Source organism: Solanum lycopersicum, chromosome 11 (genome assembly GCF_036512215.1).
Source record: "Solanum lycopersicum chromosome 11, SLM_r2.1".
Taxonomy (NCBI): Eukaryota; Viridiplantae; Streptophyta; class Magnoliopsida; order Solanales; family Solanaceae; genus Solanum; species Solanum lycopersicum.
The window spans coordinates 57,192,742-57,336,920 of NC_090810.1; the positions used below are offsets into that span (position 1 = coordinate 57,192,742).

The 144,179-nt window shown below is 30.7% G+C and overlaps 6 protein-coding genes and 1 non-coding gene across 14 annotated transcripts; 5 read left to right on the top strand and 2 right to left on the bottom strand.

Moving 5' to 3' along the window:
- The first annotated feature begins 14,294 nt into the window (after nt 1-14,294).
- On the top strand, nt 14,295-29,478 carry LOC101257139 (inner membrane protein PPF-1, chloroplastic). Of its 5 annotated transcripts, none has more exons than XM_069291426.1 (12): nt 14,336-14,831; nt 15,756-15,866; nt 16,114-16,188; nt 16,597-16,657; nt 18,271-18,344; nt 18,434-18,538; nt 18,749-18,856; nt 18,955-19,058; nt 19,550-19,699; nt 19,769-19,895; nt 20,655-20,766; nt 29,248-29,478. In XM_069291426.1, the coding sequence occupies exons 1-11, from the start codon at nt 14,508-14,510 to the stop codon at nt 20,760-20,762; spliced, it is 1,347 nt and encodes a 448-aa protein (XP_069147527.1). In that variant the 5' UTR covers nt 14,336-14,507; the 3' UTR covers nt 20,763-20,766; nt 29,248-29,478. The 5 variants fall into 5 exon arrangements, 4 of the variants coding, with proteins under 4 accessions (XP_004250966.1, XP_069147527.1, XP_010313294.1 ...); XM_010314992.4 differs by lacking the exon at nt 29,248-29,478 and adding an exon at nt 22,925-23,428; XM_010314991.4 differs by lacking the exon at nt 29,248-29,478 and adding an exon at nt 21,384-21,885.
- LOC104644762 (uncharacterized) lies at nt 21,450-23,191 on the bottom strand. Its single transcript, XM_069291427.1, has 4 exons — nt 23,055-23,191; nt 22,784-22,851; nt 22,546-22,706; nt 21,450-21,682 (listed from the first exon to the last, which is right to left on the bottom strand). The coding sequence occupies exons 1-3, from the start codon at nt 23,167-23,169 to the stop codon at nt 22,593-22,595; spliced, it is 297 nt and encodes a 98-aa protein (XP_069147528.1). The 5' UTR covers nt 23,170-23,191; the 3' UTR covers nt 21,450-21,682; nt 22,546-22,592.
- A 147-nt stretch (nt 29,479-29,625) lies between the features above and the next one.
- LOC543971 (osmotin-like protein) lies at nt 29,626-30,544 on the top strand. The gene has a single exon (NM_001247785.2). It carries the CDS (start codon nt 29,648-29,650, stop codon nt 30,404-30,406), a length of 759 nt encoding a protein of 252 aa, NP_001234714.1. The 5' UTR covers nt 29,626-29,647; the 3' UTR covers nt 30,407-30,544.
- A 22,072-nt stretch (nt 30,545-52,616) lies between these two features.
- On the top strand, nt 52,617-56,122 carry LOC101257925 (uncharacterized). The gene is made up of 4 exons (XM_004250919.5): nt 52,617-53,260; nt 53,516-53,683; nt 53,892-54,678; nt 55,173-56,122. Exons 1-4 carry the CDS (start codon nt 52,721-52,723, stop codon nt 56,099-56,101), a joined length of 2,424 nt encoding a protein of 807 aa, XP_004250967.2. The 5' UTR covers nt 52,617-52,720; the 3' UTR covers nt 56,102-56,122.
- Nucleotides 56,123-63,135: 7,013 nt separating this feature from the next.
- On the bottom strand, nt 63,136-63,207 carry TRNAH-GUG (transfer RNA histidin (anticodon GUG)). The gene has a single exon. It is a non-coding gene; the product is annotated as a tRNA-His (tRNA).
- A 6,312-nt stretch (nt 63,208-69,519) lies between these two features.
- On the top strand, nt 69,520-77,782 carry LOC101258224 (UDP-glucuronic acid decarboxylase 5). Of its 4 annotated transcripts, none has more exons than XM_069291429.1 (14): nt 69,520-69,551; nt 69,798-69,837; nt 70,046-70,149; nt 70,876-70,962; nt 71,192-71,279; nt 71,661-71,752; nt 72,079-72,143; nt 72,219-72,307; nt 72,705-72,782; nt 72,867-72,960; nt 73,228-73,294; nt 73,383-73,446; nt 73,666-73,706; nt 73,826-77,782. In XM_069291429.1, exons 3-14 carry the CDS (start codon nt 70,060-70,062, stop codon nt 74,009-74,011), a joined length of 1,041 nt encoding a protein of 346 aa, XP_069147530.1. In that variant the 5' UTR covers nt 69,520-69,551; nt 69,798-69,837; nt 70,046-70,059; the 3' UTR covers nt 74,012-77,782. The 4 variants fall into 4 exon arrangements, with proteins under 4 accessions (XP_069147530.1, XP_069147531.1, XP_069147529.1 ...); XM_069291430.1 differs by lacking the exon at nt 69,520-69,551 and adding an exon at nt 69,583-69,610; XM_069291428.1 differs by lacking the exon at nt 69,520-69,551 and adding an exon at nt 69,648-69,697.
- Nucleotides 77,263-77,782, top strand: LOC101264401 (histone H4). The gene has a single exon (XM_010314997.4). It carries the CDS (start codon nt 77,336-77,338, stop codon nt 77,645-77,647), a length of 312 nt encoding a protein of 103 aa, XP_010313299.1. The 5' UTR covers nt 77,263-77,335; the 3' UTR covers nt 77,648-77,782.
- Nucleotides 77,783-144,179: the final 66,397 nt, after the last annotated feature.

The window sequence follows — 144,179 nt, forward strand, 5'->3', positions numbered from 1 at the left end:
TTGAAGAGATACATTGATGATGCATCCGGTGAAGCTCTTGGCCAACCGTTCACTCTGTTCACGGTTAGTCTATCAAGCCTCTTTGATCGATGCTCAAAAGAAGACAAGAAGATCTATCAACAATGGTACAACAAAAAAAAAATGATTTTTAAATGATGAGGTTGTTAATTTGGTAAAGATGGAGATGGATGTCTTACTAGTTGGGATGCCATCAAATTCTTTGTCATGTTCAATTTGCCTCGATAAGAGCTCAAGCATGTTCTATTCTGTCTTTTCATCTTTGTCAATGCTTGAACTATCAAAAAAAAAAAGTTTGATCGGTCTTGCTTCAAAAAATGATAGTTTATTTAATGTATCATTTTTTAATTCAAATTTTGTAGGTTGTTGCATCGTCTTTTTAGTTTATGAATCTTGAAGAAGATACATTGTTAGCCTTGAGCGAAAAATATGTATTATGAAGATTTCAACTAGACGAAATACCTCGTGTCCACACAATTTTTGTTTTGAAGAGCAAGATGTTACACATATGTATCCACACAGTTCTGATTACTATATCGTAGTAAATATGTATCAGATACAACTATACTTTAGATCCTAATTACTAAGATTCACGACAGTTTGTAACATTACTTTCTATATCATATTTTGATTGCGAGCTACATGTATCATTAAAGGCAAGATACAATATCTAACCGTTTTAAAAGTCGAGATACACGAATTGTTGTGGACGAGAATAAAACAGTCGTAGAACTTTTACTCTTTTTTCCTAAGAGAAAGTGAATCATTGAATTTGTATAAGACATTCATGTTCATGTTGAATAAATTTTCAATTATATGAATTTTGCACTGTGATATTTCAATAAAGTAGTTTGAATTGTTAACAATGTGAAGTATATATACAATATATGTGAGTTTTATTATTTTTAATTTTAAAAAAATAGTTCAATTTTGTGTGTGAGTGATTTATTTGATACATAATTATCTTATGTAAATCTATAAGCGTTGATAAGACTCATACCTATGTTATCTAATAATAACTTATGTGAATTTGATACATAATTATGTAATTTATATGCATTGATAAAACTCATATCTAATATATCATATACATAAAGTGAAAAGATTGATTATGTGTATGTGAATTTTCCTTTTGTATCATGTTCGCCGGTGGGAAACACTATATACATGTAATCTATCAAATAAACACTATTTTTTTTTATATACAATTGATTAAACTTAGTTATGAATCTGATACTTATATTTCTGAACTTCAAATGAATAATGTGAAAGTAAACAACTCTAATATATTACTTTATAATCTATTTCAAATGGTCATACGACATAAATGTTTCGTTTACAATCAAAATTGAGAAAGTTCAATTCTAAAAAAAACAAAGGAAATAGAGAATTGCATTAGGTTAAGAGTTAAAACATTTCGTGTTTAAGAAATATATAAAATGTTGATATCTTTGAAAAAGTTCATCGGTCTTTATATATATTCGCAAGTGGTGTCTATTTTTCATAATGTTGTTATCTTCTTTTTGTAATATTTACACCATAAGCTTTGCATCTGATAAAATAATAACCATTGATCAATCAATTCGGAAAGATCGATTTAAAGTCATTCAAATCTCTATTGCTTCAGCTTAAGTATAATGTGTTTGTATTTTGACTTTATCAATGAATTTTGTGATACATTTTATTATTATCTTCGATAAATAGAAATACTTAAAAAATTGATTTCTAACTTCACAACAATAAAAACAATCAAGAAAATAACTTTATTTCTATATACAATAACATTATTGAAAGTATTTATTAAAAAAATAATTTTTGCCTCCACAACAATAGAAACAATCATGAAAGAAACTTTCTTACTATATATAATAACAACTATCTTAATATTATATTCTAAATTACATATTTTTTTTTTGATACTACACTTAATATCTATTAAAAAAAAAAATTGGAGCGAGTCCCATGGCGAGTTTTGGGGCGGGCCTTACCAAAAGTACTATTGGGCGTAAATGAAAGATGTAAGGCGTAAGTCCTAAAGTTTGAGGTGTAAGTCCCGAGAATAAAAACGTAGTCTTGGGCGTAGAAACGTACACGGAGCGTTTTTAATTTATTTTTCAGAACTTTTTTTGCTTTAAATCATATTTTTTTCTTCATTATTGATTATTAATTTATCTCAAATTAAAATCATAAATCATTGAAAGGTTTAATTTTGCTTATTTTATTAATAATAAAACTATAAAATTGAACATACACAAGACTACGTCTCGTAGATCCATGGACTTATGCCCCGTGTCTCAGGGCTTACGCTTCACCCTATACTGTATAAAACGCCTCGCCTCGCTCCCCCGCCTTTTAAAAGCTGCTTAATATCATGTCGCAAAGAAATCTCTAAAGATTACCTCCACAAAATAACCAATATACTTTTTTTCAGGTTGTTTTTTTTTCTAATTTATTTGTTTTTTAGTTTTTTTCTTCCTCTATATTTCTAAACAAAGTCTTTTGACGTTTTCTTTTGTTCTTCTTCTTTATTTTTTAACTACTCGTTGTCTTTAGTTTGAATCTATATCTATCTATCTATCTATCTATCTATCTATCTATATATATGTGTGTGTGTGTATGTGTGTGTGTGTGGATCTTCAAACCGCCTATGTGGCATGTCTCAATGTTGAGAAAAATATATATTATATATATTTTTAAAAATAGGATTTTTTAGATTAGTTCTTTTTACACAATAATATTATGTGTGTGTGTATATATATATATATATATATATATATATATATATATATATATATATATATATATATATATATATATATATATTGCTATTAATAAGTAACTTAATGAGCATTACTCCTCCTAACCTTTTAATAATATATAACATCTAATTTTAATTTAATAATATAACTCCTAACCTTTCATATTCATAACCTTCAAAATATTTAATATAAAAATTATAACTCCTATATATTACACCTATAAAAACCCACTTTGAGACATTGCATGATGGTCATTTTATTTTTATTTTCCTTATTCTTCATTTTTTATTCCTTTGATTTGTTAATTTTTTTTGTCTTCTTTGATCTGATTTTTGCAGGAGAGGGATGTATTATAATGAAAAATATTATATATTTTGCATATTTTGATTTTGTGAGATAAAATGATTTGACATATCTAATTATCATTATCACTTTTGTTCTATTGTAATTACATATAGATTTGATATTATTAGGTTGGATTGTTGATGATACAAATCATGATTCTTTTATAGAAAAAAATTTTGTTTTTTTGCTTCTCTTTGTAGTTTTTTGATATTTTTTTCTTATTCTTGTAGTTTCTACCGACATTGATTGTCTTTATTCACTTTGTAAATTTGAAGAATCGAATTATGTTATGTTGAGAACATGATCCTTATTTCCTCTTCAAATCATATATAACTTAAATATTTAAATATTTTTGCTTGATTAGTTAACTATAATTTTATGTCTTTTTGTTGTTATTATTGTAAGGATTATAATTATGTTATGTTGAGAACGTGATCCTTCTTTCCCCTTCAAATCATATATAATTAAATATATTAAATATTTTTGCTTGATTAGTTAATTATTTTATGTATGTTTATTGGTATTATTGTAAGGATGTTATAGTTCTCCGGTAAAACCTCTGATGCAATAAGAGTTGATTGGTTCCTTATCAAATTAATTAGTTAATTGAAAAAAACGTCAATATATCTTATTTCTAATTTCGTCTAACAATATCTTCCTCCTCACTAGCTATAAAAATGTTATACAAATATATAATAAATATAAGTAATAAAAAAAGTAATACATCACATCTCAATATAAAGTAAATAAAATACTAAATATTAAATACAAATATTATATAACTAAGAATCAAATAAATCGATTCCTCTTATAATTTCATATCTCACAATACATAACAATGATATGGTAAAAATAATAATTTTAACGTTGCATTATTTTTTATATTATTTATATATAGAAATTATTTATAGGCCAAATGTTTCACAATTTTGAAAATTTAATCAACAAAAAATTAAATATTTTTTAATTTTATTTTAAAACATTCGTACGATTACTTTTTTTTTTTTGATAATTTCAAAAAAAAATTCTAATTCCTTTTGATTAACTTTTTAATTCTATGTCCCTTTTTAAATTTATTTTTAATTAATTTTTCTCTTAATAAATATCTCTCCTATAATATAAAATAAGAGAAAAAGTATATATTGTTCAAAATAATAGTAATTACTAAAAATAATGTTTATTATTAGAAGCATATTTGGAGACTTTTAATAATTTGAAATTTCTAAAATGAGGTAAAAAGAAAATATGTCGTATAATAAAAAAAATCATAAAAATGGTGGAGGATTTTACTTAAACATATTTTTGTTTATTAAAAAAATATGTCACATTTTTTTTTACCTTTTTCCTCTTATTTTTATATATTTATTTTTAATTAAATTTTTATTATAAACTCACACCTCTTCATCTTTCAAAAACCTCTATACTTACTTAATTAATACTTATTAGTAATACCTATAAATTCCAGCTTTATATCTTCATAACCCCAAATTACTTAATATTTAAATTTGTGATATCTTAAAAGCACATCAAGAAAATATTTCTAACCAAATATATTTATGTTTAGCTTAATTGTCCTCTACTTTAATCTTGTAATGCAAAATCTATCGACAAAGACTTCTTTATATATTATTTTTACTTCTAATAAGAATGATACAAAATAAGATATATAAAAGAGAATAATTGATTTGTTTTTTTGCCTGAAATTATAAGAGCAAGATCGTTATTAAAAGTTAGACAAAAACAATTCTTGAAAATATTAAAATGTATTTGTAGATACGCTTAGCGGTGGGAGATAATCAAAATTATTATGAAGTTATTTTTAAATTTTAAATTAAATATGAATCATGAAAACTATAATAAAAATTAATTAAGAGAATTCATTTAAACATTTTGCTTAAATTAATAAAAAGCTTAAGACAAGCTAACTTGATTATGTTAAGATTTGATGCTAATTGTTACTGTTTTAAAAAAAATATAAATTAGTAAAAATACTAAAGACGAGCAAACTTCAGTCTTTTAATTACGATGCTAATTGCTTGTGTTTTCTTAATAGAATTAAATAAGCAAAGACTAAAAAAAAAGAGAGACTAAAAAATAGAGTTGAAATAATTTTTTTAAAAAAACTTAGAATTATAGAAGAAAATTTCTCAAGGAAAAAATTAATACAGATAATCATTTTAAATATTGTCACGACCCATAGCGGGTCGCGAGTGGCACCCACACTTACCCTCCTATGTGAGCGAACCAACCAATCTAAACCCCAACGTTTCAAACAGAATAAAATGCGGAAGACTTAAAACTCATTAACGAAATTAATAATTAACTTCTAAAACTCAAAACTTATCATTATCGCCAAAATTTGGAAGTCATCATCACAAGAACATCTATCCTCAAATTACTAAATCTAAGAGTATCTAAGAAGCTAAAATAACTAAACAGCTAGTCCATGCCAGAACTTCAAGGCATCAAGACGTGAAGAAGATGATCCAGTCCAAGCTAGAAACAATAGCTCACCCTGGAATCTGACGTGATGAAGACTGGCTAGAGTTGCTGTTGAGTTGAAGACGACGGTACGTTTGCTGCACTCCACAAATAACAAAGAGAAAAACATACAAGTAGGGGTCAGTACAAAACACGAGTACTGAGTAGATATCATCGGCCAACTCAAAATAGAAAGTAATATATATCAGATAATATCATAAAATCAAATACAATACTCAACAGGTAGCAGCAAACAGTACAAAAATCATTGATAATAACGCCAAGTACACCCATGAGGACTCAAGCCTCCATACCATACTCATTTGGGAAATAAGTTCATTATTTTGAGTATATTAACATAATTCAAGATTCATTCTCTTTACTATCCGGGTGTCGGAACGTGACATTCCGATCCTCCTCATACTATCCTGGTGTCGGAACGTGACACCCGATCCATTAATACTATCCTGGTGCCAGAACGTGACACCCGATCCATTAATACTATCCTGGTGCCAGAACGTGACACCCGATCCATTAATACTATCCTGGTGCCGGAACGTGACACCCGATCCATTAATACTATCCTGGTGCCGGAACGTGACACCCGATCCATTAATACTATCCTAATGCTGGAACGTGACACCCGATCCATTAATACTATCCTGGTGCCGGAACGTGACACCCGATCCCCTAACCTCATTCTTTTAGTTCATCAAGCCTTCTTTTATACCAAGGCATCATCATTAACAAAGAGGTTTTTAAAGGTTCAAGATTCAACAGCCTCATCATGCTTATTTTATCACAATTATATAATCACATCATGCAAGCACACAATTAAGCATATAGAAGGGTTTACAATACTACCCAATACATATCATTCGCTATTAAGAGTTTACTACAGAATAGCATAAACCATAACCTACCTCCACCGAAGAATTGCGATCAAGCAATCTACTTTTCCAAAGCTGCGTTCTTCCTCTCTCTCATTCGATCGTTTCTCCCTCTCTCTCTGTTCTTTTTCTTTTTCTTATTCAAACCCTCTTTCTTTTACCCTAATTAGCATATAATTAAGTATAAAAGATGATAAAATACCCCACTACTTGTTTCAAGGTTCTCTCTTTTAACCCCCAAGTAATTAAATTATTAACATTAAACCACTAACTTTATAATTATAAACAGGAATAGTCCAAAACGCCCCTTAAAAATTTAACAAAAATTCGATCCAGTCAGGGTCACGCAGCTTGTGACGGTCCGTCCTGCACGTCCGTCACAAAGTTCAGAGAGTTAATTCTGCGGAAGGATTTGTGACGATCCGTCGAGCCCTCAACGGTCCGTCTTGCCATTTCGTCGTGAAGTTCAGAGAGTCGATCTCAATACCCAAATTTCTAAATTCTAAGTGTTTTGGAACGAGACACCCTCGACGGTCCGTCGTGCCCATGACGGTCCGTCGTGGGATCCGTCGACCCAGACAGTGATTTTCAGAAATTAACTCTGCTGCTCCAAACGACTAAACAGGTCGTTACAAATATACTTATTACTAACCATTCATCCTCCATTATAATGATTCTAAAAATTTACTTAACTTTTTCTCCTACACTTTAATTATAAGAAAATATAATTTATTGTTAATAATCATAAATATTCATATTATTTGTGAAAAGTTTTTTTATGTTTACTTTATTTAGAAAAAATTCAAGAGTCTAATTGTAAGTTTTTAGTAGATATATAAGTTTTTTTTTAATCTTAACATAAAACCTTTTATCATTCATCTATAATTGTTCATTTATTACTTATTTTATTATGCATTTTAACAACAATATATTATTTTTATGTTAATTCTATATCACTAAAAATTATTTTACCGAACTAAAATCATGTATCACCCATTTTCTTCCAAAGAATCAATATATATAGAGAACTTTATATTTTAATATATAAATATTGAAGTACTTTTTTAAGTCTTCAAATTATAGGTAGCTTATCTATTACAAATAATTTTTCATATTTCTAAGTCTATTTTTGAATTTATTACTATTTTAATTCTTTTGATATTTTTAAAAAAATTTGAAAGACTAAAAATCTCACTTTAAATTTTTAACAAAACATCAAAGTTAACCATATTTAATTTTGAGGACTCATTCAAATGGATAATGAAGTCATAAATTCTTAATTATATATTATAACTAACATAAAAGAATAGGTACTATTCAACCAAAAAAATATATGTATTTGACAGTACATGTTTTTATTTTTTGATAAAATTAATTCATGAGTTGAGTTGAAATTACAAAGCTAAATGATAAAATTTATTAACTAATCTATTTGGATTAGTAAAAATTAGTCTAAGACTTGTGAAAGATGAAAAGAGAGTTGATTCATCATTATCGAAGAAAGGATAACAACTTTTGAAGAATATGAACATTAAAAAGGAAATAGTAAGAGACTACAATATTTGGAGGAAAAAGAGTAATTTTATAAAACTATAATTGATCTTCTTGAACCACAATAAATATTTAAAAATTATTTTGATTGATGAACAAGGAGGATAATGACATTTGGATGTTCTGAGCTTTCAAAATTTACAAGTTTATTTGGGTTTAAATTCTTTACTTTTGCGAGAAAGATACAAACAAAACAAAAAACATACTAGGAATAAAAGATAGATTTTAAAAAAGTGTATAAAACTATAAAAGCGTAGGCTACACATATCCAATAAAATTATAGGTTGAGATTATTGAATGTGAACTTTTAGCTTAAGCGATTTAAAATTGCAATCGATACAAAAACTTAAATAGTATTTAAACTTGATTAAGATTTCAAATATGATATATTTAAATTAAACACAACAAAGAAACTTCACAAAAATTTTATCAATACTATTTTAATTCTTTTTATGACAAATTAAACGAGTTATTTATGATCGCGCGAAGCGCGGCTAAGTTCACTAGTATTAATATACATTAGGATTTGAATGACAAACGTTCACCTTGTCAAATTTTCTCTGTTAAATAGTTTATCATATTTGATAGGGATAATGCCCAAGTACCCCCTCAACCTATGCCTGAAATCTCAGAAACACACTTATACTATATTAAGGTCCTATTATCCCCTGAACTTATTTTATAAGTAATTTTATACCCCTTTTCGGCCTACGTCAACCATCGTTGGCCCACAAGATAGTGTCACGTAGGCTGAAAAGGGGTAGAAAATTATTATTAAAATAAGTTCAGAGAGTTAACAGGACCTTAGTATAATATAAGTGTGTCTTTGAGATTTCGGGCATAGGTTGAGGAGGTACTTGTGCATTATCCCTATTTGATATTAAAAAAATATAAAAATGAAAATTTTATATTTTTAATCTTTCGATGATACATTATCAAATTATTGATTTTTTGATAGTCAAACATTGTTCATTCTTTTAGTCACTAAATTTTATATTTTCTTCAAATTAATTAAAAACTACTGATACGTCATTTTAAAGACTATTTTAATAATCAAAATATAAATTTAGTAGTCATATTATGTAACATAATATTAAAAATATGTTTACACAATATTCCTCTAAAGTATTTTTAGGAACAAAATATTAACTATTCAAACACATTTTATTGTAACTAGTCCAAAATTTTCTTTCTAAAATATGTTAGAACAAACTTAGCATTTATGATGTTTGTAAGAAGTTTAGTAATAGAAACTTTTCATTTAAACAAATTTATAATAATATCCTTATGACCCATAGCAAAAATTATGACGTGTATGTATTTTTTTAGATTTTCATTTTGACCACTAATTATACAATTATTATTTTACCCTTAAGTGATGTTACATACACCAGTACTGTATAAACTGTAAATGGATGATTCCTAACACTTGTCTAGTGTGCAATCTTCTACATGAGAGATAAACGGTTGAAATGAAAACTTGTTTCTTATAATACATTGGCAAAATCTCAACTACATTCTTTTAGGTAGAAACAAAATGCGAATAACATAAAGCAATGCAGAAATCTTAAAATGAATCATGAGTCATCAAGCCGTTTAGTGGCGTGCAGGGAGTAGTCATCCTTTTGCTGACAATATGACATAACTTATTGAAATCTCTTCGTTTTCATCATTTTTCAGGTACCTGAACCTTTTCCAAGGTTTTTGAAGTGTTATGTCGTGGTGTTCTTCTATAGCACTTGCCTCATTATCATGACCATATTAATCATCTGCTCCTTCCATCTTCAAGGAATTTTATATTTAGAACCGATTGATCTATTACGCTTTCAGCGTATCATTGACTCCGTCCTTCAAGGACTTCACATTGGAACATTTGCAGCTGAATTATATCATAGGGTCAATATATTCATCTGGCAATTTTGCAACATTATGCAAATGAATTATGCCTTAAACTTTACGTTCACATATTTATTTAACAAGGATCTAGTTAATTCATAATTAAACTCACACATAATTTTCAGTTGTCAATCATCTCTCCCCCTAATGTTAGAATATCTAACATTCATCCCAACCTTATTGGGGAATTTATCTTTGTGTATGGTGGAACAATTAAAATCATAATCGCACTTTCAACATTTAGATGAAAATTATTTGGTTCCTGACCCTGAACCAATTTTAATCGGCAAACCTTGTCGGCTTGATGCACACATGTGTTGCTACATGTCAAAAAAATTATCTCATACCAAATTTTATTGGGGAGTTTTGTTCTCATAACCATGATTTAGCTATAATTGGAGGCATACAATTTCTGCTAAATCAACCAGCATTATCAATATAATTTCATAGTTTGAAACTTTGCTCTTAATTTAACAATTCGAGCAAACAACCTTACAAGCACCAATTTGTAAGTTGACAACAAAGCACATGTGATCATCACATAGATACGTCTATCATAGTTGCAAATGATCCACATGACAGATGAATGAGCCCATATTTATCTTTTTATATGTTTCAAAAATTTTAGAGGATTACAATCACAACCATAACTAGTACAATGATCATTTTATCAAAGATCAAGAGAACAAGCAACACAAAGAATTCTTGAAGAATCTTTTATTTCTTCATCACATAAGTCACCTGAATTCTTAATTACATTTGTATCACATTTAATCTGAATGGTCCACTAATCATGCCAACTGATCTTTATTTCAATACACTTATAGTTTACTTTTGCATGTGAATTCATCAGCATGCCCACGTTTGTGTGCAACAAACAAGAGGAAGAAATGGATAATCGTTTACATAAATATTTATAGCCCACTTCAATTGTAGTAATTTGAAGATAATAATCTTTTCATAATTTATAGTCTCAATATTTCTTTTCAATTCATGTGAAACTTAAAAGTTTCTTTTGAGACTTACTACAGCTCCAATATTATTCCTCTGGTAATAACACAACTTGTTAGAGCTTGCAATTAATTTTGTGTACTATCACATATCATGACACCATCCATATGGTGAACATCTCCTTCAAGGAGAAATTATATTATTATTGTAATGGTCAAAATTATTACAAGCAAGACATGTTTCTTAATTTACTTTTGTTGTACCATAGATACATAACCAATGACAAATTTGTATTGCCACTCAGTATATCTGATCATGACCACAACCTTTATAGGCAAGAATTACTTCTTTCTTCATTTCGATAGTTCATAACAAACATATCATAATATTCATGACATATAAATGCACACAATCATTAATAGTTCATGTCAAATAAAATTTATTTATTTCTCTCAAACCTCCCGTAGAGGTGAGTTTGACATATATCCAACCATACATGAATATATTCTTATTCATATTTTTTCATATTCACTTTCAAGAATAGGCAAACATTCACATACTTATTACAAGTCACAATCTCTTCATGAGTTGACTATAATATTAATACATGTCATACCTTTATGTTTGACATATTTACATGATCTACCTCAAAATCACCTTGAAATATAAAGTGCACTATCACTTTATATTCTTTTATTTTGATGGAGGATTTATAAAATTTATCAAAATAAGGTCGCATGACAACCGCGTGACCTTTCATACCGTTTTGATGATAAAAATTGCCTTCACATTTTGAAGGGCTATTTGTAGAACCCATAGTGTTCTTTTTTTATAATTAACACAACGATGACTATTATAATTCTGTCATTTCACGCCCTTTTTCATTGCGTTAATCATTTGTCATCTTTCAGACTAATTATTTGTTGCTACCACATTCATACGATAGAATGGAGCAAGTCAACATCGGATTTCAAAGTTATCATATGTTGCTGCCACATTCTTTTCAAGAAATGGAGCAAATTCAATAGATTGAATTTCAATGCTTAATAATTAAAGTCTTAGTCATCATTATATCATCACTATGGTGCATTGACTCAAACTCAATGTCTTATCCATATAAGGCGTGTTAGGCCAAATTCTATGGGACTTGAACCCAATCCTTATCATCTGGTGCATCAAAATTCAAATTGATGTCTTATCTCTTGGTGCGATAGAACTTGAATCCATCGTCTTATCCTCAAATATTTTTCATTATGTGCATCCGCGCTTTAACCAGATGTCTTACCCTTTTGGTGCGATGGGACTTGAATCCATCGTCTTACCCTTCAATCAATGTCATATAAATCAATACCAATAGAACTCAACCATGAGCCTTTAAATGAAATCAAGAACTATTGAAGCAAATTTAGTTAAAATAAGATTGAGAGTTTCTCACCTCTAGCAATTATAAATATTAATAAGTTCCTCATAATTAAAACTAAGAAAATCAACATGAAAATTTACTTCTTTATCCTTCAATTCTTTTCTAGAACGAAGAACTGTTAGTATAAGCATAAACCAATGTATATAATTGTTAAATTAAAACAAATCAATATATTCTACCCTTTCATATAACACATATTTACTAAAATAAATTATTAGTATAAGAGGAACTCTTGAAAATATAAATGTGTAATAAGAAAAAATAAATAGATACCGTTCCTGCTCACAAGTGTTTCAACTACAACACTTTTCCGAAGTGCTGCAACTTTTAGAGCATATTCGTGCAGATAACATGCTATAAAATTAAAACTTAGAATAATATGTATAAAGAAAGAAGATAAGAGAAGTAGATATAGGATAAGACTTTCTTCTTATTCAAGTGTATATAATAATGATAAATGATATCTCTATTTATAGGTAGAGAAATCAACCAAAAGGTCACCATGTTTAATGTCACATTAGTTGATACATTTCTATCCCAAAAAGGTTCATATCACCTTGGGAATACATATCCATGATAAGGATAAGTTTATGATAAGCTTAATGGACAATCCATTTAATTCAATATATCTATAACAAGGGAAAGGAGTCAAATATGCCCTTAAACTATTCGAAAAGGTCTAGATTTATCCTCGATTTAAAGTTTGGTTCACTCATGCCCTCGCCGTCCAACTTTTGGTCCAAATATTCCCTTATGGGCGTTAGTTGTCATTTTCGACCCATAAATCAACTCCTTTAAAATTCACTATCCAACCCATTTTTAACAATTTTATTTAATTTTTATTTTTTTGGTAAATCCCGAAAAAATAATTGATTAATAAAAAATACGAAAAATATGTAAAAATATAAAACTAACGCAAAAAATTCACAAATAAATATAGTAACCTTAAATCTAACATTTTAATATTTTTTTAAATTTTTTTATTTTTTCGGTAAATCTCAAAAATGAGAAATTGACTAATAAAAAATATAAAAAGTATGAAAAAAATATAAATTAACGTCAAAAGTTCACAAATAAATATAGTATTCATTCTATAACTTTTCTAAAAAATTTCGGCAAATCCCGAAAATGAATAATTTATTAATAAAAAGCGAAAAATATGAAAACAAAATAAAAAATTTACGTCAAAATTCACAAATAAATTTAGTAACCTTAAATTCAATAATTTCAACAATTTTTTTGTTTTATATTTTTTCATATTTTCCTATTCTTTATTTGTGAATTTTTTGCGTAGTTTTTCTTCTTCTTATTTTTTGTTAATAACTCATTTTTGGGATTTGCCGAAAAATTTTAAAAATAAAAAAATATTGAAATTATTTAATTTAAGGTTACTGTATTTATTTTTTAATTTTTGGCGTTAATTTTATATTTTTTTCATATTTTTTATTAATCAATTGCTCATTTCAGGATTTATCAAAAAAAATAAAAAAAATTTAAAAAAGTGTTTAAGTTGATTTAAGGTTACTATAATTATTTGTGAATTTTTGGCGTTAATTATATATTTTTTTCATATTCTTCCTATTTTTTAATTAATCAATTACTCATTTTTAGAATTTATCGAAAAAAATAAAAATTAAACAAAATTGTTAAAATTGGTCGGATAATTTATTTAAAAGGTGGTTGATTTATGGGTTGAATTAGGTGTTTATGAGTCCGAATACCTTTTCATTTTATATAAATATCATGTGGTAAGGTCAAAATGACATGTCAATTACATGTGACATTTAAAAGAAATGAAAAATAAGTTGGATATGTCCAACATAACAACTAACGCCCATAAAACATATTTGGACCAAAAGTTGGATGGCAAAGGCATGAGTGAACCAAACTTTAAACGGAGGATATATCTAAATATTTTTAAATAGTTTAGGGGCATATTCCTTTTCCCTTATAATAATAAATACATTTTTTTTTAAAAAAAAAAAGAAAAATTAGTAGTTGTGGAGTAACCACAACGAAATACCAAACAAAATAACGGAATTTTAATAAGAAAAAAATGGATAGGGATATTTTTTCTCTTCTAATAGCTCTCCTGCCACTCATCCAATCCACAAATTTCCCTCTCTTCCATGAGAAGCTGAATTGAACTCTTCCCATTTTTCTCCGTTCATCCCCGCCGGAGCAATTTTTCCCATGGCGAAAACCTTAATTTCATCTCCATCATCGTTCATCGGAACTCCTTTGCCGTCGCTTTCTCGCCATGTATTTCACCGGCGAAGACTTATCTCTACTAGAGTGAAATTCAGCTTCCATGACCTTCCTCCGATTCACTCGCTTCACTCTAATTTTGATTTTGAAGCTGTTGTAAGCCGAGCGGAGGGACTTCTCTACACGTTAGCTGATGCTGCCGTCGCGGCTGATCCTGGTGTTGCTCCCGATGTTACTGCTGCCGGTACTGCTCAGAAAAGTGGTGGTTGGTTTGCTTTCATTTCTGACGCCATGGAAGTTGTGTTGAAGGTTAAATTTTGTAACACATACTTTTGAACTAATTATGATCATTGTTACGGTCTTTTGGATTTTATATAAGTTGGGCATATTCATAATAATGATTTCACTTGCTTCCTTGTGTCGTTATTTCATGTTTATATAACCTTTTAAGTTTCATATTAGGAATGAGAAGTTAGGAGAGGTGAAATACTTGAGGGAAGACGTAGATGTCCTAGTGAGAAGGTGTGAGCGGTTGGCAATAGCAGGCATTAGGAGAGATAGAGGCAGGCCGAAGAAGTATAGGGACCTAGTATTGTTTGACATCATGTTTCCTACTAAGATTTTGTCTAGCTACTAAACTTTTATGAACACTTTATCCGGATAGTTGTTGTTTGTGTTTACAGTTATTACTCTTGCCTTATACAGGTGTTCTATTTTTCTCCTCATTTGCGCCTTTATTCATTAAAGTCTACACTTTATTTATGCGTTGCAGTTAAAGTTCTAACAAACTTGAGGGTATGTTTCTTTTAAATGTATTTTTGCTTTTCACCTTTGGTAACACTTGAAGTAAACTAAACTTTTTTTTTGAATTTTTTTTCTACCTATTGAAAGACTTATCTATTAACTTTTGTCATCTTTCATATTAGTATAAGTCGACAACCAGATTTCCCCCTTATCATACCATCCACTATCCTCCTCCCCTTCTGTCTTTCCTCCCAATAAAGAAAAAGGAAATTAGTGGATGCTGAAGAAACCTTATCAAGATTATCATAGGACGACAGGTTGGTTATCTTCAATAGATCACATGGAGAAGTACAAGTACTGAAGCTTATTTTGTTTCAGTTCTAGATGCATTATTTTTTGGTTTTAGTTTTAAAAGACCTTCTTTTTGCAATACTGATACTATTATGCCTCATGTACTCTATATTCACTCATTCACTTCGGTCTTTTCAGGTGATGAAGGATGGACTGCAAGCTGTGCATGTGCCTTATTCCTATGGATTCGCAATCATATTGCTTACTCTCCTGGTTAAAGCTGCCACTTTCCCTTTGACAAAGCAACAGGTGAGTCTGTGATAAAGCTGCTGCTAGGCCTGGATGTTTTAGAGTTGGTCTGGTATTTCAGGTCTTGGCACTTAGTTAAGTCTATCTGGTATTATTAATAGTGCAATGGGATGAGAACTTAAATTAATATAACTGATTGTTTTGTCAAACTCAAGTCAACAGGAGTCCCTGTTCCTTTCTTCCTCATTAATTGTTAAATCACTGCAATGGAGTTATTGCTGATGTATGACATTATGTCATTTGAAAGGTTGAATCAACTTTAGCAATGCAAAATCTCCAACCAAAGATCAAAGCTATTCAACAAAGATATGCTGGAAATCAGGTGCACTCAAATTCATGTTGATTGATACTTTCTATTTCATCTTAACTTCTTTTCAGAACTATATGACTTTCCAAATTTGACCTATGTATGTGTATTCTTTGGTACTTAGTGCTGTAAAAAAGAGTGAAGTATGAGCAGATTGATACTGTAACTGTTACAACTTGCTTGTTAGATTTCAGCTTAATATGGGTACTTCAGAGTTTTTTTACTTTGTGTGGCCATAGTATTACTTCTCTTATCAAAAGAGAAAAGGACATTGCTTATGGTGATAAAAAAACTTGTTCAATAAAAGGAAAGGTGTTTCTAATGTTGTGAAGCTATACTAACAGAATTTTGATTGTTGTTGTGTCCTTTTCCGTGAGGTGTTTAGAAAACAAACTTACATTTTTTATCTTATCTTTCATTCAGGAGAGAATCCAACTTGAGACTTCACGTTTATATAAGCAGGCAGGGGTCAATCCTCTTGCAGGTAAGTTTTCATTGTTGCAGTCAGCGGTCTCTTCTCTAGTTATGCTTCCATTTGCTATTTCTGTTTGATCTACTTACTTGGTTTAAAGCATTGGGCATATATGTTATAAGAAACTTGCCATGGCTTTCTTTCCTAGCTAGTAGTGAAGCACAAATTATATCTCCTGGAGTTGTAAGAGCCATTTATCAGTTAAAGAATTAGTTATATGTTGATCCATAGTTTGTCCTTCTGTGGTCTAGGTTTTGCATTTTTAGTCTTATTTGAGTACATCTTAGAACTGGTTGCCTGGTGATATTCTTCCTTCCATAATTTGTTTGATCTGGATTTCAGTTTTATTCCTTGTCAATCTCTGGTTGTCTGTGGCATATGAAGTTGTCATTAAGTTAGTTCCTCATTCATAACTTTCATTTTATCAACTCCCTTTTGCCTTGTTTTTTGGTGTGTAAGTCTGATAATTTATTCCGTCGAAGCAGCACAATATATACAGTGTACAAAAGCTCGGTTGTCGTTTATGAATGTATGGAACTGAGGAACTCCAGTAATGCGTCTTCATCTAAACATTTACTCCCTCCGTCTCAATTTATATGGCACCCTTTCCTTTTAAGTTTTTCCCAAAAGAATGTCACCTTTCTATAATTAGAAACAACTTAACTGGAAAACTTCCTTTGCACTCTTAATGAAAACGATTTATAGCCACATAAATGTCTTAAGGTTTGTCTTAGACCACAAATTTCAAAAGTCTTCCTTTCTTAAACTCTGTGCCAAGTCAAATACTACCACATAAGTGCAACTTTTGACTTAGTTTACACAATGGTTGGAAAACCATAGATGATCATGAACACCAAACTAGTTTCTCAATGCCAGAGAACACTGCTCTATGAACTTAAATTTGCTTTTTAATGTATTTGTTCTCCTGTTTTAATTCAAATGATAAACAATAGCTTTAAGTTAGTCAACCTCTTCTTTCGTATGTATCCTAGCGATAGTCCTTTGAGGCTATGCGTTGTAAAAGAAAAAAGGGTTTGGCTTGTAAGAAGTAAGGGCTCCCAACTACTTAGAAACATGCAGTATGTTTTCAGGTGCAGTATCCTATGAGCTGTCTGGCGAATAGCTGCATTGAGGTGGTTATAAACGGCATTAAAAAAATCAACTTTATGCCCAAGGATTTAAGTATTATGCGAACACTACTATTCTAAAACACATGATGGTTTGAAATATACACTCAATTACTATGCCTTTTTAGTTGTGACAGAGAGTTAGTAGAGCTAAGGTATGCTGTTAAATATGCATTGACTTGAAGCTTAACTGCATTATTAATGGACAGGTTGTACCTCCACGAGGTTAATGAGCCCACTGCAATAGAAAAACTACAAATTGTTTGACATGTGCTAATTGTAGCATATCAACTAACTGCAATTTTCAATGCCAGTTATTAAGAGACCATGCCATAAATAACTATTTAGACACCATGCCATAAAATAATGAGTGCTGTGAGCTTCTGTAAGGTTTGGATTTGTCCCATCTCAAGTTTGGCTTCCATGTAATGAATGTAGTAAGTCCTTGCATTTCCATTGTGGTTTATCTTTTTCTTTTTTGTGGCTACACTATTGCAGGATGTTTCCCAACTTTGGCTACTATACCTGTTTGGATTGGTCTTTATCAAGCTCTCTCCAATGTGGCAAATGAGGTACTGTAGAAGTTAGTATTATTGTGTGTTCTTACTTATTAATTCAAACAACTAATGAGTTTATTTACCTTTTTTTCATTCTGATAAAGGGATTGCTGACTGAAGGTTTTTTTTGGATCCCTTCTTTGGGAGGCCCGACAACTATAGCTGCTCGACAGAGTGGATCTGGAGTTTCTTGGCTATTCCCATTTGTGGTCAGTGTCATATCCTAATTACACCTTTATACCATGTCTGAAACTTTATTTTGAGTAATTTTCCTAATCACAAAGAGGATGGAACGATTCCCGCTTTCATCTCACCAAATTGGTTTTCCTATAAATTCTTGGGACCATAAGATAATTCTGCTTGTAATACTAAGTACAGTTTAGTATGATTGCGGACATGAAATCTGTTGACATTTTCAGGATGGGCATCCGCCTTTGGGTTGGCATGACACGGTGGCTTACCTCATTTTGCCTGTCCTGCTTATTGTTTCACAATATGTTTCAATGGAGATAATGAAACCTCCCCAAGTATGATTCTGAATTAAAATTCCAGCTTATTTCCTTCTGATCTCAATTTGTGGGTGCTTCTGTCGTGTTATATTGAAATCCTTGATATCTTTTCTTAGACAGATGATCCGTCTCAAAAGAACACACTTCTGGTTTTCAAGTTCCTTCCGCTCATGATTGGCTATTTCTCTTTGTCTGTTCCATCAGGGTTAACAATTTACTGGTGAGCGCTTACTTAAAGTAATAATGTAATAGTGCCTCTGATACAGAATTAGAGTATTGGTCTTAAACAAATATGTTCCGATGAATATACTGATGTGAATTACTGAATTATCATTTTTATTAATGAAAACTATATTACTCTGCAGTTCAGTAAACTGGAATTTGCTATTCACTTGTTTCTAGTGACATTATCACTGAATAAGATGAGGGGATAAAGAAGTTTTGTTGCTGCCTTTATACACAGAGATATCCTTATACTGTCTTAGCGCTTTCAAACTTTCTGTTCGAGAGACATGTCAAAATAATTGCTCCATATCTCTTCTATTTGTTTTTCTTTTAAGCTCTCTCTCTCATCATTGAGGCAACAAATGACAAATTATCATGCTTCTGCATTTTATCTCTTTAACTCAAAAGTAGATTTTTGTTCTGGATATTATAATCAATGAAGCAAGTTGACTTTCTTAACATGTGCCTTTTATGTTGAATTTCAAGGTTCACAAATAATGTGCTGACCACAGCACAGCAGGTATGGTTGCGCAAGTTAGGTGGTGCAAAGCCTGCTGTGAGTGGAGATGCCGGTGGTATCATCAGTGCTGGACGTGCGAAGAGAACTACCTCTCAACCTGAACAATCTGGAGAGAGGTGTGTATAATATTTCAAAATTGATCAATTTACAATGTCTACCTAGCTAACAAAAGTTTATGGAAATAGATTCAGGCAGCTAAAGGAAGATGAAAAGAAGAAAAAGTCAACCAAGGCACTCCCTACAGATAAGGTTGAACTTTCTGCTTCTATATCTGATTCCGAGGACGAACAAGATGATGACACCAAGCCCAAGGTAAATGTCAAATGTTGTTTTGCATATGATCTCTGCTGACAAGTTCACCCGAGACATGTTTGCATGATTAAATTTAGTTGTTAGTCATTTGAATATCGGATGGCATGTCAAGGATAATAAAAGATGTGGATGGCTTCCAGCCTAACAAGGCATAGTGATTTATTGCATTACACAAGTTCTCTGTCTGAAAGTACTATTCTTCCTTTTTTAACTTAAAATGCAAGTCAGACTTCCATGTAATAAAGATGTGGATTTGTTCACCTAGGGTTGGTCATAGTACCTAGATGCACAACTATGCTATTGTTTGACCCATTAGGCCAGCCTTAGAAGAGAACATTTGTGTGACAGTGAAAAGAAACACTACCCTTCAAAGAGGAACAAAAAAAATCTGTCTCTAGTGTTCTGAATAATTTGAAAATTAATTTTGTAAATACTGAAAATTGAAAATTCAATTTTGAATCAATAATCTTGAGCAAAAACACATAGTGATTGGTTATGCGATCAAGCTGAAAGTTTGAAGGGCTTCACTCAGTGACTAGAGATAAATGCATACATAATTCTAAGCTCATGGATACCTAAGTAGCTCTGGAACATTTCAGAATGTTAATTGATTCAGTTTGATGAGGAGGGAAAGAATAATTTCTTAGTACCTCCAAGATGAGTTGTTTTATTTGGTGCTGCATGGCAGACTTTTAAATTTTCAATTGGAAGACACTGTTCTGAATATGAGCTTATACACTTGATAAATATTGGTTGCAGGATGAAGAAGTACTGGAAGAGGCTTATGCTTCTAGCAGTAGTAAAGAAGTTCCAAATTACTCAGGGCCAAGGAAGAGTAAGAGATCAAAAAGGAAGCGTGCTGTATAAAGTGGTAAATCAATCCTTTAGCTTGTATATTCAAATCTGTATTTTAGTTAGTGTATAGTGGCCATTTTCATGCCGGTCATCTATTTAATGGCTATCTGCCAAATGACGAGAACCTGATAAGTATGCAAAAGTGAATTCACGAGCTTTCAAGTTTAAGCACCAGCTTAGCAAGCAAAAGCTAAATTTATCATATTGCTTTCATGTCTAACTTGTGGGCCAAAGCTTTCCTCTATTTTACTCATTAGTTGCCTACTTTCCTCTGCATCAATGATGCCTACCGTTGAAGTGGTTTTCTTTCCTTACAAGATTAGTTTGCTTTTTTTAGTATCCTGGGTTAGAGTTCGTCTTGACAAATGAATTTCAGTCTGGTCCCCTGGGATTTTGTCTAAGGATAAGAATGCAGCAAATGATGTATGGGCTAGGTGCGCATCACGGCTTCGAATCTGGCTGCCGACTAAAGTTTAGTATTTTAAGTGGAGAAGAGTAGGGAAAGCATCAGCTATGCAAAACTCTTTCATTTTGTTAATACCTTGAAAATGTCAAGTAGAATTAATACTTTCAAAGTTTTTAGAGAACTAAAATTTTGATAGTTATAAAATATTTTGAAAGTATTGTTTGCAGTGAGCGCATTAGAAGTGGAGCAACAAGGACTTTAGACTAGACAACATTACTCTTCTGACAATTCAGTTGGTGAAGGATAATAAAGTTCCAATCTCAAAGATATCCCAGTGTTTGTACAAGCAAAATAACCTAAATCTTAGATCTTCTAGCTATTACATATATGTCTAACCTCCAACTCTCAGCAAATATCATGATTTCATATGGCTAGCTCGTTCTTCTGGTCATGGTCTTGATGGCAGGCGACAATTTCTAGTTGGCTTTGGCTCAGTAGTGGTATATGGATCCTTCTTGTATATTCCCTGCTTCACAACAGTTTGATAAGAGACTGCATGCTTAAACTAAAGCAGAAGAGAGACTACGCACTTTAGTTGGCAATTTAACTTTGTATATATGACACATGTATCTTAGGCTCTGTCTAGTGCCCCTTTTTTTATGCCGGTAATACATTTGAGGACTATTCGCTAAATGAAGAAAGCCTGCTGAGTTGGCATATTGCTTAAAATGTACTCAGGCTCTTTTAAGTTTTATGGCAAGCTTAGCTAGGAAAGCTAAGTTTTTCCATATTTTTTAATGTGTAGCATGTGGTCTTTGTTGTTCCAATTATTATGCGAATATTAACCACGACTTGAGTGGGAAATAGTGTGTTCTGATGAGAGGATGTATCAAAGTTTGCAGTAAGGTGGTGGCAGCATCGAATTTTAAGCATCTGGCCCAAGGTTTTCTCTATTTTGTTTCATTAGTCATTACAATAATCCCAGTCCCTATCTCTCAATTCCTGATGCTCTAGCATGTAATCATTCTCTTGTGACCTACAAGATTAAGCTTGGTTTCCTAGGAGCTCAGACGTAAGTTGGCCTTCAGTAAATGAGTTTTGGTTTCACTTTCAGCGTTACTCAAAATTGTCTTGATCTTGTTGAGATTTGAGAATGGTCTGTGGAATTTTTACTTATTAAGAACTAGATATTGATAGTCCTAAATTGACAACATTGCTTGCAGTAAATCATATTAGGCGTGAAGTATAAGGACTATAGATTAGATAAAGACCAGTTTTGTAGACTGCTTAGTAAATGAAGGAAATGTAATTCCAATCTGAAAGGATATTCCACTGTTTTTACAAATAGCCTAAATATAAAATTGTCTAACTACTACATATATGTCTAACCTCCAATTCGGTAATTGTGGTCTCATATGACTAGCTCGTTCTTCTGTTCATGGCCTGATGGTGGACGATGATTTCCAGTTGGGTTTGGCCCTTGATGGTGGACGATGATTTCCATTTGGATTCGGTCCAGATGGTGGTTTATGAATCTTTTCGTACTTCCCCTGCTCCACAATAGTTTGATTAGAAACTCCATGGATAAACTAGTTCATAATAGAGATTCCATACTTGTAAGACTTACCAAATTAGCAAGAATGTGTCCTCTTGTTGATCTCAATGTGTAGAATACCGAGCTTTTATTGGACTTAACTGCGATAGAGAAGCTAGAGTTTAAACCCATTGATATCCTTGCCTACTAAAATCACATATTTGTTTTGTATAGGAAATCCCAGAGTTCAGGAAAATAGAAAAAACACGACTTGTTTCAGCTACCACATCAGGAAAAAGATGAAAAATAGTGCATCACATTGATTTATTAGTGTTTCATTAGCAGTGAAGAGTTGTACACTTGCCTGCGTTTATAGGTTGAGCCATGGGAATGAAGTTATACCCATGTCGACATTCTGCACATATTGTCGATATGAGAAGAATGTAGAGTAGGAGTTCTGTTCTCTTCATCTTTAGCATTGGAATGTTGAAGATGGATGGATGCAGCAGAAGGTGAAGTTATTAGTGGGAAAATGATTTCCAATATAGGGGTAGATTATAGGTAGCATATAATTGGTAATCATTACTAATCTTGAAAACATGGATTGTTAGATAAAGTTACTGGGGTATCCTATGCCCATTTTTATGTAACAAGTGATAAGTTGGGGAATTGTTGGCTCTCTTTTCATTGTGAATTGACTTCTAGCTCAGTCATCATTGTGTCCATGATGAATTACAAGCCATCGCATTATTCCCCTCTTGAGTGCTTTAACCATGTTTTTGCCTTTGTCTGCCTCCACCCACATCAAATGCTCCATTTAGCTTCTTCTTCTTTTGCGCGTGGTATGAGTGTCAATGGATAATTTTAGAAAATATGTACATAAAATATCAAGTTTTGTTGAGGAATAATTTCAGGTGCACCATAATTTTCAAAGTAAATCCGCTTATGTATAGTTCCCCTCCATCCCATCAACTCAGCGCGAGGGTTGCTTATAAATGCACTTGAGACTAATAGGTTGTTTGGTAAGAGGTATAAGAGTAGCACTAAATAAGTTGGATTAGTAATGTTTAGATTAGTTATGCTGACAATATTTTTTATCCTTGGTTTGGTTTGTTGTATTCGATAAATAGGGTGTATTATGAATTACCAAATAAATAGGGTGTATTATAAATTAAATGGATAACAACAAGCAAGGCTACTTGCAGAAATTATGGTAATCTATATGGCCAATTTTTGGCAATAAGAACAAGTAATTTTGACTTTTCCACTATTATAATGTAATTTAAATAATTTCTTTCAAAATTAAAAGTAAAAAATTTAATAGAAATAAGTTTGCAAGAAATTCTTTCACTGTGGAAGTCAATAGCAATAATTGGCAAATGGAACCTGGTTGTTTTTCGTGTAAATTTAAATATAACTAGTCCCAACATAAATATCAAACACCAAATAAAAAAACTTTAATCTTACCGTTGAATGAAATGAAACCTCATAATCTTTAGATGATATTTTCTTGAAATTTATCAACTTGAGAGTTTATGGTTCACAAATTATCTTATTTCAGATAAGTATAGTTTGGATGGATAAATATATATATTGATTTATTTTTTCGTATAATTAGTAAAAATAAATTGATTCTTGCATAAATCGCTTCTAAACTATATGATATGAACAAAATGATCTTTTACTCTCCACGATTTTCATCATCTTTAAATTTCAATTTTACCTAACATAGTTGCAATTCTGACCGCTAGTACAAACTTTTATATTTTTAAAACCTACCAGCTTAGCTAATACAAACTTCTTATTTTTAAAACAAATATTTGATAGATCATCTCGAGCTGTTGAAAGAAAAAATTGTATAGTGTCAAAATCTAATACCATTGTTAAATATTATGTGATTGTAATTGATAAGCAGTGTTAGATCAAGAATTTTATAGGGTTTAATATTGAATTTATTAACATTTTAAAAAGTATGAGTTAAAAACATATTAATTATTATAATTTAAATAAGATTATAAATATAAATTTATACATGATATTTTAAATATTAAATGAAAATAAATTTGATATTATAATGTACATTCGCCTCTATTGGTAGGGAGGTTTTTAAAAGAGAGAGAAGGAAAAATAAAATAAAATGTATGATAAATAAAGAATTTTGTGTAGTTATTTAATAATAATATGTTCACTGTTATACCGTCAATATGATATGATATTTACTACCTAACACTTCTATAAAATGACTCTTAAAAACTTTAAGATAACTTTAAATTGTACAATATTTTAGTTTCAATTTAAACTAAATATCTTTAGCGCAATAAATAAATATTATGATGTATAAAGGAGAATCTTTTAATTTCTATATTTAGCTGTGAAATGGAAAAAAGTTTGGTTTAGATAAGTTTTTGCGGGAAGGCCTATTAAAAGGGTAAAATAGTTCGTGAATTAGGTAGGAGTCCTTCATGTCTTAAAAATTAAGTAGAAGTGATAAATAATACATATTAGGTTAAAAGATATTTTTATAATAGTGCCAAATTTTTAACTTTTACACTTTAGTTCAACAATTGTCGTAGTTGTTAAGATAACTTCTTTAGTTGTCCAACAATTGTCGTAGCTATCGAGACAACTTCTTTAGTCGTTCGACAACTTCAACAATTATACAAGCAACTTTAGAAATTGTCCAGACAACTACAAAATATGGTATTAGTTTAATTCTTTATTAATATTAAAAATTAAAAAAGAAGAAGTCAATTTGTCCTTTTTTTTTAATTAAAAAACTTATAAATTATTTTTAGCTCATTTTTTCAATTTTAGCATTAGAAAACTATAAAGTATGACAGCTAGTTAGATCTGTCTTTTTATGCACTAGTAGCATAAAAATTATTTTACTTAATTAAATTACTTAAAAACTAATCACATAAAATTGTTTATAGTAAATCCTAGTGGTAATTTTGAAAATCATAAATTACGAAAAATTAAAATTTGCTCCGAAGTTTCATAGGTAATTAATAATGAGCAACTTTTACATATAATAAACACAAGAATTTATATTTGTATGCTATAGCAAAGTTTGCATAACTGCGCTCCCTAGCAAACATAAATATGTATAATTCTCTTACATATAAAAAGAAACGAATTGTATAATTCGCTATACATATACAAAAGAAAGTAGTTGTATACAAATCAATTGTATAATTTGTGTATGCATAAAACGAGAAAGAGAGAAAGATAAAATAAAATCTGGTACGAGAATATTTGTATTGTATAGTTATAAGTATATAGGACGAAATTATATGTATTTGCAAGTGTATATATACAATTTTCTCTCGCTTTTTACAAATAGAAACACAATTTATACATTTCATTTATGTTTGTATAAGCAATCAAGGCGAGCGAGATCTGGGAGAGGGGAGAAAGGTGAACAACTTATATGTATATAGACTATTTTTTCTCGCTTCATACAAACATATACGCATTTTATACACTTGTGTTTGTATAAAGTAAGAGGGAGTGAGCGAGAGAGGGAGAGTGGCGAGCGAAAGTTTGAGGGAGAAAGGTGACTGACAAACAATTTATCGCAGGGAACAATTAAATCAAAATATAGTTATAACATTTAATTTAATTTATTAATTTACCATTATATATAATTTTCTCATTAATATATCCTACCTTAATAATTCAAATAACTTGCAAATACCTCAAGTTGATTAACTTGTAAATGGCTTCATAAAGAGCTCTACAACAATTTTATATTCTCCTTCCAAATAAAGCAAAATCAATTTCAAACATGTTTATTTTTATGAAAATTCAAAATTTTCTTCAATTTTCTGAATAAAAACTTCTTAACCCCTTTTTTTTTGTTAAATCCTTTTTTGATAAAAAAAAAAATCAAAGTTCAATCATACACCTTTTACACGAGTAAGGGCCCGTTTGGATGGACTTAATAAAAGCAGTTTTAAAAAAATATTTTTGAAAGTGTTGAAATTTATTTTTAAAATAAGCAGTTATGCGTTTGGATAAAAGTGCTGAAGTTAAAAAAAAAAGTTGTTGATGTGTTTGGCAAATAAATGCTGATAAACAACTTTTTAAATCAAAATGTCTGAAATACCCTTAAAAGCTGTTAACATAATAAAAGTCAATTAATTTATATTTTACAGCCATAAATAATTATATTTTGCTATCATTCACATATTTCTTTCTCATCACAAATTATTTATAAGAGGAACATAAACTTATTATAGATTTTAAAGATATATAATTTGAATAGATCAAAGAACGATTTAAGATTTTATTTTAGTTTCATCCATAGGTAATAATAATATTCTATCATTCACATATTTCTTTATTATCACAAGTTATTTATAAGAGGAATATAAATTTTTATTTAAGTTATATGTGCAACTTATTTTACATTTTAATAATATATAATTTGAATAGATCACTTGAAAGATTTAAAATTTATTTTATTTTCATTCATTAGTAATAGTAATTGTCTATCATCCACACGTGAAAAGGAAAAAATAGAAGAAAGAGATGTTAGAGTTATGTGGGTAATTTGGATATTGTATAAAAATATTAAGGGTAAAAAGGTAAAAATGTGGTCAACTTAAAACAATTTATAAGTTGGGGAAAAAAAGCACCCCTACCCCAACTTTTAACTTTTGGCTTAAAATAAGTTTTTTTTAACTTAAAATAAGTAATTTTGAGAATTGCCAAACAGCTAAATAAGTCAAAAACCAGCTTTTATGTCAGTTTAACCAGCTTTTAAGCTGAGCCAAACAAGCTCTAAGTAGGCACATATCAATAATACTATGGATATTTCAACTTTACTTTATGTGATGAGACATATAAAGGATTCTTTTATTGGGATATGCGGAAACTAGGATAATATTCTTTTCATCTTTTTTTGACACTTTATAGTATAATTCAATTATATATATATATATATATATATATAAATTTTAAAAAATAATAATTATTGCAATTTTGCAACTACACAAAAAATACATATAGTGTACGAAAATGGTCTTTTCTTGTGCACTTTAAGGAAGTGTAAAAATTAGGAAAGAATTTATTTTTATAAAAAAAAAATATTTTCTCTTTTTCTTTGTTACATTTTCCAATTAGGACTAATCTATAACCTTGTCATATCCATCTCCATCATCTTCAAAAATTCAAATTTGCCAAAGCACATTTACACACTAGTACAAATTTTAATTTTTAAAAATAACTTGTTTTATATTAACAACTTAACAAGAGAAAAAAAATGGAAAAAATAAAATAAAATGTAAAAAAATTGTACAAATATAGTAGGAGAATCTTTTTATTTCTAAGTGAAAAATGAAGATTTTTTTTTTTGGATAAGTTTTAGCCTCATAACTATAAAGCATGACTTAAATTAGGACTTTTTTTTTATGCACTAGAAATGTAAAATAGTTTTTCCACAATCAAGTTGCTTTGAAATTAATTACTAACTTTTTTAATTGTAAGTCTAAGTTGGTAATTTAGAAGAAAAAAAATCAATTATAATTTTTTATTATTTCTTAAGTTTCATGCTTACGCAAAATGAAAATAGGAGAGGAAAACTATCATTTTTTTCTATTTTTTTTAATAATATTAAAGTCACTCAATTTTAAAATGTAGAACATAGAAAACATTTTTTTTATTTTTTCACTTAAAAGTCTCTCGATTTCAATCAAATTAATTAAAAAATAAATTTCTAAATAATTATTTTATGATGAGTAGGCAATTTAACCTGCACATACAGCCAAAATGAGTTAGAATTAAAGTAAAAATTGTCGTAGTCTCTCACCCCTTTTTCTTCTACACAAAGTGGAGATCAATATCAACTTTAAGAATTTAGATTGTTTCATATTTAATCAAATATTTAAATATAAAATATAAATTTTTAAAATATATAATTTAAATTTAATTAAACTCTAATATTAATTTCGAATATCAATATTTAAAAGTAAAAAGATATTCCGAACTTTGATCTCTTAACTTTTTTCATAAAAAATTGTATATTTTCTGAGTCAGAAAAGTTGCATTTTTCAATGACAAACACAACGTGCCTCTGAACCAGTGCTGGAAAAAAACTTTTCTTTTACCCTTTGATATTGTCTTTCTATTTTGAACAAAAACAAACCAAGGACAATTCCGTCATTCTCTCGTGGATAATTTTGATAACTTTTTTATAAAAATTAATATAATATTTAACTTATAATTTAAATATAAGTAACAAAGAAATTTATGTATTATTAGAAAGAGTTTTCTTTTTTCTCTTTTATGTTTGGTGGATGAATTTTTTCTTTTGAAAAACTTTTAAGCTAGAAATTAATTTCGTTATAATATAGAAAAATGATTTGCATAGTAACGCATAGAAAAATAAATTATATAGTAACATTCATATTAACGGTCTTTTCCGACCCTCGTCCATCCTTATAACCTTAATCAAGAAACATATGAAATTTCTGATCTTTCGTAAAATTAGATATTTTATTTATTAACAGTTATATTACGAAAATATTAATCAGTATATTTGATTAAAAATGCAGGAGTAAATAGAGGCAGAGCTAGGTCGTGGTTTATGGTTCAGACGACTTAGAGAAGCATTAGTAAACAGAGACAGAGCTGGGTCGATGTTCTTGGTTCAGGCGAATCTAATAGCTTTTTCGTAGACTCTATATTTATATTCAAAAGTTGATAAAAGATTTATATATTATATTAATATGTAAACCGCTAACGAAATTAATTAATGATAATTAACAAAATTTAAAATCCCTAAATTCTGATTTCACCTCTAAACGTGTAAAATCATACATTTCAAAAATTCTGAATTCGTTTATGTCCGAAATCACTATCTCATTTCCTTGGTACCAAACACACCTTTTTAATCTCTATATAAACCCCCCTTTAACCATCTCCCATTTCCCACAGCAAAGATCAAAATTAGCCATGGCTTCTTCTTCTGCAAAAATTCTACTTCCCCTCTCTCTCCTCTTCACCCTTTTATCTCTCTCCCAATCCACTAACCCTAATTTCATTTTAACCCTAGTTAACAACTGTCCTTACACCATCTGGCCCGCAATTCAACCCAATGCCGGTCACCCTGTTCTCGAACGAGGTGGATTTACCCTTCACTCACTTACCCACCGCTCTTTCCCCGCTCCCAACGCTCACTGGTCCGGCCGAATCTGGGCTCGTACCGGCTGCAATTACCAGCACGGAAAATTTTACTGCGCCACCGGAGACTGCGGCGGACGAATCGAGTGCGATGGACTCGGTGGTGCCGCCCCAGCTACATTAGCCCAGTTTGTTCTACATCACGGACATGCCGATTTTTCTACTTACGGTGTTAGTCTAGTGGATGGTTTCAACATTCCTCTTACTGTAACTCCACACGAAGGTAAAGGTGTTTGTCCAGTTGTTGGATGCCGGGCGAATTTGTTAGAGTCCTGCCCAGCAGTTTTGCAGTTTAGGTCACATGGTGGTCATGGACCTGTGGTTGGTTGTAAAAGTGCTTGTGAAGCATTTAAATCGGATGAGTTTTGTTGTAGGAATCATTATAATAGTCCACAGACCTGTAAACCATCGAGTTATTCCCAGTTCTTTAAGCATGCTTGTCCTGCTACATTCACATATGCACATGACAGTCCTTCACTTATGCATGAATGTTCGTCTCCGCGTGAACTAAAGGTCATTTTCTGCCATTAAAATGGTGGAGAAATCTGGAATAGCTAGTATTGTTGGGGTTGTAATGGATTTTGAAAATTTTATGTAATGTTATTTGTGTTGTTAATTTTAAGTTTTGTGTTTTGGATTTTGAGGAATTAGTGTGGTTTTATATAATGATAAAAATTGCGTTACTTTCTTATTTTTACCGTATACATTTTCTTCTCAGTAAAAAAAACTTAAATATGTTATTGAATTTTTAAAAAAAAATTTGATTCATTTATGTTATTACTTTGGAAGAAAAGATTTTATTATTTTTTAATCACGTTTTCCAAAATTATTTTTGATTTAATTAAAATATTGATGATGTAGCTAACATATAATTATTTATTGTTAAAAAATAACGGCACGAATAAATTTTTTTTAAATAATAATAACATAAATAAGCTAAATTTCTAATTAAGGACGCATTTTTTAAAAGTTCAATGTCATATTAAAGCCTTTTTCGTTTAGTACACTATCGTATTAAACTCTTATGTTAAAATCACGTGATGTTATGATTTGGATTTTCTCGAGATTTACTTGTGATGTTATGATTTGGATTTTCTCGAGATTTACTTGTGAGATAAAACGGATATGTCATTGGTGTTGAATGTCTTCTTATTAGATTTGCCTTGATACTTATTTACAGGGCTTATTACATTTCATTAGTGAAAAATATTAAAAATAAGTTGAGATTTAAAGTAATGTTATAAATATAATGGGAAAAAAGGTTTTTTTCTTTTTTCTTTTGGTATATTAAAATGAAAAGAGTAGAAGTAGATTTATTTCCTTTTTTAATATAGTAAATTAGTACTTTGAAAAATTTAGTGTTTTCTTAAATTTTGACCATTCAAATTGTTAGTTACCGTGGTTAAATTTCTTGAAACACGTTAATTGAAAGAAAAAAAAAAGTAATTATTAAGATTTTACTATTCCCATTTGTTCGATTTTTTTTTTTAGTTTGTTTATAAAAATATGTCTTTTTCTTATTTATAGATCAACTTTCCACACATGCGTTCTTTTTTTAAAAAAATATGTAGTCTAAAATTAGATTCAAAAGTTTTTATTTTCTTTAAAAAAACTTTATTATGTGAAACTAGAATGAACAAAATTAAAATAGAGAAAATAAAATATTCACTGATTGGATTATGCCTTTATTCCATGCTGACTCTACCAAAACCTTTTAAAAGAAAATTATACCATCAGTATTTACAAAACTAATTTTCAATTTTATTTGTCATATTTTTTTAATTAGATTATATTAAATTAATATTTTAAATAATTTTTTAAAAATATTTAAAAATTATATGAAAAATATAATAAATTACAATTTTTCGCATATCAATATGATAAAAAGATACATTTTAAAATATTAATCAAAATTTTTATATTTTTATTCTAAAAATAAAAATTATCACAAAATAATAGTGAACGAACCGAAGTAATATTATTTCTTAAAATATAACATGTTCCGCAAACACCATGAAATAATTTATATTGAAAGGGTAACTTATTACTATAAGGAAGTAGTACTCAATTTGAAAAGATAAATAATTAAATATAATAAAACATAACAAAGTATTCAAAATTTAAACATTGGATGCCACATTCTAAAAGGGAGCCAACATTTTCTGTACATTTTCTATCAAAAACTTTGGACTTATTCCATTATTTTATTTATTAACTTTGCGTGGAGTGTTTTGTGTGTTCCTGACATATTCACACACACACTCACCTTTGGATTTTCTAATAAGACCAATATCTCGTTCCCCAACCATAGTTTTTTCGATAATTACGATTCGATTAAATTTGATTTTTTTATATTAAATTGAAACATTTAGAGGCTTAGAATTTGATAAAATTATGTACTGAGCAAATAATGTAAGCTTTTAACTTTATTTTATATTTGATTTTACTATTAATATAAATTAAATACATGAACAAAGTTTGATGTAATTAGTTTAAGAATATAATATTTTATTAGATTTATATATATTAGCTTTTTCGCTTGATTTTCTCCAATTTTGCTAGACTCTCTCCCTATATATCTATATCTCAACATATGTATCTAGGTTTTCTTCATGCCTCGCTCATCTTCTTCTTATATCTAATAGCAAAATATATACGAATACATTTATGTAACTTGAAGTTTAGTAATATGAAATTATTATTTAGTTAAATTATATGAGAAAATAACACTATAGTAGATATGATAAGACCATTCATATAATTGAATAGTTTTTCTTTAGGGTACCCCTTTTTCTTATGAATTAAGTATTGTTTTTCTCTCTTTTTTCGTTGTGATATGCTTTTCTCCCTTTTTATTTACTTTTTGGCAAAATTTTATCTCATTGGTTTTCACGTGTCCTCTTCTTTTGTCTTGTCCATCTTTTTTTCTTTAATTTGAAAAAAAAAAAGTTTATTATAATCAGAAAAATTGGTAGGAATTTAGTCAGAAAATTTAATAACTTTTTAATTTTAAAATAATTTTCATTTTTTAATAAAAATAAAAAATAAAATAAAATTACGTAGACTAAATTTTCTAGTCAAGAATTTTTTTTCTGTTATATTTTATTGGCGGGAGGGGATCCTTATCCACCTACTCTTTTTGTTTAAAAAGAAAATTATTTGTACGTTTATCATTTTTTTTTCTGTTCTCATTTATGCTTTTTTGTTAACAAAAAAGCGGTAAGATTGTACTAAGATGATAATGAAATTAAAAACATTACTAATAACATGTTTCCTTATAATTTCACTAAATTTGGTTGATTATGAAATGCTTATTAAGTGGTTTAATTTTGTTAGATATTTTAGTATAATCTAAATATAATTTACATCATTCGTACATAAAATTGGAACTTTATAATTATAAAGATGAACAAGTTAGAGTAAATAATAACTATTTATTAGAAAATATTAATATTTTAAATAATAATTGAAGGAAGTGATCAAAATTAGAGAATATGATATGATATACATTCGAACAATGATAGTGCGTATTGAAAACTTTTGAATTAATTTATTTTAAATATTTTTAATTTTAAATATTTATTGCATTTAAATAAAAACGAATTAAGCCAAACATTAAAAATAACCCAAAACTTATTCAAAAATGTATGGACATTACTTTATTGATAATTCAATTATATAATAATATGAAGTTATCGAATAAAAGATATATGTATATATATATATATATATATATATATATAAAATCTTTTGGTATAATGTACTTCAAGAACTTATACTTCACGAATGTTAATAACAACGAAAAAATGTATTAACTTTCCATTAAATTTTAACGTGTGATAGTTGATCAGTTGAATATTATTTTTATTATTATAAAATAACTTGTCTTCTTTCAGATCTCTTTTCCATGAGCTAAATAAAATTATATGAAAATTAATTAAACAACTATTTTAATTCAGTGTTTCCATTATGTTTATCATATTTGTCCTTCTTTCCTAATTTATTTGTCCACTCTTAAATTGATATACATATTAAAAAAATAACTATTAATATAATTAATCTTTCATTTTATTTCTATTAACTATGAAGCATATTAAAAACTTACGATTTTCAAGAATTTTAATTTTTTAAAGTAATTAATTGAGGATATAATAAATAAAATTATCCTTTCTTACCAAATTGAATAAATAATTAGAAAAAAAAAGTGATTAGGGACAGGAGAGTATAATTAATACTTATATTTTTTTCAAGTTTTATTAAATAATTTAATTAAATACTCTCTTCGTCTCAATTTATATGTCACTTGTCATTTTTCGAGAGTCAAATAGTTTAAGTTTGACAGAAATTTTTTGCATGAAATATTCAACTTTTTTGAAATGAAATTATATACAATATTTATAAACTACATAAAAATTAGTACTATAAATCATATAATAAGGAAAAATTCTCTTAGCTAGCAAATTTGACATGAATTTGATCATAATGATAAAACAACGGGTAAAACTTATTCGTACTGGGTGTTCACACCAAGTCAATACATGCATTTCATGTGTTTAAATTTATAGTTCATTTTACTTTATTAAATTATGTAATAGTGCATTTTGCATTGATTGGTGTAAACACCGCCGCGAGTAAGTTTTTTTTTAAAAAATAATATATTTCTCGCTATATTATTTTATTTTTTTGGAACATTTTTACCTTTTTAACTTTAATACCTTTTAATTAAAAAATGAAAAAAAATGAGTTTATTTTAAAATAAAAATAATATTATATACTTTTTAAATCTCTGATCAAATTTTCTGACTGTTTAGCATTGATAATCTTTAAAAAATCTATAAAAATCTTACCATAAAAAATAAACGTACATTTAATCTCAAAATCTGAAATGTAACACGTAAATTAAGACAAAAAAATTAATATTTACACTATCAATAAATTCAAAATTTAAATTCTTTCTTAGCTAAATAGAAGAAGAAAGATTTGGTTCCAACCGATAAAAACGCAACTATATCAATCCAACGATCTTATTTGTCGGTTGGAACCAAATGAATCATTCATACTCTAAATTAACTTGTCTTTTAGTTTTCTCCTTTAAAATTAAATACTCTATATTTATTTATATTTTATATAGGGGTGAAAATTATTTTACAATTTTAAATTTTGCTTTGAAGTTGAACTTTTTTAGAACTTTCAATATCATATATTTTTTCTTCATATCTCAAGTGTTCACATGAAAAATGGTACAATCAAATTTGTTAGCTCCACAGATTGATACATGATGGAAAACAAATTAGGTAGGTAATTTTGTAGTGTTAAAATTAGGGGTGTACAAAATTGAATCGAAAATCGAATCAAATCATAATTCGAGTTAAATTAAAAAAAAAATCGACTGGTGGTTTAGTTTGACTTGATTTGGTGTTGGAAAAAAATTCTGACTATATTTGGGTTGGGTTGGTTTCAATTGAAAAAAAATAAACCCGATATTATATATATAATTTTAAAATTTTATTTTATACATAAAAATACCTATTTTGATATAATTTTTAAGTATCTCTTATACTTTTTCATGGTTTTTTTATCTTTTAGTATATTTATTTCATGTTTGGATGTTAGAATTCTTAATGATCTAATAAAGATTATAGTTTGACTTGATTTGGTGTTGGAAATAAATTCGACTATATTTGGGTTGGGTTGGTTTCAACTGGAAAAAAAAAAGTCCGACACCAAACCAACCCGACATTATATATAATTTTAAAATTTTATTTTATACGTAAAAATACCTATTTAGATATAATTTTTAAGTATCTCTTAATACTTTTTCATGATTTTTATTTAATATATTTATTTTATGTTTGGAAGTTAGAATTCTTAATGATCTAATAAAGATTATAGTTCATACATGTTGGTAATTATAATAAAGTTTAAATAAAAATTAAATTAATATTAATGCAAAAAGAAAATCAATTCAACAATAAGAATGACAATAATATTGAATATTTGTTTTTTAGTTTTACATAGATTTAGATAGTTAAAATACATGATCTAATTTTACTTTCTTTAAATATTTAGTCTTGTAACTAATACTTGCTAAACTTATTTTAGCATGATTTAGTACTTTAAGTTATGATCTATTTCATTATGACTTATTAATTTGCAATGTTTTTTACGCGATCTTATTATTATTTTTTATTGGATATTTTAGTGTCATTAATCATATCATATTGTTTGTTATTTTCTTGAGAAATAACTTAGATAGTTGCATTTTGGTAGATTTAAAGAAATATTTAATGTACAAGTAAATTGTATGTTTGTATGAATACTTTATCGAAAAAATCTGAAAATCCAAAAAAATTCAAAAACCTGAATTTTTATTGGTTTGGTTTGATTTATAAATTCAAAAACCCGACACAAATGACTTGATTTGATATTTGAAAAACCCGAACCAACCCGATCATATACACTCCTAATTCAAATCTCTTGTCTCCCACTCGAACAACTAACTCTTCAATGGTATACATTAGTACCTAATGAAGAGCATGGTGTGATACATATCAAATTATCATATAATATCAAAGTTTTTATGCTTAAGTCATTTACGATCCCTTAAAGTTGTCTGCATATTCACTTAGACATTTCAACTAAAACTATTACCTATTGAACACTTTTATCTATTCAAAACTTGTTCATAATAGACATTCTTTCATAATCAACAAAAAATGTATAGTGTGTATGATACACTCTCAATAACGTAGCAAAATGATTAATGAAAAGAGCACATATGGCGAGTGGGATCCGAAAATTATTGAAAATGATTTTTAAATTAAATTAAAATAAATTTTATTCATTAATATAAAAACATTGAATAAAATAATAAAATATCTATCCAACCACAGTTTCCCACCCTTTCTTCTTCATCTTTATCCATGCAACATTTTCTCCACGCTACATTTCTTTTTCTAAACTAAATTCAACATCATACTAAATTTATTTATCGATTCAATTTAAGAAAAATAATAAGTTCATACCTTATGTGGGAGAAAAATAGAGAGAGAGTCCAACAAAAGTGATGAAGAAGCAAAATTGATAATCATTTCAAAATCAATAACAAAAGAAAAATCAAGAAGACCCAAATTAATTTTATCGAATTCTCTAATATTAGTTTTTATAAATTAAATGGTTTTATATTTTTGCCATATAAACATTTTGTGTTTAATAGATACATGTTTTGAACAGTTTAGGTGATCAATAGGTACTAGTCTTGGTTGAGGTGTCTGAGTGAAATATGCGGACAACTTTAAGAGGTCGTAGATGACTTAAGCCAGGTTTTTAATATCGTGATTTTAATATTATGGTATTTGATGTGGTATATGGTATACATTTTAATTTTTGTTGGTATTCGTATGGTATTTAATATTTAGAAATAATATACCAATACTATACTGAAGTATATATAATTACATAAATAACAAATATGTATTATAAAAATTCTAACAAATATGTAACCTAATATTAGTATAAACTAAGGGGCCATTTGGTAGAGTGTAAAATAATGTCTAATAGAGTGTATTAGTAATGCTTGCATTAAGTAATGTTTGTATCATTATGCTTGCATTAGTTATGCGTAAATTATTTATTTTACTTTTGAGGGGTAACTGAGTCTTTATCCATTTTAATGCATGCATTAAATCCCTTTGTATTACTAATGCGTAGAAAACAATGGTATTAGCAATACACTCTTTAATACACAATAGAGTGTATAATGAAAAAGTTTACAAAACAATGGACAACTAAGCACAAAGCTAGTATATGCATTATTTTTGCTAATACACTTTATCAAACGAACCCTAAGTGTTTAGAAGTTAAAATTTAAACTACTCCATTTAATTGAAATATGCTCGAATTGTAATTGATTAACAAAAAGAATTGTTTGTACTTTATTTAGCATACATATTTCCACATGTGTAGCTAGGGGCGGCTCAACGCAATCAAAGACTCAAGCAAAATTTCAACTAGAAGCCTAAATCTAAAAAGTCTTCATATGCATTTTTTATAAAGAAAAAAAAAACTTGCATTTTTAAATGCAAAGTATACTTATTATTTTTTTTATAAATAATTTTATTTGATTTCTTTTTCAATTATTAACTATAGATAAGATTTTATCAATTCAGTATTGAAAAACATTTGCTTACTCGGACAATTATTATATGAATTGTTAACATAGAATTTGATTTATGAAGTTGATAATTTTGTATACCCCGCATTTCATTATGCTTGTTATAATGATTGAAAATCTAAGAAGAAATAGAAAAATAATATATAATTCACTTTGTTTAACACTTTTCGACCATTGATACATATTTTTGATAGAGTGTTTCTCTAACTTATCATAAATTTAAAGAAGAGGGTGTAAAAGGAGTTAAATAATAAAATAATGTGAATATTAACATAGAAATTGTGAGAAAATAAAACAATTCTTCTTTATTTCTTCTATTTAAATGAGACTAAAGAGAATAAAATAATAATTTTAAAAAAAATATTTTTCTCATAAATAATTATATTTTTTCAAAAAAAATTAACACATAATTTATTATTGATAAAAAATTGAGGCCCCTAAAATTGGGGGCCTAAGGCCAATGCCTTATTCTAATAGGCATAGAGTCGGCAACGTGTTGATACAATTGAGACTTTTTTTTTTAATTGCCAAAATGATAATATTCTATTATACGAGTATATATTAATTGAATTTAAATAAATTATAATTACCAATTTACCATAAGATTGAATACCAAAATCAAACTTTAATATACCAAATCATACCAAACTAAATTAATATACTAATAATATAATATTTTAAAAATCGAATAATATCAAAATTTTCAAACACCATGCCATTCTCACCTCTGCCCAAGTTATTCTTAACTGCCTCAGAGATATGAATATATACATTGATATACACGTGTATAGTGGAGATACACACATAAGAAGTCATATAATCTCAAATTTTCAATTTGAAATACAACTCAAATCCATCTCAAATTAATTCCAAACAACTACAAAACTGATATTTAAACTTTTATAGATGTTTTCTATAAAATTCAATATCACAAACATATCATAAATTGTAAATTGAATTATTTCTACAAATATTTAAATTTTGAAATTTTCTCTTGACGAAATCTTTATAATTATTGAATCCAAAATCCGCAAATTGAATCTCCGTTTGCGTTTATATTTTGAAGGGATACATGTTTTGAAGCATAAAAAACATTAAAAGAATAACGGAATTTCATCATTTTGTGGTTTATATAGTCAGATATAGCAAGAAATTTTGGGCTTTAATTACTAAACCTAATCATCGATCAAAATTAGAGAAATATTTAGCCTATATTAGGTGTTACAGCTACGGTTTGAGAAAATTATAAATTTGTGGCTACGTTTTTCTCAATCCTTGCTATTCGTCTGATATTTCTAATTCACTTGATTAATATTGAACTTTTACGTGCGAAATAGGGACAATGCACAAGAAACCCCTCAATCTATACCCGAAATCTTAGAGACACACTTACACTATACTAAGGTCTTATTACCTCTGAATTTATTTTATTAATAATTTTCTATCCATTTTCGACCCACGTGACACTATCTTGTGGGTCCAATGCTGGTTGACTTTTTTTTTCAAGCAAGTATCACGTAGGCCGAAAAGGGATTGAAAATTACTTATAAAATAAGTTTAGGACGGTAATAAGACCTTAGTATAGTATAAGTGTGTCTCTGGAATTTCGGGCATAGATTGAGGGGGTACTTGTGCATTTCCCTGCTAAATATTAAAAAGAGTTCTAAAAAATTCCTAAATGTATAAATACAAAATTTTATATACGTTTACCTAACTATTTGTATGATTTATAAGAGAATTATGATAAATTACCATGTATTTTGTATATTGACATGCGAAATATGAAAACAAAGTTCTAAAAGATTCCTAAATGTATAAACACAATATTTGTATATACTTACCCTATTTGTATATTCGCTAGCGAAATATACAAACCTAGTGTGCATAATAGACAGAACTATAACTATAAAAAACAGTTATCGATACTATAGCTATGAAACCTTATTATGTCTTTTTTTTGTTATTTCTAATATTTCCCAAATTGATATGCTATAGCTATTGTGGTTGTATATGGATATCAATATCTCTAATGGCAAACCAATATATCACTCGTATTAGGGCATAAATACAAAAAATCAGGTCGGGCCAAACTTATTCGATTCTTTTATTTTATTTTTTTTAAAGTTTGATATTCGATTCAATTCTCGATTTCGATTTTTAACTGAAGAAATAAAATTTTTATTACATTAAGTTCAAAATGTATAATTATTGTACATTGTACACATATTAGTAGCTCGGCCCAATCACGTTTGACCCACTTTTTTGGCAACCCAAGCCCATCCTTAATCCCTTTAGACATTTTTATTTTTTTAATTTTTTTTCCTAAATCATATTTCTTTCGTCCACTTTTAATTGTTGTGTTGCGTTTTTTAAAAATCAATGAACTAATTTCAAAGTGAAATTACATTACATTAATTTTATATTTTTTATAAGAAATTTAGGTATTAAAAAACTATATGAAAAATACTATGAATCGCAATCTTTTGCATATCAATATGATGAAAGAATACATCATAAAATGTTAATAAAAAATACTTATCCGTTGACTTTAAAAATGGAAACCGTGACAATTAAAAGTGGACGGAGGTAGTAACTTATAAGGGATTGTTTGGTAGCTAGTTAGTTATAATTATTTAGGTACTAGTAATGCATATAGTTAGGGCCCGTTTGGATAGGCTTAATAAAAGCTGCTTTAAAAAAGTACTTTTCAAAGTGCTGAAACTTATTTTTAAAATAAGCAGTTATGCATTTGGATAAAAGTGCTGAAGTTAAAAAAAAAAGTTGATATGTTTGGCAAATAAATGCTGATAAACAACTTTTTAAATCAAAATGTCTGAAATACCCTTAAAAGCTGTTAACATAATAAAAGTCAATTAATTTATATTTTACAGCCATAAATAATTATATTTTGCTATCATTCACATATTTCTTTCTCATCACAAATTATTTATAAGAGGAATATAAACTTATTATAGATTTTAAAGATATATAATTTGAATAGATTAAAGAACGATTTTAGATTTTATTTTAGTTTCATCCATAGGTAATAATAATTGTCTATCATTCACATATTTCTTTATCATCACAAATTATTTATAAGAGGAATATAAATTTTTATTTAAGTTATATGTGCAACTTATTTACATTTTAATAATATATAATTTGAATAGATCACTTGAAAGATTTAAGATTTATTTTATTTTCATTCATTAGTAATAGTAATTGTCTATCATCCACACGTGAAAAGGAAAAAATAGAAGAAAGAGATGTTAGGGTTATGTGGTTAATGTGGAGATTGTATAAAAATATCAAGGGCAAAAAGGTAAAAATGTGGTCAAATTAAAACAGCTTATAAGCTGGGAAAAAAAGCACCTCTACCCCCCCCATCTTTTAACTTTTAGCTTAAAATAAGTTTTTTAAAACTATTTTATTCTCTATATATATGCCCCGCATAAAACAAGACACTTCATAACTTATACATACAATAGTTATGTAGATTTCTAAATTGCAAACTAAATATCATATGAATCTTTTAATATGAATAAATATTTCCTAACTATTTGTCAAACGATGTATAACTTATACAGAAATCAATATATGAGTAGGTTGCCTCTTTATTACAAGTAGGTTCCTATAAGCAACTTGTGCAAACAAATTACAAGTAGGTTTATAAGGTGCTTATGCACTTCAATAATAAGAAGCTAACTCAATTTATTTTGAAGAAAAATAAAATACATGTTTCCTATTCTAGCTTCTTTGACTATATTTCTAATTATTGTATGCTTATTATTATTACTCCATAATAATTTAATATTTCTGGTCTACATTTATTTACTATTCCATAAGTTGATATTTTGGACAAGAAAAAAATATACAAGGATTAAGAAATTATTGTAATTCCCACTATCCACTACCTAAAAAATGGACATAATGATGACCAAAGGCACTAAATGTAATTTTGCTTGTATGTGGTAATGAGACAATGCTAGCAAACGTTTTTTTGTTTGAAGATGCGGCGAAAGGAATACACATTGTTTAGAGATGCTAATTGCCACAAAACTAGGTGGACAAGACTATTTCCATTTACCCATCTATTCCTATATGACATCACCAACATTTTTTCGTGGTGCGTGATGGAGTCAGAAATTTTATTAAGAGTATCCAAAAACGGTGTATTATTATGCTATTTGGGGTCCAAACTCAAAACACTTCTTGGTTCGAATGGACACTCATTACCACTGTTTCAAAGGCATAGCTTTTATTAAGAGTGTCCAACTTTAAATATATATCCTTTTAAATACATAATTGAACATATATATATATATATATACGACGTAATATTCCAACTAATGAGGTCTAGTTGAATACCGTGAGATGGTTATAGCTCTGCCTCTGGGCGCACGAGTATTATAATAAAAGATTATTACATATTTAGATTGTCTACTAAGGATTTTATTTGTCACTTGATTGAAATTGTGCTTCAAAAACGGACTACCTTCGACTCTTGCATCGTGATGACTTAGTCAATGACACTTATTATTATGTTTTTTTTCTAAGAATCACCTAATTAGTTTAGTATTTAAATTATATACCTTTTTTAGAATAGAAATATATTTTTGTAAGCATTTACATTAGCGATATCATTTTATTTATATTTTAAAATATATTTTGTTAATCATATAGATAGACACAAGTTATAATACTTATTCATATAATTTTTTTTAATATTTAAATTTAATTTTAGAATATTGAGTTGATCTAATTCAATGTAATTTTAAAAATTAATTACATTTATTTTTTAAAAGCAAAAGTATCACATTGATCGCGACGAATAGTAATTTCTTATTTTTCAAAGATATTCTTTTGAAAAGTTATTTTTTAAATAAAAAATTACTAGTACAATATTGAATGCCGTAACAAACATTCGTGTTTGAGTTCATTTTTTGAACTATAACTTCTTTTTCTTTTAAGAACTTTGAATTGATTGCTTTTGAATTTATCATTTTAGGATGACAATGGAAGGTGGAAAGATAAATGAAAGATCATGACTACATATTTTACTTATTTCTTCAAAAATAAAGTAAAGAGGGACTATTAAAATTTGAGATAAAAGTAACAAGTATTTTTCACTGTTAATTAAAAATTTGTATTTGAGCTTTTTAAATGAATAGTATTTAGGAGTAACTTAATTGCTATCATGAGATTTTTCTATGTGAATTTGAATTAGTTAAATTTTAAAGTATATATTCGTAGCGAAACCTTTGAAACTAGTTGAATTCCAAAGTTTAGTAAATTCATAATTTTCTCCTCCTTTTTTCGGGTGATTATGAAGGTCGAGGATCAAAGAGGATATTGATCGGGAGTTTTTTTCTATTCTTAAAATTATAAAAGGGTTATAATATGAAGCACCTATTTTGTTCTCATGCCATGTATTATTAGAACCGCGTTAGTATTATTTTTAATCTTTAATTTTTATTGTGGTTGTTATTTTTTAATTTACTTTGATTATTTGTATTGAGAACACAATTAATTACTCATAAAAGAATATTCTCTTTAGCCGTTTGAGTTTTTAGATGAAATAATCATATACTTCAAATTGGTTTTACAATAGAATTTTTTTTTTGATCGAATTTTACCGTGATATCCAATCTAATACTCTGATACGTATATCTCTCAAATCTATTTGAAAAACTTTTTGCTTAAGCCAAAATTTATCAAAAATACTTTTTTACACTATACAAATAAAAATATGATACACATGCTACTTTTTTTAGTTTCTACTTATAAAAATATACTCAATATGTTATTATTTAACATCTCCTTTCTTCTATGTAGTATTTGCATCCAATTTCTTCTTTCTTTCTTTTGGATTTACTTTGGGCGCACATCTTTTTGTTTCCACTTTTTAACACAAGTTGTTGTTTAATTAAAATCATCTTGATTGACTCAGTTTAATTTGAATTATTAGTCCAAGATTTGAAAATTTTCTGAATCATAATTTCTACTAATTTGTAGTCAAGGCGGCGCTTCCATTTGTATACATTTTGACAATGAAGACTTCTAGTGGACTTTCTAGTTTGCATTTTTAAGAGGTTTGAATGGATAATATATTTTTTTTTTAAAAAATATTTATAAAATATAAGGTATTATTTTAAAAGTTTTTTTTTTTTAAAATATCGAATAGATCGTGATTTTTTCAAAGAAAAACAATAGTACATATACACTTTTACTATGAAATTCTAAATTTTCTTTCTTTCTGAAATATTTTGACGTGTTTGCTAAGTTAGTTCTAAATGTAATTTAATTGTTTTTTTAATTCGTGTGTACTTGGAATTGAAGTAACGTTACCCTAGTATGTTTTATCCATTTTATCTTGAAAAAAAATGTAATTATATATTTTAGATAAATAGAATTAAATCGTTAAAAAATACATTATAAATTCAATAGACTAGAATATAATTTTTGTTTCATATCCATCCCTAATTTACTTTGTTTAGGGTTTTATTTTATTTTACAAATACATCAAAGATGACGTTAAAAACAAGAAAGTTTAATTACACTGATAGCATGTGCAAAAAGAAAAAATTGTCAAAAGAACACTTAAAAGATCATTAGTTTCATTCTTTTTTTACTTGGTTAATATATGTTAAAAGTTAAAACTTAAAACTAATGTTATTGTTGAATTAATTTGAAATATGCTAGAATGTTCCTCTGCTTGAGAAGGGGTGGGTGGGTGGGTTGCTTGGTGAAAAAGTAAGGTGACTCATGTCAAAAGAAAATTTAATATTATGATAACTTGGTGTATCATATATATTTTTTCCGTGATATTTGTTATTATATGTTATTTCTTATGTTTCGATAATTATATTATAAATTGAATAAATGATCTTTCAAAATTAATATAAAAAATAATAAAATTTGCATACGCTCTTTAGTTTTTTCGTTCCTATCAAACTCTTAAAAGTCAAATACAAATATATTTTGTGACCTTTCGGATTTTGAATACATAAACAGATGACATATATATATATATATATAAAAACTAGTCGAAAAATTTGATAGGTTAATTATAATTAATATTATTAATTCCTTCATCCTTAATCCTTAATCCCAAAAGCTAACTTTTCATATTTCATTATTATATGTTTCCTTTGTAATGGGTATGTGGACAAGAATACGTATATAATAAAATATAGTTTATTGTTCTTCTTTAGTTGCATCCACATCAATTGTTCACCAGAAAAGCTAACTTCATATGTCAATATGTTTCATAAAAAAAAAAAAGATTTTGTGTAAGTTTAAAGCGGAGTCAGACAATATTAAGGGGTTCATTTAAATATTTTCGACAGAAAAATATATAATGTATATATGATAGATATTATACCTTTATTTTCTTTGAATGTCTCATTACTGAATATTATAACTCTATCACTATATACATTTAAATAACCATTTTAGTTTACAACGAATTAATATCTTTTTTTCTCTCTAAGTATTTCGTGTGTGTTTAACATTTAAAAAAATGTATTTCTTTGTGCACTACTATATCATATGTAGCATCTATGTTACAATGAAGTATATGCTCTCCAAAAAAAAAAAGTGGTGTATGTAGTATTCTTTTGTTCTTTCTTTTTCGTATTCATGTCTTCTAGTGCATAAAATGGCATTCACTTTTCCAAAATTTTATGATTAATTATTACTATAAATTGTTCAAATTTTGTTTCCCTTAGTAAAGATTTGGAAGAAAATTTGTATATTATTACATTGTCATTCATTAGTTTTTGTTTATTGATTTTTTTAATATAAATAATATCTAATACATTAATATGCAATACCTCTATACTAGTTTTGAAATTTTTTTGAAAATGGATTATTTAAGTATAACAACAATATATTCAGTGAATTCTGTCTAGAAAAAATAGAGTGCGACAGTGCGTGTACACCGACTACATAAAAGACTGAGACTACAAGTGATACGGTACTCTATTCTGTCACCAAGTAAAATAGACAAATAAATAGTAATACGACTCTAAACTATCTACTAAATGTTTTTTCTTATTCACGACTTTTATCCCCTTCTATCTAAAATCATATCCTATATAAATTAAAATTATATCATGCTATATCTAATCACCTCTCCAAATTGAAACATTTTAGGTAATTGATAAAATTAAAAGATTCCTATATTTAGTTCCACTTCCACATGTTATGCTACACAGCATATTGTTGAGATTTAAGTTTCCTATTTGGAATAAAAGCTTGTTTGAATCTAGACAAAATTCTGCAAGTTTTATTAAATATTAAAATATATACAGATTTATTGGAACCCACCATGTAAAATGAATTGATTTTTTTTTTTTTAAAAAAACCTTTCTATTATACATTTTATTTTATTATTGATGTCAGCTTAATTTGTTAAGTAGAAAGTTGATAGATGGTGATATGTTTGTGTTTCTACGTGCACTAACGTAATGCTCCACCAACTAAATAAGGCTTTAATTTATCCCCCATAATCAAAGGAAGAAAAAAACACTAAATTAAGCTTACATATGCAAATGCACTATCCACATTTTCCTCCCCGTATCATAAAAATAATATTTAACACCAATAAATATATATTAGTAAAAAATGTTAAAACTTTATCAGTATTAATTAATTGTTATTGAATTTAATATCGATATGAACTTTAAAAATATTTGCAAAAAGTATTAGTTATCACTAAAATTACATATTTAACAATAATCTAAGCTATTGTAACTAACGAAATGCCATAAAAATCATTTTTGATAGTGCCCCTCTCCTTTTATTTGGTTAAATATTTTTAATTTATAAAAATAGTACTATTGGTTAAATGTTTTTAATTAATAAAAATAGTACTAATATAGTATTTTTAAACGATAAAAATAGTATTCAAAAAGCAATAAATTGTATAGTTGGAAATTATTACGTCGCCATATATATGAAAACAATGGATTTTAAAATATTATTTTTTTTTTAAAAAAAAAGAAGCCATTCCTAAGTTACCATAGGACATAAACAATTTTTTCATTAATAAAAAATGTCAAACAATGAATAAAAAGAAATTATGAAAGGCTTTGCAAAATTTAATTATAATCATAGTTTTATTCAACATGTAATGCACTTAAAAGGGGTAAGCTAATAGATTAACATTTATTATTATTATTATAAGGAGGAATAAACCTTACCTTGTGAGGAAATACACATTTATACTAGTGTGTGGAAAATAAATATTGTTTAAATGATTTGACAATATTAAAATTTAAGCATTTTATTGGTAATATTACGTTTTACTTTATGTGGACAGACAAAATAATTGGTCTAAATTGAGTAGAACGCATTGCCTCGACCACTTAATTCATCCTTCGGTCATAAACCAATCTCTTGGGGTTTAGGGTTGGTAAAATAGTTTTTAAAATATAAATATGGATATTATCTTTACTATTCATTAAAAAAAAAATTATTTTTCGAGTTACTTTTCGTTTAATCGATCGTGAGAAGTTCTACTTTATTATTCAGGTAGAGTGAAATAATTTTGTATCACCTTTTCTTTTGGTGAAGTCTTGAAAGCGGCTTGATTAGATATGATTAGAATTCAACTTTTTTTTAAACCGCTTACTCTTTTGTCTCACTTATATTACACTTCCTTTTCAATGTACACCTGACCAGCAAAGATTCTTGAAATCATTTTTACGATTATGAAGCAATCAATCCAGCGTAATCTTCTTTTTTATGTTATTTCATCATAGGTTATTGAAACTTGCTTCTTAGCGCAACATATGAAAACTGGGAAGAGAATTCAGAAATGGACAATACGAATATCTGTATGGTCAATATTCAATACTCGTTTGTCTGCTAGTTATTTTTTATAAGTTAACATTTTATAAATGTTAAGTTTGTTTGATTTTTAACTTATATTTTCATTTGCACATACCGTTTGATTAACTTATTTTTTTCATTTTGAATATAAATGGATTAAAATAATATTCTTTTTTGTTTAATCTATTTACGATCTCTATCTTTATTCATTCTAACTCGTTCAATTATCATTTCTAGTCGATATGGATGTTATCATGGATACAAGTGGAGAAAATTCTACTTCCTTTTCAGCATGTCGAGGATTTTGGTGCTAAAAATATTATATCCACATAAAAATACTAAATAAATAATAAGTAATAATTATAATAGGAGAAGGATGTTAATCTTTGGCTTTAACTAACTAATTGGTGAATATTATATCCACATAAAAATACTAAATAAATAATAAGTAATAATTATAATAGGAAAAGGATGTTAATCTTTGGCTTTAACTAACTAATTGGTGTGTGATATTTTTTTTAAAAATGATAAAGAGAGGCTTTTTTCCACATCCCAATTGACCCTTTCTCTCTTCAAAGATCAATGAGGTGATGTAATGCAACCAAAACCTAATTTATTCTTAGTGGAAATCCTATTTTTTTGCCACTATTTTTGTACACAATGTTTTTAATTTATTATTAAATTAAATATTTTGTTCAACTTCGATATCTAGCTTTTTGCTTCACCTAAATTGTTTTTTGTCTTCAACCCGTACGACAAGGTTGCGTTTCTTTTACTTAGCATTTTGGGTGATTACCTCATTAATTTGGGCATCGCAAAGGAGTTTATCTGAATATTCTTTATCAATAAAATTATCATATATATATTTTTTTGTGATTGTTTTCTTGAGCCAAAATGTATCAGAAAAAGGTTTTTTACTTCAACAATAAGGTAATGACTAAGATTTGCGTATATTTTTTAATCAACTTATGAATTATACAAGATATATTATTGTTATTGTTATATGCGATAGATATTGAATCACGGTGACTTATTTTGCCTATTTATTTCGTCTTTATACTCTGAACACCTAATTAAAATTTTTTGACTCTAATATAGTCATTAATTTGATATCAAGAGGTCATTGATTTTGTGGTTTCATTACTAAAAATAATTTATTTATTTTTAAGAAATATTTATTTTTGCGTAGTAAGAGGTATGAATATTTGTAGAACTAATTTCTTCTACTTAAACTTTAAATGTTGATTATGTTGAATTATTTCCTCCCAAAAAATTAGAGCATTATTGTAATGGCCAAACTATTTCATGTTTGGCATTTTGTTAAAAGGATAATCATTAAATTAAGCTGTAACTAAGTTCAGATAAAGACACTATTAAGGAATCTACGTGATATCTTATTATAAGATTGCACATCGAACTTGGTAAGATCTGTTAATATTTTTTTATTCATACTTAGATTATGTGGTTAGTAAAATAATTAATTACTGATTAATGTTAACAACCTTTATTAATTAGAGGACCCTCAGCATACATGTAGAATGATCTAGAAATTGAAGAGATTTAGGAAATAAGTAAAAGAAGAAATTGAGAAATATTATAGGAAAAGAAAATAATAGCATTAATAATAAAATAATTCAAATATAAAGATCGGTCAAGTATTATTTCCTCAAGTAATCATTAATGATCTCTTAGATTAATGTCATAATGAACAATAATATAATTTAGGATTGAAATTCATTTCAAATTTTATACTTTAACCAAAATTAAAAAGGTCAAACTAACTAGATAAACTTTTTTTGTATTTTTAATACGGAAAAGTGCCTAAAATATCCTTAAAGTATTGAAGATGGTACAAAGTTATCCTTCATCCACCTATTGGCTCCAAAATATCTTTCTCACCCACCTATTGGATCCAAAATACCTTGTCATCCAGTTTTTTGTTCAAAATTGACCACTTATTTAACGGTTTTATATTTAAACTAGTTAAATATTTTTTTAAATACGTGGCGCTCAACTATTTGTTATAATTTAACTTATTAATATAATTTATAAATCAATCCACTACCACCCATTACTAATTAAACCCCTCTAAATTAATATCCGTCACATTATTAATGCAACAACATATAAGCTACTATCGATTGAGTGTTTTTAAAAATTTGAGGCGAAAATATCTATAGAAGCAAATTATCATACATTCAAGTGTGTAAATAAAATTAACGATAAATTTAAAAGTTTGACTATGTTTATCTTAATTATTCTTATATCTCAATTATGTGATTGTTACTTCATAGGTAACTTTTTTTAAAAATAATATATTAAAGGTTTTAAAACAAATAATAAATATTTATAAAATTATATTTTAAAAAAATACATGAATTAATTCGGGATGTATTACTTCTTTACCTTTAATCATAAATTTCTCATACAATCTTGAAAGAAAGTGTCCTCCTAAATAAGCGGCTCAACCTATATTTAATTGGGGCTTCGATTCGGACTCGAATAATTTTGAATGTTATTTTCAGAAATCTTTAATTTCGTCGTGTTTTAGTAGTGTTTATGATGATTTTGATATTATAATTGAATTATTAATTGGGTGAGATTTAGTTAGTAATTAGTGGGTAGTGGGTTGATTTATAAATTATATTAATAAATTAAATTATAACCAATAGTTGAACGTCAAGTATTTTAAAAAATATTTAAAGAGTTTAATTTTAAAACAATTAAAAAAATGGTCAATTTTGAATATAAATGTGGATGACAAGGGTATTTTGGAGCCAATAGGTGGATGAAAAATGACATTTTGGAGCTAATAGGTGGATGAAGGGTAATTTTGTATCATTTTCAATACTTTAAGGATATTTTAGGTCCTTTTCCGTTTTTAATATTAGATATTTAGGTAAATTTTTTTCTATTCACCTCACTATATATATATATATATATATATATATATATATGAAAGATTACATAACTCTAAAAAAATGTGCAAATTTTATGTAAAAATGTCATTAAACTCAAAGTAAAGCTTTATAATTTGAGCAGTTTACTGTCAAAAGTTCTTTGGTAATTTACTCTTTTTTGCAAAAATTATATATAAAAAAATCATGTTCATAGTTATGGAAGATTAATTATTTTATAGTTGTTTCCATCAGAATTCACCCTAAAATTCAATTTTAATTTTTTAATGTTTCTATTTATATTTAGCATACAACATACATTTTATGCATATAAAGTTATTCGCTCCGATTTAATTTATCGAAAAAAATCATGCTTCTTTCTTAATTAGAAGTTTTTGTATTCGAGCTCTGATAGCCCTGCACAGCACGAATTTGAATTAATCAAACTCTAATAAATAACGAACACCGAATAAAAAAAAAAATTGGAAGGCAAAAGCTCTCATATATAATATCATGATTTTAATTTAGCATACCAATCAGCACTAGCTAGTGCTTGCAACTATTTTTAGTGGATATTCTTGTAATCCTTTAGGCACCATATAAGCTATAGTTAATTTCAATCACATGAAAGTACCACATGGATGTACGATAAAATAAAACGTTTAGGCATGGAAATAGGGCCATTTTGTTTTTATTCCCACCAAAAATGTGAACAAGCAGATATAAAAATAAAATTTATCATATATGAATAATATTAAAAATTTAAAGCAAAAAAAAGAGAATACAATTCAGTTCAACAAATAAAAATTGCTAGATATGTTAACCTTCGATGTTATGTTTATATAAGATGATAGGATTGTTATTGCATACAAATATTTACGATTGCATTGTATTAAAAAAAATGAGGAGTATTTTGAGCGTATCAATATGCACTAAATTTTATTAGAGAATTGCAAAATGGTAGAATTCAATTCTACAAGGAACCATGGTTACGAAAGTTATCATAAAAATGTCACATAAAATTAGTTTTATATAAAGAGTTTTTTACGTAAAATTTTTGTATTAGATATTTATTCTCAAATTTACTTTTTTCCGTAGCTTTTCACCGAATCAAATTCTCTAAATACATGTCAATTTAATAATCACGGAGATGGTTAAATTTTTATATTAGATATTTATTCTCAAATTTACTTTCTTACGTAGCTCTTCGCAGAACCAAATTCTCTAAATACATGTCAATTTAATAATCACGGAGATGGTTAGTATTGAAGCTTGATACTTCGATAAAAATTAACACTTTTGAAAGATTAAGATAAATATACCTTCTAAAATACAAAAACAAATTTATCAATCACAAGACTATTATATTTCAATGGAGAACACCATCATTCAAGTCGTTAGAATTGTTGAGGATATAATAGGTTGAAACTTGAAATACATACATATTAAATATTAAATATCGTCTTGCAAATATACAAAGAATATAAAATTGATACACTTTAAGCAAATTATAAATCAACGTCAAAAACAAAAAAATATATTATCTGAAATTCACATAGAACAAAAAAATTAAATAATTTGACACTCATATTATCATATATTTCGAATCCTCTCGCATAAAGCACAAGAATAAAGGATATATAATAACATTTATAAAATCTTCTCATACTCATCCATATATACAGATTTAATAAAACTCACCCTTTATTTTAATTTTTGTAATAAGAATTTTTTGGCTTGCGTAGGCATCCACACCTTAGTGCCCTAGCCCCACAAGGATCCCACTAATAATGTTCACGTGTTGTTCCACAAAATCATCTCTATAAAAACTCAATTTTTCCACTTATTCGTAGTACGTGACTAAAAAAATTAAATAGACAAGGTTATATATAAACGTAATTCATCTTCTCTCCAAATACAAAAAAAAAAAAAATTAAAATGGCAACAACTTCTAGCTTTGAATCCATTAGGGCTAGAGCTGTGTGGCGGACTTGCCTAGCCTCCGCCTTTCGAACCGCCTTGGCTTGTTCGATAGTTGGTGTAGCCACCCTTTTCGGCCCAGAAAGTTTCAAGATTCAAGTCGCATTTCCCGCTTTTTCCTACGTTACTGTTATTCTAATCGTGACTAATGCCACGTTAGGTGACACTTTACGTAGTTGTTGGCTAGCGCTATACGCAACGATTCAAGGTGTTTGTCCCGCTATATTAAGCCTATGGTTGATCGGGCCGGGCCGACTCACCGCCAGCGTAGCCGTGGCGTTGAGCGCATTTGTGATCGTTCTGCCCGAAAAAACTCACTTGATAGCAAAGCGTATAGCGCTAGGGCAACTTGTGATTGTGTATGTCATAGCTTATATTAACGGTGCGAAAACCGAACCGATCATGCATCCGGTTCGGGTCGCGGCTAGCACCGCGGTTGGAGTTGTGGCTTGTGTTTTAGCATTGTTGCTTCCCTATCCTAACCTTGCTTGTTGTGAGGTGAGAATTAATTAATTAATTAATTGATAAGTAGCACTAATATTTTTTTTACATGATTACTAATATTTGACTAATGTAAATGTCATAAAAAAAAAGTTAGTGTGAAATTCATTATTACACTCGTTTCATTTTCAAACATTAGATTCACGTCTTCAAAAATTTAATTATCTCTATCTTGGGTACATAATACCTTTCGTAGTCTTTATTTATGAAACTAATTATATTAAATATGTTATCGATTAACGTCGCGTATAGGTAAAAGAGAAAAGCAAGCTCTTCGTGGAAAATGCTACCGAGAGGATTAACTTGTTTGTGAAGGCTTTTTCAGCTGAAGACAACACTTCAGCACTTGCTTTAATTTCTAAAGCCAAATCCTTAGTTAACAATGGACCTAAACTTCTCCAAGCCATTAAATCCAAGCAGGTAACTGTCTCAATTTACGTGATACTATTTGGTTACAGATTTTTTTTTTTAAAGTTACGTTTTAAATATGTCTATCAACTCGTTTAGGATAAAATATCGTATATACTTTTTTGTGACGGACTAAGAAGTAAAGTATGTCACGTTAACTTATTATAGTGGAAAGTGATTATAACTTCTTTTTTTTTTTTTACTTGAATTTTTGTAACAGGAAAGCATGAAGTGGGAAAGATTTCCTTTCAAGTTTTTAAGACCATATGGAGAGAATCCAGGGGACAAATTTCAAGAAATACAAACACCTTTAAGAGGGATGGAAATTGCATTGGAAAATTCTTCTTCAATATTCCCAATTAGTATTCTCAACATAGAGCTAAAAGATGGTCTAGAAAAACTAGGAGATCACATCTCAAAGCAAATCAACAACATGTCTATAGATGAGTGGTCAGCAACTGTCCCTGAGTCAAATGCACATGATGCAGAAAAGTTCCTCCAAACACTTCAATTGATTCAACCAACAAAAAAAGACCTCCCCTCTTTATTTTTCCTTTTTTGCCTCAAATTGTTGTTACACAAACCAACTTTCCCTTTATCATCCAAAAAAGGAGTTGACATTGGTTCCAACAAACAAGTTGATGATGATCAAGAAGGATTTGTTAAAAAGACATGGAACAATTTGTCAATGACTATAAATAGTAGGAGATTTATGACATCTTTTAGATGTTCACTTTCATTAGGCCTTGCTATATTTTTTGGATCAATTTATAGCAAGGAAAATGGATTTTGGGCAGGGTTGCCTGTTGCAATAAGCCTGGCAGCAACAAGAGAAGCAACATTTAAAGTTGCTAATGTTAAAGCACAAGGGACAGTGTTGGGCACAGTTTATGGTGTCTTAGGATGTTTTCTCTTTGAAAAATTTGTGCAAATAAGGTTCTTGTCTTTGCTTCCTTGGTTCATTGTCAGCAGCTTCTTGAGCCGTAGCCGGATGTACGGCCAAGCAGGTGAAAATTCTTTTTTCTTTTACTCGTCTCAATTTATCTGAAAATGTTTTACTAGCCATAAAATATAAGAAAAACTTTTAAAATTGATTTGTTAGATGTTTTTTTTAAAAAAAAAAACATACTAAAAAGGAGAGAGTACTAAGTTAACATACATAAATAGTGACATTTCTAGTAAAAGAAAATAGTTCTCTATAAAGAGTTAGAAGTCCAACACTAACTATTATAAACCGAATTGGGTAGAGTACACATCATGTTATATATATATCGTTGGTATAAAAAAATTTTACTTAATATGTTGTAACTAGCAGATAATTTGTCATTTTCTCGAAATTATAAATATTGCTCTACATTTAAGAAGATTTATATGTAAAAATGATCTTATAGTGTAAAAAACTTATTTAACATCTTAAAAGTAAATAGTGTAACAATCCTATCAGTTAAATTTAAATCTTGATTCTGTCTCTGATGTTCTTTATTTTGCTTTGTGTGATTAGGTGGGATTTCAGCAGTTATTGGGGCAGTACTAATTCTAGGTAGAAATGGATTTGGTCCTCCAAGTGAATTTGCCATAGCAAGAATTACAGAAACATTCATTGGATTATCATGTTCCATCATGGTTGAAATATTGTTCCATCCAACAAGAGCTTCAACATTAGCTAAAATTCAGCTCTCCAACACCTTCAAGATCTTGCACGAATGCGTCGACTCAATAGCCTTCTCGTCCTCTAACAAAAACAACTCCGAGGAAATTCAAAAGAATTTGAAATTCCATGTAAATGAATTGGGAAAGTTCATCGCGGAAGCTGAGGCAGAGCCCAATTTTTGGTTTTTACCTTTTAATAGCGGTTGTTATGGTAAGGTCCTGGGGTCCTTGTCAAAGATGATGGAGTACTTACTTTTCGGGTCACAAGCACTAAGATTCCTCCAACAACATTCAACAAGTTCAATCGATTGGAATAACATAGATGCTGACTTAATGCTTTTTAAGGATTTAATAAGTACATCCACTAAATGTTTTGAGGAGGTTAGTTTGGTAAAATCACTCGCGATACTTGACAAGGAATTCGAGAAAAAGAAAAATTCAATTGATCTTGAATTGGGAAAATCATCATCATATAATATAAGGTCTTTATCATCAAATGATCAAGATGGAATTTTGACTTCTTATCTTCAACATTCAAATGAACTTGTGGATTTTATTATCAATGTTGGTGATGATAAAAATAATGATGAAAAACTCAAGGGCCAATTGGTTTTAAGTTTGAGTGCTTTGGGTTTTTGCATGGAAAGTCTAGTGAAGGAAACTAGAGAAATTGAAAAGGCAATTAAAGAACTTGTACAATGGGAGAATCCATCATGTCATGTAAATTTGTATGACATTTCTTGTAAAGTAAGGGCTTTAGCCAATACTCAAACAAATTGAAATTGGAAATATTGGTTGTTACATGACTTCTCTTATAAATTTAATTTTAAGAATAGATCGTTGTTTATTTTTTATCAATAATGAAACAGATAATCATCGATGTAAATAGAATTTTATATCTGAAATTAATTACTTGTATGAATATATACACATATAAATAATACACATTTTTATCGCGATAGTCGCATGTCATGTTAGTTATCAAGCATATAAACTTAATTTTTACTAACAATATCAAATATACTATATGGATATATACAAGATTTTGTGCAAGGTTTTCTCTTTTTAAAAATATCGTCTCTCTTTTATTTCACTAGACAGTGGTGTATTGGCTTTTTATTAACAATAAATATAAAAAATTCTCTCATTTTTTCCATTCAAGTTTATTATGTGTTTTTTTATTTTTGAGAGTAAATAATTTGACTAATTATTAAATTTGATTAATTAAATTAAATTAAATCAACTCAATGTCTTAGAACTAAAATTTGTATATTTTAAAAACTATATGAAAGTTACTATATAATCAAAATTTAGAAAAATGATAAGTAAAAATGAATAAATAAATATTTTAACATTGTAAACAAAGTACTCCTTCCATTCTGTTTCATATATTGTACTAATTTGTAGTTTGACTAACATCAAATTCAAAATACAAAGAAATTAAAGATTTTTAAAATTTGTAACACAAAAAAAATTTATGAATATCGTGTGACTAAAATCATCTCACCAATCCTAAATAAATATTTTAAAATTAATTATTATATTTATAAAAATATGTATCTATTTGAAACTAAATAAAATTTTTACTAAATATAGAAATGCGTCTACTCAAGTCGAGTGAGTTCATTTAGTAGGAATGACCTTTCCAAATCGAGAAGGCTAGCTTACCTAGATACCTTAATAGCACTTCTCCGCTTTTTCGGTCGGGTTGATGTCATCACATAATTAATTCTCATTTTATATATAATTTATGCGGTGAAGTTGAAATTTTAATTAAGTGGGTGCCAAAATATAAATAAGAATTGTATAAAAGTTAAGAAGTGTCAACATGTAATATATATACATTAAAAAAAGATTATATATGACTACACAGTGTAATTTTCTAACAAAGGGATATCGATTGACACCCTTCAACTATATATGTATATAATTGACCATTAATAAAATCCTAACAATTGTAATTGAATGTTAAGTTTTTTTTTTTTTTTTGTCTTAAATCAGATATATTAAGTTTGAGTATCTTTGTTTATAATTTTTTTTGTTAGAAAATATTTTACCTTCGATACAAATCTTTATCTGCATGCATGTCTTCAACTAGCTGCGACACCGATGACGATGATATATGTATCAAAGCTTAAATTAAAATTATTAAATTTTATTGAATTCGTATATAGTATATTCGTCCCCATATAACATGGAAATATATCTAACGTTTCTAAATTTTAAAGGCCACCATAGTCTCGGACCTCGAAATAATTCTTTTGGAACAAAATGTGGGGTATGAAGAGATTAATTAATTAATATGTACTTCTATATATATGCATGTCTAGTTATACCTCACTAAGTAATTATTGTTAGATTTAATGAAGTAATTCTAGTAAATTAGACTTTTTTTCGTCTCAAAATAGTTATTACATTTCGTTTTTTTTTTAGAGTTAATTTGATTAATTTTTGGAGAATTAAATTTACTGAATAGTTTAAACTTAAAATTTAAATATTTAAAAATCTTATGAGAAATACTACTTGCAAGTTTCAATTCTTCTCATATAAGTATGATAAAAAAAAAACTCCCTATCTCACAATATATGTGACACGATCTCTTTTTTCGTCAGTTAAAAAAAAAATGACACAATTTTATATTTAGTAACAATTTAATTTTAAAATATGAAATTTATAGTCGTACAAATATCTATGATTTGTTTTAGATCATAAATTTCAAAAATCTTTCTTTTCTAAACTTTGTGTGTCAACTCAAACAACGTCACATAAAGTCGGGACGGATCAAATATGTTAAAATGTTAATTGAAGCTCATGGAGCTTGACTCTCAAAAAATAAAACGTGAAATTAACAAGTATTCTGAAACAGAGAAAGTATTGCAGTACGGCAGACTCCTTCGGACGTGTTGTTATAATCATACAAACATCTATGACTTGTTACATATCACAAGTTTCAAAAATCTCTCTTTTTCTCAAATCAAACAACATTACATAAAATTAACGGTAAACAAAATATCAATCGAAATTCATAAAGCTTTTAACTCTCGAGAAATAAAATATACAATAATTAATAAGTATTTTGAAAGGGAGGAATTATTTAAGTATGGTTGAATCCCTCAAGTAAGAAATAGACATGAAAAAAGAATATTTTCTCAGCTCTTAATTGGAAAAAAGAATGCAAAACTTCTAAGTACATTCAAGTAGTAATACTTGAAGTATTCAAAAAGATCTTTCCAAATCTCAAATATTCCATTTAGCTCTCCCTTTTTCAATTTTTTTTTTCTTTTTAGTGGTGCAAAAACATAGCTTAAAATCTCATCATTATAAAAACATTAAATCTATGATTTGGTTTGTGAAAAGTAAAATAAATAAAGTGAAAAGTAAAGGGAATAACATAAAAAAGACAACATTATATGATAGACAAAACACTGTAAAAGGAATCCTATTCCTATTTACAATCTAGACAATATCTTTTAGTCACTAATCTAGTAATCTTAATCACACTAGATCAAATAAAATACGCGAAACTTACAAATAAATCCTTAAACTTGTAAATCTTTAAATTTGTTGAGTTTTTCTCCTCGGGTCCCTTAATTACGTCATTTTTCGAATGAATCATTGAACTATCCATAATTTATTCCTTTTAAACACTGTTGGCTGATTTGATCGACTAATCTATTGTAAACGCCTTCAATTGTGTTCGTATTGTAATTATTTTGATTGAAGGAATGAAGACAAACTGTGTATTAGATTTAGCTCTTTTCTAATATGTCCAAATGACTTGAAGTAAAACACAATTATTCTCGAACATTTTCATTATCAATTGAACTAATGACTTCTGGAACAACATATGTATCCTCTCTATCAATACTCTCACAAAATTTGGTTCTACATCAATCAACAGTGTTTAAAAAAATAAATTATGGATGGTTCAATGATTCAATAGGAAAATAGCATAGTTAAAGTATCTGAGAGGAAAAAACCAACAACTTTAAATATATATATATATATATATATATATATATATATATATTCTTAAGCACTAACAAAGTTATGTATACTCTATAGAATTTTTTTAATAATCTGAAAATAGTATATTGTACTACTTATTTGCTGCATTATGTGCTCTGACGATAGATTAATTAAATCAAATTTATTGAAAATGCTTGTACTCTCGATCGTGCATGCCCCATCTAAAAATATATTACATGTATTCATAAAATTTCTATCAGAGTAGACGTTTTATTAAGTGATCTTTATGCTCTGTGATAAATTGTATATAAGAGAACTTACTTTTAGTTTAAGTGCATCTATTATAAAGTAATGCTAGGCTAATTCAATAGAAGTATGCTTTGCTCAATCACTCACTTAAAAAAAAAATGAAGACTTCTCGATCGATTTCAATATTCGATATATCTTTTTTGATTGATTCTCTAAATTGTTAAAATTTGCATTTTTATCAGAATGTATCAAAATATGAAAAAGTAAATGCATGAAAAAAGTAAAAAAAAAATTAAAAAAATCAATATATATATATAAATACTTAAAAATTTTACACGATATAATTTTTTAACGAATTTTTGACTCCGTCACTAAACAAGTCTAAGTAAAGTATTATTTTTTAGAGGTTGTTCGGTGGATTGCATTCACCTTTTACTTATCAAGCACTAAAAAAGTAGAACCGATCGTGGTACAAAGATAAAGTACATAATCATAATTAGTGAATTAATTAAACAAACACATGATAGGAGATTAAAAGGTGACAAAATGTGTCAAAGCTGATTCATGTATATATTACCATCAGTTTACTTTAATTAAATTAACACAGCTGTAATGAACTCTTGATTAAAGTTAAGTTCCTTTCTTTTATATCCAAAATATAAAAATATCTTGAAAAATAGAGTAACTTTTATTCACTCGCAATATTAAAATTAGTTACTATCATATTAAACAAGAGATAACAATTTTTATTTTCTGACTTTCTGAATGACACATTTAATATAATTCTATATACCTATAATTTAAACCTGTAAAAAAAATTTTAAAAAATATTTACTTTCTTATATTTCGTGTCAAATAAAAGTTATATAAATAAATTAAAAAGCAATTAAAATTTGAATTTTCTCCGACAAGCATTATGGCATATGCCTTAATCAGCATTTAAAAAGTATAAAATATTAACGATGACAAGAGAATCAAATCTTTTATTTCTTATCATAAAGCTACCAAAAATATAAATGCAATATAAGTGGAGTCAAAAATTTTAGTTTATATATTTTGAATCATAATAATTTTTTTAATTTAATTTTGAATAAGTTTATTATATATATTAATAATTCTTTAAATATAAATATAAATTTTGAGCTAAAATTATTAAATTTTTGAAATTCGTAACTACTCTAACCTATCAAAATAAAGCCAAAGAAAAGCTTATGCTAAGCGCCGCGTAATTTTATAAAAAGAGATATAACGTTACCGCTAGGGCAACTTGTGTCTCACTGAAAGTTGATTAAAATAAATTTGAAAATAGGTGATTACAACGAATAATTATTTTAGTTTAGTTTAGTTTGATTATTCTGAATTTATATTTCATAGGAAAGTGCTTTTTATAAAAAAAATATATCAAATTTCAATCTTTATTGGATCGTGATGACCAGCTAAATTAAGGGGAAATTTCGTAAATAGCTATTGAAATGCTTTAATTAGGCTTCATAGATATAGTTTTCTAATTACGATTGGTAGATTCATGTTAGAGGGGGAGAAATGCGAGCTAGATTGGGAGAGGAAGAAGAGAGGGCGGAGAGTGGAGCAAGATGAATGTATTTGTATATTTTGTCGAATCGTATATGTATATCTGTTAGAGAATTGTATATATGTAAGTGGTATATCTGACAAGAGAAATTTGAGAGGGAGATGAGAGGCGAGTTAGAGAAGGCAAAGAGTGGAGAAAGGCAAATTGTAAGTAAATCTGTCATATACAGTTATATGTATAATTTATATTTGTATATGTATAAGAAGGAGAAAGGCGAGAGATCAAGGAAGAGAGGAGAGAGATGCACATATATAATAGCTAAAAAGAGATTGCGAATCTGTGTTTTTTTTATTCGTGTAATTTTCTCAAAACTCTTAACGGGATTGAAGCAACTTCTTGAAATCACCAAATAGAAAAGCATCTAGAGTTGCTCTTGAAGATGCAGTAAATATAGTCATGGACCAATATTTTCATGTTGTTAAAAGTATGAATAAACACTTTATCTTAATTAATTGGAGATAAGCTCAAACCTAATCGATATCTTTGATTAAGAGAAAAACAACCTTAGTTGGTATCATATTTGTTGATGGTGAGAATAATTATTTATACTTCTACAAGTTGCACAAACACTTTGAATACTAATTGGGAATATTGAACAACTCTTTTTGGGATTTAACATTTTAGAAAAGTTTGTTGGAAAAGTTCTTTTTAGAACATCATTTGGATGCCATAAACAACTTGTCTGGAAAAAAATAAATAAAATAAGGGATAGTAATTTTCGGATATGAGGTTATATTTTTAAATCTTGTGTACAATAAAATTCAATATTTATATTACACTAGTATAAGTATATTCATTTGTATTCCTCTAAAACAAAACATCTAGTGAAAAAAAAAAGTATTATCCATTACATAATTTTTTTGGTCACACGTATTATAATCTTATAAATTAAATAATGTACAAATTATTCACAAATCAAACTATCCTTACAGAAAAGATATTTAAAAAAAAAGTGGGATTGTACATGTTGTGATAAATAATTATCTAATTAGGTAATATCATAGATTACATGATTTACCAAATAATGAGAATTTTTTTTTAAAAAAATAACCAAACATGGCGAGAGCTTCTGAAAGTTGTTTTATTTTCAATAATACATTAATTCGCTCCACTTTAGTTTCGACGGATCGAATTATTATTAATTTACGCTACTTCAACTTCAACTAATCGAATTTTATAAATTATTACTATATTTGATGATTATCTAACGGGTAACGTTCATATATAACAAACAAAAAAATCAAATTTGTATGATATAGCAAAGTTTGCATAATTGTGCTATATATATATATATATATATATATATATATATATATATATATATATATATATAAAATTCGCTATACATAAACAATTGAAAGCTATGTCTATTTCGCCATACATATATACAAAAGAAGCAATTGTATAACTAGTTGGCTCCTCTTCAGATTTGTATAATTTCCCTAGCAGGCCATTTGTATAAATTGTTGTTAGCCTCTCGTTCTCAATTCAATTGTATGTGTTTGTATATCTGTATAAAATATGAATTTGTATACAATTGAATCGAATTGTATAAAACGAGAAAGAGAGAAATTATATACAATTTGAATTTGTATAAAACGAGAAAAAGAGAAAGGGAAAAAAGACATGACAAGAAGTATTCAATTGAATCGAATTGTATAAATGATAAAGAGAGAAATTATATATAACTACATTGCATACAACGAGCCATTGTGAATAGACAATGCAAAAGGACTAAGTTTCTCTCTACTTGTTTTCTTCCCTATTTCTGTAGCCTGCATTGGTATTTTGGTGTTTAGACGACTCGCTATCGGTGTTGAGCATTTATGAGAGAGAGACAATTGACAACAGTTTGCTATGGAACACAAATAATTCAAACGGTAGCTACTGTTTTTATTTTATATTATTAGTTTGTCATTCTATACAATTAACACAAATACTAAAAAAGAAAAAAAGAAAACAATTATTAATAATAATTTTTAAAAAAAAAAAAAATCAACATTTTTGTGGCTGCTGGGATTCGAGCCCAGGTCTCCACGGCCACAACGTGGAATTCTTACCACTAAACTACAGCCACTTTGTGGTTACCAAATTCAAGTTTAGTTATTTTAATTAATGTTAAGTCAATAAGCTTAATTTAATTAATAGTTGAAATTAGTCCAGCTAGATGATTATCCATCGTGAATTCCAAAATTATTGAAAAAATAATTTATATTTGATTATTCGCCATAAGATTGTTAGGAATGATAGGAAATATTTTTTTTATTATTATTATTTTGCTTTTTAAGAAATAGGAATGAAACATCAAGATTCAATTAACATAAACAATAAATGTTAATTACTTTTGAAAATTTAAGTTTTCAAGTCATCTACTTAATATAATTATGAAGGACAAAATGATAAACTCACTATATTAAATATTAATTTTTCAATAGATATTTAATTTAAAAATAAACAAATAATTAAGAATAGAGAAAACAGTTGTTTGTACAGTTGATTTAGTTTTTAATGAAATAAATATTACAAAACAAAATGTTAAATGGATTGAGTTTGGTTGCATGTTATTATGTATGAGTAAGTGAGCCTTTAAGCAAGAAGTTAGACAAAGTAAAAGCAAACTTGATGCTCAAGAAAGTAGTTTATTGTTGTTGTGTTTATTTATTATATAAATGAAATGGAACAAATTATTTATAGGATATAATGGTGAAGTCTTCATCAATTAGAAAATTCCACATGTGCCTTAGAAGTATTAAAATCAATTTATTAGTTAAATTGATTAATGTATTGATAATTTTTTAATTACCATATAGAATAGAAACTGATCATTTAATATGGAAGGGAGTGTTACATATCACATGTTGGAACTCACATTTTTTATGCCAACAATATTCACATTTCCAAGAAAAGATAATTTTACATAGGACTTGCTTTCATGGGTATAATAAAAATAAAAATAAAAACTTTTACTATGTGCAAAGAAAATAAAAAAAGAATCTCTAATGATGTTTGGTCGAATAGAATCTTTAGAAGTATTCCAAAAAAGTAAATCTTTTTTTATCTGTTTTTTTCACTCAAAAAATTGCCCATCATTATTTTTTTTCTCTTTTGTGTTGTTTTGATCTTTAGAAATTCCTAAAGAGCAAGAGAAAATAAAAGTAGAATGAACAGTTTGTTTAGAAAATAAAATATTTATCTTTTTTTGATATTATAAAATAATAAATGAAATAAATAAATATATTTTTAAAATAGTAGATAAATGAAATTAAATGGAAAGAGTAATTAGTAATTTCAATGATAAATGAGATAATATAAAATTTTACTCATAAATCGTATTCGATAAATGTGCTTTATGTCTTATCTTTTCAACTATGTCTATCATAAGCAATTTTCAAGTTCTCAACGATATGACATTTTTTAAAAGATAAAATATATATCTTCTCTTGATATTATAAAAGTAATAAATGAAATAAATAAATATATTTTAAAAATAGTAAACAAAGAAAATTAAGCGGAATGGGTAATATAGTTATTTCAACAATAAATAAGAAGACACGAAATTTTACTCATAAAACACATTTGGTGAATGTGTTTTATGGCATAGCTACTCAACTCTTTCTATTTAGGTATCTGAGAGACATTTTTTCAAGTTTTCAACGATATAATGTATTTTTAAAAGACAAAATATTTATTGTTTCTTGATATATATATATATATATATATAGATATAGATATATATATAGATATATATATTTATGGTGGACAAATAAAATTAAACGAAAGGATGATATATTAATTTTCAACAATAAATGAGATGACACAAAATTTTACTCATAAATCACATTTAGTAACAAGTTTTACGCCTTATCTTCTCAGGTTTTTCTATATAGTATCTGATGAGTGTTTTTGCAAGTTTTCAACGATATGACATTTTATACAAATATAAAATATTTATCTTTTCTTCATACTATAGAAGTAATAAATAAATAAATGATTTTTTAAAAAAGTGGAAAAAATAAAATTAAACGGAAATGATAATATAGTAATTTCAATAATAACTAAAGAGATACAAAATTTTGCTCATAAATCGCATTTGATGCACGCGTTTTATACCTTATCTTATCAGTTCTTTCTATTTAGATATCCGAGAAGTGTTTTCCACATTTTCAATGACATGATGTTTTTTAAAAGATAAAATATTTTTTTTGATGTTATAGAAGTGAAAAATAAAATAAATAAATATATTTTTAAAATAATGGACAAATAAAACTAAACGGAAAGGCTAATATAGTAATTTCAACAATAAATGAGATGACACAAAATTTTACTCATAAATCGCAACTGGTGAACGCGTTTTATGCATTATCTTCTCAACTCTTTCTATTTAGCTACGTGAGAAGCATTTCTTTTCAAATTTTCAACGAAATGATATTTTTTTAAAAGATAAAAATTATTTTTTTCTTCGTATTAAAAAGAATAGTATATAAAATAGATAAATATATTTTTAAAATAATGAAAAAAAATAAAATTAAACGGGAGAGATAATATAGTAATTTCAACAATAAATAAAAAGACAACAAATTTTACTCATAAATCGCATTTGGTTCATACGCTTTATTCCTTATCTTATTAATTCTTTCTATTTAGGTATTCGAGAAGTGGTTTTTCACATTTTAAATAACATGACGTTTTTCTAAAAGGTCAAATATTTAACTTTTTTTTGATATTATAAAAGTGATAAATAAAATAAATAAATATATTTTTAAAATAGTGGACTAATAAAATTAAACGTAAGGGGTAATATAGCAATTTCAACGATAAATGAGATAACAAAAAATTTTACTCATAAATCGCATTCGATAAATAGTGAAAAATATTGATTTTCAACAAAGTCAAAGCAAAAGTAAAACAATATGATGTTTTTTTAAAGATAAAATATTTATCTTTTCTTGAAATTACAAAAGTAATAAATGAAATAAATTAATATATTTTAAAAATAGTGGGAAAAAATTAAACGCGATGGCTAAAATAAAAAATTCAACAATAAATAAAAAGGATACAAAATGTTACTCATAAATTGTGTTTGGTGCACGTGTTTAATGCCTTATTTATCAGCTCATTATATTTAGGTATCTTAAAAGCATTTTTTTCAAAGTTTAAATAACATGATTTTATGTAAAAGATAAAATATTTATATTTTGTTGATATTATAATTGTTATAAATGGAAAAATAAATATATCTTTAAAATAGTGGACAGATAAAATTAATTGGAAGAGATAATATAGTAATTTCATCAATAACTGAGATGGCATAAAATTTTACTCATGAATTGCATTTGGTGAATGCGCTTTATGTCTTATTTTATTAGTTATTTTTATTTTGATATCCTAGAAGCATTTTTTTCACATTTTCAACGATATGACGCTTTTTTAAAATATAAAGTATTTATTTATCCCTTTTTATATTATAAAAGTAACAAATGAAATAAACAAATATATTTTTCAATTAGTGGAGAAATAAAATTAAACGGAAGTGGTATTATAGTAATTTCAACAATAAATAAGAAGACGCAAAACTTTTATTCATAAATTGCATTTGGTGAATGCATTTTATTCTTTATCTTCTCAGCTATTTCTATTTAGGTACCTGAGAAACACTTTTTTTCAAGTTTTCAACAATATGAATTTTTTTTGAAAGATAAAATATTTATGTTTTCTTCATATTATAAAAGTTGTAAATAAAATAAATAAATAAAATTTTAAAACAATGGACAAATAAAAATAAACTAAATGGGTTATATAGTAATTTCAACAATAAATGAGAATACACAAAATTTTACTCATAAATCGCATTTTGTGAAGTGCCTTTTATGCCTTATCTTCTTAGCTCTTTCTATATATGTATCTGAGAACCGTTTTTTCAAGTTTTTAATGACATGACGTTTTTTGTAAAGATCAAATATTTATTGTTTCTTTATATTATAAAAGTAAAAAATTAAAATAAATATATATTTAAAATAGTGGAGAAATAAAATTAAATAGAAGGGTAATATAATAATTTCATCAATAAATGAGATGACACGAAATTCTACTCATAAATCGCGTTTGGTTAATGCGTTTTATATCTAATCTTCTCAAGTCTTTCTATTTAGCTATTTGAGAAGCGTTTTTTCAAGTTTTCAATGATATGAGTATTGTTTAAGTAATAAATGAAATAAATTCATATATTTTAAAAATAGCGGGAAAAAATTAAACGGCACGGGTAAAATAAATTTAATAATAAATAAGAAAGACAAAATTTTACTCATAAATTGTGCTTGGTGCACGTTTTATATGCCTTATTTTATCAACTCATTATATTTAGGATCTTAAAAGCGTTTTTTTTCAAAATTAAAATGACATGACTTTATTTAAAAGATATAATATTTATCTTTTGATATTATAATTGTTATAAATAAAATAAATAAATATAATTTCAAATTAGTGGACAAATAAAATTAAACAAAAGGGGTAATATAGTAATTTTAATAATAAATAAGAAGACGCAAAATTTTACTCATAAATCACATTCGGTGAATGCTTTTATGTCTTTCATTCTTAGCTCTTTCTATTAGGTATCTGAAAAGCGTTATTTGAATTTTCCGACGGTATAATTTTTTATAAGATAAAATATTTTTCTTTACTTGATATTATAAAAGTAATAAATAAAATAAATAAATATATTTTAAAATAGTGGTCAAATAAAATTTTACTCATAAATCGCATTTCGCGAATGCATTTTGTGCCTTATCTTCTCAGCTCTTTCTATTTAGGTATTTGAGAAGTGTTTTTTCAAGTTTTCAACGATATGGATTTTTTCTTAAAAATAAGATATTTATATTTTCTTCATATTATAAAAGTAATAGATAAATAATTTTTTAAATAGTGAAAAAATAAAATTAAACGGAAGGATTAATATAATAATTCCAACCCATAAATAAGATGACACATAAATTTACTCATAAAACTCATTTGGCTCACGCGTTTTATGCCTTATTTACTCAATACTTTCTATATAAGCATCTGAAAAGGATTTTTCATGTTTTCAACGACATGATTTTTTTTTAAAGATAAAATATTTATCTTTTGTTGATATTATAAAAGTAATAAATGAAATAAATAAATATATATTTAAAATAGTGGACAAATAAAATTAAACGGAAGGGGTAATATGTTAATTTCAACAATAAATAAGAAGACACAAATTTTACTCATAAATCACATTGGTTGAATTCGTTTTATGCTATATCTTCTCAGCTCTTTCTATTTAGGTCTTCGAGAAGCGTTTTTTCATATTTTCAACGGCATGACATTTTTTAAAAGATTAAATATTTTTGTTTATAATATTATAAAAGTAATAAATGAAATAAATAAATGTATATTTAAAATAATTGACAAATAAAATTAAACGTAAGGGGTGATATAGTAATTTCAATAATAAATGAGATGACACAAAATTTTACTCATTAATCGCATTTGGTGAATGCATTTTATGCATTATCTCCTCTGCTCTTTCTATTTAGGCATGTGAGAAGCGTTTTTCAAGTTCTCAACGATATGACATTTTTAAAAAAGATAAAATATGTATCTTTGTTTTTCATATTATAAAAGTAATAAATGAAATAAATATATTTTAATAATAGGGGACAAATAAAAATTAAGTGAAAGGGATAATATAGTAATTTCAACAATAAATAAGAAGACACAAAACTTTACTCATAAATCACATTCGATGAATGCGTTTATGTCTTTCATTCCTAGCTCTTTCTATTAGATATCTAAGAAGCGTTATTTGATTTTTTCAACGACATATTTATTTTTATAAAATAAAATATTTATCTTTTTATTGATATTATAAAAGTAATAAATAAAACAAATATATATTTTTAAAAATAGTGGTCAAATAAAATAAAACAAAAATCAACAATAATTAAAAAGACACATAATTTAACACATAATATTTATTGCAATTTATATTATCTAGAAATATAGAATAAAATACAATTTATATTAAATGAAAATTTTGAAAAGAATACAATTTTATATTACAATGTTTATAGAGTGATTATCTATAAAAGAAAAGAAATGATTTCTATTATAAACTTTCTCTATATAGTAAAATAGAGAATTGACGATTTATAATTTATGTCAAAAAAATCAATGTTAAAAGTCCAAGTTGAGTCCTCCTCGAAATACACGAAGTCAATAAAAATAAAAAAAAAAAATCTAGTTTTCTTTCTCTTAATCTTCTTATTCTACTTAAATTAAATTAGTAAATATTTTTTTTAAAAAAAAAGAATATATTCTTAAAAACTTATAAATATTTATATTCCACTATCATCGCACTTAATTAATAGCCTTAATTCTAGCAAAATCCCATCTAAGGTAATAATAAGTATTCTTTTACTTTTGCTTTGACTTTGTTGAAAATCAATATTCTAAAGGTTTGGTACTCTTATATGTTATTCTTTCAACTTTACGTTTCGTCAATTATAAGCATTCTTATTTCAATTTATTTTATTATTTGCCAAGTAAATCTCTTTTATTTTATTTTTTATTTTGTGTTTATGTGTCTGTATATATATATATATATATATATAAATGTGTATAATCTCTTTTTGCATGTCACAGAACTAGCAGAGCAAAAAAAGTTTTTTTTTGTTGGCATAAGGTATGTTTTATGAATTGGTATATAACATGATTTTAATTGGATTAAGCTTTATGTGTTTTTGTTTAATTTGATTGTTTTGATTGAGATTGATGCTGGAATAATTAATTTAGAAGGTTTTGATTGATTTTTACTGTGTTTTTTTTTATGATTAAGAAGGTTTTGATTGGGATCTAATGCTAGTTTTTCTATATAACTAATTTGATTGAAGGATTTTTGTGAGCAATGGCAAAGAATTCTGCTAATGGAGATCACCAAACAACAACTAAGCCACCTCCAACTCCATCTCCTTTGCGCTTCTCAAAGTTTTTTCAGGTAAATTTAATGTAGGGGCGGATTCAGAATTTAAACTTGATAAGTTCTTATTCGACTTTTGAAATTACGAGTTTTTGTTGGAATTTTAGTAATTTTTTCGCGTATGTATGTTTACCCTATGAGTTGAAGTTGTCATTATAGGCTTTGACAACAAGTTTGTTCTTTTGTTTGTGTTTGATATGTGGTATAGGTAAATCGTAGTAGCTAGTTGGTTGACTACCTGCCCTACCCCCAATTTTCCCCCGAAAAAGAGAAGATATGTGGTATAGAGTATAAACCATATGGTCTAATCAAACAACTATTTTAGTCTTAAAATCGGAAGTTGATAATTGTGTGGAGTTTTGAATCAATAAAGAACGAGTGTGGATTTGATATCAGCTTTATCTGCGAAAACGAAAGATTAGTGTACTTGACCTAGAGATAGGAATTTGATATTTGCTTTGGTGCTTCTGTTTTACGAGTTAAGAATCATCCATTTGGCCTGATCCTAGTTGTATAGTTTCATTTTTGATGAAACTTCTGATGTTTTCAGTTAGCAAGTTGGCACTCACGGCAATAGTGAGTGTCGATGTGCTTTACTGGAGTCACAGTACTAAAGGGTTTTGATCAGTTAAACACTATCATTCCATAGTAAAACCGCATATGCTATGTTTGGTCTGCTCTGCCTACTTCTAAATTCTAATCCTTAATGCCCGTTTTACTAAAACATTCTATTCTTGGTTGCAGCCTAACATGAGAATTTTGGTTACTGGAGGAGCTGGATTTATTGGTTCTCACCTAGTCGACAAATTGATGGAGGATGAGAAGAATGAGGTAACTTATTCGGTCTTGCATCATCTATCGGTTCATCAGTATCTTCTAGATTTTTTTTGTTGCCTTGCCGATTTGTTTTTATAATCCTATTTTTTATTCCTTAGCCCCTTATAGACTTATGTGTAAGGAAAAACTACTTCTGTTTTCATGAGCCTTCCGAGTGAATGCGTAGTAGAGTAATAGAATGATGCCCTTATGCATCTAAAGCTCTTTCTTTATCACCGTGCAGGTTATTGTTGTGGACAACTTTTTCACTGGTTCAAAGGATAATCTGAAAAGATGGATTGGTCATCCCAGATTTGAGCTTAGGCGCCACGGTATACTCTCATCTTTACTTCATTTACATACTAGTTAGCTAATATATAGACTACTTTTTGTGAGTATTCAACATCTAGTCGAGGGGAATACAGGCTAGAAAAATCTTATCTTTATGTAATAGTAACTGTTTCATTTAATGAAATTGAATACTTTAACTTCTAATACGATTAAGATAAGTAGATTTTAGTTTGGGTTTGTTTTTGCTGCAATCTGGTGACGGTAGAAGAGCTAACTTCCTACGTTAAGTGTCAGATCTTAGTTGTCTACTCTGACCTCCCAACATTGTAGCAGTTCAAACAGTTGAGTCGACACCCGTATGTTGTTTCATACTGTATTATCAGAAGGCGTGACTGTTTCTGTTACATGTTTATTGTTTGTAGATGTGACAGAGCCCTTGTTGGTTGAAGTTGATAAGATTTATCATCTCGCATGCCCTGCTTCTCCAATTTTCTATAAGTACAATGCTGTTAAGGTATGTACGATCTTAGCTATCAGTGAATCGTGATGATTTCTATTCATAACTTATTTGCATAAGCTCTCTGATTCTACCTGATTTTCTGTTGTTCCCCAAATAAAGAAGAAACGGGAATATTATTTTGTCAATGCTGCATCTTTTTTTTGTCTCGTTTAACCTCTGTTGATAAGCCTCTTGGCTTTGGCTAGTATAAAATTCTGATGGACTGTGTTATCTCTGGTAAACTATAGAAATAAACCTTTTAGGTTCATGCAGGTTAATAGATATGGTGAAGTACAAAATTTGTTTTTGATGCATTTTTTCTTTAACTTTTTTTCGGACAGACAATAAAGACTAATGTCATTGGCACGCTGAATATGTTGGGCTTAGCAAAGCGTGTCGGAGCAAGGTTAGAAGATTTAAAATGCTTCTTGACCTCATCTTTTTGACTTTCACTTTACTCACTTTCTGTAATTGTGTGTAGGATTCTGCTCACGTCAACCTCAGAGGTTTATGGTGATCCTCTTGTGCATCCCCAACCTGAGAGCTACTGGGGTAATGTTAACCCAATCGGTACGTCCTCTTACATCTTGAATTTCATGAAAACCTCACGAACTCGAACATTGTTTCAACTTATGAACACTGGCACCATATTGTAAGTTGTTTTGTGTGTATTAATCATGTTTTTACATCTGTTCCAACTTAGAGGACAATACGGAATTGCATCTGGAGATTCAACAACTAAAGTTTCACTACTATTCTCTTTTAGACTACTTGGTTCACTCAATCACGTTGATCACAGGAAGACTCTTCTACAAAAAGTTTAAGTGTTTAGTAGTAAAGCAAAAGGATAATATAAATTCGAAACTAGAAATCAAACACCGATTTTGATCTGATGAGTGTATCTAAGTCAACGTTTGAGCATCTCGTTGAAGCATATGTCTAACAATGTCACTGTTGTTGTGTTTAGGAGTTCGAAGCTGTTATGATGAGGGGAAGCGTGTGGCAGAGACATTGATGTTTGACTACCACCGGCAGCATGGGATTGGTAATTTGTAGTTCCTTTGATATTGTTCAGGTTGTCCACAATATTCCACTGATGCATTCATGATATCTATGCATTTTGCAACAGAAATACGAATTGCTAGAATTTTCAACACTTATGGACCTCGTATGAATATTGACGATGGGCGTGTAGTCAGCAACTTTATAGCTCAATCACTTCGGTAAGTTCTTTCTTGATTGTCATCACTCTGAATATACAAATGTAACTACATGCTTAATGATACGTTGACCGTGATTTCCAAAGTAGGCCATTGTTTTCTTAGTCCATTTGTGATGATTATTAGTAGCTTCGTCAACTGTAATGATCGACTTTTGCTTTTGTTCAACCGTTTTGCATATTCAATCACCAATTTCTCTCTGTCGATCCATATCCCGCCTAATTATACCAATCTTTTTAACTAACATTCCTGATTTTCTCCGTTGTAAAGGGATGAACCATTAACTGTTCAAGCTCCCGGGACACAGACTCGCAGTTTCTGTTATGTCTCTGATATGGTATGTCAATGAACTACTATCATAGTCGTTATTGCTATATGAGTTTGCTCCTAATGTTTTCTTCCCCCTCGTCTTCAATACTTTGAAGGTTGATGGACTTATCCGTCTAATGGAAGGGGATAACACTGGGCCAATCAACATCGGTAACCCAGGTGAGTGTGATATAATCAGATTTTTATTCGATGAGTGCAATTTCTAATGGGAGGCAAGGGTCTGATAATTTTTTTGTAATTCTTTTCGCAAATCCAAAGTCCAGATCAATTGACACATGTGTGCTGCAATTACTGACTAAATCCTGATATCATGCTCAAGCTAAATTACAGTTTTGAAATACTACGTTGATCTAATTTCCTGTCGATCTTCCTGTACAGGTGAATTTACCATGATTGAGCTTGCGGAACTAGTGAAGGAGGTAATCACATATTCTCAAGAAGCTGCTCTTTGTGTACTTTAGATTTTGCCACAACTTGTATTTCCGCTGCTGGAAAATCACTCTGTTTAAACCACATATATTCGTTCGTGTGTTTGCAGCTTATCAGTCCGAAAGTTGAGATAAAAATGGTGGAAAATACACCAGATGATCCAAGACAAAGGAAACCAGATATCACAAAAGCGAAAGAATTGTTAGGATGGGAACCAAAAGTGAAGTTGCGCGATGGCCTTCCGCTAATGGAAGAAGATTTCAGACTCAGGCTTGGGGTCTCTAAGAAGATATAATAATACATCAGACAGTTTATAAACATTGATACATTTTTTGGTTTACTATATTATGTTCTTTTTGAACCAAAATATGTGATATTTCTGCTATATTCCAACTGTTTTTTGTTGTTGACAGTCAAGTGGTGCTTATTGCTTTTATAATCATATGGTCTTTACACCATTAGTTTTGTCTGATGGCTATTTTGGTGGTTCAATTTCTCTTTTTGGATTTGTCACTTGTGTTCGATATCTGCTTTTGAGTTTGATTAATTGGAATTCATTTAGAGACCTGATTGAGCATTTGGTTTTATTAATTTCGACTCGGTTCATCGATTTTGATGTACATCGATAAAAATATCTGTTAGTATTTGTAAGTTAATTATCTGAATTGCAAATCTATTGCTTTGATTTGTTGCTGGATGGCTGTTCTGCTAGTTGACTTTTGGTTTTTGGTTGAGGAATTGTTGGGATGGGAACCAAAAGATTGGTTCATTTTTAAAAATTAATTTATAAAAGTTTGGTTCTTTGGTGTAACGAAATATCCAAATCCTTATATTGAACATCAAATCGAAAAATTGAAAAAAAATTAATAATCAAATTAGTTTATTTCGATCTTATTTTCTAGCTTTTCTATATTTATGTCAACTCTTTTAACTTATAAAAACCTTTAATATTTACTAAACACATACAAAAATAGGAAAAAAAGTAATTTTAAGTTAATAAGATTAAACACACACTAAGTTTTTGTTACAATCAAAAGTCACAGTACCATTTTTCGTACAACTAAAATCAACACAATTTTCAATATCGAGAGCTGTCAATATTGGCTGGCCAATCCATCCGGCCTACCTCAATATGATTCGGCTAGTTCCCCATATGTGTTCTGAAATTTGACGAGACAGATTAAGTTGACCCATTATTTCGGTGGGCCAAAAAATATCAAAGCCCAATCCATCGGTACTTGGTTATACATACAACATTACATGATATTATTGTACACATATCTTGGATGACATAAAGTTTATGTGAAACTAAAAAGGGAAAAGACATAAATCCCTCCAAACATGTACCGAAAAGTTAGTTACATACTTAAACTATTATGACAACTTATTATACAAACCTAATCTTGTTCAAAGCGATATTATTACCCCCTCAAAATGCGACATGACAAAGAAAGTGTCTTAATCTTTCTTAAGATTCGTGAAAAATATATATGTTAGAACGACAACTTTGAACACATGACACTATTTTACTGGTCACTAAATAATTATGCATTATAATTTTTTTTATAAATATATTAGTTTTTTCAGTTTTCTTTCTTTTTTAATTTTTTTTATTGGTGGCCCTATTTTCTTTAAAGCATTTACATTTTTCTTAATTTTGAGTTATTCTTTTATTGAGGAATCACAAAATTTGTCACCATTAATTGTTTGATGGAAGCACATACAACACTCTACCCTTAAAGAGGAACTCTAAAAAGAAATAGAAGCAGTGGAGGACATGATGACTTCCAAAGAAAAATTGATAATTTTCAACATAAAATTTATGATTTTTCTTTCTAACTCGTCGAAGGATTAACCGGAGAAGATTACCGAAACATAATCACGAGAAAGAGAATGATTGTCGATTTTCGTGTGCTATATTCCATAGATTTTTAGTGATCCCACATTTTGAAAATAAAATGACCAAAAATTTTCATGGACGTCCATTAAGACCTTAGCAATGAACTTTGTCAATTTTCGTATGCTATAGTCCATGAATTTTTTGTATTCAGAAATTTTTAAAATAAAATGGTTAAAATTTTCATGAACGTCTATTAAGATCTTAGCAATGATCTAAATCGTCCCAAGGAGCAAATAGACGCATTTTCAAATTTAAAGGAGCCCTAAAGCAGTTAAAACCATTTTTTGTTGATTTTTATGTGCTATTATCCATGTATTTTTGTGATCCGGAATTCCTGAAACTTAATGATTGAAAATTTCCATAGTCGTCTATTAAGACGTTATCAATCGATCCAGATCGTCCCGAGGGGCAAATGGACGCATTTTCAAGTTCAAACGAGTCCCAAAGTAGGAAAACTTGGATTTTGCTTATTTTCGTGTGCTATAGTCCATGGATTTTTTGATTTGGAATTCACAAAATAAAATGAACGAAATTTTTCATAGTCATGGGTTAAGACTTTAGCAATGGAACAAGTTTGTCCCAATGGGCAAACATGCGGATATTCAACTTAAAACAAGCCTCAAAGCAGGTACACCTAATTTGTGTCAATTTCATGTGCTATAGTCTATGGTTTTTTTGTGATACGGAATTCCCAAAACAAAATGACTAAAAATTTACATAGACGCCCGTTAAGACCTTAGCAATGGACCAGTTCGTCTTGAGGAGTAAGCAGACACATTTTTAAGTTCAAACGATCCCAAAGCAAGCAACCTAGAGTTTGCAGCTTTTCCTGTGCTATTGTCCATGCATTTTTTTTTGATATGAAATTTTCAAAAAAAATGATCGAAATTTTTCATGGACATTTGTCATGACCTTAGCAATTGATCCAATTCGTCATGAGGGGCAAATCGACGCATTTTCATGTTTAAAGGAGTCCCAAAAAGTAGGCTAATCCCAATCTTTTACCGATTTTCATGTGTTATAACTTATAGTTTTTTGTGATCCAGAATTTATGAAATAAAATGACTGAAATTTTTCATGGACGTCGTTAAGAGCTTAGCAGCGTGCCTAGTTCAATTCGAAGATAATCAGACGCATTTTCAAATTCAAACGAACTCCAAAGCAAGTAAAATCTTAGCTAAAAAATGTATCAAAATCACAGGTTAGGATGAACCAACCCAACATGCTAAATCCATATTTATGACAGTTACGGTTATGGAGCGCTAATAACTAATTATATCTCAAATTATCTGTTGTATTTTTTCTAAAATATGCCTCTTAATAAAATATTATAAATCAATCCACAAATTTTCTGGCTGTATATAAACCAACTAATCCCCAAATTTTTAGGCGCCTAATAATTTTTAACTTTCACAAATCACATTTTCATTTTCCGCTAAACGTAACTTCAAAAATCAGAATCCGCGTCAATACACAATAAAACATTCTCAACCGTTGATCTCTTTCTAATCAACGATTTGCATAAAATATCGTACTTCCACGCGGATCGATCCTCATATCCGTCGATCTCCAAAAACCAACGATCACGATTTAACACAAATGCCGATCCACAATATCAGCAGCTATAAATACCGAAAACTGAAATCATGGTCGTCAAATTCTCAGCTTATCATCTCTTCAATTCAATTTTCCAAAAATTAAATTTCAAAACCCTGAAAAATGTCAGGCCGTGGTAAGGGAGGCAAAGGATTAGGCAAAGGAGGAGCTAAGAGGCACAGGAAGGTGTTAAGAGATAACATTCAAGGTATTACCAAGCCAGCTATTCGTAGGCTTGCTCGTAGAGGTGGGGTGAAGCGTATTTCTGGATTGATTTATGAGGAAACTCGTGGGGTTCTTAAGATCTTTCTTGAAAATGTGATTCGTGATGCTGTTACATATACTGAACATGCTAGGAGAAAGACTGTGACGGCTATGGATGTTGTTTATGCTCTTAAGAGGCAAGGAAGGACCCTTTACGGATTTGGAGGTTAGGGTGTTGGTTAGTGGTTGTAGATTTGGTTTTAGTGAAGTTGGGTTAGTTTTTTTTTGTTTGATTGTATGATCTTGATATTGTAATTCCTTGTTACACAAACAATTAATGGAAGGAGATCATATGTCCAGTAATAATTGCATTTGTTATGATTTTTGATATTGGTTCAGCTCTGGTTGTGTTGTATGAGAATCTCTCTCGTTTCGGTGATTACAGTTCTGATGTATCTTCTATATACAGTTGTATATTATTCGTGTTTTGAATTGGAAATTTTATGGCCCTGAAATTTAACTTGGATTTGTTGTTTTTGAACTTTAATCCAAGTTTTCCTTGTGAACAATCTTCCTGTTAGGGTGCTCTGTTGAGGATTATAGACTTGAGTTTAACTTGGTGGTTCTCCTAAAGAGTTCTGGTGGAACTGGTACATCAGCTGGAGCTCGACTATTAGTGGGATCTCTAATCCTGCAGCTTGACGTACGCATAAAGCTTTTCGTTGTTGGTAAGTTGATAAACTCAACCCTGTAAACATGGAATATCGGAAGTTTTAAAGTTTTAGTTGCGTTCTGTCTTGGTGATTTTAAACTTTGTGATCGCAATTTGCAATTGTCTACGAGTAGTTTCAACATTACCTTCTGTTTCTACTTGGATATCAAGTTTGTTGATTTACTCTTTGGCTATGGTTGATCTAGTTTCGGTACAGTTTTGCACTTGTCTCATGAAACTCTTAAGATGTATTTTGCAATTCATCTTGGAGTTTGGGACTTTCATGTTGGCGGCCTCAAGTTCGAAGGTTGCTGAGCCTGGTGCAAATTACCTATTCTATGTGGCTTTCGACTTGTTGAATAGGAGCGGGGTTTTTACAACATACGTGTATTTAAATACTGCTAAACTAATTAAAAGAATTAAATTATTCTAAATACAAATATATTTGTCTAAATTCTATTGGTTGGCTATGTAACCTCCATAACAAACTTTTATTTCTTTTTGTGCTTCTCACGTGACCTTGTAGAAACTTCTAGGTCCTCTAAGATGGATGGTTGGGATTTGATCTCTTAAATGTGCTGCTGAGATTAAATATCTTCCTTGATAGGTCTCGATGATTGCCACATACTTGATAGGTCTTGATGATTGAAACAAGAGTACTCTAGCCATTTCAAGTAAATGTCGATGCTTCCTTTCAACAACTTCATTTTGTTGAGGAGTGGCAACACATGAAGTTTCATGCAACATACCTTGTGAATTGCTGCTATAGCAGCGATTTTGCTTTTTCCAATGGACAAAATTGCTATACTTCGCGAGTGATTTTGCCCTTTTGGTTAAAAAGAAATTTCATATACCGTTTTAGAACTTTTAATAACATTTTTTACCCTTTAGGCTTCGGACTCGAACATTGTAGCTAAAAGACACTTCTTTTTACCTAATGATGTTGAGGGTCCAAAAATGCCCTCAATGTTGAGTTTTAATTTTATAATGGATCCATGTTTATTCTAGATCCTAACTCACTCTTCTAATATATATATAATCGGACAAATATTGAATTTGGAATGTATCAATGGAATTTTTTTTCTAATTTTAAATGAATTTAGTAGATGTTTTACTAAACAACACAATATATCATGTGAAAGGCGTCTCCTGTTTTGCTCATGCATTTGTCTCTTCATAGTTCATAGAAAGAAAAAAACAACAGGCGGCGATTCCATCTAGAAAATCCCCTTGAGAGACTCTTATATCAACTACTCTTCCTCTTCTTTTTTTAGCTCACTCATTCTTTTCCTCAAATAAAAAAATTTCTTCTATGACGCAAGACGAAAAAATCATTAAGGCGACGATTCCTTCAGGAGAGATGCGTTTTAGGAGGTGTGAGGAAGATGCCACGGGGAGGTAAACAACTGAGATCAGTGATCCTGGCCAGAAAATAATTGAGGGTCTGTACATCTTGATCTGAAAAGAATCAAGGATGTATACATCTCGATCAAAAAAGAATCAAGATTGGAAAGAATCTTTACCATCAGCTGTGTACCTCCTCCGCGGCCTCTTCCTTACACCTCCTTATAACGCATTTCACCTGAGGGAATCGTCGTCTATCAAGGACAATTCAATAAGTATGTGGTTATCTTTCAAACCATCTAAATTCAAGTGACACTTGAATGAATTCTTTGTGAATATACGACAGCTTAGGCGATATGCATTTATTTTATTAGGTAACCACATTGTACTCTTTAATGCCACTTATCAATGGGGTAGAGTTGTGTAACTTAGAGATTTTGTTGATAAGTGTATCTATAACAGGCTCAGCTAATCTCATTTTTTGAACCAAAGGTCTATCCGAAATAGTTTCTCTACCTCCTAGTGTATCTATAACATGTTTGAGTTCTTAAAGATAAAATATCTCAAGCTTTTGTTTTTCCTTGCCTGTCTTCTTATTGATTAAAACTTCATATAAGATCAGATTTAATGGTTTATTTCATATGAAAAAAAGGAAATAATTGCAATTTGCAGCTTTTGATTTGGACTTTTTATTCCCAACATTATGCATATATATATATATATATATATATATATATTTTCAGTCAAATAATTGCTTAAACTCTTGCTAGTCTTGCAGCTTGGGATATTCACACTATGTTTTTGTTCAGGTACTTGCTACTCTCCTTTGATTTATTCGAGGTAATTTATCGTTGTTACCGTTAATATCAGTTGATGTAATTGTGGAAGTTAGAGATCTTGTTCAAATGTTTTGTTGATTAAACTTCAATTTGATCTTTTTGAAATTTGTTTTCCTTAGAGAAAAATAATTTAGTAGATGTTTTCCTAAACAACTCAAATATCATGTATTCACAAACCCCCCTCGAAAGTTGTCTATATAAACCACTCTCCCTTTTCCTTTTTTGCTCGTTTATTCTGCTTCTCTTCATATAAAAGGTTTCTTCTGTGTTTCAAATGATGCATAGGAAAAATTAAAGGCGGCGATGCATCAAGAAAATTTTTACTCGATTGCAGGAATTCGCAATGAATTTGAGGATCGAAGCACTGTTTCAGAATTTGTTGAGTAAACAGTTAGTAAGCTTATGAGAAGACTGATGAGAGATAGTCGCTTGTTTGTAAGAATGCACCTTAAAGTATACCCAATCCCCACAACAAAATGCCTCTCAATTCTATGGGAATCTGCCTGTTGTTTCATTCGGAGTTGAACTCTATGCAAATGATGCTTAAGGAGTTGCAACTTAAGTTCTCTATCTACCAAGGTAGTGTCAACTTTTCCAGAAGCTGATTCACCACGTAAGTAAGGCAGATGTAGAGGAGGTAGCCTGCCATACGAGGGTGTGGTTTTGTTGGCTGAATGGGAGCAAGTATTATACCAGTACTCAGCCATAGGCAAACAAGCCAACCAATTGGAAACATCATCGTTGCAGTAGCATCTTAAGTAGGTTTTAAGGCATCTATTCAATACTTCCGTTTGTTCATCAGACTGAAGATGATAAGCTGTAGATGTATAAAACAATACCCCTTCAAGAGTAAATAGCTCCTGCCAATTGGTTATAGCGTCAGGTAAGCCATGTAATTTCACAATAGTATCCAAGAACACTTGGGCAACTGATTGAGCAGTATAGGGATGTCTCAGTGGGAGGAAATGACCTTATTTGCTGAGTCTGTCAACGACCACCAAAATCACCTCACAACCATGGGACTTGGGAAGACCATCAATGAAGTCCATACTAATTTGATACCACACCACGTCAGGAATGGGTAACACTTGTAACTACATAGGGTAAGCAGCTAAATCAGATTTGTTCTTCTAACAAACATCACACCTTTGAATGAAACCCTTCACTTCTGTTCTCATGTTCTTCCAATAAAATAGTGTCAACAATCTCTTGAGGGTAGCATCTACTCTTGAATGCCTCCCAGAGGGCGGCCAGCATGCCATAGGGACATAATGTCAGTCCTTAAACTTTGCACCTTGCTAATCACTAGTTTTCCTTTCCTCTTCAATTGGCCTTGCAACCAAGTAAATTGCCTATGAGAGTCAAAATTAGCTTGTAAATCTGCAATCAACTGTGTAAGCTCTGGGTCTATGTGCCAACTCTATACAATAGCTTGAAAGAGATCAATGTTCGTTGGGGAAATCACCAAAGCAAGCAACTCAGCCCAGGCAGTGCATTAACAACTTTGTTCTCAACTCCCTTTATCAACTTTGTTAACCACAATATCAAAGTTCTTTGATCAGTCCTTATAATAAACCTTTGACCTAACAAGTACTGCGACCACTTATTAACAGCTTGGACAATGACCAATAACTCTCTATCATAAACTGACATAGCAACATATCTTGGAGATAATGTTTTGCTAATAAAGTCTATAGGTAGTCCCTCTTGCATAAGAACAACTTCAATTCAATAACCACTAGCATAAGTTTCAACAATGAAAGTTTTGTTGACATCCGGTAAAGCTAATACAGGAGATTGAGTCAAAACTTCTTTTAATTGCAAAAATGCCTCCTAAACTGTATTGTGCCATTTGAATTTATCTTTTTTAGTTGGAGCAGTAAGAGGTTTATAAATAACTCCAAAACCATGTATAATTCTTCTGTAATAACTAGCCAAGCCTAAGAAGCCCCTTAATTGTTTAAGAGTAGCAGGGACAATCCCTCACAACTTTGATCTTTTAAGGATCAGCAGAAACACCTTCTGGTGTGATAAAGTGACCAAGGTATTCAATTTTATGGACACTAATATTCACTTTTAGCAGCAACTTCTAAGTCTTTTAGTGGTGAAATAAGTTGCTACTAATACTCACTTTTAGCGGCGACATCTCAGTCTATCAGCAACAACAATAGTTGCCACTACTACTCACTTTCAGAGCGACAGATGAGTCTTTTAATGGCGATTGATAAGGCTTTTAACGATGACCTTAGTTGCTACGAATAGTCATTTTAGTGCGACAGATAAGGCTTTTAGCGACGAAATTAAGTGCCACAAATACCAACTTTTAGCGGCCACCTCTGATAAGAACTTAAACGACGACATTAGTTGCCACAAACGGCGACCGATAAGTACTTTAGCGACGAATTAGTTGCCACAAAACAGTAACTTTTAGCGGCGAACGGTAAGTCCTTTAGTGACGAAACTAGTTGCCACGAATACCAAGTTTTTGCGGCCACGGATAAGAGACCTTTTGGGACGACACCCGTTGCCACTAAATAGTCACTTTTAGCGACGGTGTGTAAGGCCTTTAGCGGCGACGTAAATTGCCACTAAACTTTCTTTTAGCGGCGACTGGTAAGATCTTTAGCGACGATATTAGTTGCCACAAATAGTAACGTTTAGCAGCGACTGTTAAGCCCTTTAGCGACGACACTACTGCTACTAATTCCCAATTAGTGGCGACTGATAAGACCTTTAGCGACCACATTAGTTGCCACTAATACTCACTTTTAGCGGCCACTAGTGAGTCCTTTAGTGGCAACTTTTATCACCACTAACACTCACTTTTAGCAGTAACTAGTAAGTCATTTAGTGGCGACATTTTTTGACACTACTGCTCACTTTTAGAGGTGATTAGCAAGTCTTTTATTGGCGACATTTATCGACACTCATACACACTTTTAGTGGCGATTAGTAAGTCCTTTAGTGGCGACAATTGTTGCCACTTATATTCACTTTTAGCGGCGACTAATTAATCTTCTAGTGGTGACATTTGTTGCCACTAATAGTACCTTTAGCGGCATCTAATTAATCTTTTAGTGGCGATATTTGTTGCCTCTAATTTTTACCTTTAGTGCGACTTATTAATCTTGTAGTGACGACATTTGTTGGCAATAATACTTACCTTTAGAGACGACTATATCTTTTAGTTGATACTAATACCTAATGAAGTCGAATATTGAAGCACTATTTCGGGATTTCTTGAGAAAATAGCTAGTAATGAAGAACAATAGGAAGAGAGTTTTTAGAAAGAGAGAAATCTGTATATTCAATATGATGTATGTAACTGATGATTATGTATATTTGTAGACTTGACTGACTTATTCAATCTAACAAATTCAGTTACAACTAACATCTAACTAAATATCACTACACTAATTATTGTAGCTTAACAATGTTTAACTAACTTTTTCAACTAACTTTTGAATTCCCAAAAAAATGTACAAAAATCCTTTTGAGAGACGTCTATGTCAACCAATCCCGCTCTTCTCTTTTTGATCACTCATTCTTTTCATCATATAAAAAAGTTCTTCTATTGGTTTCAAATGATGCAAGAGCAAAATCAACAAGGCGACAAATCCATCAGGTCAGATGCGTTTGAGGGTGCGAGAAGATGCCATGGGGGAGGTACACAACTAAGATCAGATATCCTGGACAGAGGAGAAGTGCTTCACTTGGAACTTTGATACACCGAAGAAGCTGCTAGGGCTTACGATGGAGGTGAGGAGGTATTACATCCACATGAGGTAACTAAGTGCCTGTTTGGATTGACTTATTTTAGGTGTTTTTAGCCAAAAATAGATTTTAAGCAGTTTTGAAGTGTTTTGGTAAAGTTAAAACCAAAACAACAAAAATAAGCCAAAATCCATAAGTTAGAAATTCTAACTTATGACTTTTGACTTATAAGTTATAAGCCAAAAGTCAATCCAAACATGCAATAATTCTCATCTAGATAACCTCCAAAACACCCACGATTTTTTCAAGAAGCTTATTTGCAAAAGACAAACAACAAAATAAGAGAGCTCCAACATTCTTATGGATATTCAAAGCATTAAAATGATGATTCAATACGGAACCAAACATCGACTCACATTTTCGTGTTGACCTTGAAAAAAATCTATCCATCGCTATCAAAAAAGAATCAAGGATCTATACATCTCGATCGAAAAATAATTGAGGGTATGTATATCTTGATCTGAAAAGAATCAAGGATCTATACATCTCGATCGGAAAATAATTTGAGGGTCTATATATCTTGATCTGAAAAGAATCAAGGCTCTATGCATCTCGATCAAAAAAGAATAAGAGAACAAGAAAAAATCAGAATCGATCCATAGATTTCTTGGAATAAACGAAATCGGTCCAATCTTATTGTTTTTTTTTCTTTTATATTTTTTGAGTTTGAAAGGAAATTAGAAGAGAAGGGACTTAAGAAATTTCATACATTCAATATTCGATGACAGTTTCACATGCTCTTTGACAGTGCAAGGGTGACCTCTGAGGTTGTCTTGTGGATATTTAGTTACGGCTCTGTGGCTGTGATACCTCCCCGCCATTGTATCATAAGCCCTATAAGCTTTTTTTGATGCATCAAAAGTCTTCAGCCAGAAACTTCACCACTGGAAGGGATTTTTAATATCAGTTATGTACCTCCTCCGCGACATCTTCCTCACATCTCCTTATAGCGCATCTCATCTGAGGGAATCATCGCCTATCAATGACTATTCAATAAGTATGTGGTGCCTTTGAAACCATCTAAATTCAAGTGTGTGAATCAATTCTTTGTGAACATATGACAATTTAGGTGATGTGCATTTATTTACCATGTAATTTCTTTGTACTCTTCAATGTCACTTATCACTTTATCCAACTTTGCAAATCATATTCAAATTTGATGGGCCTTCATTGTTTATGATATATATCGGACAATAATAGAGAGTTGAGCGGGTGTTCATTAGTACTGCACTGACGAAGGACTATATCTCCAATTAGAAATTATCCATCTCCATTTACAGTAACACATGAATGGTATGAGTTCGTTCATTTCATTGTGTTATTTTCCCCCATTTTGGTGATGTTGTTGAGAAATGCAAGTTCACAATTGGTGGTAGTAATACAAAGCATATCGTATATGTTAGATGTTAATTAGTTAGTGGTAGTATAGTCATAAGTTGTAGTGATTGAACAAATAGTTTTTAGTAGCCTATAGTATTAACATACTTTTAGAATTAAGGCAACAAGGTATGTTAATAGTTTTCTGTCATTTGTACAATTATCATATAAATTAAGGTAGTGTTGATACTATTTATATAATAGTTACTTTATATTAAATATGCATACATGTTTCTCTATGATGTAAAACAATACAATATTTTTTAAAGTATTTTTTGATAGAACATTTCACACAAATTTAATATTAGATTTGAGAATATTTGTCTACCTATAATAATTTACAAGTTTGTCTATCTAAACAAGATAATGCAAAAGAAAAAAGAACTCCTAATTGTGTTTAAAGGCAAAAAAATTGAATTAGTACTTTTTATATGTGGTATTACGTGGTTATTTGGTCTTTTCTCTTAGTGAAATTTATTTTAATATTTATGGTGTAGGCATTTTATTAAGTCATTAAGACATTAAATATTTATAAAAATGATGAAAAAAAGTTAAAGTATGATATTATGATTGATTATAATGTAACTTTTCATGTAAGGTCTTTTCACTTGTAATATGATACATTTTTTATTATATAGTGATTAATTCAATAATTTATAATATTATAATTTAGTGTAGGGGCAAATTAGAACCAAATTTTGCATTTTAAAGCTTCCTACTTTAGAAACGTGCAACTCATGTGTACCATAATTTTTTTAAAATTATGTTTGAGTTACAACAAAAATATGAAAAGTAAAATGATAAATGTTTATAGTGTATAGTTAACTCATAAGAAGAAACACTTTTGTATTTAGTCATCCCCTTATTAGAATTTTGATATATAAATTTTATATTTATTTTAAAAGACAAAATAAAGTGACAAAAACAAACATAGAGACACACTACCTTATGATTAAATTCCTTAAACTGTTTTTCTTTTCTTATAATATAGAGTAAAAATATAGAAATTAAATTAGTAGTTATACATTTCAGGAAGATAAAATGTTTTAACATTAATTAGTAGAAGATGAAGCTCTTTGTCTCATTAAGTAGAATGCAATTAAGTAATTCAAATTATAACTAAGAAAACTTAATTAGAAGAAAATAACTAAAGAATTAAAGAGCAACAAAGATGACAAATTTTGTATTTGGTAGTGGTATATATTGATTTAGCTACAACTCTTCATATTCTTTAATTTAAGATTAAAAAACGGAAAAATCTTGAATTACTTTTCATATCATAACTTATCAAATTCTTCCATTATGAGATTTATGATTACTATTAAAAGCATTATCAACATAATAATTTATCAATTTAATAGAGGGGCAAAATGACAATTAACTTTTCACTGTAAAGCTTTTAACTTATAATAACATATGATTGTCAATGAATTACTATTCAATAAGTATGTGATTCTTTTCAAACCATCTAAATTCAATTGGTAAAAACGTCAAGAAGAATGCTTAGTGAGGAGACAACACAGAAGGGAGAAAATTCTCGTGAACAAGGAAGCATGTCGACTCAAAAAGCAAGTTCCCGATAGGAAGTACACATTGCTCTTGAAAGGTTTTAAGTTTAGTTGATAATCAAATCGCCTTCTTATGGCTGAGACAACGACAACATACCCACTAAAATCCCACAAGTGGTGTCCCAAGATGATAGAGTTTATGCGGACCTTACTATTACCATTTATGAATTTTTTGCTGAGAACTTGTACTAATTTTCTCTTTGATTTTGCTAGAGCCACTGGGTTTCTCTACAACTCCGTTTCTATATTATAGTTCTACTTATTGGTTTAAAACCTAGGATTAAATTTGTTGGTGTATTTCTTATGAGAAGAAATAATTGCAACAAGCACATCTTGAGCCGAGGGTCCTTCGGAAATAACTTCTCTACCTACACGAGGTAGTGGTAACGTGTGAGTACATTCTACCCTCCCCATACCTCACTTGTGGGATTTAACAGAATATGTACCTTCTTAAAACTGTTTTTGTATTGTCTGTGTGAAATCTTTGAATTTATCAAGGAAGATGACAATCAACAAGAATTCAATAAAGAGATGAGGTACAATCAAAAAGGAAATCGAAGATTAGACTTAAGAAGTCTAAATTGTTAGGTTGTGGAGCCTGATTAATATTTGATGTACTGTCATATATTAATGTTCTCGCGGTTCTCGCTGTACTATTTATTCTCTGTAACCTAAAATACTCTGTTTACTCACGGGGTGTTACCACGAAATATTGATTTCTCTCTTTCTCTCTAGATCTCTCATCTCTTTCTCTCTAAAGTTCTTTATGTTCTTCATTCATTAAGTGTGTGTGGATTCGATCCTAACATACTCCTACATTATCTACTATACTTTTAACAGGAATTGTATTATTTAGTTTCTACTGTTTAAACAAAAAAAGGAGAGAAGAAAAAAATATTGTTGGTAAGGCTTTGTATCAAAATAAAAAGATTGAGTTTAGACATATTGTACTCACTACAAAGATTCTAAAGGCTAGTAGAGAACACCCTTGCAACCCAACGGAACTGGATGTAAAATCCACACTGAATCCCAACCAGTATAAAGACATGGTGTGTCAATCTTACTTTCTGCACTTTCAAATCTGTTTATTTGGATCATCAGTATCTTTGGCTGTTGTATAATCACTTTTGTTCTTTGATTTTCTTTTTTCCTTCTTTCATAATGATTCCTTCATAAAACATCAATAGAAGAAATCATACCAACTTCTTCTTCACAAAAAATAAAATAAAATAGAACAAGGCATGAAAAGTATAATATTCATACAATCATTTCATATGCAAAAGAACGAAAGTTATTTAAGTGAGTTCTACAATAGATCAATAACAACTGAACAACTAGGAATATTTGAGTCGAGCTTTCAAAAAGGGCATGTAATCTAGCAAGTTGTAGGATTTGACACTCTGATGTACTATCTTAATTTCAGCTAAAAATCCTCAAGTTGTAGAAATTCATTAATCCAATCAGCACACTCGTTCAAGGAACAATCGCTTGAACTTGCCAAAGGAACTTCTGGTGGTTGAGGTATATCTGCTCCTTGAATTAATTCATTCACATCCATAGACAAGTTACTTGAATTCACAACATTGGAATGTTGTTCCTCGTTAAAGTTCATTGAAGTAATTGCTTCATCATTCGGAGCTTGTTTTTTTTGGGATCGGTATTTCTACATAAGATAAAAAAAATATTAGGAAAAATTGACAAAACCTTGAATTATAAATGTTATTTTCATACTTGGATACCTTTAGACGGTAGGTGACGCATCCCACAGTCAAATCCGGCTCACGCATCCTCTTCAGCACATTTTTCGGACCAGCTAAATCAACATGGTAAGACAAATAATAAGAATTTAATAGTAAAATAGTGAACATTCAGAAAATGTCTACTTGAGATTTTTCTTGACCAACATTCTTAGTTTTTCTATCTCTCTCTATCGGGATAAAAACAAAAATCTTTGAACACTTACCTTTGTCTCCCAGCTCGCGAACAGCCTCATCTAATTTCTTATCAAGCTCTGTTGTCCATTTCATTTTTCGTCTTTTCTTTTCTGGTCTTTCAGTACTTTTCCTCGAAAGCAAAGAATGATCCTTCTCTTTTTCTGAAGGACCACTACGTTTAGCCTGTGCCTCCTCATCAGTACTTCTGATTCTCTTAGACCTTTTTGCCTCATCTTTTTCTATTAAAGAACCTACGTCTTGATCTTGATGAGTCTCTGAGGAATTCACTATGGATTTTCCTTTTAAGTCTTGCATTTTCGTCGGACAAGATGCGTTGTCCGAAACATGAATTGGATTGGCGTTGTAATGTAGTGATTTCTCATCTGCCTTTTTATTGTGCCACTTCACATGCTTCCATACATTCCTGAGTTTCAATGATGAAATCAGCGATTTCTTATAAATGAAGCATATCCCTTGTGATGGTGCTTCTTTCAGCATTTTCATCGTCACCTCTGGAGACATCACTAAACCAAAAATAAAATGTCAATCAATAAATATTAATTAAATGAGGTATCTAAAATTGTCGAGGAAATTAGATGTTCAAACTTATAAACACTACTTTGTAAGGAACTTGTATAAATTATCAATCTTTCAATATTATAATAGTAGATAAAGTCCATTAATGATGTGTTATATTAACACGTCTAAATACACTTCTGAATTAATGAATATCACATACTAAATCATGTAAAATAATTAAGATTTTGAGGAGATAATCTTACAAACAATTGGTTTGTCTTTGATGAGTTGAGTGTACTTGATGAATTCAAGGTAGTTCATTTCAAGCATGTTGGCATCCACCATGATCAAGTCGAATTGGTCGATATTTTCTCGGAGAATGAATAAAGCTGTACTTGCTTGTTCGATCGCAGTTACTATAAACAAAAATCAAGCTCAGAAAATATCACAAAAGATAATATATATGTTGTGGTTGTCCTTTATTATTACACAGATAAAGGTAGTGTGAATTGACTAATAATATTACATTAGAAGTACAGAAAGAAATATTTGACTGAGCATTTAATCAAATGATCAAACGTTTTTGTTTGACAATTCAAATTAAAATTTAGAAAAATCTTATGGTCTCAAACATCAATTAAGTAGATTATCAAAATTTAACTAGACATGTCCATTTGTTATGTTTTCAAGCATCAAAAACAACCATCAATTTATTAAAACAACAACAAATCTAACAATCTTATTAATCATTGTTGTAATTTATTCATCCATACCTGCACTTGGTCATACATGACTGCAACACATGTTAAAATTTACTAAAAGCTTTAGTTATGTGTATCTCAATTTTTTGCCACTAATATATTTTTTTTCCTTCAAATTTCTACACTCAAATCTATCAAAAAAATAAATAAATTAGATTCAATCTATAAATTTCATGTATCTTATAAAACAAACTTCATGAGCAATTTTATAAAAATTCACTTCTTTAACTATAGACTATATATAAGTAGAGAATTTACCTAGAAGATCCAACAAAAATTGGGGGGGGGGGGGAGGCTCAACTCGTATTAGAGAAAATTAAAAGAGACAAAGAATTATTTTACCTTTAAAGGAATGTTGTTCGAGCATTGTTGTTATATTTGATAAACAAGTTGTATCAGGATCAACCAAGAGAACTTTGAGGCCAACATAGGCTGAAGGAATATCTACATTACGAATTATCTCACAATCCATCTCTTAGCCTTTGAAAATTTTGAGAGAAAAGAAGAAGAAAAAGAGATTTTTAAATTTTTGTGCTCTTTCTTTGATTTCTCTGTTTATGTTTCTACCACCTTATGCTATATGAAATGCTATATGAAGGATAAAATTTGACCAATTGCTTAGTTGTAGAGGGAGGATATTAGATTTTGAAAATCTACTTTTATAGAAAGTGAATCTACCTTTATTTATAGCAAGTCAATAACTAGTGTAGTCAAAATCTTAGGGAGATGTAATTAAACAAGAAGTTGATAATCTACCAATTTCAGTTCAAAATAATTTAATTTTGACTATTTTTGTGATATACAGACAGTATATATCACTTTATCTCTCCGTTTTGAATTTTTTAATTTTACTTTAATTTTTAGTTCATTAAAAAAAAGATCACTTTCTTTATTTGAAACCTCTTTAATTCTAACTTTTTACAAGTCATGTTAAAAATGACAAGATTAAAGAAAATTTTGGTACATTTTGTTGATATTTAGTTTAAGATTACAAGATTCAAAAGTTTACTTTACTTTCGTAAATTTTGTATTAAATTAAAACAGACAAACAAATTGAATTGGAGAGATTAGTCGATAATATATTTTTGGTCATGTTAGCAAGTTCACTTCAAATAACATGTTTTTAAATTTTTTCGTTCACGTATGAGATTTATATGCTAGTATAATAAGTATAGAACTTCCAGTACTTCTTTATCTTTGTTTTACTATACTGGTATGTGATGTACTTAAATAAAAAGACAACATGGTCATTCAACATTAAATTCATACAACCGATCTATTTTTTTACTATCTCCTCCATTGTTGTTATGCAAGAGGAAAAGAGAAAATAAACTTACTTTTAGGTAGTGTCCTAAGCGCTAAGAAGTACATCATGCTACTCATACAATATGCATAATACATGCAAGTCGAACCTTGATTTTCGAAGTTCAAAAGAAAAGATGAAGAAGCGGGATAGAGGAATTGGTCAACCAGGCTCATGACTTGAAGATTGCTTTAGATTAGATGTAGTATTGTTTTCCTAGTAGTATATCCATGCTGCTAATGACTAAGTCATGAATTTTAACTAGAGTGCTCATGATTTAATATATGTACATAAATTAGCAATAATATTGTATCTATGTACACCATATAATATTTTGATACGGTATTAAACTGATAATGTTTTGTTAGTTGTATTTCTAGCCGCACCTTTACTTGTAACTTTTTTAAAAGGAAAAACAAGAAACGTTGAAGCTTGAAACATTGAGTAAAATTTTGATACACTTTAAAGCCTCTAAATATATATGTAATTATCTCTTTTTGGTTTCTCCTAATGCATACTATATTAAATAGTATTCAATTCCTATATATCTCATGATTTTCATTCTTATGAAATATTTTAAGTTGTATAATCGAAGATTTACTCTCTCTATATGTAATCTAGCAAGTTGTAGAATCTGACACTCTGATTCTAGCATATTTTCAGCTCAAAATTGTCAAGTTCTAGAAATTCATTAATCCACTCATCGCACTCATTCAAGTAATAATCGTTTGAACTTAGTAAAGCTACAAAAGGAAATCTGAAGGTTGAAGTATATCTGCTCCTTGAAATAATTCATTAAAATCCACAGAGAAGTTAGTTGGATTCAACACATTGAAATGATGTTCTTGCTTATAGGTATCCATTGGTTCTCTTGTGAGGGTTTCTTTTTCATGCATATGTAATTCATGTCAAGCCTTTGTCAACATGATCATTGGTCAAACGGGTGATATATAGGTTATAATCGTCCGCCGGCAGTGGGAGTTCTTTTATTCTCTACAAGGATCGTAGAGTCTCGAATATCATTTTGAGGGGAAATATTATAAATTTAAAAGTACTTGAATCTTAATTAAAGTTCTTTCGATTACTTTATAAATCTTTCTTTTTTTTTTGTATATATTTCTGTGTATTGAAAATTACTAGCAAAATAACTATTTATAATGGTAGGAAACCAGCTTCATTTGTTAACACTTAATGGAGATCTGAATCTGAATGTTTCAAACATTAGGCCATTAAGTGCATTTATTTTTTTTTACTAAAAAATCTTTTAATGAGTCTAAAAAGGCCTCAGTGAATCAAATTTGTGAAAGAGTCTAATTCTCATTCAAGATTCTTTTAAAGATACATTTGTTTTGAGAAAAAAATTGTGCTCCATATTTTTTTCCAAGAAAAATAATTCAAAGTCTCGTTCAGTTATCTAAATTATTTCTCTTAAACTTTTAAGTTTTGTTCTTGCAAGTTGTTTACCAAGAATTGATAAAATTTATTTGATTAAAGTGCAAAATAACTTCATAAATACGTGATGACATCGGATTATGATTCCTTTATAAATTTGTCTAAAATCTTTTGAATGTATCATATTCATTATTTATTTCAGAAAAGAAAGCATGGCAAAAAACATTATAGAACATAGAAATGTTTCACCTATTAATTTAAGATTAATTGCTGTTGAATATTTCTTTCAAAAAGATGTTCACTAAATTTTTTCTAACAATTATTTTTATCAATATATATATATATATATATTATTATATAATTTGTGTAATTCCATTTTTTAAAAAAGAACTTAAAATATTTATTTATAAATCAAATATACGTTTATCAAAGAATCACATTTTTTCTAATATTTTGTTGATGTAATATTTAACTACTATTTTATTTATATTATAATACTTAATGTGCTTACATATTAATGAATTATTTATATATATATTCAAGTGTTTGAAAACAAGCGATTTTAATTCTTCAATGTTCAGATCTACAAACAAGATCTTAATCATTTGTATGTCCATTCAGATTCATACGTCTTAATCTTAATGGGAAAAAAATGAGGTCTCAAACTAGGACTAGAAAGCCTATTCATATATGAACTAAGACGAACAAATCCTACAAGACGATTTCCATCTTTCATATTGTTCCTATATAAAACTTCAATAGAAGAAATCACACTAACTTCTATTAAAAGGGATAACATTTATTTTTATTTTCAATCACAAAAAAAGAAAAAGAAAATAAAAAAGGCATGATGCGAGCATAATGAAAATTGATTCAAGAAAGTGATCCATGTCTTATGAGTAAAGCATACACACAAAATGAAAAAAATATATCCATTTAATCATTTCATATGCAAAAGAACAAAGTTAAATATTTTTTCAGTTCTACAGAGGTCAATCACAACAGATCAATAAAAACGTCGAACACCTAAGAATGTTTGACTTGAGCTTTCAAAAATAGAACATAATACTCTGATTTACTATCTTAATTTTTGCTCGAAATTGTCAAGTTCTAGGAATTCATTAATCCACTCATCACACTCTATCAAGGAAGAATGGTTTGAACTTGGTAAAGTTACCAAAGGAACCTCTAATGGTTGAGGTCTGTATGCTCCTTGAAATAATTCATTCACATCTGCAGAGGACTTGCTTGAATTGAACACTTTGGAAGGATGTTCCTCGTTAAAGATCGTTGAAGTAACTGGCTGTGCATCCGGAACTTTTCATTTTTGGGATCGATATTTCTACATAAGATGAAAAATATTAGGAAAAATTTACAAAACTTTGAATCACAAATATTTTTTTATACATGGATACCTTTAGACGGTAGGTGAGACACTCATTAGTCAAATCCTACACACACATCCTCTGTAGCACATTTTTAGGACCAGCTAAATCAACATGGTAAGACAACTAATAAGAATTTAATAGTAAAATTGTGAACATTAAGAAAATATCTACTTAAGATCTTTCTTAAACACCATTCTTATTTTTTCTATTTCTCTATGCCGGGATAAAAACGAAATTTTTGAACACTTACCTTTGTCTGCTAACTCGCGAACAACTTCATCTAATTTCTTCTCAAGCTCTGCTGTCCATTTCATGTTTCGTCTTTTCTTTTCTGGTCTTTCTGTACTTATTTTCGAAAGAAAAGAATGTTTCTCCTCTTTTTCTGAAGAAACACTATGTTTAACTTGTGTGTCCTCATTCGTACTTCTCATTCTCTTAGACCTTTTCGCCGCATCTTTTTCCATTAAAGAATCTACCTCTTGATCTTGATAAGTCACCGAGCAATTCTCTTTGCTTTTTCCCTTTAAGTCCTGCATCTTTGTAGGACAAGATATGTTGACCATTAAATTAACTTGTTTAGCGTTGTAGTGTTGTGATTCCTCATTTTCCTTTTTATCGTGCCACCTCACATGCTTCCATATATCTTTGAGTTTCAATGATGAGATGAGTGACTTCTCATAAATGAAGCATATCCCTAGTGTTGATGCTTTTTTTATCATTTCAATCGTCACCTCTGAGACATCACTAAATCAAAAATATAAAATCAAGAACAAAATAATAATTTAATGAGGTATCTAGAATTGTAGGAGAAGTTAGATGTTCAAATTTATATACATCACTTTGGGAGGAACTTATATGGATATAGAATCTGACAAAGAAAAATATAGAATCTACAAGTAACACTAATGAGTTAAAACAAGTCAATTTTTTTTATATTATTATTATAGTAGATAAAGTCCAATAATGATGTGTTATATTAACACATTTAAATATACTTTTGAATTAATGAATAGCACACACTAAATCAAGTAAAATAATTAAGATTTTGAGGAAATGCTCTTACAAATAATTGGTTTGTCTTTTTGATGAGTTGAGTGGACTTGATGAATTGAAGGTAGTCCATTTCAAACATGTTGGCATCCACCATGATCAAGTCGAATTGGTCGATATGTTCCCGGAGAATGGATAGAGCTACAGTGGCTTGTTCGATCGCAGTTACTATAAACAAAAATCAAGATCAGAAAATATAAAAAATTATGTATGTTGTGCGATATTTTCATAATAAAAATTTTAACAAGCCTATTAAGCACTATTATAATTTATTCATCTATATCTGCACTAAGTAATACATGACTGAACACATGTTAAAATTTACTAAAAGTTTTTGTCATGTTCATCTCTGTTTTTTCCCCAATAATAAAATAATTTTCTTCAACGAATTTCAACACTCAAATCTATCCAAAAAAATAAATTAAATTAGATTGATAAATTTCATGTATCTTATAAAACAAACTTCAATAAGAAATTTTACATTAATTCACTTCTTTAACTACAGACTATAAGTAGAGATTTACCTCTAACAAAAATTAGGGGGAAAGGCTCTAACACATGTGAGAGAAAACTAAAAGAGATGTAAAATATACCTTTAAAGGAATGTTCTTCAAGAATTGCTGCTATAGTTGATAAAGAAGTAGAATTAGGATCAATTAAGAGAATTCTAAGGCCAACATAGGCCGAAGGAACATCTACGATACAAATTATCTCACAATCCATCTCTTAGCCTGTGATGATTTTGAGAGAGAAAACAAGAAAATATTTTTGTTCTCTTTCTTTGGTTGAAGTTTGAAACATTGAGTAAAATCTTAATTCATTTTCAAACCTGTATTATGTAGTTATCTCCCTCTATGGTTTCTTGTAATACTTAGAGTAAAATAGTATTCAATTTTTTATATATCTCATGGTTTTCGTTCTTCTGAAATATTTTAATTATATAATTGAAGACTTACTCGCTCTATATGGACCTCACAATTTATCTATGTTCCTTGTATCCTTCAAACTATATATTGTCGCATTCACATATGATCCTCTAAAAAAATGATTGCCTTAGATTTTTCTTATTTTATTCTTTATTTGTTTCCTCCATTTTAGGGTCCAACGTGATTGACATCCGACTTCGATTTGGTGTTGCCCCAAGTTCATATTTCTGAAATGCTGATTTGGTGTTGCCCCAAGTTCATATTTCTGAAATGCTTGTTCATCATATTTTGCATGAAAACAATCAGTGCAGTTACCACATCAACTTCCAACATCCCCACAGTCTTTTGTACCATAAGTCTCGCACCTTCTTCATTCCATTTTGGGTTTCCTAGTAAAATTTTATTCAACATTGCGAAAAAAATATTGGGTTTTAAAAATGTGTGAATGGAAAATGAAGAATTGCGACTTTTATAAAGAGTTGTGGCTTTTATAAAATGTTGCGAATTTTATGAAAAGTTGTGACTTTTATGAAAAGTTGCGACTTTTATGAAAAGATGTGACTTTTATGGAAAGTTGTGACTTTTATGAAAGATGAAGACATTTCTGAAAGATTATGACTTTTCAAAAGGTTTGTGACCTCTCTGGTAAGGCACAATAAGAACCTTTTCGAACTACACTTTGTTTTCTATAAATAACCTTTTCGCACTACCCTATGTTTTCTATAAATTGAGGGATTTCCTCTCATTTTAATATAGAATTCATGGACTTCTTCTTCAACCACTAAATCTAGTATTCTAAGTGTCTTTATCGCCGTTGAGTGGTTCGCTGACACCAGAGTTTTTGGTATCTATACTCTGGTGATTGAGATCATTTTATCTTGGGAGGTCATATTCCAAATCAAATTTCGGATACTAGAGGGGAATAATTTCCTTATGGGGACACTGTGAATTTAGTGGACTTGATCTTTTTCCTATTAAAAATTTTCCAGATTCTGGTATGTGTTTTACAAATTTTAGATTTGTGAATTAATTTCAGTTCATCTATTCTTTTGTTCTTCACTGGTTCATTAAACTTGGTAACTTCATGTTTCTGCAAAGTTTGTTGGAATTAGTAAGATTCTTTAGACACATATTAACAACAATTCTTCTTTAAAAAAAATATTTCGTATATTTTTTTTAAATCTGTTTCTGATTCTAGTTTCACTACTAGTTTTAATTTTCTAGTTGTGAAAATTTTCTTAAACTTTGTTGTCTTACAAAGATGTTCAAAGTTATGTTTAAAAGTATGTTTGGAATACAAGATGAACAATAATCTTAAGGAAATTAATATACTGTTACTATTTTTTGTATTCTTCTAATGGAGAGAATTTGATCATGAAAGTAGAAGATAAATGCATTACTTCTCCATAATTCGTTGCTTTGTTTTGCAAGGTCGAAGTGAGAATGTAACAAAATTTTTTTATGGTATTCTGTTTAAAGATTACCAGGTAACCTTCTTATTAAATTATCTAAGGAGGAAAATAGTTTCTAAGAGTTATCATCTTTGATTTTTTTTATTATGTGTATCTTTGGAAAAAGATGTGCAAACCATATGTTGTGGAATGAATACTTCGCAAATATTGTTACTTTTAAAATTCTTTAGTTTGCAAAAATGAGAGATGCATAATTTTTTTTGATAAAATAGTATGTCAAAATGTTATAGTTGGAAGACTATTTGATAAGAAAAACATTTCTATGTGATAAAAAATATGTGTTATTCTGTTTGAAAAAAAAAACTTTTTGTGGTTTTATACTCTGGATAAATTGGACTATGCATTTGGTTTGAAGAATATCAAAACTTCACAAAATAAGTCAGTGTTGTACTTTTGATTTTTTTATAAACTTCAACGTAATATAGAAACAAATTGTTCAATTTTTTTGTCCTTATTGTTAGTATTTAAAATACTAAGTGGTATGTCTATTTATGATAGAGAAAAAATACCAGTGACTTAGAATTTGTGATATTGTGTCTCTATGGAATGAACTTTGACATTATGTAAACATTGTCAAAGAGAATTGCAGCACTATAATTCTATCGTAGAATAATGTTTCCAACATTAAAATATGTGAAAAAAGTATTTTCAAATACTTAAAAAATATTTTTGAGATCACATTTGAAATGTGGGGGTTATGTGCTTATGATTAGACTTGGTGTCTAGTTTAACTGTGGAGCAAAAGATATGAAATTTAACGATACTTTTGTATTATGTTATACCACAAAATTCTTGGAGTATATTTGGTACTGTGATTGTTGAGTTTCTCTATTACTAGTATATAGTGTGACTAGTATGAAACATCCAAATTATATATATACTTGTTCAAAATAATTGTGTTCTTTTATGAAAAGAATATCACATAAAATCTTGTGATTTTTCATGAAAAGATATGTCTATTATAATAAAAGTATTTGCATAGACATGAATATTGGTGAATAGTCATTTGTTATGTTTTTGTAAAAATAACATTTGGACTATAGTGTCTTTATTGAACCCGATGAAACTTTGTTCATGGGTAGTTCTATAACAATCATATTGAAAGTTATGGAAATGTCCTTCTGAAAAGGACATTTGACAATCTAAACAATGTTTATATCACACAAAATTGTAAGAAATAGGAACAAAATATTAGTGATGAAAAAGCTACCTCGCGAATAGTTTTTCAAACTCAATGTTTTTATTTGTTCTTACTTGCTTGAGTCAATGTTTGTGACATGAACACTTGGGGCATGTCAATTACAAAACCTTTTAAGGAAAACTAATCAACTTAGAAGTTTTGCCTAACTTTGAGTGCAATAAATAAAAATGTCAATTTTTTGTGGAATCTAAGAATGTTGAGCATTCTTATAAATTTGTTGAAAGAAATTCTAATCTCTTAGAATTGATTTACACTGACATTTGTGATATGAAGTTAACACCATCTCATGGTGGGAAAAAATATTTGTTACTTTTATTGAGAATTGCATTAGAAATGACTATGTCTATTTGCTGAATGGTAATGATGAAACAATAGAAATGTCTAGACAATGTAATATCGAAGTTGAAAATCAGTGTGAAAAAATATAAGAAATGATAAGAATGGAGAGTATAAATCTCATTGCGCAGAAATATGTTTGGAAAGTAAAATATCCATCAAACTACTGTCATGTTCACCTCAATCTAATGAAAAACCGAATGTTGAAAGAAATGATGGATGCATTATTTATAAGTTCGGGTTTACACAAAACTTGTGTGGAGGAACTATCCTTACTGCAAAAGGGAACAACAAAAAGTTTTGTCTTTTTAAAAAGAACGCGATTTTGTTTGATCAGAATACAATCTTTTCCATGTGAGAAATGGAAAGGAAGGAAATCCAACTTGAAATATTTCAAAGTGTGGGGGTATCTAGTCAAAGTCCAAGTTCCTATTCCTAAAAGAATTAAAATAGGACCTATGACTGTGGTCTGTAAAATTAGACTTGAGTAGTCTAGAGAAGGGTCTAAAATGCCTAGGAAATGAAAAGGATATTGTACTTAATAAAGAGATTCAGAGGCTTAGTAAATGTTAAAGTACATTTACTTCCTTCGAATATGATTTTGTAACATTTCCTGTGTCTTCTCTAGACTCATTCTTTGGAAGATGGTGTCAATAAAAAATATTGAAACACAAAACTTGTGTGGAGGAACTATCCTTACTGCAAAAGGGAACAACAAAAAGTTGTCTTTTTAAAAAGAACGCGATTTTATTTGATCAGAATACAATCTTTTCCATATGAGAAATAGAAAGGAATGAAATCCAACTTGAAATATTTCAAAGTGTGGGGGTATCTAGTCAAAGTCCAAGTTCCTATTCCTAAAAGAATTAAAATAGGACCTATGATGTGGACTGTAAAATTAGACTTGAGTAGTCTAGAGAAGGGTCTAAAATGCCTAGGAAATGAAAAGGATAATGTACTTAATAAAGAGATTCAGAGGCTTAGTAAATGTTAAAGGACATTTACTTCCTTCGAATATGATTTTGTAACATTTCCTGTGTCTTCTCTAGACTCATTCTTTGGAAAGATGGTGTCAATAAACAAAATTGAAAGTTAATTAATCTTCTTCAAGAAAATAAATCTTTGGGTTCAAAGTGAATCTTTAGAAATCCAAGGTTTTGATCTTGTCGATATATATACTCGTTAGTAATTAGAATTACATCCATTCGGATGCAAAAATTATTAGTGTGGTATATGACCTCCAAATTCATCAAATGAATGTGAAAAAAACTTTTTAAAATGTAGAATTGGAGGAAGAAATTTACAATGAACAACCCGAGGGTTTTGTGGTTCCTGGTAAATAAAAGAAAGTGTGAACTTGTTAAGTCACATTATGGAAGCACCCAAACAATGACATAATTTAATCAAATTATGTCGTCAAATGGATTGAAGAATGATGAAAGTGATAAATGTGTTCACATTAAAATCATAAGGTCATTGCTTGTTCGTATTTTGGTGATATGTTGATCATCAATAGAGACACTGATGACATAAATGCTACTAAACGAATGCTATAAAGCAAGTGGAATGAAAGTTATTGGAGTTACTAATGCGATATTAGATATAAGAATTCGTAGAACTCCATAATGTTTAGCATTTTCACGCTCTCATTGCATTGAAAGGGTACTTAACTAGGTTAAATATTTGGATGTCAATATTGTCAAGTCTCCAATAAATGTGAGCTTTGCATTTCAAAAGAGTGAAAACAGAAGTGACTCACAATTGGATTGTGCTAAAGTTTTGGGAAGCATGATGTATATCATATAGTGTGTGCGATCAGATATAGCATTTGCTATTTTAAACTGAGTCGATTCACAAGTGATCCCAAATAAATTCATTAGATGACAATAAATAGAGTTTTGGAGTATTTAAAATAATACTTAAAACTATGTCTTGCATTATAACAATAAAGCAATATTGAAAGATATAGTGATTCAAATTGAATCATCGGACGAATGAAGTAAAATTCACGAGTGGACATGTATTTACTATTGCTAGAGGAGCAATCTCTTAGAAATATTTCAAAAGAGACATGTATCGCTAGCTCTACAATGTTCTTTGAGCTAGGTGCTCTTGATAAGGTCGGTGAATAAGTTGAAAGACTCCGGAATTTGTTGATATATATTCAATTTTATCCCAAACCATTGGCATTAGTATGCATACACTTTCACAGTCAAGATGCAATAGGTAGGGAATTGAGCATGACATATAACGGAAAGTCTCATCATATACGACATAGACATGATACCGTTAGAAAACTACTCTCTAGTGGAATTATCAGAATTGAGTATGTAAAGTCAAAGGATAATGTGTAGGATCCACTTACAAAAAGGCCTAACTAGAGAGGAAGTTAAAAGATTATCTAAGGGAATGAATTCACGGCTTAGGACAAGTCATCATGGCGGTAACTCTATCTAGCAGACTGGAGATCCCAAGAGCTAGATTCAAAGAGAAAAATAAAGTTGTGAATGTCGGTTCGGCATTGTCAACAAACTCAATCCATTCTCATGATAAAGACAATGCTCAGGGACAAGGATACAACATCAAGGCTTGATAATGAGTTAATAAAGCTTAATGGTTTTAATAATTTTCTAAGTTTGGCAGAGTTGACCAAATAGTGTATCTACGCGATAACACGGTTAGGAATCACCTATGTGACTGTGAAGTGAAAGACGCTTCAAAGAAGATGATTGTCAAAAGCCCATCTCTCTATGCACTCATGAAACTAGGAGGTGTTCATGGCTAAAACGAACACAACCGTAAGAACCATAAATGGTAAAGGGTTAATTGTGTGACATATGGTTGTCTAGGTATACACCAAAGTTCGACGGTTCAAAGATATCGCATCTACCGATTGACTGAGTATATCCGACATATGTTCACTATGGAAAGTCCAAGGGGAAACCTACTTATTAGATGTAATTAATTTTTGCTTGTAAAGTACACATACTTGTTCGTTTCTCTGTCTTCGAGTCATTCCCCATTCATGCGGGGGATTGTTAGGTTTTAAAAAGGTGTGAATGGAAAATGAAGAGTTGCGACTTTTATAAAGAGTTGTGAATTTTATGAAATGTTGCGACTTTATGAAAAGTTGTGACTTTTATGAAAAGTTGTGACTTTTATGAAAAGTTGTGACTTTTATGAAAAGATGTGACTTTTATGGAAAGTTGTGACTTTTATGAAAGGTGACGACCTTTCTGAAAGATTGTGACCTTTTCGGTAGGCACAATAATAACCTTTTGGCACTACCCTATGTTTTCTATAAATAACCTTTTCGCATAATGTAACAACCTGTTTAGTCATTTCGAGCAGTAGAATCATTTATGATAAAAACTTACTGGGTCGACGGGTCACACGACGGACCGTCATGACCACGACGGACCGTGATGGACTCCGTCGTCCCATACTTGAGTAATTTCTTTTGCTGCTCTTCTCATTACCCTCAACGACAGGTAGGACGAACCGTCATAGACACGACGGTCCGTCAAGGGGTCTTCGTTCCAAAACACTTCTACTCTGAAATCTGGGTACTGGATCGACTCTCTGAACTTCATGACAGAAGTGCAGCACGGACCGTCGTAGATACGATGGACCATCACAAATCTCATTACTGAATTTAACTATCTGAACTTTGCGATGGAGCTGCAGGACGGACCGTCACAGGTTGCGTAACCCCGACTTGGTCAGACTTCCGCTAAAAGTTTTTTAGGGGTGTTTCGGACTATTCATGATTATAATTATGGAATTAGTGGGGTAAGTTTAATAATTTACTTACTTGGGGGTTAAAGGAGATAACTTTAAAATAAATAATGGGTTACTTTTATCATAATGAATTATATAATAATTAGGGTAAAAGAAAAAGAATCTGGAGAAGAAAAAGAAAAAGACAGAAAGAGGAGAACGAGCGAGAGAGAGAGAGAACGAAGAGGAAAGCAAAGGCATTGGGAAGTAGCTTGCTTGATCACGATTCTTCGGTGGAGGTAGGTTATGGTTTATCTCTATGTGATAGATAAACTCTAAATAGCAATTGTTATGTATTGGGTGGTATTGTAAAGTCTTCTATATGCTTGATTGTGTGTTTGTATGTTGTGATTGTGCAATTGTGGTGGGTTATAATGATGAGACTGTTGAATCTTCAATCTTAAATCCTCTCTATTAAGATGACGCCTTGGCATAACGAAGGCTTGATGAACTAAAATATTGAGATAAATGGATCGAAGTGTCACGTTCCGACACGTAGTATTAGGGGATCGGAGTGTCACGTTCCGACACGTAGTATTAGGGGATCGGAGTGTCACGTTCCGACATGGTAGTAATAATGGAGCGGAGTGTCACGTTCCGACACGGTAGTATTAGGGGATCGGAGTGTCACGTTCCGACACGATAATAATAAAGACAAGAAATCTTGAAATATGTTAATATACTCAAGTTCGAAGAAACTATTCCCAAATGAGTATGGTGTGGATGCTTGAGTCCTCATAGGTGTGCTTGGTGTTATTGCCAATGGTTCTTGTACTTGTTGTTGTCACCTGTTAAGTATTGTGGTTGGTTTTATATTATTATTCAGTATATATTGCTTTCTATTTTGAGTTGGCCGATGATACCTACTCAGTACGTGTTCCTTGTACTGACCCCTACTTGTAATTTTCTTCTTTGTGATTTGTGGAGTGCAGCAAGCGTGCCATCGACTTCGACTCGCCTTCAACTCTAGTCAGTCTCCATCATATCAGATTTCAGGGTGAGCTATTGTTCCTAGCTCGGTCTGGATTCTCTCATTCATGTCTTGATGTCCTTGAAGTTCGGACATGGACCATCTGTTTACTTATTTTAGTTTCTTAAATACTCTTAGATTTAGAAATTTGAGGATAGATGTTCTTGGTGTGATGACTTCCAGATTTTGGGAATAATAAGTATTAAACTTTAGAAACTTATTTAAATTGGTTGCTTAGTATCTTTTGGATCTTCCGCATTATTCTTACTATTCATAATTGATTTACTGGTAAAAGTTGGGGTTTAGATTTGTTGGTTCGCTCACATAGGAAGATAAGTGTAGATGCCACTCGCGGCTCGTTTTGGGTCGTGACACATAACCCTTTGTTTTCTATAAATTGAGGGATTTCCTCTCATTTTAATATAGAATTCATGGACTTCTTCTTCAACTACTAAATCTTACTGTCGTTGAGTGGTTTGCTGACACCAGTGTTTTTGGTATCTATACTCTGGTGATTGAGATCATTTTACCCTGGGAGGTCATATTCCCAATCAAACCTCGGATACTAGAGGGGAATAATTATTTTAAGGGGACACTGTGAGTTCAGTGGACTTGATCTTTTTCCTATTAAAGATTTTTCAGATTCTAGTACGTGTTTTATAAATTTTAGATTTGTGAATTAATTTCAGTTCTTCTATTCTTTTATTTTTCATGGGTTCATTAAACTTGGTAACTTCGTGTTTCTGCAAAGTTTGTTGGAATCAGTAAGATTCTTTAGACACATATTAACAATCCTTTGAAGATTTTGAGAGAACAGAAGAAGAAAAAAATATTTTTGAATTTTTGTGCTCTTTCTTTGATTTCTCTGTTTTTGTTTCTACCACCTTATGCTATATGAATGATAAAATTTGTCCAATTTCTTACATATAGAGGGAGGATATTAGATTTTGAAATCTACTTTTATAGAAAGTGAATCTACCTTTATTTATAGCAATTTAAATTTTCGAAGTTCAAAAGAAAAGATGAAGAAGCGGGATAGAAGAATTGGTCAACCAGGCTCATGACTTGAAGATTGCTTTAGATTAGATGTAGTATTGTTTTCCTAGTAGTATATCCATGCTGCTAATGACTAAGTCATGAATTTTAACTAGAGTGCTCATGATTTAATATATGTACATAAATTAGTAATAATATTGTATCTATATACACCATATAATATTTTGATACGGTATTAAATTGGTAACATTTTGTTAGTTGTATTTCTAGCCGCACCTTTACTTGCAACTTTTTTAAAAGGAAAAACAAGAAAAGTTGAAGCTTGAAACATTGAGTAAAATTTTGATACACTTTAAAGTCTCTAAATATATATGTAATTATATCCCTCTATGGTTTCTCCTAATGCATGCTATATTAAATAGTATTCAATTCCTATATATCTCATGATTTTCATTCTTATGAAATATTTTAATTGTATAATCGAAGACTAACTCTCTCTATATATAATCTAGCAAGTTGTAGGATCCGACACTCTGATTTTCTAGTATATTTTCAGCTCAAAATTGTCAAGTTCTAGAAATTCATTAATCCACCCATCGCACTTATTCAAGTAATAATTGTTTGAACTTGGTAAAGCTACAAAAGCAAATCTGAGGTATGTCCGCTCCTTGAAATAATTCATTGAAATCCGCAGAGAATTTAGTTGGATTCAACACATTGAAATGATGTTCTTACTTATAGGTATCCATTGGTTCTCTTGTGAGGGTTTCTTTTTCATGCATATGTAATTCATGTCAAGGCTTTGTCAACATGATCATTGGTCAAACGGGTGATATATAGGTTATAACCGCCCGCCGGCAGTGGAAGTTCTTTTATTCTCTACAAGGATCGAAGAGTCTCGAATATCATTTTTAGGGGAAATATTATAAATTCAAAAGTACTTGAATCTTAATTAAAGTTCTTTCGATTATTTTATAAATCTTTCTTTTTTGGGAAAATGGTCTGATATACCCCTCAACTTTGTAATTTGGAGCTGATACACCCCTCGTAATAAAAGTGGCTCATATATGTCCTTATTATTATACAAACGACTCACATATACACCTGCCGTTACAAAATGGCTCACATATACCCTTCATTTAACGGAATTTTAAATAATTAGTTTTAAATTTATATTTATTACTTATATTTTCTTAAATAAAATTATTTAGTGGTATATATGATTCTTCTATAAAAGTTCAAGGTATATTTTAATTTTTTTCATACATAAATTATTTTTTGACTTCTTTTATTATCATTATTTGAGTTTCTTATTCTTATTTTATTTTTTTCTTTCATTCCTTAGTTTAAAGAAAAAAAATTAACTATTTTTTTGTGTGTATTGTAATTTAATTTCGTATTCAAAAAATTTTTTGGTCATCTACAATAAGTTTACAAGAATATTAGTGAAACATAAATAAATTTGATTATCAAAATAATAACTATAAATTAGTCATTGAAACAAAAAAAAGTCAAAAAAAATATGTTTGACGAGGACTAAATTTACTCATATGAGATTATATTTTTTAGAAAAAAATAATAAAAATTTAGATTGAAAATTATTATTTTTTCATTTCCGTTAGAGGAAAAGGGTATATGTGAGCCATTTGTTTACAAGTAGGGGTATATGTGAGCCACTTTCATAACAAGGGGTATATCAGCTCTAAATGACGAAATTGAGGGGTATATCAGACCCTTTCCCTTCTTTTTTTGTATATATTTCTGTGTATTGAAAATGACTAGCAAAATAACTATTTATAATGGTAAGAAACCATCATCATTTGTTTAAACTTAATGAAGGTCTGAATCTGAATGGTTAAGACATTAGACCATTAAGTGCATTTGTTTTTTTTTTTACTAAAAAATATTTTAATGAGTCTAAAAAGTCCTGAATGAATCAAATTTGTGAAAGAGTCTAATTTTCATTCAGACTCTTTTAAAGATACATTTGTTTTGAGAAAAAAAATTGTGCTCCATATTTTTTCCCCAAGAAAAATAATTCAAGTCTCGTTCATTCTCCAACTTTATTAGTTACCAAAAGGGATAATAAACAAGTACCCCCTCAACCTATGCCCGAAATCTCAGACACACTTATACTATACAAAGGTCCTATTACCCCCTGAACTTATTTTATTAATAATTTTCTCACCCTTTTCGACCTATGTGACACTATCTTGTGGGCCCAACGCTGGTTGACTTTTTCTTTCAAACTAGTGCCACGTAGGCTGAAAAGGGGTAGAAATTTACTTATAAAATAAGTTCAGGGGGGTAATAAGACGTATAGTATAAGTGCGTCTCTGAAATTTCGGGCATAGGTTGAGGGGGTACTTGTGCATTTTCCCGTCATCTAAATTATTTCTCTTTAACTTTTAAGTTTTGTTCTTGCAAGTTTTTTACCAAGAAGATAAAATTTATTTGATTAAAGTGCAAAATAACTTCATAAATATGTGATGAAATTGGATTATGATTCCTTTATAAATTTGTTAAAATCTTTTGAATGTTTCATATTCATTATTTATGGATAATGCACAAGTGCCCTCTCAACCTATGTCCGAAATCTCAAAGACACGCTTATACTATACTAAGGTCCTATTACCATTCTGAACTTATTTTATTAATAATTTTTTACCTCTTTTTGGCCTACGTGGCACTATCTTGTGGGCCCAACACTGGTTGACTTTTTCTTTCAAGCTAGTGTCACGTAGGCCGAAAAAGGGTAGAGAATTACTTATAAAATATGTTCAGGGGGTAATAGAACCTTACTATAGTATAAGTGTGTCTCTGAGATTTCGTACATAGGTTGAGGGTGTATTTGCGTATTTTCCCATTATTTATTTCAGAAAAGAGTACATGGAAACACTGATTATCGAACATAGAAATGTTTCACCTATTTATTTAAGATTGATTGTTGTTGAATACTTTTTTTTCAAAAAAATGTTCACTAAATTTTTTCTAACAATTATCTTTATTATTATAATTTATATATATATATATATATATATATATATATATATATATATATATAATTTGTGTAATTCCATTTTTTTAAAAAAACTTAAAATATTTATTTATAAATCAAATATACATTTATCAAAGAATCACATTTTTTCTAATATTTTGTGAATGTAGTATTTAACTACTATTTTATTTGAATTATAATACTTAATGTGCTTACATATTAATGAATTATTTATATATATTGAAGTGTTTGAAAACAAGCGATTTAGTTCTTCAATGTTCATATCTACAAACAAGATCTTAATCATTCATATGTACATTCAGATTCATATATGAACTAAGACAAACAAATCCTACACGACGATTTCCATCTTTCATATTGTTCCTATATAAAACTTCAATAGAAGAAATCACACTAACTTCTATTAAAAGGGATAACATTTATTTTTATTTTCAATCACAAAAATAAATAAATAGAAAAAGGCATGATGCGAGCATAATGAAAATTGATTCACGAAAGTGATCCACGTCTTATGAGTAAAGCATACACACAATGAAAAAAAATATCCATTTCATCCTTTCATATGCAAAAGAAAAAAGTTAAATATTTTTTGAGTTCTACAGAGGTCAATCACAACAGATCAATAAAAACGTCGAACACCTAAGAATGTTTGACTTGAGCTTTCAAAAATAGAACATAATACTCTGATTTACTACTTAATTTTGGCTCGAAATCGTCAAGTTCTAGGAATTCATTAATCCACTCATCACACTCTATCAAGGAAGAATGGTTTGAACTTGGTAAAGTTAACAAAGGAACTCTAATGGTTGAGGTCTGTATGCTCCTTGAAATAATTCATTCACATCTGCAGAGGACTTGCTTGAATTGAACACTTTGGAAGGATGTTCCTCATTAAAGATCGTTGAAGTAACTGGTTGTGCATCCGCAACTTGTCGTTTTTGGGATCGATATTTCTACATAAGATGAAAAATATTAGGAAAAATTTACAAAAATTTGAATCACAGATATTTTTTCATACATGGATACCTTTAGACGGTAGGTGAGACACTCCTTAGTCAAATTCTACACACACATCCTCTCTAGCACATTTTTAGGACCAGCTAAATCAACATGGTAAGACAACTAATAAGAATTTAATAGTAAAATTGTGAACAGTAAGAAAATATCTACTTAAGATCTTTCTTAAACACCATTCTTATTTTTTCTACTTCTCTATGCCGGGATAAAAACGAAATTTTTGAACACTTACCTTTGTTTGCTAACTCGCGAACAACTTCATCTAATTTCTTCTCAAGCTCTGCTGTCCATTTCATGTTTCGTCTTTTCTTTTTTGGTCATTCTGTACTTATTTTCAAAAGAAAAGAATATTCCTCCTCTTTTTTTGAAGAAACACTATGTTTAACTTGTGTCTCCTCATTCATACTTCTCATTCTCTTAGACCTTTTCGCCGCATCTTTTTCCATTAAAGAATCCAGCTCTTGATCTAGATAAGTCGCAGAGCAATTCTCTTTGCCTTTTCCCTTTAAGTCCTGCATCTTTGTAGGACAAGATATGTTGTCCATTAAATTAACTTGTTTAGCGTTGTAGTGTTGTGATTCCTCATTTGCCTTTTTATCGTGCCACCTCACATGCTTCCATATATCTTTGACTTTCAATGATGAGATGAGCGACTTCTCATAAATGAAGCATATCCCTTGTGTTGGTGCTTCTTTTATCATTTCAATCGTCACCTCTGAAGACATCACTAAACCAAAAATATAAAATCAAGAACAAAATAATAATTTAATGAGGTATCTAGAATTGTAGGGAGAAGTTAGATGTTCAAATTTATATACATCACTTTTGGGAGGAACTTATATGGATATAGAATCTGACAAAAAAAATATATAGAATCTACAAGAACACTAATGAGTTAAAAGAAGACAATAATTATGTTATATTAACACGTTTAAATATACTTTTGAATTAATGAATAGCACACACTAAATCAAGTAAATAATTAAGATTTTGAGGAAATAGTCTTACAAATAATTTGTTTGTCTTTGATGAGTTGAGTGGACTTGACGAATTCAAGGTAGTCCATTTCAAGCATGTTGGCATCCACCATGATCAAGTCGAATTGCTTGATATGTTCCCGGAGAATGGATGGAGCTACAATGGCTTGTTCGATCGCAGTTACTATTAACAAAAATTAAGATAAAAAAATATAAAAAGTTATGTATGTTGTGCGATATTTTCATGATAAAAATCTAACAAACTTATTAAGCACTATTGTAATTTATTCATCTATATCTGCACTTAGTCATACATGACTGAAACACATGTTAAAATTTACTAAAAGTTTTTGTCATGTGCATCTATATTTTTTTTCCAATAATAAAATAATTTTCTTCTTCGAATCTCAACACTCAAATCTACCCAAAAAAATAAATTAAATTTGATCGATAAATTTCATGTATCTTACAAAACAAACTTCAGTCAGAAATTTTACATTAATTCACTTATTTAACTACAGACTATAAGTACAAATTTACCTCGAAGATCTAACAAAAATTAGGGGAAAAGGCTCTAACACATATGAGAGAAAACTAAAAGAGACATAAAATGTACCTTTAAAGGAATGTTCTTCAAGAATTGCTGCTATATTTGATAAAGAAGTTGAATCAGGATCAATTAAGAGAATTCTGAGGCCAACATAGGCCGAAGGAACATCTACATTACAAATTATCTCAGAATCCATCTCTGAGAGTGTGATGATTTTGAGAGAGAAAACAAGAAAATATTTTTGGTCTCTTTCTTTGGTTTCTCTTTTTTTTTCTACCACTTTACACTAAATAAAGGATAAAAATTTACCAAATAGTTAAATATAGAGAGAAAATATTAAATTTTGAATATCTCTATGGATTACTTATGTAGTAAATATTTAAGGGATATATAGTTAAGCAAGATGTAGCTAATCTACCAATTTAAGTTCAAAATAATTAGTCTTGACTAATTTCGTGATACAGACAAAATCATTTAGTCCCCCATTTAATTCTAACCTTTTACAATTTATGTTTAAAATTATAAGATTAAAGGACATTTTAGTACATTCGACACATCTTTAGTTTAAAATCACAAGGTTCAAAAGTTATTTGTACTTTCTTAAATTTCATATCAAACTAAAACAGATAAAAAAAATTGAAATGAAAGAGTGTAGTTAATAATATTTCATTAGTCATGCTAGTAAGTTCATTTCAAATAACATGTTTTTATTTTATACTATATCTACATACACCATATAATATATATTTCGAGACAAAGTTAAACTGAGAACGTAAACCGATGATTATAGTTCTAGCTGCACCTTTACTTATAACATTTTTATAATGGAAAAAAGAAAAAAAGGTTGAAGTTTGAAACATTGAGTAAAATGTTAATTCATTTTCAAACCTGTATTATGTAGTTATCTCCCTCTATGGTTTCTTGTAATACTTAGAGTAAAATAGTATTCAATTTCTATATATCTCATGGTTTTCGTTCTTCTGAAATATTTTAATTATATAACTGAAGACATACCCTCTCTATATGGACCTCACAATTTATCTATGTTCCTCGTATCCTTCAAACTATATATTGTCGCATTCACATATGATCCTCTAAAAAAATGATTGCCTTAGATTTTTCTTATTTTATTCTTTATTTGTTTCCTCCATTTTATTTCTGAAATGCTTGTTCATCATATTTTGCATGAAAACAATCAGTGCATTTACCACATCAACTTCCAACATCCCCACACTTGGTATATATTCTCTCCCGCTCTTTTCTTGAAACTCAGAATTTCACATTTTAATTTTGCAATTTTCCCAAATGGGAAAGAATCTGATCAAGAACATTTGAGAAAGATCATCTCAAGTTGTGATTGAGCTTGTTGGCTCTAATGACAACCACTGCCTTTCTTCTGGCATGCTTCCATACATTCCCGAGTTTCAATGATGAAATCAGCGACTTTTTATAAATGAAGAATATCCCTTGTGTTTGTGCTTGTTTCATCATTTCCATAGTCACCTTTGGAGACATCACTAAACTAAAATAAAAAAATTAAGAATAAAATATTAATTAAATGTGTAATTTATGATCAAAATGAATTACACATTTTATATGTATATATATATATATATATATATATATATATATATATATATATATATATATATATATATATATATATATATATATATATATATATATATATATATATATATATATATATATATAGAAGAGCCATAAGTAATTTTAACATCATTTAAGGGCAAAATAATAATTGTGTAATTTATGGTCAAAATGAAAAATCTAGAATAATCCATACATGCCTTAATTTTTGTTTTTGGGCTCATAAGGATATTATTGTAATTTTTGTTAAAATGAAGCGTTTCTATTAATTAAACAAACAGTAATGAATGTTAAGCTTGTTTTTACATACTTTTGAAAGAAAATTTTGAACTAATTAAAATAAAATGTGTTTGAATAGTTAAAATTTTTCTATTTATTTTTATATTAATATATTTTATTTTTTCTATTATATAGAAGAGTGAATGGAAGGACAACCAGGGGCAAAAATGTAATTTAGTCTAACAAAAATCTATTAAGAAAGATAATAAATATTTCTAGAAATCTCTTTCTTTATATAAAGTGAATAATGATCAAGGGTAAAAATGTAATTTAACACTGACAAAAGTCTATTTAGAATGATAACAAGAAAATTAAATAGTTGTAGAAACATCTTAAGTTATTGTTATTACTTCACTATCTTTTCTTTTATGAGTTATTGTGATATCTATTTTGTTGTTACTCTATTTTACTATTACTTTAGTTTAATTCTTAATATTTTTTCTATTAATTATGCTTATCAAATAATGCCTACTTTTTACATAAAATTTTTATCATGAATTGATTATTTCCATCTTTATTTTGGCTCTAATTGATATATTTGAAAAAAAATAAGTGTGATAAAAATAAATACTATATATTAGATTGAAGTTAAAGAAAAAGATGTTAAAGAGTAATTTTACAAATAAAAATAAATAGGATGATATACTTGTATTAAAGACGACTAAGAATTATAATGTAATTTCATTCTAACAAAAAATTATCAAGAATAAATAATTCCAGAAACATCTTTGTATATATGAAGTGAATGATGATCAAAGGTTTATAAAATGTAATTTAATGCAAACAAAAATCTGCCAATAACAAAAAAATTAAAATGGTTCTACAAATATCTTTAGTTATTATTATTATTAATAATAAATCCTCATTTTCGGTATTTCTCCATTTTTTATGAATTATTGTGATATTTATTCATTATATGAAAGTAAATAAATTATGATTACAAATTAGCTCTTAATAATTCTATATCAAATATAATATTAGATGGAATCAATCAAAAATAAAACTAAAATTTATATGTATATTTAAATTTTGTGTATTAAAATATTTTTAAATTTTGTGATCTTAAATATGCGATATAAAAAAAATTAAAATTCAGAAGTTATTTTCTTTTTGAGATGAAATAAAAAAATAAGTTCATATAAATTGAAAAGGAGGGATCATATATTTAAAATGAAATATATGTGTGTTATTATTAAAATGAGCTTTCACATATTTTTTTAGAAATATTCTTTTGGTTTCCTTCTATTAATTTGTGCATATAAGTAGAGTTTTAAAGATTTGAATATTTGAATATAAAAATATAATGATTTGAAAACTTTAATTCTTCGTTTTAATTTCTAATTTGTTGCATATTTAAAAATTACATAAAAAAGAAGCTTAAAATATCAATGTAACAATTCAAGATATTTTTAGAGAAACACAATTAAAAACAGTTATGAAATTTGGTTGATTCCTTTATTTTATCTAAACAAAAGAAAATTGCATATATTGTTTGAAAATGACGTAAAAACTAAAAAGTACTATGAATCACAATAAAATGACAACTAAAAATATGTGAGAATCATATAAAAAATTCCATTGACTTTCTTAAAATCACTTGTATCATATAAAATGAAACAGATGGAATAACATATATTATTTAAAAATGACATAAAAGGTAAATACATTAACAATTTAAAATATTTTGCAAAAAAAAACACATAAAAAATTAGTTCATTTTTTCAATTTTCAATCATGTCACATAAATTGAAAGAAAATAATTATCATACGTTGGGTCGCGCTGGCGCGGACACTTTATATATATATATATATATATATATATATATATATATATATATATATATATATATATATATATATATATATTCCTGAGTCTAAAGGGTATAAAATATTAACAAAAATTCCAAAATGGTATATAAAATTTTATATTAACTAAAACAGCAAAATTGCTGGAACAGCAGCGATTTACTCCACCGGAAAAAGTAAAATCGCTGCTACTGCAGCGATTTTGCAAAATGTGATTTTTTTTAAAAAAAATAACCAAATCGCTACCTAGGCAGCGATTTTAATTTTTTCTAAAAAATATCGCTGCCTAGGCAACGATTTCAATTTTAAAAAAAATCACTTCCAAGTCAGCGATTTTAATTTTTTTTTTAAAAAAAATTAATTGATTTTCCAATTTTTTAAAATAAATTTAATGAAATTGCTGCTCTAGCAGTGTTTTCCAATTTTTTTCATTAAAAAAAGTTAATTAAATGGTGACAGCGATTTTATTTAAATTATTATTATTTTTAAATATTAAATCGTTGTTAGTGTAGCGATTTTAGTTCTTTTTTTTAGTATTTTTAATATCGCTTTTCACGTAGTGATTTCATAAACAACAATATATATATATATATATATATATATATATATATATATACACTCATGATCATTACTTCAAGACAATCATTATTTCGAACTGAAGTGTGCCATTATGGGAGAGTCTAGCCAAAATATCAATCATTTGAATTTTTTTTCTCATCGGATTTAACTGATAGGTAAATAAAATAATGTTTTCTTATTTCTTAAAATTATTTTTCTTATATGTAATATATTTATATTATTATTTTTTTAGGTATGATCAAATTCAAAATGCAGTGAATTATTGTACATAAATTGTAAATAATAATGTTATGGGTGATGAACGAGTTGGTGAGTTGCTTAATGATGAACCTTTCGAGCATGAATTAACAGACAGTGATGATATGTATGATGATGATGATAATAATGTGGATAATGCACCTAATGCATCCGTTGAAGATCAAAGTATTAATTATCATTCTACAGCGATTATATACTTAGATCACACTGAAGAAAATGCAGAAGATTTTATCTACACGAGAGATGACGGTTCCATTCGAACGATACTTTGGAATTCAAACAATTCTAAACAAATACAGTCAGGTTCGATTGTTGAAAATTAAATATTTTGTAGTTGTTTATTTATTTCATGTTGATTAATTTAATTTGTATATGCAACTAGGTATGTTATTTATGAATAAGATGCAAATGAAATCTGCAGTAAGAGCATATAGTCTTGCTATTAAAAAAAAATTTCTTTGTGATCAATCCAAGAGTAAAAGTTGAAAAGTTATTTGCAAGCGTCATGAGTTAGGGTGTGACTGGATGATTCGGTTTAGAGAGATTTCAAGCGGTATGTGGAAGACAAGAAAATGGTTGAACCGCATACTTGTCTTACAGATAACTATAAGGAGGATCATTTCAATTTGAATGATAACATGATTGTCACTTCATTAATATCATATGTTATACAAAAATCCAGACATAAATATTAAAATGATTTGTGAAATTATCAAAGGAAAACATAACTATACTCCTTGTTATAGAAAAGCACAAAAAGGTCGAAGAAAAGCATTTCAAATAGTTTATGGTGATTTTGAAAGTTCATTTAAGGCGTTACCTCGATACATGACTGCACTACAATTATTCAATCAAGGCACTATTATTGAGTGGGAGCATCATTCTACAACAATGCAAGGTGAGCAAATTTTTAAATTTCTTTTTTGGACTTTTAAACAGAGCAGTGATGGTTTCAAAAGTTGTAGGCCGGTCATATTCTACCGGCACACATCTTGTTGTAAATAACCGGTTTGTCTCAAAACACGATCAACCATGTGTCACTCACGATAAATTTCATAAATAAGTGGTTGTAACGACCCGTTTAGTCGTTTTGAGCAACAGACTTCAATTCTGGAAAAACTGGCAGAAGCGACGGACCCCACGACGGGACGTCATGGGCACGACGGACCGTCGCAGGGTCTCGTTTCAAAACACTTAGAAAATCTGAAATTGGGTACTAAAAATCGACTCTCTGAACTTTGTGACGGAATGGCAGGACGGACCGTCACAGGTGTGACGGACCGTCACAGACCCTTGGTGGAAATTTGGGTCTCTGAACTCTACGACGACCTGCAGGACGGACCGTCGCAGGCACGACGGCCCGTCACAGGTTGCGCAAATCCCAGGCAAAGTCGGATTTCTGGTTAAGTTTTAAGGGACGTTTTTGACTATTCTTGCCTTAATTATAAAGTTCGTGGGTTTATATTAATAACTCAAATTCTTGAGGGGTTAAAAGAGGTAACCCTAAGTTAATTAGTGGGGTATTATTGCCATCTTTTATTCTTAACTATATACTAATTAGGGTAAAAGAAAGAGGGTTGGAATAAAGAAAATAGAAAGAACAAGAGAGAGAGGGAGAATCGAACGAGAAGGGAGAAACAAAGCTTGGAGAAAAATTTGCTTGCTTGATCACTAATCTTCGGTGGAGGTAGGTTATGGTTGTTTCATGCTTTCATGAGTAAACTCTTAATAGTGATTGATATGTATTGGTAGTATTGTAAACCCTACTATATGCTTAATGGTATGTTGCATGAATATGATTATATGATTGTGATAAAATAAGCATGATGAAAATATTGAATCCCAAATCTTGAAAAGAAACTTTAATATACATTATTAATGATGATGCCTTGGTATAGAAGAAGGCTTGATGAATTAAAGTAATGGGATTGATGATGCCTTGGTATAGAAGAAGGCTTGATGAATTAAAGTAATGGGATTGATGATGCCTTGGTATAGAGAAGGCTTGATGGTTTACAGAATGATATTAGTGGATCGGGTGTCACGAACCGGCACGTAGAATTAAGGGATCGGGTGTCACGAACTGACACGTAGAATTAGGGGATCGGGTGTCACGAACCGACACGTAGAATTAGGGGATCGGGTGTCACGAACCGACACGTAGAATTAGGGGATCGGGTGTCACGAACCGACACGTAGAATTAGGGGATCGGGTGTCACGAACCAACACGTAGAATTAGGGGATCGGGTGTCACGAACCGACACGTAGATTTAGGGGATCGAAGTGTCACGTACCGACACAAGAGGAATAATGAATATGAGGGATCGGAGTGTCACGTACCGACACAAGAGAATTAAAGATAATGAATCTTGAAAGATGTTAATATACTCAATCTAACGAACATGATTCCCAAATGAGTATGGTATTGGGGCTTGAGTCCTCATGTGTGAACTTGACGGTAATTGTTAATGATATAGTGGTTGTTGTTGCTACATGTTGAGTATCATAGTTGATTTTATGATATTACTCGGTATATATTGATTTCTATTTTGAGTTGGCCGATGATATCTACTCAGTACCCGTGTTTTGTACTGACCCCTACTTTTATGTTTTCTTCTTGTTTATTTGTGGAGTACAACAAACGTGCCATCGTCTTCAACTCAACAGTAATTCAAGCCAGTCTTACTACATCGGAAATTCAGGGTGAGCTAATGCTTCTAGCTTGGACTGGATCTTCTTCTTCAAGTCTTGATGCCTTGAACTTCCGGCATGGACTAGCTTCTTATGTATTATTAGCTTTTAGAATACTCTTAGTTTAGTCATTTGATTGTAGATGTTCTTGTGATGATGACTTCCAGATTTTGTGGATGATAATAATAGTTTTGAATTGTTTTTATTAATGAGTTTAAGTCTTCCGCATTACTTTCTGTTGATATACGTTGAAATGTTAAGGGTTAGATTGGTTGGTTCGCTCACATAGGAGGGTAAGTGTGGGTGCCAGTCGCGGCTCGGATTTGGGTCGTGACAAACTTGGTATCAGAGCATTAGGTTCGTTGGTCTCATCACACAAGAACAGGTCTAGTAGAGTCTTAAGGAACGGTAGGGGGACGCCTTTACTTTTCCTTGAGAGGCTATAAGACTTTAGGAAAATTTCACTCTTTCATTCTTTCTTTCGTGCTACTACTTGAGTCCAATTGGTATCTAGGCGATACGAATTGGTATCTGACCAACTTCACTCTCTTTCGCAGATGGTTAGAACTAGAGCAACGACTACGCCAACACCAACGTCGGCCAGACAAGAAACAACTGAGCCAGCCACTGGGGCTGTGGCTCGAGGAAGAACAGCGGCAAGGGGACGTGGAAGAGGTCGTGGGAGGACGTCCTCTAGAGGGAGAGGACAAGCACCTAGCCCATCTGATACTAGGGCAGAGACTCCTCCACCGACTGAGGAGGTAATAAGAGAAGGGGAGGATGGGGAAACTGAACGAGTGCAGAATGAGGAAATGCCACCCCAACCTACCCCAGAGATGATCAATCAGGTTCTGGCTTATCTTAGCGGGTTGTCTGATCAGGGCCAGACACCCCTAGTGTTCTCTGCACCAGCACCTCAGGCTCCAGAGGTACAACATGCGGCTACTATGGCTCCCCGCATGGATGTTCCATTGGAAATAGGCACGTTTCCACGTCTGACTACTGGGCCTATAATGACAAATGATCAGCATGAACTTTTCAGTAAGTTCTTGAAATTGAAACCTCCAGTCTTCAAGGGTGCTGAATCGGAGGATGCTTATGATTTTCTGGTTGACTGTCACGAGCTACTACACAAGATGGGTATAGTAGAACGGTTTGGTGTGGAGTTTGTGACTTATCAGTTTCAAGGGAACGCCAAAATGTGGTGGCGGTCACATGTCGAGTGTCAACCAATAGAGGCACCATCTATGACTTGGGCCTCATTCTCTAGTTTGTTTATGGAGAAGTATATCCCCCGGACTTTGAGGGATAGGAAAAGGGATGAGTTCTTGAGCCTAGAGCAAGGTAGGATGTCGGTTAATGCTTATGAGGCTAAGTTTCGTGCACTATCCAGATATGCCACTCAACTCTGTTTCAGTCCTCAAGAGCGGATTTGCCGGTTTGTGAAGGGGTTGAGGTCAGAATTGCGGATTTCGGCCTTACAGATAGCGGCTACGGCAAAATCCTTCCAAGAGGTGGTAGACTTTGTGATAGAAGTGGAAGGAGTGAAGCCAGACGAATTCACCACAACATCGACATCAAAAAGTCTTCGAAAGGGAGGTGAGTTTAATGGTTCTTACACTAGAGGACAAGGTTCGGGAAGTTACTCAGTCCGACCAATTCAGTCTTCACTACAGACTGTAGTTGGGGGACCACCTCAGACCGGTCAACACTTCTCCGAGGGGCATATGATCGACTCCAAAGAATGTTATGGATGTGGGGAGATTGGACATATTAGGAGAAATTGTCCCAGACCAAGTTACAGACCCCCAATAACTAGAGGTAGAGGTGGTCATGGTAGAGACCGTTTTTCTGGAGGGCGTGGTGGTCGAGGTAATAGTGGTCACCAAAACGACAGAGGTAATGGGCAAACTGGAGCCACTACATCACAGCATGGTAGGGGCAATGGACAGACGAACGATAGGGCCCATTGTTACGCTTTCCCTGGGCGGTCTGAAGCGGAGGCATCTGATGCTGTCATCACAGGTAATCTTCTGGTTTGTGATTGCATGGCTTCTGTATTGTTTGATCCTGGATCCACGTTTTCTTATGTATCTTCCTCATTTGCTAATGGTCTAAATTTACATTGTGAATTACTTGATATGCCTATCCGTGTCTCTACTCCGCTGGGTGAGTCTGTGGTAGTTGAAAAGGTATATAGGTCTTGTTTGGTAAACTTTGTGGGGAGCAACACTTATGTAGATTTGGTTATCTTAGAAATGGATGATTTTGACGTGATTCTGGGTATGACTTGGCTTTCTCCGCAATTTGCAATCTTGGATTGTAATGCTAAAACGGTGACGTTAGCCAAGCCTGGGACAGACCCGTTAGTGTGGGAGGGTGACTACACTTCCAATCCGGTCCGCATCGTCTCCTTTCTTCGTGCTAAGAAAATGATTAGTAAAGGGTGTTTAGCTTTCTTGGCACATCTCAAGGATGACACTACCCAAGTACCTTCGATTGAGTCGGTTTCAGTAGTTCGTGAGTTTCTGGATGTGTTCCCTGCAGATCTTCCTGGTATGCCATCGGATAGGGATATTGACTTCTATATTGATCTTGAACCCGGTACTCGCCCCATTTCTATACCCCCTTAAAGAATGGCTCCCGCGGAGTTAAGAGAGTTAAAAGCACAACTTCAAGAGTTATTGAACAAAGGCTTCATTAGACCAAGTGCATCTCCTTGGGGTGCTCCGGTTTTGTTTGTAAAGAAGAAGGATGGGAGTTTTCGGATGTGCATAGACTACAGACAACTGAATAAAGTAACTATTAAGAACAAGTACCCTCTTCCCCGCATTGATGATTTGTTCGATCAGTTACAAGGTGCTTGTGTCTTCTCTAAGATTGACTTGAGATCCGGTTATCATCAATTGAAAATACGGGCAACGGATGTGCCAAAGACTGCTTTTCGAACGAGGTATGGGCATTACGAATTCGTAGTGATGTCCTTTGGTCTTACGAATGCCCCTGCTGCGTTCATGAGCTTGATGAACGGGATTTTTAAGCCATATTTGGACCTCTTCGTGATCGTATTTATTGATGATATATTGGTATACTCAAAGAGCAAGAAGGAACATGAAGAGCATTTGAGAATGGTATTGGAAATGTTGAGGGAGAAAAAGCTTTATGCCAAGTTCTCTAAGTGTGAGTTTTGGCTAGATGCGGTGTCCTTCTTGGGGCACGTGGTTTCTAAGGATGGAGTGATGGTGGATCCTTCTAAGATTGAGACAGTGAAGAATTGGGTAAGACCCACTAATGTGTCAGAAATAAGGAGCTTTGTTGGGTTAGCTAGCTACTACCGCCGATTTTTCAAGGGATTCTCTTCTATTGCTTCCCAATTGACGAACTTGACTAAGCAGAATGTCCCATTTGTATGGTCGGATGAATGTGAGGAAAGCTTTCAGAAGCTCAAGACTTTGTTGACTACCGCACCTATCCTTACCTTGCCAGTAGAGGGTAAGAACTTCATTGTTTATTGTGATGCATCCTATTCTGGTTTGGGTGCAGTACTAATGCAAGAGAAGAGTGTGATTGCTTATGCTTCAAGACAATTAAAAGTGCATGAACGTTACTACCCCACTCATGATTTGGAATTGGCCGCGGTAGTGTTTGCATTAAAACAATGGAGACACTATTTATATGGGGTTAAGTGTGAGATCTATACGGATCATCGTAGCCTTCAGTATGTCTTTACTCAGAAAGATTTGAACTTAAGACAGAGGAGATGGATGGAGTTACTAAAGGACTACGATATCACTATCTTGTATCATCCGGGGAAGGCGAATGTTGTAGCGGATGCTTTAAGTAGGAAGGCGGGAAGCATGGGAAGTCTAGCTCACTTGCAAGCTTCTAGACGCCCATTGGCTAGAGAGGTTCAGACTCTAGCTAATGACTTGATGAGATTAGAAGTAAATGAGAGGGGAGGATTGTTGGCTTCTGTGGAGGCAAGATCTTCCTTTCTTGACAAGATTAAGGGAAGACAGTCTGATGATGAGAAACTACGCAGAATTCAAGATAAAGTATTGCGAGGAGAGGCTAAGGAAGCACAAATCGATGAGGAAGGTGTTTTGAGAATCAAGGGAAGGGTATGTGTACCCCGCGTCGATGATTTATCAATACTATTCTGACAGAGGCTCATAGTTCAAGGTATTCTATACATCCGGGCGCAACCAAGATGTATCGTGACCTAAAGCAACACTTTTGGTGGAGTAGAATGAAGCGTGACATTGTGGATTTTATTGCCAAATGTCCAAACTGTCAACAAGTAAAGTATGAACACCAAAGGCCCGGAGGAACACTTCAGAGAATGCCCATTCCGGAATGGAAGTGGGAAAGAATTGCAATGGATTTTGTGGTTGGTCTTCCGAAGACAATGGGTAAGTATGACTCCATTTGGGTGATTGTTGATAGGTTAACTAAATCTGCTCATTTCATTCCGGTCAAGGTGACTTACAATGCAGAAAAGTTAGCCAAACTTTACATCTCGGAAGTGGTGCGATTGCATGGGGTTCCACTATCCATCATATCAGATAGAGGTACGCAGTTTACTTCTAAGTTTTGGAAAACATTGCATGCAGAATTGGGTACTAGGTTGGACCTTAGTACTGCGTTCCATCCCCAGACCGATGGTCAGTCTGAGCGAACGATTCAAGTGTTGGAGGATATGCTTCGTGCGTGTGTGATAGAGTTTGGTGGTCATTGGGATAGCTTCTTACCCTTAGCGGAGTTTTCATACAATAATAGCTATCACTCAAGCATTGATATGGCCCCATTTGAAGCATTGTATGGTAGGAGATGTAGGTCTCCCATTGGTTGGTTTGATGCGTTCGAGGTCAGACCTTGGGGTACTGATCTCTTGAGGGATTCGATGGAAAAAGTGAGGTCTATTCAAGAAAAGCTTCTAGCGGCGCAAAGTAGACAAAAAGAATATGCAGATCGAAAGGTTAGAGACTTAGAGTTCATGGAAGGTGAACAAGTCTTGTTGAAAGTTTCACCCATGAAAGGGGTGATACGGTTTGGTAAAAGGGGTAAACTAAGTCCAAGGTACATTGGACCATTTGAAGTACTTAAGCGAGTAGGAGAGGTGGCTTATGAGTTAGCCTTGCCTCCAGGGCTGTCCGGAGTACATCCGGTATTCCATGTGTCGATGTTGAAAAGATACCATGGGGATGGAAACTACATTATCCGTTGGGATTCCGTTTTGCTTGATGAGAACTTGTCTTATGAAGAGGAGCCTGTTGCTATTTTAGATAGAGAAGTTCGCAAGTTGAGGTCAAGAGAGATTGCATCCATCAAGGTGCAATGGAAGAATCGACCGGTTGAAGAAGCCACTTGGGAGAAGGAGGCAGATATGCGAGAAAGATACCCACATCTGTTTAAAGATTAAGGTACTCCTTTTCGCCCTTGTTTTCCTTCTTTTGATCGTTCGGGGACGAACGATGGGTAAATTGGTATCTAATGTAACGACCCGTTTAGTCGTTTTGAGCAACAGACTTCAATTCTGGAAAAACTGGCAGAAGCGACGGACCCCACGACGGGACGTCATGGGCACGACGGACCGTCGCAGGGTCTCGTTTTAAAACACTTAGAAAATCTGAAATTGGGTACTAAAAATCGACTCTCTGAACTTTGTGACGGAATGGCAGGACGGACCGTCACAGGTGTGACGGACCGTCACAGACCCTTGGTGGAAATTTGGGTCTCTGAACTCTACGACGACCTGCAGGACGAACCGTCGCAGGCACGACGGCCCGTCACAGGTTGCGCAAATCCCAGGCAGAGTCAGATTTCTGGTTAAGTTTTAAGGGACGTTTTTGACTATTCTTGCCTTAATTATAAAGTTCGTGGGTTTATATTAATAACTCAAATTCTTGAGGGGTTAAAAGAGGTAACCCTAAGTTAATTAGTGGGGTATTATTGCCATCTTTTATTCTAACTATATACTAATTAGGGTAAAAGAAAGAGGGTTGGAATAAAGAAAATAGAAAGAACAAGAGAGAGAGGGAGAATCGAACGAGAAGGGAGAAACAAAGCTTGGAGAAAAATTTGCTTGCTTGATCACTAATCTTCGGTGGAGGTAGGTTATGGTTGTTTCATGCTTTCATGAGTAAACTCTTAATAGTGATTGATATGTATTGGTAGTATTGTAAACCCTACTATATGCTTAATGGTATGTTGCATGAATATGATTATGTGATTGTGATAAAATAAGCATGATGAAAATATTGAATCCCAAATCTTGAAAAGAAACTTTAATATACATTATTAATGATGATGCCTTGGTATAGAAGAAGGCTTGATGAATTAAAGTAATGGGATTGATGATGCCTTGGTGTAGAAGAAGGCTTGATGAATTAAAGTAATGGGATTGATGATGCCTTGGTATAGAGAAGGCTTGATGGTTTACAGAATGATATTAGTGGATCGGGTGTCACGAACCGGCACGTAGAATTAAGGGATCGGGTGTCACGAACCGACACGTAGAATTAGGGGATCGGGTGTCACGAACCGACACGTAGAATTAGGGGATCGGGTGTCACGAACCGACACGTAGAATTAGGGGATCGAGTGTCATGAACCGATTCGTAGAATTAGGGGATCGGGTGTCACGAACCGACACGTAGAATTAGGGGATCGGGTGTCACGAACTGACACGTAGATTTAGGGGATCGGAGTGTCACGTACAGACACAAGAGGAATAATGAATATGAGGGATCGGAGTGTCACGTACCGACACAAGAGAATTAAAGATAATGAATCTTGAAAGATGTTAATATACTCAATCTAACGAACATGATTCCCAAATGAGTATGGTATTGGGGCTTGAGTCCTCATGTGTGAACTTGACGGTAATTGTTAATGATATAGTGCTTGTTGTTGCTACATGTTGAGTATCATAGTTGATTTTATGATATTACTCGGTATATATTGATTTCTATTTTGAGTTGGCCGATGATATCTACTCAGTACTCGTGTTTTGTACTGACCCCTACTTTTATGTTTTCTTCTTGTTTATTTGTGGAGTACAGCAAACGTGCCATCGTCTTCAACTCAACAGTAATTCAAGCCAGTCTTACTACATCGGAAATTCAGGGTGAGCTAATGCTTCTAGCTTGGACTGGATCTTCTTCTTCAAGTCTTGATGCCTTGAACTTCCGGCATGGACTAGCTTCTTATGTATTTTTAGCTTTTAGAATACTCTTAGTTTAGTCATTTGATTGTAGATGTTCTTGTGATGATGACTTCCAGATTTTGGGGATGATAATAATAGTTTTGAATTGTTTTTATTAATGAGTTTAAGTCTTCCGCATTACTTTCTGTTGATATACGTTGAAATGTTAAGGGTTAGATTGGTTGGTTCGCTCACATAGGAGGGTAAGTGTGGGTGCCAGTCGCGGCTCGGATTTGGGTCGTACCTGTGCCATCCAGACACGTTGTCCCGATCGACACCACTCATGCAATTCATTAATAATATCTTTCGAATAAGGTTGCTAAATAAACTATAAAAAAAATTAAGTAAGATAATTATAAAAACAATATTGGCAGAAAAATAAAAAAAAATATGTACGTGAAAATGAACACTCTTACAAAATAATTTTTTTGTACTGTTGTGTCATAAGATATTTTACTTTTTAAGGACCTAATAAGAATTTATGTATATGTCAATTTATTCACATAATTTTCTTGGATAGTGAAACATAAGTGCCTCATTTAAAGATCTACCAAACATAATTTTATTTAGGGAAAAGGGTCTGATATACCCCTTAACTTTGTCATTTAGAGCTGATATACCCCTTATTATGAAAGTGGCTCATATATACCCTTACTTGTAAACAAATGGCTCACATATACCATTTTCCTCTAACGGTAATGAAAATAATAATAATTTTAATCTAATTTTTTTTATTTTTTTTCTAAAAAATATAATCCGAGATGAATAAATTTAATCCTCGTCAAACATATTTTTTTTGACTTTTTTTGTTTCAATGACTAATTTATAATTATTATTTTGATAATGAAATTTATTTATGTTTCACTAATATTCTTGTAAAACTTATTGTAGATGACCAAATTTTTTCTTCAAATACAAAATTAAATTACAATACACAGAAAAAAATATTTTAATTTTTTTTCTTTAAACTAAGGAATGAAAGAAAAAAATAAAATAAGAATAAGAAATTCAAATAATTATAATAAAAGAAGTCAAAAAATAATTTATGTATGAAAAAAATTAAAATATACTTTGAACTTTGATAGAAGAATCATATATACCCCTAAATAATTTTTTATAAATATTAGAAGTAATATATATAAATTTAAAACTAATTTTTTAACTTCCGTTAAATGAAGGGTATATGTGAGTCATTTTGTAACGGCAGGGGTATATGTGAGCCGTTTGTATAACGGTAAGGGCATATACGAGCCACTTTAATAACGAGGGGTATATCAGCTCTAAATGACAAAGTTGAGGGGTATATCAAACCCTTTTCCCTTTTATTTAAAATGAAATAAAATATGAATAGTTTAAAATACTAATAATATTAAATACATGTTCATCAATTAGATTATCTAGTACATCCCTAATCACACCGATTACAGTTCGTGCCTCATTTGATGATTTCTACGTCGCGTCCATTTACGTGCAAGCGCAGTTGAAGCCTCAAGTTGATTGATCCTTAGAGGCTTTTGGCAATGGTTGCAGGGGAATAATTCTTTCCCATGCCCAAATCTACAATAAATAAATTCACCATTACTTATAATGCACTTAAATTTAGATTACTAGTATATAAAAAATATTTAATTAAAAAATATGTATACCTGCACTAAAGAGAGAAATCCACAAACTTCATTTGATTTTTTCATTGATGCACGACATAAACAATTATACAAATATGATAATGTGGCTGCTCCCCATGCTTGAGTTGACATTAAATCTAAATTTCTCATGTCAATCAAAATGTCCAAATTAATCTTATTATTAGATTTATCCGAAAATATTGATCCATCACATAACCATAATAAATATAATCTAAATCTTTGTTGCACTTCATGCTTAGTTGAGTGATCATTAATACCATCCAAGCCTTCAATATAATCAATCAATTTATATGTTAACAATCTAGTAACACCAGAAAAACAACTAGTATCGGGTAACCATCCTGTTAATTCAAATATCATTTTTTGTCTACCTATAATCCCTAAAGAATCAGCTCCATTTAAAATCATAGGACTACCATCTGCTACCATTCCGAATAAAATTTCAACATCTTGTAAAGTTATGGTAACCTCGCCAGTTCGCATGTGAAGAGTATGTATTTTTGGACGCCACCTTTCAATTGAAGCAGAAATTAATCCGGAGTCATATGACACACGCCCTACATCAAGTATTTCTTTAAAACTACAAATTTCAAAATATTGATGGATGCGAGAATGTAATGGATGATATTCTATATGTTGCCAAAATTTAATATCACCGCGACGCGTATATAAGCAAGACCTCTCTTCTTTTATGTTACCATTCCAAAATCCTTCGGAACGATGATGAACTTGAATTTTTAATACATCATGCTCTACTGGACCAGGATGTACGTATAAATTTGACGGATGCATATCTATACACAAAAAATAAAAAGAAATATTAACATTAATATAAGTATCAAAAGATTGAATATATCCACAATATCATATAAAAAAAGTATAAAATTAATTAAATAAATTAAAAATAAAATAAATTCAAACTCACCTTATAAAGAAAAGGCTTTTAAAAACTTTAGAAAATTAGAAAAATAGAAAGGCTTTTAAGAATGTTGGAAAATTGAAAAACTACGATGTAATTTGAATGAGCAATTCAATCAATTAACAAAGTAAAAGTGTTACATTCTGAGTTGACACTATTTGCACGTGAATTGTATTCGATCAATTTAAAACAAAACAAAAATTACACTATTTGCATGTGAATTACAATTCAATCAATTTATAACAAAATAAAAACTACACTATTTGTATGTGAATTACAACTCAATCAATTTATAACAAAATAAAAATTACACTATCTACATGTGAATTACAATTCAATCAATTTATAACAAAATAAAAATGTAATATGTGACTTTGACACTATTTGCATGTGAATTGACACAATTTTTTAGAAATGCATGTGAATTTTTTTTAAAAAAGTTTGAATATTTTTGTAAAAATTTGACATGTCACCTTTTTTTTTTTTGAGTTGACATGTGATTATCTTAAAAAATTAATATATATATATATATATATATATATATATTATATATATATATATATATATATATATATATATATATATATATATATATATATATATTACTACTATATAGAAGAGCGATGAGAAGGACGACCAATGACATTTTAGTAATTTTAACATCATTTAAGGGCAAAATAATAATTGTGTGTTGCAAATCCATTGTATATGTGGGTGATCCATTAGAGTTATCCAACAATTAATTGGATTCATGTATTAGTGTTTCCAATGTGATAAGATATCAAGGTGATATGAACCTTGATGATAACTATGTAAATTTCAAGGTGACCTTTGACTATGATATCTCAACACTATAAATAGAGATATCATTCACCATTGTATGATATACTTGAATAAGAAAATTATCTCCTCTATCTTATACTTCTTGTCTTTTTCTTCTTATATTCTGAGCTTTCTTTACAACACGTTATCAGCACGAAGTTGCTACTTGCAAAGAAATCCCCAGTTGACAGTTGGATTCAAGATGAGTAATGGAGATGTATGCCTTCTTGATAGTGCTACAACGCATACAATATTAAAAGAAAAGAAATACTTTTCTAATTTGGTTATGAAAATGGCATATGTCAACACAATATCAGGTAGTACAAAATTAATTGAGGGCTCTGGAAGAGCGACCTTATTACTACCTGGAGGGACAATATTAAGCATTGATAATGCATTATATTGTAGTAAGTCTCAAAGAAACTTATTAAGTTTCAAAGTTATTCGCCAAAATGGCTATCATGTTGAGACGGCTAATGAAGGAAAGGTTGAATACCTTTACATTACTACAATTAATGTAGAGAAGAAAATTGTGCATGAAAAATTACCTGCATTTTCTTCTGGGTTGTACTATACAAGTATAAGTACAGTTGAATCACATGCCACAGTAAACAAAAGGTTTACTAATTTTAATGTTTTATCATTTGGCATGACTGGTTGGGCCATCCCAGATTTAATATGATGCGCAAAATCATTGAGAATTCATATGGGCACACCTTAAAGAGCCCAAATATCCTTCAATCAAAGGAATTCTCTTGTGCTGCTTGTTCTCAAGGAAAGTTGATCATTAAACCATCAACAGTTAAGGTTGGAATTGAATCCCCTGCGTTTCTGGAACGTATACAGGGTGATATATGTGGACCAATTCAACCTGCATGTGGACCCTTTAGATATTATATGGTCTTGATAGATGCTTCTACAAGATGGTCACATGTGTGTTTTTTATCAACTCGTAACATAGCTTTTGCGAGATTGTTGGCTCAAATAATAAGATTGAAAGCACAATTTCCAGACTTTACAATAAAGACAATCCGTCTAGATAATGCTGGTGAGTTTACATCTCAGACATTTAATGACTATTGTATGTCTACTGGTATAACAATTGAACAGCCAGTTGCGCATGTTCACACTCAAAACGGTCTAGCAGAATCATTGATTAAACGTCTGCAATTGATAGCTAGACCATTACTAATGAGAACAAAGTTATCTGTGTCTATGTGGGGGCATGCTATTTTGCATGCAGCAGCACTTTTGCGCATAAGGCCGACCAATTATCATGAATTCTTCCCATTACAATTGACTTTTGGTCAAGAGCCAAACATTTCCCATCTTAGAGTTTTTGGATGTGCGGTGTATATCCAAATTGCTCCACCACAACACACAAAGATGGGGCCCCAAAGAAGGTTGGGGATATATGTTGGGTATGAATCTCCTTCAATCATAAAATATTTGGAGCCTATGGCTGGAGATTTATTTAAGGCAAGATTTGCTGATTGTCATTTTGATGAATCAATATACCCAACATTAGGGAGAGAACATAAGTCATTGGGAAAAGAGGTAGATTGGAAATTCATCATCTCTATCTCATTTGGATCCTCGAACAACCCAATGTGAGCAAGAAGTTCAAAGAATAATTTATTTGCAGAACATTGCAAATCACCTACCAGATGCATTTACTAATCTTCCAAGGATTACAAAATCGCATATTCCAGCTGTTAATGCTCCAGTTCGAGTTGATATCCCGACGGGACAAATTGTTAAGGCAAATGAGTCTAGACCACATTTGAAGTGTGGTAGACCAATTGGTTCCAAGGATAAAAATCCTCGAAAGAGAAAAGGAATAAATGATCAAGATGATCATGGGTTGAAAGAAATTTCTCAAGATGAGACCCAAGTCATAACACATGATGATGAGGAGGTTCGAACTTCTGAAAATAATGAAATTTCAATGAATTATGTCTCGATGAGAAAGTTGTGGAACCGAAATAATGTTGTGATTGACAACATATTTGCCTATGTTGCTATTGAAATAATGCAACAAGATGAAGATTTTGAGCCAAAATTTGTTCACGAATGTAGACAGAGAAATGATTGGCCAAAATAGAAGAATGCAATTCAAGCTGAATTGGCTTCACTAGAAAAACGTGAAGTTTTTGGACCGATAATCCGAACACCTGAGGGTATCAAGCCAGTGGGGTACAAATGGATTTTTGTACGAAAAAGAAATGAGAAAGGTGAAGTCATGAGATATAAGGCCCGACTCGTTGCTCAAGGTTTTTCTCAAAGACCTGACATTGATTATATGGAGACATATTCTCTAGTGGTAGATGCAATCACCTTCAGATATCTCATAAATCTGGCAGTTCATGAAAAACTTGAAATGCGTCTAATGGATGTTGTCACAGCCTATCTATATGGTTCATTGGACCACAACATTTTCATGAAAATTCCTGAAGCATTCAAAGTGCCTGAAGCATACAAAGATTCAAGAGAAACTTGTTCAATAAAGCTTCAGAAGTCTCTGTATGGATTGAAAAAATCAGGAAGGATGTGGTACAATCGTCTGAGTGAATATTTGTTAAAGAAAGGGTATAAAAATGACCCGATTTGTCCCTGCATTTTCATTAAACGGTCGGGGTCTGAATTTGTAATAATAGTTGTGTATGTTGATGATTTGAACATCATTGGCACTCGTAAAGAGCTTTTAGAAGCTGTTGAGTGTCTGAAAAAAGAATTTGAAATGAAAGATCTCGGCAAGACAAAATTTTGTCTTGGTCTACAGATTGAGAATTTTTCAAATGGAATACTTGTTCATCAATCAACGTACACAGAAAAGATACTAAAGCGTTTTTACATGGATAACTCACATACATTAAGTACTCCAATGGTGGTAAGATCGCTTGACATCAATACAGATCCATTTCGACCTCAAGAGAATGATGAAGAACTTCTTGGTGATGAAACTCCTTATCTTAGTGCGATCGGGGCACTAATGTACCTTGCTAACAATACTCGACCAGATATCTGTTTTGCAGTAAGTCTACTGGCAAGATTCAGTTCCTCCCCAACAAAAAGACATTGGAATGGTGTTAAACACATACTTCGATATGTTCGAGGGACCATGGACATGGGTTTATTCTATTCCAATGAATCCAAATCAGAACTGATTGGTTACGCAGATGCAGGGTATTTATCAGATCCGCATAAAGCTCGATCACAAATAGGCTATTTGTTTACATGTGGAGACACAACAATATCTTGGCGATCAATGAAGCAAACATTGGTAGCCACTTCTTCAAATCATGCAGAAATAATAGCCATCCATGAAGAAAGTCGAGAGTGCGTCTGTTGAGATCAATGACCCATCATATTCAGGAAATGTGTGGTTTTTCTTTGAAAAAGAATATACCAACCACAATGTACGAAGATAATGCTGCATGTATAGTTCAATTGAAAGGAGGATACATCAAAGGAGACCGGACAAAGCATATCTCACCAAAGTTCTTTTTCACGCATGATCTTCAATAAAATGGTGAGATAGAATTTCAACAAATTCGTTCAAGTGATAATCTTAATGATTTATTCACTAAGGCATTGCCAACATCAACGTTTGAGAAATTGAGATACAAGATTGGAATGCGCCGTCTCCGAGATATCAAGTAAAGTTTTCATCAGGGGGAGCGAAATACGCGTTGTACTCTTTTCCTTAACTATGGTTTTGTCCCAAGTTGAGTTTTTCCTGGTAAGGTTTTTAACGAGGCAACATTCAAAGCGTATTATGAGATATGTGTACTCTTTTTCCTTCATTAGGTTTTTTCCCACTGGATTTTTCCTAGTAAGGTTTTAACGAGGCACATAATCTATAAACATCCAAGGGGGAGTGTTGTAAATCCATTGTATATGTGGATGATCCATTAGAGTTATCCAACAATTAATTGGATTCATGTATTAGTGTTTCCAATGTGATAAGATATCAAGGTGATATGAACCTTGATGATAACTATGTAAATTTCAAGGTGACCTTTGACTATGATATCTCAACACTATAAATAGAGATATCATTCACCATTGTATGATATACTTGAATAAGAAAATTATCTCCTCTATCTTATACTTCTTGTTTTTTTCTTCTTATATTCTGAGCTTTCTTTACAACATTGTGTAATTTATGGTCAAAATGAAAAATCTAGAATAATCCATACATGTCTTAATTTTTGTTTTGGGCTCATAAGGATATTATTATAATTTTTTTATAATGAAGAGTTTCTATTAATTGAACAAACAATAATGAATGTTAAGCCTGTTTTTACATACTTTTGAAAGAAAATTTTGAATTAATTAAAATAAAATATTTTTGAATAGTTAATATTTATTTATTTATTTTTATATTAATGTATTTTATTTTTTCTATTATATAGAAGAGTGAATGAAGCACGACCAGGGGCAAAAATGTAATTTAGTCTAACAAAAATCTATTAAGAAAAGATAATAAATATTTCTAGAAATCTCTTTCTTTATATAAAGTGAATAATGATCAAGAATAAAAATGTAATTTCACACCAACAAAAATCTATCTAGAATGATAACAAGAAAATTAAATAGTTGTAGAAACATCTTAAGTTATTGTACCTTTAAAGGAATGTTCTTTGAGAATTGTTGTATCAGGATCAACCAAGAGAATTCTGAGGCCAACATAGGCTGAAGGAACCTCTACATTACGAATTATCTCACAATTCATTTCTTAGCCTTTGAAGATTTTGAGAGAACAGAACAAGAAAAAGAGATTTTTGAATTTTTGTGCTCTTTCTTTGGTTTCTGTGTTTTTGTTTCTACCACCTTAAGAAAAAATTTGGCCAATTGCTTACATATAGAGGGAGGATATTAGATTTTGAAATCTACTTTTATAGAAAGTGAATCTACCTTTATTTATAGCAAGTTAATAGCTAGTGTAGTCAAAATCTTAGGAGATTTTGAATTTTCTTATTTTACTTTAATTTTTAGTTCATTCAAACAAAAATTGTCATTTTCTTTATTTAGTAACTCTTTAAATTCTAACTTTTTACAAGTCATGTTTAAATAAAAATATTAAAGGAAATTTTGAGATATTTTACTGATATTTAGTTTAAGATCGCAAGATTCAAAAGTTTTCTTTTACTTTTTTAAATTTTGTATTTAATTAAATCAGACAATCAAATTGAATTGGACAAATTAGTTGATAATATATTTTTGGTCATGCTAGCAAGTTCACTTGAGTCCGGAGCCTAAAGGGTACAAAATATTAACAAAAATTCTAAAACTATATATAAAATTTTATATTAACCAAAACGGTAAAATCGCTGCACCAACAACGACTTACCCCACCGGAAAAAGCAAAATCGCTGCCTCTGCAGCGATTTTGCAAAATTTGATTTTTTTTTAAAAAACAAAATAAAATCGCTGCCTAAGCAGCGATTTATAGAAAAAAACTTTTTTACAAAATCGCTGCCCCAGCAGCGATTTAAAAAAAAATTGTTTTTAAAAAAAATAAAGAAATCGCTGCTGGGGCAGCGATTTCAAAAAAAAAAATTCTATAAATCGCTGCTTAGGCAGCAAGTTTATTTTATTTTATTTTTTAAGAAAATACTTTGCAAAATCGCTGCAGAGGCAGCGATTTTGCTTTTTCCGATGGGGTAAGTCGTTGTTGGTGCAGCAATTTTACCGTTTTGGTTAATATAAAATTTTATATATCATTTTGAAATTTTTGTTAATATTTTGTACCTTTTAGGCTCGGGCTACAAATAACGTGTTTTTAGAAATATTTCAATCTCGCATATGCTAGTATAATAAGTATATAACATCTAGTACTTCTTATTTTTGTTTTACTATACTGATATGTGATGTACTTAAATAAAAAGACAACATGGTCATTCAAGAATAAATTCATGCTAATAAACTTACTTTTAGGTAATGTACCAGGCGCAATGAAGTACATCATGCTACTCATACAATATGCTTAATACATACAAGTTAAACTTTGATTTTCGGAGTTCAAAAGAAAATATGAAGAAACGAGATTAGAGAAATTGGTCAACCAGGCTCATCATGATCTGAAGATTACTTTAGATTAGATGTAGTATTGTTTTCCTAGTAGTATATCCATACTGCTAATGACAAAGCCATGAATTTTAATTAGAGTGCACACGATTTAATATAAGCACATAAATTAGTAATAATATTGTATCTATATACACCATATAATATTTTGATATGGTATTAAACTGATGACGTTTTGTTGGTTGTATTTTTAGCCACACCTTTACTTATAACTTTTTTAAAAGGAAAAAGAAGAAAAGTTGAAGCTTGAAACATTGAGTAAAATTTTAATACACTTTAAAGCCTCAAAATATGTAATTATCTCCCTCTATGGTTTTTCCTAATGCATGCTATATTAAATAGTATTCAATTCCTATATATCTCATGATTTTCATTCTTATGAAATATTTTAATTGTATACTCGAAGACTTACTCTCTCTATATGTAATCTAGCGAGTTGTAGGATTTGACACTCTAATTTTCTAGAATATTTTCACCTCAAAATTCTCAAGTTCTAGAAATTCATTAATTCACCCATCGCACTTATTCAAGTAATAATTGTTTGAACTTGGTAAAGCTACAAAAGGAAATCTGATGGTTGAGGTATGCCTGCTCCTTGAAATAATTCATTGAAATCCGCAGAGAAGTTAGTTAGATTAAACACATTGAAATGATGTTCTTACTTATAGGTATCCATTGGTTCTCTTGTGAGGGTTTCTTTTTCATGCATATTCATGTCAAGGCTTTGTCAATATGATCATTGGTCAAACGGGTGATATATAGGTTATAACCACCCGCCTGCAGTGGAGGTATGAATTTGAATGGTTCAAACATTACGCCATTAAGTGCATTTTTTTTACCAAACAAATCTTTTAATGAGTCTAAAAAGGCTTCAATGAATCAAATTTGTGAAAGAGTGTAATTCACATTCAGACTCTTTTAAAGATACATTTGTTTTGAGAAAAAAATTGTGCTCCATATTTTTTTCCAAGAAAAATAATTCGAAGTCTCGTTCATTCTCCAACTTTATTAGTTATCTAAATTATTTCTCTTAAACTTTTTAAGTTTTGTTCTTGCAAGTTGTGTACCAAGAATTGATAAATTTTATTTGATTAAAGTACAAAATAAATTCATAAATACGTGATGAAATTGGATTATTATACCTTCATAAATTTGTCTAAAATCTTTTGAATGTATCATATTAATTATTTATTTCAAAAAAGAAAACATGGCAAAACACATTATAGAACATAGAAATGTTTCACCTATTAATTTAAGATTAATTGGTGTTGAATATTTCTTTTTCAAAAAAATGTTCACTAAATTTTTTCAAATAATTATTTTTATTATTATAATATATATATATATATATATATATATATATATATATATATATATATATATATATATAGAGAGAGAGAGAGAGAGAGAGAGAGAGAGAGAGTGTCACGACCCAAATCCGGGCCGCGACTGGCACCCACACTTACCCTCCTATGTGAGCGAACCAACCAATCTAAACTCTAACATTTCAATATAATATCAACAATAAATAATGCGGAAGACTCAAACTCATTAAATAAAACCAATTCATTAACTTCTAAAATTCAACATCTATTATTTCCCAAAATCTGGAAGTCATCATCACAAGAACATCTATGATCAAATTACTAGACTAAGAGTATTCTAAAAACTAAAACAAGTAAAAGCTAGTCCATGCCGGAACTTCAAGACATCAAGACATGAGGAAGAAGATCCAGTCCAAGCTAGAAGCATTAGCTCACCCTGAAGATTCGATGTGACGAAGACTGGCTAGAGTTGCGGTTGAGTTGAAGACGATGGAACGTTTGCTGCACTCCACAATTAACAAAGAAGAAAACATAAAAGTAGGGGTCGGTACAAAACACGGGTACTGAGTAGATATCATCGGCCAACTCAAAATAGAAAACAATATATATTAAGCAATATCATAAAATCAACTAATATCCTTAGCATGCAGCATTTACAGTTACCATAACCCTTGGTTACAACACCAAGCACATCAATGAGGACTCACGCCTCCTCATCATACTCATTTGGAAATTCGGTTCATTAGTTTAAATATATTAACATCTTTCAAGATTCATTATCTTTATTCCCCTCGTGTCGGTACGTGACACTCCGCTCCTCAATAAACTATCCTGGTGTCGGAACGTGACACTCCGATCCTCATTCTATCCTGGTACCAGAACGTGGCACCCGATCCATATTCTATCCTAGTACCGGAACGTGGCACCCGATCCATATACTATCCTAGTGTCGGAACATGACACTCCGATCCTCATATACTATCCTGGTACCGGAACGTGGCACCCGATCCATATTCTATCCTGGTGTCGGAACGTGACAGTCCGATCCTCATATACTATCCTGGTACCGGAACGTGGCACCCGATCCCCTAATCTCACTACTTTCGTTCATCAAACCTTCCTTTATACCAAGGCATCATCATTAACAAAGTAGATTAGGGTTATCTTTCAAGATTTAGGATTCAATAGCTTCATCATGCTTATTTTATCACAATCATATAATCACATTCATGCAAGCATACAATTAAGCATATAGAAGGGTTTACAATACTACCCATACATATCATTCGCTATTAAGAGTTTACTACGAATAGCATAAAAACCATAACCTACCTCCACCGAAGATTCGTGATCAAGCAAGCAATTTCCCAAGCTTTGTTTCTCTCTTCCTCGTTTGATTCTCCCTCTCTCTCTTGTTCTTTCTATTTTCTTATTCAAACCCTCTTTCTTTTACCATAATTAGTATATAATTAAGAATGAAAGATGGCAATAATAACCCACTAATTAACTTAAGGTTACCTCTTTTAACCCCCAAGTAATTAGACTTATTAACATTAACCCACTAACTTTATATTTAAAGCAGGAATAGTCCAAAACGTCCCTTAAAACGTATAAAGAAATTCGACCCAGACTGGGATTGCGCAGTCTGTGACGGCCCGTCGCGCCTGCGACGGTCCATCCTGCTGCTCCGTCACAGACTTCAGAGACTCAATTTCTCTGAAGGGTCTGTGACGGTCCGTCACACCTGTGACGGTCCATCCTGCCATTCCGTTACGAAGTTCAAAGAGTCGATTTCAGTACCCAATTTTCAGATTTTCTAAGTGTTTTGAAACGAGACCCTACGACGGTCCGTCGTGCCCTTGACGGTCCGTCGTGGGGTCCGTCACTTCTGCCAGTTTTTCCAGAATTGAAGTCTGTTGCTCAAAACGACTAAACAGGTCGTTACAATAGATACCAATTTACCCATCGTTCGTCCCCGAACGATCACAAGAAGGAAAACAAGGGCGAAAAGGAGTACCTGAATTTGTAAACAGGTGTGGGTATCTTTCTCGCATATCGACCTCCTTCTCCCAAGTTGCTTCTTCAATCGGCCGATTCTTCCATTGCACCTTGATGGATGCAATCTCCCTTGATCTCAACTTGCGAATTTCCCTATCTAGAATGGCAACAGGTTCCTTCTCATAAGACAAATTCTCGTCAAGCAGAACTGAATCCCAATGGATAATGTAGTTTCCATCCCCATGGTATCTTTTCAACATCGACACATGGAATACCGGATGTACTCCGTACAGCCCTGGAGGCAAGGCTAACTCATAAGCCACCTCCCCTACTCGCTTAAGTACTTCAAATGGTCCAATATACCTTGGACTTAGCTTACCCCTTTTACCAAACCGCATCACCCCTTTCATGGGCGAAACCTTCAGCAAGACTTGTTCACCCTCCATAAACTCCAAGTCTCTAACCTTCCGATCTGCATACTCCTTCTGTCTACTTTGAGCCGCTAGAAGCTTTTCTTGAATAGATTTCACTTTCTCTATCGCATCCCTCAAAAGATCAGTACCCCAAGGTCTAACCTCGAATGCATCAAACCAACCAATGGGGGACCTACATCTCCTACCATACAATGCTTCAAATGGGGCCATATCAATACTTGAGTGATAGCTATTGTTGTAGGAGAACTCTGCTAAGTGTAAGAAGCTATCCCAATGGCCACCAAACTCTATCACACATGCACGAAGCATATCCTCCAGCACTTGAATCGTTCTTTCAGACTGACCATCGGTCTGAGGATGGAGCAAAGTACTAAAGTCCAACCTAGTACCTAATTCCGCATGCAATGTTATCCAAAACTTAGAAGTAAACTGCGTACCTCTATCTGATATGATGGATAGTGGAACCCCATGCAATCGAACGATTTCTGAGATATAGATCTTGGCTAACTTCTCGGCATTGTAAGTCACCTTAACCGGAATAAAATGAGCAGACTTAGTTAACCTATCAACAATCACCCAAATAGAGTCGTACTTACCCATCGTCTTTGGAAGACCAACCACGAAGTCCATTGCGATTCTCTCCCATTTCCATTCCGGAATGGGCATTCTCTGAAGTGTTCCTCCGGGCCTTTGGTATTCATACTTTACTTGTTGACAGTTTGGACATTTGGCAATAAAATCCACAATATCACGCTTCATTCTACTCCACCAAAAGTGTTGCTTTAGGTCACGGTACATCTTGGTTGCACCAGGATGTATAGAATATCCGGAACTATGAGCCTCTATAAGAATGGTGTTGATCAAATCATCAACACGGGGTACACACACCCTTCCCTTAATCCTCAAAACACCTTCCTCATCGACCGTCGCTTCTTTAGCCTCTCCTAGCAACACTTTATCTCGGATCCGGATCAATTTTTCATCATTAAACTACTTTCCCTTAATCTTGTCAAGGAAGGAAGATCTTGCCTCCACACAAGCTAAAAATCCTCCCTTCTCATTTACTTCTAATCTCATAAGGTCGTTAACCAGAATCTGAACTTCTCTAGCCAATGGGCGTCTAGAAGCTTGCAAGTGAGCTAGACTTCCCATGCTTCCCGCCTTTCTACTTAAAGCATCCGCTACAACATTCGCCTTCCCCGGATGATACAAAATAGTGATGTCGTAGTCCTTCAGTAGTTCCATCCATCTCCTTTGTCTTAAGTTCAAATCTTTCTGAGTAAAGACATACTGTAGGCTACGATGATCCGTATAGACCTCACACTTAACCCCATATAAATAGTGTCTCCATTGCTTTAATGCAAACACTACCGCGGCCAATTCCAAATCATGAGTTGGATAGTTACGTTTATGCACTTTTAATTGTCTTGAAGCATAAGCAATCACATTCTTCTCTTGCATTAGCACTGCACCCAAACCCGAATAGGATGCATCACAATAGACAATGAAATTCTTACCTTCCACTGGCAAGGTGAGAATTGGTGCAGTAGTCAACAGAGTCTTGAGCTTCTGAAAGCTTTCCTCACACTCATCCGACCATACAAATGGAACATTTTGCTTAGTCAAGTTCGTCAGTTGGGAAGCAATAGAAGAGAATCCCTTGACAAATCGGCCGTAGTAGCTAGCTAACCCAACAAAGCTTCTTATTTCTAACACATTAGTAGGTCTTACCCAATTCTTCACTGTCTCAATCTTAGAAGGATCCACCATCACTCCATCCTTAGAAACCACGTGCCCCAAGAAGGACACTGCATCTATCCAAAACTCACACTTAGAGAACTTGGCATAAAGCTTTTTCTCCCTCAACATTTCCAATACCATTCTCAAATGCTCCTCAGGTTCCTCCTTGCTCTTTGAGTAAACCAGTATATCATCAATGAATACGATCACAAAGAGATCCAGATATGGCTTAAAAATCCCGTTCATCAAGCTCATGAAAGCAGCAGGGGCATTCGTAAGACCAAAAGACATCACTACAAATTCGTAATGCACATACCTCGTTCGAAAAGCAGTCTTTGGCACATACGTTGCCCGTATTTTCAATTGATGATAACCGGATCTCAAGTCAATGTTAGAGAAGACACAAGCACCTTGTAACTGGTCGAACAAGTCATCAATGCGAGGAAGAGGATACTTGTTCTTTATGGTTACCTTGTTCAACTGCCGGTAGTCTATGCACATCCGAAAACTCCCATCCTTCTTCTTTACAAACAAAACCGGAGCACCCCAAGGCGATGCACTTGGTCTAATGAAGCCCTTGCTCAACAACTCTTGAAGTTGGGCTTTTAACTCTCTTAACTCCGTGGGAGCCATTCTATAAGGGGGTATAAAAATGGGGCGAGTTTCCGGTTCAAGATCAATACAGGAATCGATATCCCTATCTGGTGGCATACCAGGAAGATCTACAGGGAACACATCCAGAAACTCACGGACCACCGAAACCGACTCAATCGAAGGTACTTGGGTAGTGTCATCCTTGAGATGTGCCAAGAAAGCCAAACACCCTTTACTAACCATTTTCTTAGCACGAAGGAAGGAGATGATACGCACCGGATTGGAAGTGTAGTCACCCTCCCAAACTAACGGATCTGTCCCAGGCTTGGCTAACGTCACCGTTTTAGCATTACCATCCAAGATTGCAAAATTCAGTGAAAGCCAAGTCATACCCAGAATTACATCAAAGTCAACCATTTCTAAGATAACCAAATCTACATAAGTGTTGCTCCCCACAAAATTCACCAAACAAGACCTATATACTTTTTCAACTATCACAGACTCACCCACCGGAGTAGAAACACGAATAGGTATGTCAAGTAATTCACAAGGTAAATTTAGACCATTAGCAAATGAAGAAGATACATAAGAAAATGTGGATCCAGGATCAAACAATACAGAAGCCATACAATCACAAACCGAAAGCCTGCGATGACAGCATCTGATGTCTCCGCTTCTGACCACCCAGGGAAAGCGTAACAATGGGCCCTTTCGTTTGTTTGTCCGTTGCCCCTACCATGTTGTGATGTAGTGGCTCCAGTTTTCCCATCACCCCGACCGTTTTGGTGACCACCATTACTTCGACCACCGCGTCCTCCAGAATGACGACCTCTTCCATAACCACCTCTACCTCTAACATTTGGAGGTCTGTAACTCTATTTTGGACAATACCTCTTAATGTGTCCGATCTCCCCACATCCATAGCACTCTCTGGGTTCATGCATAGGTCTCTCAGAGAAGTGTTGACCGGTCTGAGGTGGACCTCCAACTACAGTCTGTAGTGAAGACTGAATTGGTCGAACTGAGTAACCTCCGGAACCTTGTCCTCTAGAGTAAGAACCATTAAAATCACCTCCCTTTCAAAACCTTTTTGATGTAGTTGCCATGGTGAAGTCATCTGGCTTCACTCCTTCCACCTCTACCACAAAGTCTACCACTTCTTGGAAAGATTTCGCTGTAGCCGCTACCTGTAAGGCTGAAATCCGCAACTCTGATCTCAACCCTTTCACAAAACGGCGAATCCGCTCTTGTGGACTGAAACACAGTTGGGTGGCATACCGGGATAATGCACAAAACTTAGCCTCATATGCAGTAACCGACATCCTACCTTGCTCTAGGATCAAGAACTCATCTCTCTTCCTATCCCTCAATGTCCGGGGAATATACTTCTCCATAAACAAGCTAGAGAATGATGCCCAAGTCATAGGTGGTGCCTCTGTTGGTTGACACTCAACATGTGACCGCCACCACATTTTGGCGTTCCCTTGAAACTGATAACTCACGAACTCAACACCAAACCGTTCTACTATACCCATATTATGTAGTAGCTCATGATAGTCAACCAGAAAATCGTAAGCATCCTCAGATTCCGCACCCTTGAAGACTGGAGGTTTCAATTTCGAGAACTTACTGAAAAGTTCATGCTGATCATTTGTCATTATAGGCCCAGTAGTCAGACGTGGAAACGTGCCTATGTCCAATGAGGCATCCATGCGGGGAGCCACAGTAGCCGCATGTTGTACCTCCGGAGCCTGAGGTGCTGGTGCAGAAAACACTGGAGGTGTTTGACCCTGATCGGACAACCCACTAAGATAAGCAAGCACCTGATTTATCATCTCTGGGGTAGGCTGGGGTGGCAATCCCTCATTCTGCACTTGTTCATTTTCCCCATCCTCCCCTTCTCTTATTACCTCCTCAGTCGGTGGAGGAGTTACTGCCCTAGTATCAGATGGACTAGGTGCTCGTCCTCTTCCCCTAGAGGACGTCCTCCCACGACCTCTACCACGGCCTCTTGCCGCTGCTCTTCCTCGAGCTACAGCCCCAGTGGCTGGCTCAGACGCACCCTGTCCTGCCGGTGCTGGTGTTGGTGTTGGCGTAGTCGTTGCTCTAGTTCTAACCATCTGCGAAAGAGAGTGAAGATGGTCAGATACCAATTTGTATCACCTAGATACCAATTGGATTCAAGTAGTAGCACGGAAGAAAGAATGAAAGAATGGAATTTTCCTAAAGTCTTATAGCCTCTCAAAGAAAAGTAAAGGCGTCCCCCTACCGTTCCTTAAGACTCTACTAGACTCGTTCTTGTGTGATGAGACCAACGAACCTAATGCTCTGATACCAAGTTTGTCACGACCCAAATCCGGGCCGCGACTGGCACCCACACATACCCTCCTATGTGAGCGAACCAACCAATCTAAACTCTAACATTTCAATATAATATCAACAATAAATAATGCGGAAGACTCAAACTCATTAAATAAAACCAATTCATTAACTTCTAAAATTCAACATCTATTATTTCCCAAAATCTGGAAGTCATCATCACAAGAACATCTATGATCAAATTACTAGACTAAGAGTATTCTAAAAACTAAAACAAGTAAAAGCTAGTCCATGCCGGAACTTCAAGGCATCAAGACATGAGGAAGAAGATCCAGTCCAAGCTAGAAGCATTAGCTCACCCTGAAGATCCGATGTGACGAAGACTGGCTAGAGTTGCGGTTGAGTTGAAGACGATGGCACGTTTGCTGCACTCCACAATTAACAAAGAAGAAAACATAAAAGTAGGGGTCAGTACAAAACACGGGTACTGAGTAGATATCATCGGCCAACTCAAAATAGAAAACAATATATATTAAGCAATATCATAAAATCAACTAATATCCTTAGCATGCAGCATTTACAGTTACCATAACCCTTGGTTACAACACCAAGAACATCAATGAGGACTCACGCCTCCTCATCATACTCATTTGGGAATTCGGTTCATTAGTTTAAATATATTAACATCTTTCAAGATTCATTATCTTTATTCCCCTCGTGTCGGTACGTGACACTCCGCTCCTCAATAAACTATCCTGGTGTCGGAACGTGACACTCCGATCCTCATTCTATCCTGGTACCGGAACGTGGCACCCGATCCATATTCTATCCTGGTACCGGAATGTGGCGCCCGATCCATATACTATCCTGGTGTCGGAACGTGACACTCCGATCCTCATATACTATCCTGGCACCGGAACGTGGCACCCGATCCATATTCTATCCTGGTGTCAGAACGTGACAGTCCGATCCTCATATACTATCCTGGTACCGGAACGTGGCACCCGATCCCCTAATCTCATTACTTTCGTTCATCAAGCCTTCCTTTATACCAAGGCATCATCATTAACAAAGTAGATTAGGGTTATCTTTCAAGATTTAGGATTCAATAGCTTCATCATGCTTATTTTATCACAATCATATAATCACATTCATGCAAGCATACAATTAAGCATATAGAAGGGTTTACAATACTACCCATACATATCATTCGCTATTAAGAGTTTACTACGAAAAGCA

Bases quoted from the DNA above. Each gene is read 5' to 3' on its own strand.
- LOC101257139 (XM_004250918.5), top strand. From the start codon at position 14,508: ATGGCGAAAACCTTAATTTCATCTCCATCATCGTTCATCGGAACTCCT. The intron at 18,539-18,748 runs GTCAGTGTCATA...TGACATTTTCAG, and splicing joins CTTGGCTATTCCCATTTGTG to GATGGGCATCCGCCTTTGGG. The intron at 19,059-19,549 runs GTGAGCGCTTAC...TTGAATTTCAAG, and splicing joins TCAGGGTTAACAATTTACTG to GTTCACAAATAATGTGCTGA.
- LOC104644762 (XM_069291427.1), bottom strand. From the start codon at position 23,169: ATGCTAAAGATGAAGAGAACAGAACTCCTACTCTACATTCTTCTCATA. The intron at 22,852-23,054 runs GCAAGTGTACAA...TCTCTATCGCAG, and splicing joins GGCTCAACCTATAAACGCAG to TTAAGTCCAATAAAAGCTCG. The intron at 22,707-22,783 runs GTAAGTCTTACA...ATTGTGGAGCAG, and splicing joins GACACATTCTTGCTAATTTG to GGGAAGTACGAAAAGATTCA.
- LOC543971 (NM_001247785.2), top strand. From the start codon at position 29,648: ATGGCTTCTTCTTCTGCAAAAATTCTACTTCCCCTCTCTCTCCTCTTC.
- LOC101257925 (XM_004250919.5), top strand. From the start codon at position 52,721: ATGGCAACAACTTCTAGCTTTGAATCCATTAGGGCTAGAGCTGTGTGG. The intron at 53,261-53,515 runs GTGAGAATTAAT...CGTCGCGTATAG, and splicing joins CTAACCTTGCTTGTTGTGAG to GTAAAAGAGAAAAGCAAGCT. The intron at 54,679-55,172 runs GTGAAAATTCTT...TTGTGTGATTAG, and splicing joins CCGGATGTACGGCCAAGCAG to GTGGGATTTCAGCAGTTATT.
- LOC101258224 (XM_069291429.1), top strand. From the start codon at position 70,060: ATGGCAAAGAATTCTGCTAATGGAGATCACCAAACAACAACTAAGCCA. The intron at 70,150-70,875 runs GTAAATTTAATG...TCTTGGTTGCAG, and splicing joins GCTTCTCAAAGTTTTTTCAG to CCTAACATGAGAATTTTGGT. The intron at 72,783-72,866 runs GTAATTTGTAGT...ATTTTGCAACAG, and splicing joins CCACCGGCAGCATGGGATTG to AAATACGAATTGCTAGAATT.
- LOC101264401 (XM_010314997.4), top strand. From the start codon at position 77,336: ATGTCAGGCCGTGGTAAGGGAGGCAAAGGATTAGGCAAAGGAGGAGCT.